The sequence below is a fragment of the Protopterus annectens genome, chromosome 8.part0, assembly GCF_019279795.1.
Source record: "Protopterus annectens isolate FY-2018-M chromosome 8.part0, PAN1.0, whole genome shotgun sequence".
NCBI lineage: Eukaryota > Metazoa > Chordata > Ceratodontiformes > Protopteridae > Protopterus > Protopterus annectens.
Window position 1 is genome coordinate 665,604,984 of NC_056741.1, and position 121,898 is coordinate 665,726,881.

Sequence of the window (121,898 nt, forward strand, 5' to 3'; positions counted from 1 at the left end):
GAGGGGAATGGAACTATTGGTGATACATCAGTACTCTGTAACACTGGAAGTGACTGGAACTATCGGTAATACATCAGTACTCTGTAGTACTGGAAGGGAATAGAACTATCTGCAATACATCAGTACTCTGTAACACTGGAAGTGAATGGAACTATCGGTAATACATCAGTACTCTGTAATATTGGAAGGGAATGGAACTATTGGTGATACATCAGTACTTTGTAATACTGGAAGGGAATGGAACTATCGGTAATACATCAGTACGCTGTAATATTGGAAGGGAATGGAACTATTGGTGATACATCAGTACTCTGTAATACTGGAAGGGAATGGAACTATCTGCAATACATCAGTACTCTGTAACACTGGAAGTGAATGGAACTATCGGTGATACATCAGTACTCTATAATACTGGAAGGGAATGGAACTATAGGTAATACGTCAGTACGCTGTAACACTGGAAGTGAATGGAACTATTGGTAATACATCATTTCTCTGTAATCCTGGAAGGGAATGGCACTATCGCTAATACATCAGAACTCTGTATAGTGGAAGGGAAGGGAACTGTTGGTAATTCTCTAAAGCAAATTTCACACTCCTCAAAACTGAGGTGGAATCCTTCAAAGCCCCCGCGCCTGTGGAAAATACGGCCCATACCGCAGAATCCTTTATAAACGCATTCTATGAACACCTTCAGGAATGCATGGATCATGCAATCCCAAATAAATCCAAGACCAAATCCTCCAAAGGCAGACGTCCTGTCTGGTGGACCCCAGCCATAAACAAACTATACAATAGAAGGAGGAAGCTACTACATGATAGAGCAAAATCCCAAAAAGGGAAGGCATCTCTGATCAGTATTAGCAAAAAACTACGGGCACTCATAAAATCGTCTAAGGCCATCTTCGAGAGAAAAATTGCACAGGACACTAAGGATAATCACAAGGCTTTCTTTAGTTATGTTAGAAACCTGGGTGGGAATTCCCAGATATGCTCAGAATTAGTCCAAAATGACAAAAAATACACCGAACCCACAGACATTGCCAACATCCTAGCTGACAGGTTCAGCACAAACTCCCCTCCCCCCACCAAAAGGGCAAATATCTATTCCAGCAGAGTGCTGCCCCCCTGACATCTCAGATGCTCAAGTAAGAGCCGCCCTCTCCAAAGCAAAAAACACAGCATCAATGGGACCAGACAGTGTCCCGGGCTGCGTCCTACATGAACTCCAAGAAGAGCTAAACCCAAACATAAAACTACTGTTCAATCTCAGCCTTACTACAGGATATGTACCCAAAGAGTGGCATACAGCAACAGTGGTCACTCTCCACAAAAGTGGTGCCTCAACGGATCCTGGAAACTATTGCTCCATAAGCCTGACTAGCTTGGTCTGCAAAGCTATGGAAAGGATCATCATGGACCTCATAAATAAAGATATTGGGGACCTACAGACACTGGATCCTACCCAGTTCGGCTTTGTTAAGGGCAGATCCTGCCTCTTAAACCTGGTCGATTTCTTTGAAATAGTCACCAAGGCCATTGACGAGGGGAAGGTGGTCCACACAGCCTACCTGGACCTGACAAAAGCCTTCGATACAATACCCCACTCAGGCTTTATAGATAAGCTCACCAGCTTAAATATAAACCCCTATGTTACTAGATGGGTTGCAAACTGGCTCAAGGACACAACCCACATGGTTAGAATTGCTGGAGCCATGTCAGACTCCAAACCAGTTACAAGTGGCATCCCACAAGTCTCAGTCCTGGGACATCTCTTGTTCGGTATATATTTCTCGGAGGTACAGGCCAATGCGGAAGGACTGTGGCTGACCAAGTTGGCAGATAACTGCAAACTGGGCGCCATAATTGACTCTCCAGCTGACACAAGCATCCTCCAAAAGGGCCTCATAGAAACAGAAAACTGGTGCCAGAGCCATGGCCTCAAGCTAAACGCCAAAAAGTGTATATCATCCCCTTTGGCAAAAACAAAGTGCCCACAAATTACCACATAGGTGGTAATCCATTAAGTACAGAAGAAGTAATTAGGGACCTGGGGACCCAAGTTGATAGCAATATCTCATTTGACAACCATGCTGCCAAAGTGGTTAAAAAAACATTTTATATAGCCCACCTAATCATGAAGGAATTCACATCTAGATCAGGGGAGGTCATCGTGCCTCTTTACTCATCCCTCATCAGGCCCATAATTGAGTACAATGCCCCTTTTGGGATGTACCTTACCAGACACCTGCAGCAACTGGAAAGACCCCAAAAGTACCTCACCAAGAGGATCAAAAGGCTCAAACAGATTCCATATGCTGCCTGGTTAAAGAAATTCCAGCTCTACTCAGTGGCATACCGCCTGCTCAGAGGCGATATGTGCCTGACGTATAAAGCCATGTCCAACCCGGAATTAATGGACATGTGCACCTCAGAAAATCCAAATCTCATCGAGCTATGTGCTCGAGAGACTTGAACCTCAGCACTGAAATAAATAGGACATGCTGGAGGGACAGATTCATAACCCAGAGGCTCCCTTCACTCTGGAATAAAATCCCAGTCCAGGTTAGGCAGACTCCCTCATTGACTCTCTTCAAGAGGAATCTTGATGAGTGGATGGGAGATTGTTGGTTTACCCCAGGTATCACTTCTGTGTCACTGTTAGACAGAGGCACAGTATACTAACCTCGAAAAAGGGCATAGCAAAATTAATTTAAAATGGGTGGCGAAAGCCAAACACACTCTGGCTAGGCTTATAAATGCCCTAGGGCAGATAGCCTAGTATGAACCTATGAACCAATAATACATCAGTAAACTGCATAGTGGAATGAAATGAGAACATTGGTAATACATCAGTACTCTATATAGCAGAAGGGAATGGAACTGTTTGCAATACAGCAGTATTCCATATATTGTAAGGCAATGGAACTGCTGGTAATATATTAGTACTCTGTAAAGTGGAAGGGAATGGAAATGTTGGTAATACATCAGTACTCTGTATAGTGCAAGGAAATGGAGCTGCTGATAATACATCAGTACTCTCTAGTGGAATGGAAGTGTTGGCAATACATCAGTACTCTGCAGAAGGGAGTAGTAGAAGGGAATGGAACTATTTCTAATACATAAGTACTATTTATAGTGTAAGGGAAGGAATTGTTTATAATGCATCTGTACTCTGTATAGTAGAAGGGAATGGAACTGTTAGTACTACATCTGTATTCTGTATAGTGCACGAGGATAGAACTACTGGTTGTATTTTCAGAACTATGCATTGTTCAAGGGAGAATTATTGGTGATATTTCAATATAGTGCATGAGATAGAATAATTAAAGATACCTCAGTATTTTGTACAGTGCACGGGGAAGAAAAATATTGTTGATACTTCAGTACGTTGCATAGTTTGTGAGTTGGTACTATTGGTGATATCTCAGTCCTCTGATTAGTACACACAACTGAACTATTAGTATTATTTCAGTATGCTATAAAGTGCATTGGAGGATGCTACTGATTATGCTTCAATACTTTATATACTTTGTAGTAGGAACTATTGGCAATAATTCATTACTCTATATAGTGCATAGAATGGAACTGCTGGTTAAACTTCAGTACTCAGTACATGGCATGAAATTATGATAGGGTTGCTTACTTCCTCACCTTTATGGAAACCATGGACTGAAAATAAAAACACAAGTGTTAGGACATTTCCATGTGTGTGAATGGGAGTAAGTCAACCTACTTGCATATGTGCTGTGTAATGTTACTTGTTTTTAAACCTTAGCTTAGTCTGTCAAATATTATTTTACTGCAGACTGATAGCATTAAGATATACCTACTTCATTATTATATTTTCATATGGAGATTTATGCAATCTGTATGAGACAGAAACAGACAGATTTTAGCATACTGTGAAAATAATTTACTGCAAGCACTTTTCCTTTAAGATACTATAATATTATACACAAGTTTGGCAATTATTTATTTGTAGCTCCAATACTAAAAAAAGACTAGGGGTTAGATCATTTGAAAAAAATGACTATACAGATATAAATATGATCATTGTCTTATAACCACATATCAGAAAAGCTGATAAAAATTAAAGTCTTTTTTTTTTAAACAGAAAGTGTCAAAAGCTCAAACTTCAAAAGCACAAGTACAATTATTTTCTAAAGATAACAACATAATTTACAGAAATGTACCCTATAAACTTGCACACTGTGTTTTGTTCACCTTTTATAAATACTGCCTTTATTTTGTACCATAAATTGATTGAGAAGAAGAAGACAACACAATATTTTTGATTACTAAATACAGTATTCTTTTAGCTCATGTTAAACAAAGAGAAAAATAGATGTCCAAACAGGAAATAAGATAATTATTTAAGATTTTCCACCCCAAAACCACAAGCTACGTTGCACAAATTAGCTTCCATTTCCATTAGATACACGTCAGTACATGATCTGTTTTGATTAATGCCCTTCTAGTGAAGCACAGTTTGGCTGTGGTTTGATCATGCCTCTCTGCATCATGTGGAATACTGCCATGCTCTTATCAATCATCCTTCCAGGTAAATGAAATAGAAGTACTCTTTCCTTTATGTAAACAATCTTCAGAATTATTTAATATTATATTAGAATGACGGCTTCTCATAAAATAATTATGATGTGATCTTAAGAGAATAGATTTTTATGGACCTCATGTTTATCTTTTTCAGTTCTGGGACGTAAGCCAGTACAGTTTCCTTCTTTTGTGCAAGTTCATCTTGGCCAGTCTGTCATCATAACTTGCAGTATTCCTGGATTTTCCTCATACTGTCCTGACATGCTATGGTATGTCCAGCATTTGGCTGGAGATATTCAGTTATTGGTGGTAAATGAAAGGTTTTCTTCTGTACAAGATTCTGCATCAAGAAACTGCACTTTGACAATCAAAAATATAACAAGAAATGATGCTGGGATGTATTGGTGTTTTGGCTGTAGTACTGTTCTTCGACATTTTGGAAATGGTACAAAACTCATAATTGCTGGTAGGAATTTGAATTCACTTGTATTATTATTATTATTATTATTATTATTATTATTATTATTATTATTATTATTATCCAAAATGGTTTACAATATTCAGGAAATATGCACTGAATATCACTCTTTGCTTGGATGTATCTTTCAGCATCTATAGGTATGTACCTGTGTATATGTTTTAGCATCTTCAGCTGATGAGTGGATATGTGTGTGTGTGTGTGTGTGTGTGTGTGTGTGTGTGTGTGTGTGTGTGTGTGTGTGTGTGTGTGTGTGTGCGCACGCACGCGTGCACATGTATCTATGCATATATGTAGTCCTGAGATATAGTTGATAGCAAAATGTGTGGAGAAGGAAAATGTGATCTTTGTAATGTCTTGTTTGGACATGTGTTGTTTAATGGAACATAAAAAAATGATAGTCTGCTAAATTCAGAAAAAATAATTCAGCACTAAGTAGAAAAACTCTAGAATGGTGTATCACATAAGTAAAGTACAACAATTCATTTAGAAATCCACGGACAGATTTCTCTTTTTGTTATCTTTAATAATCTTACGGATGTGAAGAACACTGTCTTTTAGCTTCCATTAGTCTTCAATGGACAATTGTATTAAATTAGAAGTCCAGTTTGTTACATAACTGACTTCAACTAATTGCAGACCTTTAAGGACACTGAATTAGCTTTGATACAGATGAACAGCATCTGAAAATATTTCTCGCTTGCTTGCAATTCATAAGCTATAGACATTTGTTGAGTAAATTTATATTAATTATGACATAAGGTATAACGCAAAGCAATGTCAATGATTCAGTGTTTGGCATAATCTGCATACCACTCTCCCTACTAGAAATAGACTTCATAATGAAGATCAAAACACGAAACAAAACGTGCATACCTTTCCTATGAATTTAGCGAATTGTAATAATGATATGGTTATAATGATTTTTTTTTAAAAATAATGAAAATCATATTTTAGAAACAAGGTATATTTTAATTTGAATTATGCATTTGTTTACATTTAGATGACACAGCATACACGCCACAAGTATTCGTTGTTCCCCCAGCTGCTGAGGAGATGAAGAACAGGAATAAAACAACTCTCATTTGCTTGGTATTTAATATACCTTTAGAACAAATCATGATATACTGGAATATTTCTGGAAATATAACTAATGGTATGACTGACAAAAAATTGATCACATCAGATGAAGGATATTATGTTACAAATATTTTAATGATTAAAAGTGATATGTGGAGCAAGTGGGCTACCTATTCTTGTGTGGTGAAAGTTGGAAATGAAACATTTACAAGTAACAGTATACAGAGAGGTAATATTTGCATATCTTAAATTATTTTTACTGTTTTGAGATATATTATTATAAGACTTTAAAGTTTTGTATATTATAAAATGATTAAATTAAAAATTACAACTGATTAAAATGTGGAATAGTATTATATTGTATTACTATTTTAATGCAATGTCCTCATATAATATAAAATGAAAAATACATATGCATTTCTGTTTGAAGAATTAGTTATGGATAAACTAAAAGTGAAAAAAAAATCTGTTTTTTTTTAATTTAATTACTACAAAGGGTAATATCAATGCTGTGCAAGTAGTTATTTGTAATACCTTGCTGAACAAAACACAAAACATGAGATGCTGGACTTTTTTCATTTTATTTCATTTTCAGATGCACTGATTCCTTATAGGTCCTCAGGATTATTTGCAGAAGCATCTGTGTCTTCCTGTTTAGGAGTTTCTGTCTTTCTTGTTGTGGCACTGGTTATCATTCTAATATATTACCGCAAACGGCTTTCTGAAGGTAGGACAAAAAAATCAGTATATTTTATATGAACACAGCATGTATTTAATTTTTCTCTCTCTATATTGCATTGTTTCTTTCTCACTTATTTGAACAAAATCAAAAATTAGAAGAATCAATCATAGATGGTAAGTCAAATTTATATCTGATACTACATGGATAGCATTATACATTTTTATATGGAGTTCTAAGAGCTGCTTAGATATAATGCATGGTACTCTTTGATACTCATTTTATTATTTTATATTTCCTCTAATTATTTTATTTTGCACAGTGTTTCATTTGTTTTATAATGTAGCTGGTTGTTGTATAAATAATTATCATAAAACTGATGTGATCTATAAAACACTGAATGTAAAATCTCTGCAAAAAATCATAACATTTGAATCTGTACAATTGGTTTATTTATCTTAATGAATGTATTCATTCAGTTTGACTATCATTAACTCTAGAAAATCAAAGGGCCATATTTCAAAAGAGCTGCTGTCAGCGTAAGTTTGCCCTGATTTTCAAAGACATGCTTTCAGTATAATGGAGTAATTCCTATCTATAAACAGGCTTACTGTAGGGACCAAATTCCATAACACATGTTCTCAACCTGCTCTCACTATAAGTGGTCACTTACACTGAGACCGAGTCTTTTGAAACTGAGGCCATAGTTCCCAATGTCACCATTTAGGGATAATCAAAAATATGCAATAGCATTGCTAAAATAAAATATAGTGATCAGAGTTTCAAAATTGCAATATTTGGATGGGGATAACAATTTGAGTATGGTAAAATTCAGTAAAGATATCATATCTTCCAATCTACAAAATGACAGCTGTAATATTAGATATCATTAGAACTGAGAAAGTGAGTAAAGTATAGTCAGGATGCAGCTAGGATAAAGCGTAATTACTTATTACAGTTAGATGGCATCTGGGAAGAGTGAACAAGAGTAACAGGTAGAAAGCATAGAAAGATGTTAACAGCCTGAATGCTGGGTAATTTATTTAATCAGGTACCTTAACAAGTACAGAAGAGTGTTGCATGAAAAGTGCCAGATGAGGACCACAGAATATGAGGATTACCAAGTGATATTCCTAGAATGATGACAGATATGAAACGGTAATTGGATTGCAAGAGTGGGAACTCAACACATGTAAAATTGTTAAGGGGTTTGGATGTATTTTACACATTTACCTTTATTTGTATACATGACAGTGGGAGCTGAACAAGATGTCATTGCAAATGTAAAATAATATCTACCAGAAGCAGTTCTGAATTGCAGGAGCCTGTAATATAGCAATAAAAGTTAAATGAATGACTAGGATGTTCTTAGTATGCAATGTATTTAAGTAGACCTTTATCAGGAAGGGGGAAATAAAGGGATAAAAATAATCTTGGAATGAGGAATTGGATTACCAAATCTTGCAGTGTCTAACAGTCATAAGGACACATTATACTAATGGAAAATATCTTTTGTCCTGGTCCCCTTCAAGAAACACATTGCACCAAAATGACATTTGACGACCTTTATTAAACTTCCATAAACATAACTGTTACTCAATATTCATTCATTTCAACCAAACACGATACAGATGAAATAACATCCATGTAACATTATCTTAGGACAGGACAGCGTAAACCTGCTCATCCTTATCAGTAAGCAGAGTCCATACCTCCACTCACCTCTTATGAAGCAGCGTACCCACTCACTTCCGTTACCATTTATCGGTACTTGTCAAGCAGAGTAACCACTCACTTTCATTACCATGTATTGTATTATACCATCAACCAAATAAGCAGCTTCCTCTGCTTACTTATGTACTTGTCAAGCAGTGTAACTGCTCACTTTCCTTTTCCAACTTATTGAATTGACCATCCAGCACCAGAGGGGGAACAGAAGAGGGCAAGCCTGCCCCTCTTCTCTGCCCTGTCCAAACTAACCATAACTACATCCCAACTAATAAAAAGAGGGAGGGAGGGCGGGTAGCAAGTTCACATGAAAATGTGACTCCTAATCCAGTTACACTTGCCTAACATTGTTTAAGCCCCTTCCTACCCCTACCTCACTTCCTCCCAAACCTCATCCATTCCAATTTAACCCTATCCTACCCTTATCCTGCCAAATCCTGCAACTCTTAACTAACCACCCCACCTTGAAGATGTCCCTGGACAAAATGGTCTGTTCCAAACCTCATTTGTCCCGGTCCCCTTCAAGAACACATTACACTGAATGACATTTGACAACCTTTATTAAATTTCCATAAACATAAATGTTACTCAGTATTCATTCATTTCAACCAAACATGATACAGATGAAATAACATCCATGTAACATTATCTTAGGACAGGACAGCGTAAACCTGCTCATCCTGATCAGTAAGCAGCGTCCATACCCCCACTCACCTACTTATGAAGCAGCATACCTGCTCACTTCCATTACCCTTTATCGGTACTTATCAAGCAGCATAACCACTCACTTTCATTACCATTTATTTCATTATACCATCAATCCAATAAGCAGCTTCACCCATTTGCTTATATACTTATCAAGCAGCGTAACCACTCACTTTCATTACTATTTATTGCATTATACCATCAACCAAATAAGCAGCTTCCTCCACTTACTTATGTACTTGTCAAGCAGTGTAACCACTCACTTTCCTTTTCCAACTTATTGAATTGACCATCCAGCACCAGAGGTGGAACAGAAGAGGGCAAGCCTGCCCTTTTTCTCTGCCCATCAGCCTGACCAGACTGTTCCCCCTTTCTGCAGCACACTTCCAGCAATTTAAGCACCATTAAGGCATCCGGCCAAGCATAATTTGGTGTACCCTGTCCCCACTAACCAGGGTGTTTATAGTTAACTCCTAAAACCTTATCACATAACAAAAATAACCAGTTACCAAAACCGCTGAAAACAAAACACTGACCCTTTACCTATGCTAAGAAAACTTAGCATACCCAGTGCACATGAGCTAAATAATCCTTACTTCAAGACCAATGGCAGCTCCACAAAGACTTCAAGGGCATTATAAAAACCAAGCAGAGTCAACTACATGCCATCATACCAAATTGCATCCCCATTTACCACCTAGTCCAGTAATAACCAAATGAGCTCTCCTTAATGCCAGATCAATAACAATTCTAATGACTTCCCCATCATTACCCTTCAACTGGACAACCGACACAAAGCCCACCCTCATCTGAAACCTCACAGAAACAAAAACAAACCATGATGCCTAATCCCAGCCCCATTTCACTGCTTAAAATAACCAAAACAGTACCATAAAATCCCGTTGTCTAGCAATCCCGCCATCACATTAACTATCCCTTATAAGCAATAAAACAGCTCAACAGCCATCATGGCATTCTAGCAACTCAACAAAACAAGCCATACTATTTCGTTATTAAACCCCATTGCATACCATCCTACCAATGAGATCTCTTTAAAGTAGGTACAATATCCTCTCCCCCCTTCTATTTCTTCTTCTTCTTCTTCTTCTTCCACTCCTGATGCTCCCCACCCAAAACAAGCAAACAAACCATTAAGCTGTAACTATTGGGAAGAAAATATAACAATTCCATATGGGACTGCCTTGCTGGAAGACCATGACCTCTTTTCACACTACTTCATCAACCGACATCAACCTCGACCCCCTCTCTCGCCTGTCAAAGCCACCTTCCTTCCACCTATTATCTGTAAAACACCTTAGAATCCCATCATAAACCCACCTTGTCATACCATCACTGAAAACACCCTAATGAAACTAAATAAAGTAGGATTACCATGACCCCACTGTACCACTGGAACATTCACACCAAGAGAATACATACCCTTTTAGCCCACTTTCTTCAAAGCTGAAATCATGGCTCACCCTGAAGGGATTGACAACCTATAACCACAACAAAAAACACGAACTATAACCCCTTGAACTCAAAATCGACATCCAGTCAAAACAACTAGTATCAAGTCTCATACCCAGGACCCTGTCAACTGTAGCATATCACCGTAGCCCACCAACTAGCCAGTTCTAGATGTGCAACAACTCAATTACCGTAGGGAATAGTCTAACTCCAAAACGTTAATGTCCTAAATCAGGAATCCCACTCGGCTTTCCTGAAAACACTGGAGAACACGAAGATCTCTCCAAACACCATTATATTGGGTGACTTCAACTACCCTAACATTGACTGGGAGCATTACTCAAGCCCCAACACCCTTGCCCAAAGGTTCCTGGAATTAATAAACTCAAATGCTATGGAACAACTGGTCAAAATTCTCACAAGAGGGGAAAACATACTGGACCTAATCATCACTAACATGGGGACCCTATGCTCCACACCAGAGGTACTCCCCTCATTGGTAAGATCAGACCATAAATTAATTTCACTGGATATCCAAAACCCGACCCCACCCCCAGCCCAGAAAACCACAGTGAAGAACTTCTCAAAAGCAAACTTCCCACTTCTCAAATCTGAAGTGGAAAGCTTCAAGGCCCCAGGATTGGTGGAAACTATGGCCCAAACCGCAGAATCCTATATAAATGCATTCTATGGACTCCTCCAGGAGTGCATGGACCATGCTATCCCAAACAAAACCAAGACCCAAGCATCCAAAGGCAGGTGTCCAGTTTGGTGGACCCCAGCCATAAATAAGTTGTACAACAGAAGGAGGAAGCTACTACATGATAGAGCAAAATCCCTAAAAGGGAAGGCATCTCTGATCAGTACTAGCAAAAAATTACAATCCCTCATAAAATCCTCCAAGGCCATTTTCGAAAGAAAAATTGCACAGGACACAAAAGACAATCACAAGGCCTTCTTTAGCTATGTTAGGAACCTGGGATGCAACTCCCAGGCATGTTCAGAGTTGATTCTAAATGACAAAAAATACACTGAACCCACGGACATTGCCAACATCCTGGCAGACAGGTTCAGTGCAAACTCCCCCCCCCTAAAGAGCAAATATCTATCCCAGTAGAGTGCAGCCTCCCCAACATCTCAGATGGCTAGGTGAAGGCCGCCCTTTCCAAGGCAAAAAACACTGCCTCAATGGGACCAGACGGTGTCCCGGGTTGCGTCCTACATGAACTCCAAGAAGAACTAAACCCACACGTAAAAATGCTGTACAATCTCAGCCTCACTACGGGATATGTACCCAAAGAATGGCACACAGCAACAGTGGTCCCGCTCCACAAAGGTGGTGCCTCAACAGACCCTGGTAACTATCACCCCATAAGCCTGACTAGCCTTATCTGCAAAGCCATGGAGAGGATCATCATGTAACTCATAAACAAAGACATTGGGGACCTACAGACATTGGATCCTACTCAGTTCGGCTTTGTCAAGGGCAGATCCTGCCTCTTGAACCTGGTTGACTTCTTCGAAACAGTCACCAAGGCCATAGATGAAGGGAAGGTAGTCCACACAGCCTATCTGGACCTCGTAAAGGCATTTGACACAATATCCCACTCAGGCATCATAGATAAGCTATCCAGCTTAAACATAAACCCCTATGTCACAAGATGGGTGGCTAACTGGCTCAAAGACAGAACCCACAGAGTCAGAATTGCCGGAGTCATGTCTGACTCGAAACCGGTCACAAGTGGTGTCCCACAGGGCTCGGTCCTGGGAACTCTCTTGTTCAGCATTTACTTTTCCGAGGTACAGGCCAGCATGGGAGGACTACGGCTGACTAAGTTCTTGGATGACTGCAAGCTGGGAGTCATTATTGACTCTCCAGCTGACATGAACATCCTTCAAAAAGGTTTCACAGAGACGGATAACTGGTGCCAGAGCCATGGCCTAAAGCTGAATGCCAAGAAGTGTATAGTCATACCCTTTGGCAATAATAAAGTGCCCACAAACTACCATATAGGTGGAAACCCATTAAATACAGAAGAAGTAATTAGGGATCTGGGGACCCAAGTTGATAGCAATCTCTCCTTTGACAACCACGTTGCCAAAGTGGTTAGAAAGACCTTCTACATAGCCCACCTTATCACGAAAGGATTCACATCCAGATCAGGGGAGGTAATAGTGCCCCTCTATTCATCCCTCATCAGGCCCATCATAGAATACAATGCCCCCTTTGGGATGTACCTTACCCGCCACCTGCAGCAGCTGGAAAGACCCCAAAAGTACCTCACAAAGAGGATTAAGGGACTCAAGCAGATGCCATATGCTGCCAGGTTAAAGAAACTCCAGCTTTACTCAGTCGCATACCGCCTACTTCGAGGTGATCTATACCTGACATACAAAGCTATGTCTAACCCAGAATTAATGGACATGCTCCACTTCAGAAAATCCAAATCCCTTAGAACCACGCGCTCGAGGGATTTGAACCTCAGCACAGAGCTAAATAGAATGTGCTGGAGGGACAGATTCATAACACAGAGGCTCCCTTCACTTTGGAATAGAATACCGATCCATGTTAGGCAGAGCACCTCACTGACTCTCTTCAAGAGGAATCTTAATGAGTGGATGGGAGATCATAGATTCACCCCGGGGATTACTTCTGTGTCTCTGCTAAACAGAGGCTCAGTAAACTAACCTTAAAAAGGGCATAGCAAACTCAATTCTAAGGAAGGGTGGTGAAAGCCAAACACACTCGGGCTAGGCTTGTAAATGCCCCAGGGCAGATAGTCTAGTATGAACTTATGAACCTATGAACCTAACCATAGATGGCAGAAAACCAGCACCACTTGACCTAGTTCTTGAAAACTCACCTATGCTCATCAATGAAGTACTCTATGTGCCCAGCCATAAACACCCCCACTTCACTCATTATCAAACCATTCTTAACCCCTGTTTGTCCCTGACCTTACCTTTCCCCTCGAAAGCTCTCTTTCCGTATGTTACCTATACCACTAGTAGGTAATTAGACCTGTCCTATAGCTGCCTTATCCTGCAACCAAGCCTCCTTCAAACCTTCTAATTCACCTGTAACAACGCACCCAGTTTCTAACTACCCAAATGCAGCCACCTACATACCATGTTTCCTAAAACCCTATCTACCAAATTCACCCAACCCCCAAGTGAAATGATCCTTGTGTTATTCTGTAAAACCTTAACCTTGTGTGTAACATTAACACTACCTACTCAAGGAACAAATTCGTCACCCCAAAGCTACCATCCATTAGGAACAAACTCCAGCATCCTGTCAAACACCCCATTGGCCCTTCCCCCACATAACGGTTCAAACAACTGGATGAGTGAATATAACCACCCCAAGGTTCCAAGAAAACAAGGATTGAACTTCACTGTCTTGCAAGAGCCATAGTGCTGTAGCCTAATAAGTTCCTGTTCTCCTATGAATGTTGTGACTCTACTCATCCTGTGGGATCCCCAAACTCCCCATAAACCATCCCTGCTAGTTTTTCCTGTGGCCCTCTCTACCTATCTCTTCCTTACATGCCCCCTATAGCAACACAATAATCAGCTCTCACTAATTAAACACAGAGCACTAACATGCCTTAGTAGGATGATTACTTAGACCCTCCTTGTACCCCATTCCAGTGGCAAGAACATCCATCCTATCAAAACATCACCTTTCAAATCCTCTTTTCAAGCCACCGCATGATGCCTTCTGCACTTCAGCAATTTCCATCAGTAACTGTTGCCCACGTGTGCTCCCCATGTGTAACCTCCTCACTCGCCACTGCTTCCATCATCTGCAAATTCACTGTGTATCACCACAACTGGTACTCAGCACACCACCATCTACAAAGAAAAGGACAAAAGTAAACCCTCTAATATGTAAAGAGAAGGCTCCAACTTATACCCACCTATTCCAAATTACAGCTGCAGCGTTTCAAGACCCCATCTTTCAAATCCACCTCCATCAGGGCACTGATGATTGCTCACTCAGTGTTCCCTCATCTATGACCTCATTGTGCACCACCCAAGGAATCAGGACATCCAAAGAAGCAGCCTCCATCCTCTTTCAAGACCCCTTCATTCACGACACCAACAGATGCCCACTCTAGTTCCATACCTCCATGATCTGCAAAAGAAAGCAAGTTAAGCCAATTGTCTTTACAAAACTGAAGAAAGATGAACCTCTAACCCTATCTCATGTGACTATGCATCAAACGCCTTATCACTATGATCTCCCTTTTAATGTCAACCCTCACCTCAATATGAATAAATTAAATACCATCAATAAGGTGAATAATATTATTCCAGCAAGACTATTTCTATAAATAATCACATTTTAACCATTCTGCAATTTTCCTATTTAAAGTTGTAGTGAGCCATTGGTAAGTGCCCCACCTTTTACCCAATCATTTCACATTATAATTGTCAACATTCTGCATCCTAGTGATAGAAGGAAAAAAAGCAGGGTAATGAAAAATAAATCGTTCCTCCCCTTTCATAGGTCCTGTTAGAAATACCGCACACCAAATCATGACTACATACAGCTAAGATGCCTTCCTCTCATGTCTGACATTTACCAATTTCCTCTTTAATGAACTACTATACCTACTCATTTAAAGTATAGGGCTCACCAATTCATTCCCTGCATGCATACAGCCCTGAAACCCCGCCCCAATAACCCCAAAACAAAGATGGCCATCCGATCCTTTAACTGTTATTTTTATGATATTAATTTATTTACTACCATTTTTTTACATTTTCTAAATATCTCCATGACCAAGTAACACTGACAGGACTCCTTAGTCTCATATGAAAGTTCTCAACTAACTGAAAAAAATGCCGCTGACAGTATGCGATCAACCCGAGTGGTTGATGAGATATTGTAAGTTGTTTAAATATTACAGACATAACAGATACTGAGTTTACTGTGACCTATGAAATTCCATTTAAGATCTAAAACCTAAAGAATACTACCACTATAAAATAATTTGTGCTGAAGGGTTTCCATTCATGCTTGCCAGTTGAATTTTCCCTGTTGGCCTTAATAAAGATTAATATTTCAGTCAAAAGCTGAAGCCATTGACTACCTCACAACGGCAAACCCACACATGCATGCACATTTACAGACCCACTCACACACAAGCCCATAAACATTCCTCCCACCAGCTAACCCACAGCTCACTTGCCAACACCCATAAATCATCCATGCCAAAAGCACCATAGCCAGCCGAGTCCATCCCCAACTAGAAAACTCTCGAATCCACATGAAATAAGAAATTATCAGTGATGGCAAGCATATTGCAACACATGCTATTTCCCCAAAGGTTCATGTTATACATTTATGAAGCATAGTGGTATTCTCCACACATTGCGGAAATGGTTTAGTGTAAAAATTATATGCATCTACTGCTGCAGATGATGCTCAATTTTATGTCACTATTTTTCAAACCTCAATGCGTTGTCAGAAGCCACAAATTTTATGGAAAACAAACTAAAATTATTAGGCAAAATTTGGACATTCTGCAAAACTGAACAGTTGAGAGGTATGTTTGTGGACACATACTCTCCACCCTCCCTTGACAAAAGTAGAACCACGGTCAAACACCCCACCCCCTAGCGACAAATCCAGAAAAGCCAGACATTGACATTTTTAATTTAACTTAAATAGCTTACCTGCTGATTTGTTCCTTCACAGCAATACTTACTATATGTCATGCAAGCACAATGTCCTGACTATGAATTCCCTGCGACAAACCAACAAGTGGGCATTTTACTTCTGAACCTGCTTTGTGCTAGCAAGCACTGCTTGAACCACATGAAGTCCAAAACTCCATTCATCCTCACACTTCCTTTGGCACAACTTATAAAATCACAAAAACTTTTTTTTTTCTTTTCACCCCACCCCCCACCCCCACCCCTCCCGTGGAACTGGCCAACATGACACAAAATCTAGTCATCCCAGAAATTCTGCAAATACAAACCGACGTCACAGAGCATGCAAACCAAAGCCAAGCACTCTGAAAGTAACTGACATGCTGAAAACCTCCCCGCTTTCCTCTTAGCATTTTTTTCTTTTTTTATATATATAAACCAGAACAAGCACTCCGGACACCCCCACAGCACCTAAGTGCACCTTAAGCCCTATGCACACCAATTCACAAAACACACTTATTACTGAACAACTGTGCACAGCTACCACCCTTTAAAGCTAACAAAAGTTAAAGTATGCTGCAGAAAATATGGTGTAGAATGTGTAAAGCCAAAACTGCATGGAGTCTCCATGTCCCAGGACACAAATGTTCACCCACGTTGTTCGAGAAACACCATGCATGCGTTGTGACAACTGGCAATACAACACAGCTATACTAGATGGCAGTAAGCAACGTACAGAATCACATTCTCATTTTAGGTCATCTCATAACTCATAGTTAAACCCATGAAAGGCTGACTGATCAATACACGTGCAACCAAACAGTGTATATTTCCAACTCTTCTCCCATTCAACAAGAAACTACAGTCAAAAAGGCAAACTAACCAAACTCATTTGTACAAAACTAGAACCCCACTGGCCAATAAATTGCAAACCAGAGATGGAATCACATCATTGCTAATCTAAGGCTTTTTTTTTTGTTTGTTTTGTTTTTTTTTTTTTTTTTATTAATAAGAGAAGCCAAAGTAGACAGCACATGTGCCCTGCCCCCACTATCACCATGGTGCCTTCAAGCCCATGAAAGCAATCAACACATCAAAGAAGGACCTGCACTGCTTGGGAACTAACAGGACAGCAGCCAGGAAACATTCTGTCATGAATCCACACTTCTCCACTGTTGGTGGAGATTCAAACCCCAGTATAGCGAAAACAAACTTCTGACCCCAAACCCAAGAACCAGGAGCAGTTCACCCACTGCTACTATAAGGTTAATAAACCAAATTAACTCAGTTTGAGTCAGTAAATAACAGATTGCATTAGCACCACTCTCCTGAAGGATTGCCCTGCCACGCAGTCTTACCTAGACCACATAAACCCCATGTTCTCGAAAATTGGCTAAAACCATGAAGAAGGGAAAAAAAGTTATACATATATATATAAAGCACTACTACCAACCCCATTATTGGCCATCACTCACCTCTTCCATAGTTGACCATTCCAAGGCCTACCTGACCACAAATACCTCCAGATCATCACAGACGTAGTACTTGCTGTTGCAAGTTCACACCAAAATGTGACTCCTAATCAAGTTACACTTGCCAAACATCCTTTAATCCCCTCCCTACCCCTACCTCACTTCCTCCCAAATCTCATCCATTCCTATTTAACCCTATCCTACCCCTATCCCCCCAAATCCTGCATCTCTAACTAACCCACCACCTTGAAGATGTCCCTGGACAAAATGGTCTGTTCCAAACCTTATTTACCAACAAAACAAGACTGGAATGCAGGAATACCAAAGAAACAAACAAACGTAGGCAGAAAACAATTTAATATATCACAGCAAAGCTTTTGGGTGAAACCCTTCTTCAATACTAACAATCATTGAAACAAAAGCAGCTTGCTTTAAATAGGAGCAAAAAACAGTCACATGATAGCAGCCAAAATCACATGACCGACAAACACAATATAATATAACATATATACAAAATGCAAAAATACGTACTTGCAAAAGACGTAGTACCTTTATACCAGTTAATTTGCCTGTGACAACTGCTTTCCATAATTTATGTGAAGCTGATTTGAGAAAGTTATATGGGACTACAATTAAGAAGAAGAGACAGTATAATTTGAACTATGATGAACATTGTGCCTTAAAGAAACTGCAATTTGACAATACTATTGTAATGAAACAATCTGACAAGGGAGGTGCTATTGTTGTTATGGATTGTAATGCCTATAAGACATCTATGCTCAATTTTCTTCAAGATGAGAATGCTTTTAGAAGAATATCATATAATGATGCTAAGAAATGCATTAGTAATGTCAATATGTATATATATGAGCTACAAACTAATGGTGAGATAGATTTAGATTTGTTTCACTTTTTTACAGTACCCTGTCCCACTATTCCCTTATTATATGGGTTACCAAAATTTCATAAATGTTTAGATAACCCACCCATGAGGCCCATTGTCTCTGGGGGTGGGTGGATAACTGAACCGATATCTGTTTATCTACAAAATCGTTTGTACCCCTTATTATTGGAGTGTCCTAATATCTTAAAGGACACAGGTGATTTTTTAAGCAAACTTTCAATTTGGTATAACAGTCTACGTAACAAACTCGATTCAGGTTATTTATTTGTAACCTTAGATATAAATTCTCTTTTTACTGTCATACCAAATGAGTATGGCATTGAGGCTATCAGGCAGTTTCTGAGTTAGAAAATAGATATACCTACAGGTGATGTTCAAAATATATGTGCATTATTAGACTTAGTTTTGAGCAACAATGTATTTATGTTTGATCAACTTTTGTTTCTACAGCTAACCGGTGTTGCGATGGGAACACCGGTTGCTAATACATATGCTAACCTAGTCTTGTATCAATGGGAATTAGAGTTTATACATGATGGTGTAAAATTTTTGAACAGTAATATTTGCTTGTACCAGAGGTTTGTGGACGATTGCTTTATGGTTTGGAAGGGATCACGCTCTGATCTGCAAGATTTTATAGTATATTTAAACAGTAGTACGAGCTTCTTGGTTTTTAAGGAGATTATATCTGAACATGAAGCAATTTTCCTTGATGTTAAGGTATATAAAGAAGAGGGTACTTTACAAACTACTATTCACAAGAAGGATGTGCATACTAGTAGATACTTACATTATAATAATATGCATGCACCCCATGTTTTTAAAGGAATTGTTAAAGCTCAATTTTCACGAGTCAGTAGGTTAAATACAATCAACTCTGTATTTCATATACAGTTAGATGAAATGTTCAATGAGTTTGTTAAGAATGGCTATGACTTGGATATATTGGAAGAATTGAAGAGAATGGTAATACTTAATAGGGATACTACATATAAACCTTACCTTAGGACAGACGCGTGTATGAATGATCATGTGATCATTACATTAGGATCTAGCATTGGAAATATAGTTAGAACTAGATATGTTATGAACTTTAGTAGTAGAACAGGTTCAGTTAAATATATCATAGCCAAATACTGGCCTGTGTTGATGGCCTGTCCAGAGGTTAGGCGAATTTTAGGTGAAAAGCCTTACTACTCATATAGGAATATGAGAAGTATTAAAAGCTTATTATGTTATAAAGATTTTAATTTTGGCTTAAAGCTGAATGCTTTCTCTGATCGTATTGGTACTTTTAAATGTATGAGCTGTTCTTGTTGTATAGACATTGCTGCTACCCCTAATTATGCATTTATTCATCCTGTTACTTTAAAAGAGTTTTACTTTAAATCAGTAGCATTCTGTAACAGTGTAAATGTGGTGTATTTGGCTACTTGTAATGCCTGTTCAGCATTCTATGTGGGCAAGACCACACGTAAACTTAAAGACAGAATAATTGAGCATAAGTCAGAGGTTAGAAGGGAGGTTGAGAATAATGCTCTTTTCAAGCATATTAAAACACATGGGAATACGCATTGCTTTAAATTTAGATGCCTAGATTTAGTTAAACCTCATAGTAGGGTGGTGATATTAATAATGTTTTAGATATTAAGGAATATGAATGGATTTTAAGACTAGCAGGATTCTTCACCTGGATTAAATTCTACTGTTAGCCTAAAGCCTGTTTTAAGTAAAATTCAGCGTGTTAAGCTATTTTAAATATTTTAAATATTTTTGCATTTTGTATATATGTTATATTATATTGTGTTTGTCGGTCATGTGATTTTGGCTGCTATCATGTGACTGTTTTTTGCTCCTATTTAAAGCAAGCTGCTTTTGTTTCAATGATTGTTAGTATTGAAGAAGGGTTTCACCCGAAAGCTTTGCTGTGATATATTAAATTGTTTTCTGCCTACGTTTGTTTGTTTCTTTGCCAAACCTTATTTACCACTGCTGAAGAAAATCATAAACTTCATATCTGATATAAACAGCAACCAAGATGGGAAATCTAAAGCCAGATTTAATTGCAGTCTCAATGAAAAAAGCATACTCAGGGAATGTAATTTTAAAGTCATTGATTGCTCCCAGAGTCTATGCAGAGATGAAAATCACATTGATGAAATCAGTAAACCTGATCAATATTACTAGCAAACTGATTCATAATTGGATTGCATGCTGAAATGCTGAACCATCCTATAATGTAGTAAATCATTTTTCAATGCTGTAAAACCAAAAGTAACTGAACTTTTATTGTATTTTTCTGTGAAGCAGATAAAACAAACCCTCAGTGTTTAATTATGGTAAATGAGGTAGTTTATAAAACCATCTCCACCACCACTAGAATTAACAAACCTAATAATAAAGAAACTATACTAGATTGGATACTAATCAATAAACAAGAACATACTTATAAAGTAGGGACCTTACCTGATGATGTAAGTGACCACATGCTCACCTACATCATTAGACAAAGGCAAGACACTACAAATGCCCCCGACTATAGGATCTTTCGATCCAAGAAAAATTTTCAGCCTGCACTATTTCAAACAGAACTTAGTGCCTGTGACTGGCACCCTCTAAAAACTCTCCCTCTTGAAGAAGCTGCTAAATATTTCAACAACAAATTCTTAACAATCCTTGACAGGCATGCACCTAAACGATCCATTAGAACAAAATCCAAACCTGCCCCATGGCTCTCAAAAGATACCAGACAAAAACTTTTACTTAGAAATAAGTCCTGGGCTAAGTGGAGAGCAACCAGAAATACCCCAGATCAAAAAACCTTTAGACAGTTGGGAAATGCTACAAAAAAAGCAATTCTCTCTGATAAAAAAAGCTACTTTTGCAAACTGCAGCAAAATCACCACAATAATCCACAAAAGTTCTGGGCAAGCGTGAATAACCTCCTTCACCCTGGCCACTCTAGCACTCCTTCCCCTCTAGGGTCAGAAAACAATACCTCCCATCAAACTGCCAATGCCTTTAATACTTTCTTCACAAATACAATACAAACTCTAGCCAACCAGCTAGCAACAGATAACCCTGATCTACCTAACTCCTTACCTCATACTCAGCTAACATTCCAGCTACAACCCATCCCTACCTCCTACAGCTACAAACTTATCCACAAACTCAAGTCTTGTACCCCCTCAGCCAATAACTTACCATCTGAACACCTTCAGCAAGCTGTCAAAGTAGTCGCCTATCCTATATCCATCCTGATAAACTGTACCATAACTGAAGGAACCATTCCAGATCTCTGGAAAATCTCTCATGTTATTCCCCTACACAAAGGAGGTAACGCTACTGACTATTCTAACTACAGGCCTATAGCCCTCCTTTCTCCAATAGCCAAAATTATGGAAAAATGTATTCACCAACAGCTAATGAACCACTTACTAAAACATAACATTCTAGCTAACTGTCGGCATGGTTTCAGGCCTTATCATAGTACCACCTCAGCTCTCCTATCCTTCACCAACACCATTAATAATAACCGTAATAATTATAGCCTCTCATCAGCACTCTTTCTCGACCTGTCTAAAGCCTTTGATATGGTTAACCATCACTTACTCATAAACACTCTGTCATCCCTCTCTCTTGACACCAAAGCAATTCTCTGGTTTAAGTCCTACCTTAGTAATAGACAGCAAGCAGTCCTTTGGGACAATCAACTATCTTCTCACCTTCCCATTTCCCTAGGAGTGCCTCAAGGCTCCATTCTTGGTCCGCTCCTATTCTCATTATTCATCAATGACCTTCAAATAGCCATTCCTCTAACCACCTGTATACAATATGCTGATGATTCTACAATCATATGCTCTGCCAGCTCTATATCTGAACTTCAGTCTTTAACCCAAACAGCTTTTAACAATGTAGAGTCATGGTTCTCTAGATGGTGCCTTCTTTTGAACACAAAAAAGACCAAGCTGCTATTGTTTACGACAAACAGTAAGCCCCCCCCCCATAGATTTCTCCATTCAATCTAGCAATGGTACCCTTATATCCCCAGACGTTTCCACCAAACTATTAGGAATTACAATTGATATTAATCTCAACTTTGACACTCACATTAATAACACTATTAAATCTGTTAATAAAAAACTGGGCTCCCTATATAGGATAAAATCTTTCTTGACTCCAACTGCCAGAAAGACTATTGCCCACTCCCACCTAATTTCAACTCTACTGTATACAGCTCCCATATATACTAATCTAAAAAAAAGTAATCTTACCAAACTATCCAAATCCTATAATAGTATTGCTAGATTTGCCACTGGAAACCCATATAGAACTCACCATTGTCATAACCTTCATCAACTAGACTGGCTGGAACTAAAAAAACTTCTCATACTTTCCCAACTTACCATCACTCATAAAATTTTTTATCACCCTAACAATACACCAGTACTACACAACCTTATATCACCCTATAGGAATCTTGATTCCTTACGCTCATCCAATAAACTTCTAGCTAGGACCACCAAGTCTAACAACTTAGCCAGTGACTCACTATTCTCAAATGCCGTGGGAAAACAATGGAACCTCTTGCCCTCTGACCTTACCGCACTTCCACCCCTTTCTCTCTTAAAGCAAAGTCTTAAGAAGTACCTAAAAAATCACTGGCTATGCCCTTGCTGTTACCCAGACTGATCCTCTGGATTTCTCTTTGTCATCTCTTGGTTTCCCACTCTCCTCCTCTCTTGCCTATATACTACTCAAAATTAGAGACTACTTAATTAATCTCTACTATTTGACAACAGTTATATATCTTTTCTGCTTAGCTAAGAATGTACCCTGTTGGTAGTATTTCCTGCCTCATGCTTATTACCTCCTCCTTTTCTTCTCCCTTCCTTTTTTCTAAAAATATGTTTAGGAAATAACCTTAGGAAAAGTAACAGTCTGCATAAGTAGACATGAGTATAAGGAGATGAGGCGCATGGCAAAGAGAGAGGTGGCGAAAACTAAGGATAGGGCATATGGAGAGTTGTACGAGAAATTGGACACTAAAGAGGGAGAAAAGGACCTGTACCGATTAGCTAGACAGAGGGACAGAGCTGGGAAAGATATGCAGCATGTAAGGGTGATAAAGGATAGTGAGGGAAAGGTACTCACAAGAGAGGAGAGTGTGTTGAGTAGATGGAAAGAGTATTTTGAGAGGCTGATGAATGAAGAGAATGAGAGAGAGAGAGAAGGTTGGATGATGCGGGGATAGTGAATCAGGAAGTGAAACAGATTAGCAAGGAGGAAGTAAGGGCAGCTATGAAGAGGATGAAGAATGGAAAGGCTGTTGGCCCAGATGACATACCAATGGAAGCATGGAGGTGCTTAGGAGAAATGGCAATGGAATTTTTAACTAGATTGTTTAATGAAATTTTGGAAAGTCAGAGGATGCCTGAGGAGTGGAGAAAAAGTGTTTTGGTACCTATCTTTAAGAATAAGGGTGATGTGCAGAGCTGCAGTAACTACAGAGGGATAAAACTGATTAGTCACAGCTTGAAGTTATGGGAAAGAGTAGTGGAAGCAAGGTTAAGAAGGGAGGTGATGATTAGTGATCAACAGTATGGTTTCATGCCAGGAAAGTGCACTACAGATGCAATGTTTGCTCTGAGAGTGTTGATGGAGAAATACAGAGAAGGTCAGAAGGAGTTGCATTGTGTCTTTGTAGACTTGGAGAAAGCATATGACAGGGTGCCTAGAGAAGAGTTGTGGTATTGTATGAGGAAGTCGGGAGTGGCAGAGAAGTACGTAAGAGTGGTACAGGATATGTACGAGGGTAGTGTGACAGTGGTGAGGACTGCAGTGGGAGTGACAGATCCGTTTAAGGTGGAGGTGGGATTACATCAAGGATCAGCTCTGAGTCCTTTCTTATTTGCAGTGGTGATGGACAGGTTGACAGATGAGATCAGACAGGAGGCCCAGTGGACTATGATGTTTGCAGATGACATTGTGATCTGTAGTGAGAGTAGAAATCAGGTTGAGGAGACTCTGGAGAGGTGGAGATATGCTCTAGAGAGCAGAGGAATGAAGGTCATCAGGGCTAAGATAGAATATATGTGTGTAAATGAGAGGGAGGGTAGAGGAATGGTGAGGATGCAGGGAGTAGAGTTGGTAAAGGTGGACGAGTTTAAGTACTTGGGATCAACAGTTCAGAGTAATGGTGAATGTGGAAGAGAGGTGAAGAAGAGAGTACAGGCAGGGTGGAATGGGTGGAGAAGAGTGTCAGGAGTGATTTGTGACAGACAGGTATCAGTAAGAGTGAAAGGGAAGGTCTACAAGAGTGTAGTGAGACCAGCTATGTTATATGGGTTGGAGACAGTGGCATTGACAAAAAGGCAGGAGTCAGAGCTGGATGTGGCAGAGTTAAAGATGTTAAGATTTGCAATCGGTGTGACTAGGATGGATAGGATTAGGAATCGGTATATTAGAGGGTCAGCTCATGTTGGACAGTTTGCAGACAAAGCAAGAGAGACGAGATTGCATTGGTTTGGACATGTGCTGAGGAGGGATAATGGGTATATTGGGAAAAAGATGCTAAGGATGGAGCTGCCAGGTAAGAGGAATAGAGGAAGGCCTAAGATAAGGTTTATGGATGTGGTGAGAGAGGACATGCAGGTGGTTGGTGTGACAGAGCAAGATGCAGAGGATAGGAAGAAATGGAAAGAGATGATCAGCTGTGGCGACCCCTAACAGGAAAAGCCAAAAGAGAATGATGATGATGACCAAAGATTTAAAGGTAGACTCACATGCTGTAAAATGATCTGTAAATGTATGATGTATCTAGTATATAGTATGTCTTTTTGTCTTCCTAGAATTTATAGCTAATTCCTTTTTGTCTATTATAAACCTTTTTGGTGTGGTGGTGGTGGTATGCTTTACAATTGGAGCTTTTCTCCCCGGGCCTCTACTGAAAATGGAAATATATCCAGCTGGACTAGCCCGGTTAACAAATGTTAAATAAATAAAATAAAATAAAAATCCAAGACTAGCATAAAGAATGGGACCTTCTCTACTGTGAGTGATATTTATGAGGGAGAAATTATGCATATGTTATTTTAAATCATGTCACCCATTCACAGTTAACAACATCATTTTATATTCACTGAGACTATATTGCAATAATTAAGAAACACAGATTAACTGAAAGAGAACAAATGCAACTCAGTATGCATTGCAAAGTATAAAACCTAACAGTCTAAGCAGCATCTTTTCTGAAGGTCAGGAAATCAAAAAGACTTTACAGCTCAAGGGTGATTTGTTGCTTGAGGTTTCACTAGTCACCTGTCCTTTCTGGAAATGGTAAAGAAAGCTTTCCCACATCATATGCAACATTTAAAGAAATTGGATATCGGCATAACAGCAACTGGAATTCTTACAAGAAATTGTGTATTCAGTTGAAATGATACAGACATATGCCCTGTGATTTGCTGTTGCCAATAAACACAACACTTTCTATATTTGGGAAGTATAATATCCACCTAAAGCTATTTCATGGATAGCGTTAGAGAGACAATGGGGTAGGAACTTGCATACATAATTTATTCTAAGAATTTATTTAAAAAAAGTGAGTTATTATGGTCATTTTCACAATATGGATAGAGCAGAATTATGTGGAATACAGAAAAATATTGGAGAAAACACAGCATTTAGTTAGAACTGTCACATGGATGACAATTCCAACTAAATGCTTGTATTTTCAAAATCAAAAGCTAGCGCTATAGGATATTTTGGATTGAAACCATACAGAAATGTATTCACCGAATTTCAAAATATGTCAGGAAGGCAGAGCCTAGTTATTTAGAATTGTTGCCCAGAAATATAATTTCCCGTAATGGTTATGAGTTTGAATCAATCTAGCTTGCAATATGTGGGTAGAAGGAAATGAATGCTGGAGAATTAATTACTCAGGCCTAATTTTATGATGGTCTTGACTTCTTCAGTGATATAAACTCTTTTACACTCTATACTTTTCAGAAGCACTGAAGTAATGTTTCTTAGATAAACCTGAATGAGGTCTGCTTCTGATGCACTGCAGGTGTGACTGAGAAAAGCCATACCACACAAAAAGAGCTGCAGAAGTGAAAGGGAATATAGTTCAGCTATATTGTAGGGAAGCATGATATAAAACAATTTGGCTGAAAGGTCAGTCTAAAATACTCAGAGACAGGACATGTTTCGTGAGTTTTTGTTCTGTTTATTAGAGTTTATGTGGAAAGATTAGCTGTATTGCTTTTAGTTTCAAATATTTTTCTATATTCCACATAATCCTGCCCTATCCACATTGTGACAATGACCATAATAACTCACATTTTTTTAATGAAATGTTCCTCACATTTATTTTATAAGATAAATTAGATAGATTATTTTCTTTTTACATATAAAAATATTGAATTGATAACTTAATCTCTCTCTCTCTCTCTCTCTCTCTATATATATATATATATATATATTTTTTTTTTATTTTTTTTTTTTCCTACAAGTTGTACCTTGTTCATGTTTATCTTGTACAGTCTTTTGTGCCAGGAACCTCCAGTAGCACATTCTTATATGTTGACTTCATATATTTTGTCTGCCTTACAATTTCATGCCATCCATTTTATGTTTCAAAACTGATATTCTGCTAATTTTAATTTCCCATTGATTTACGATCTATTTCCTTTTCTTTATAATAATACTCATTGTCTCTATTAATAAGAATAAATTAATGCTAATCAATTTTCTGTTTTAATCTACATTTCTTATTATAGATTTTTGTGATTTTTTTTTAAACTTTGCAATCCAGTTTTATGAAACTTTCTAACATCTAATTATTTCAAGTCCTCGTTCAGATCCCTAGAACCTCATTTTCCTCCTTAACCTCCATCATCATGATTATATACAGTACATTGCATTTTTAAAATATTTTCATTTGTTATTCGTCTGAAAGTGTGATGCTATTTAAGCATACTTCAATATTTTGAAAAAAACAGGAAGAAGCCAGGGATGCACACAAAAATCCTTTAATTGAGCGCTTTCGTCTCTCATTAGAAACTTCATCAGAATAATTCATTGCAAGCAACCCCACCATTATATACACAATTGAATCACTGTGATGATGACATCATTTCCTTTAAAAAATGAGAAATGTAAAAAAATATATATGTATATACATATGTTAGGGATGAAACATATTTTGATGTAAAACTTTGCACCATCTAAAAACCCATAAAAAATATATAAATAAACACAAACATGAAAATATATATCCATGTGAATAGATCTCAATATATATATATATATATATATATATATATATATATATATATATATATGTATATATATATATATATATATATACACACACATTTCTTTTTAATGTTACTATAAATAAAAATCTGCTTTAAGCCTTAAAAGTGAGCTAATTGAATAGCACTAGTGAGTCCAGGATACTCTGAAGCATTAGTTCTCTTTTGCCGTCTCAATTCCTTTAGCTCCAAATAATCATTTAAAGGACCCCCCTCTCTCCCCTAAACATGCTTGATTTATAACAATAAATCTAAATTCATGGCCATCATGTGTAGCAATATGGGCAGCAAAGGCATTTTTCATGTCTTTCTTACCTATGTCATAATTAGGCTGGTGAATTCGGGTTCTAAACAAGGACATAGGGAACATAATGCCAAATATACCACAGCCTTGCTGCTACATGAATACTTCTTCCATAGGGAATATTTCCCATAATGGGGTATACACACTTCTTTTCCTTCCTGGATATTCTTGCATTTTAGACAAAATCCACATTTACCCATACCTCCCCCTCCACCATTCTCATTCTTATTTGTTTCAATAATATTTTTAAAGCAGGAATCTTTCTTGTATACTATCCTGGGTGTTATACCCACTAATTCCAGATGTTCTTGGTTGGCCCTAAATATGTTCCAATTATGTATTAAAATCTTTTTGATATCATAGAATTGATTACTGAATTTAAAAATAGTTGATCTTCCAAAGTTGTTCCTATCCTTTTGTCTATCTGTATGTTCCATTACTTGATCTCTTCCTAGGAAGGACAAAAAATATCTACTTTCCCTTTTCAACCTTACTTTAGTCAAAATATTGTCAACAAATGCTACATGGTATTCTCTTCTAACCAACATATTCTTACTTACATTAAGTTGTATAAATTCCTCATCCTCTGATACCATTCATCACAGTGATTGAATTGTGTATATAAGGGTAGGGTTGCTTGCAATAGATTATTCTGATGAAGTTTCTAATGAGAGACGAAAGCACTCAATTAAAGGATTTTTGTGTGGATCCCTGGCTTCTTCCTGTTTTTTTCATAGTTCAAGTGGTTGTGGTGTTTTTTTTCATATTGGTGGTGCAGAGGAATAGAGTCAGAAGATGCACCTGAACTTACACTATCGGATTTGGTAAGATCGTTTGGTGTACTCAATGCTACTGTGGTCAACCTCACCAATCTAGTGGAAAAACTGTGTCAACAAACTGATTCCAGAGCTATTTCCACTAATCCAAATCTTTTTGGAACTGGACCTATAAGTGGGGAAAATAGTTTCAACTTGAGTGGAATCACACCAGGTCAAAGAGAGTGGCCAGTTATTTGGAGCCAACCAGAGGAGACGAGTTTGCATACAGCGGCTTATGGAGGGATACAGAGGGGTGGCACTTCCTATAATGGCCGCAACTCATTGACTCAATGGCTAGAAGAAGGCAAAGAATGGTGTCCTGGTTCTGACGACAATTCAGATGTTAATTATTGAAATCAAGGGACACTGGCTGACCAGCTTAAGACTTTTGAAGACCTTTCCTTAAAATATCGCAAGTTACATGTTGAAAACAACTACCTAAGGGAATGCATAAGAACTGAGCAAATCTTGAAGGGACTCGGACTTTGGAAATTCCCTTCCAGTTTGGTAAGAGATACTCTCTTACATAAAGAATTACTGGAACTCTTTAATAACCAGGGATGTGAATTGTTGACTGTTTTAATCAAAGATAATGATAGGAAAATGACCAATTTGGTCAAACAGATAAAAACTGTGGACATTAATTTACATAAAGACTTGCTGTCTGAATTTAAGTAAACTGATTATTTTAACATTTTTGAAAGAATTGGCAGTACAGTGAACAAAATCAAAATTAGAAAGAATCGTAAACTTTTAATGGATGAAAGGGAATATGAGGAAGGTAAAATGTACCCTTTACACCCCCTCGGTCAGACTAGGTCTATTAGGGCAGCAAATAATGAAATACAGGATGGTGACAGCAATGACCAGAATGAGTATATAGAAAATGGTTCTGCACCTGACCCTTTAGAGTTCCTTCCTCTGAGGAGGTCTGAGCGACTAAAGAATCAGAGGAGGGAAGAAGGTTACTACAATTACAACAATTATTATCCCCACAGCAACAGCAGGAAAAATGTGGGAAAGGGTGGGGGAGTACCTCTCTCAAGAGATTTTAATAAATTAAGTACCATCCTGCAACATTATTAATAATAAATATGGTGATTTCAAAATTTGCAATTATAGCAGCACAAAGATTTGTGAAGGGGAAGCAGATTTATTTGAAAAAGGCTTGACTTTTGTACCAAACAAATATACTACCATAGATGAAGCATTGATAAATCTGAAATTATATACCAGAAAGGTAATTTTTATATTTATTTCAAGGGCATGGAAATTACACCAGAGAGTGATCATTTATGTAGAAAGTCCAGTGTATTTAACCCCCCTCTACACCCTACCATACAAATATATGAAAAAAATGTGTGAGAAAGATATTAGGTCTATGTTGCATAATAAAAGGAAAATGATTGAAGCAGATAATAATATTACTAGAGCTGAAATGGGGATGATCTTAAAGGACATTTGCAATAACACTGACATCAGGGTGACAAAACTTGATAAAGGAGGGGGCTTATTTATAATGAACAACAATATATATATATATATATATATATATATATATATATATATGTGAACAAGATGTTAGCTATTTTGTTCACTGATATAGTGAAATCAGTATTAATGAGAAAAATATAGCATATAGGATGGTAGATATTATTATGGAGGAGTTGGTATTAAATTACGAAATAACAGAAGATGAGTTTTTATTTATGAGTGTAAAACATCCTAAAATACCAACAATATTGGGGTCCCGAAGATACATAAAAGTCTGTGGGATCCCCCCTCTTAGACCTATAGTAGATGCAAGAGCCTATAGTTAGGTTTATTGATAGCCAACTCAAGAATGTGTTAAAAGATTGTTCCTGGATACTTAAAGATTCATGGGATTGTTTAAGCAAGATTACTAATGGCAAATATTATGACAAACTAATGTTCGTCACTATTGATATAAAATATTTATTTTCCACATTCCCCATGACATAGGTATCAAATGGTTTTATTCCTTCCTATGTCAATATTCCAACCTCAGGCATGAATGTATTTTAACTATAAAAACATTAATGGAATTGGTTTTAGAATATAACATCATTACCTTTGAAGAACAACTTTTTAGACAATGCAATGGGGTAGCAATGGGGGTGGTGTGTGCCCCCATTTTTGCCAACATTGTGTTGGCTTTCTGGGAGAAAGAAATTGTTTTCAAAAGTACCTTAACTTGAAAGCTGGACATTTTACTGTTGTTTTTTGTGCAACATTATTGTTTTGTGGAAAAACACTGTACATGAATTAAATAATTTTTTGGAATTTATTAGCAAGAGCACTGATTTCTTAGAATTTACTAGTAATGTAAGGAAAGAAGATGTCAACTATCTAGATATCAGTATTCAGAAAAATAGAGACACTAAATTTATGTCCAACATATTCAGAAAACAAACATATTCCAACATTTCAATAGCTGCCACCTTATTTATCAAAACAAGTCCTCAGTTAAAGGACAGTGGGTATAGATAGCTAGAACGGTATCAGAGGATGAGGAATTTATGTGATAACATAATGTACTTAAGAATATGTTGGTAAGAAGAGAATACCCTGTAACATTTGTTGACAATATCTTTACTGAAGTAAGGGTAACAAGGGAAAGTGGATATTTTTTGCCCTTATTAGGAAGACATCAAGTAATGGAAGATATAGGTAAACAAAAGGATAGGAGCAACTTTTGATAATCAGCTATTTTTAAATTTAATCACCAATTCTATGATATCAAAAAGATTTTAATACATAATTGGAACCTATTTAGGGCCAACCAAGAACATCTGGAATTAGTGGGTATATCACCCAGGATAGCATATAAGAAAGATTCCAGCCTTAAAAATATTATTGAAACAAATAAGAATGAGAATGGTGGAGGGGGAGGTATGGTTAAATGTGGATTTTGTCTAAAATGCAAGAATATCCAGGAAGGAAAAGAAGTGTGTATACCCCATTATGGGAAATATTTCCTACGGAAGAAGTATTCATGCAGCAGCAAGGCTGTGGTATATTTGGCATTATGTTCCCTATGTCCTTGTTTTTACATAGGGAAGACTATCAATGCTTTTAGGACCCGGATTTACCAGCATAATTATGACATAGATAAGAAAGACATGAAAATGCCTTTGCTGCCCATATTGCTACACATGATGGCCATAAATTTAGGTTTATTGTTATAGATCAATCAATTGTAGGGAACAGAGGGGGTCCTTTAAATGATTATTTGGAGCTAAAGGAATTGAGATGGCAAAAGAGGACTAGTACTTCAGAGTATTCTGGACTCAATAGTGTTATTCAATTAGCTCAATTTTAAGGCTTAAAGCAGATTTTTATTTATAGTAACCTTAAAAAGAAATGTGTGTGTATGTATGTATATATATATATATATATATATATATATATATATATATATATATATATATATATATTGAGATCTATTCACTTGGATATATATTTTCATGTATGTGTTTATTCATGTATTTTTTATGGGTTTTTAAATGGTGCAAAGTTTTACATCAAAATATGTTTCATCCCTAACATAAGTATATACATATATGTTTTTTACATTTCTCATTTTTAAAGGCAATGATGTCATAATCACAGTGATTGAATGGTGTATATAAGGGCAGGGTTGCTTGCAATGGATTATTTTGATGACGTTTCTGAGAGACAAAAGAGCTCAATTAAAGGATTTTTTTGTGGATCTCTGGCTTCTTCCTGTTTTTTTCAGACTTCAGTATTACATATTTTATGTTGTCTTCGATTCTCTGTCTCTCAAAGAGACCAGCTGGCATAATGGTTAAGGTCTTCACCTCCCATGCACAAGATTTTGACTTCCAACCAATGCCTGTTTGGAGTTTGCATGTTCTCCCTGTATCTCTGTGGAGTTTCTCCCACATTTGAAAAACATGCTAAGTGTTTCCACCTCAAACTCACCAATGAATGGAGCTGTGGGCAGCAGCACAGACTCTACATGGTGCCCTATAGGGGGAAGAGTTGCACAGACCAACCGCTTTGGGCATTTACTGTGGTATGCAGTATTCTTAAGACAGGAGAGCACAGATAACAGGCTGCACACTATGGCAGGGCTAGCCACTTGATGGTGTAAAATATGGCTCTAAGTGATTCGGTCATGTTGACTAATGTTGCCAAAATGAGCATGGGTATTTAACGGTGATAAGTGGGTTGAGGACCCAGCATACTCTGATCTATGCCAGGGACCCTTGCTAATGGTGAGAGGGATATATGTGCTCCTATTGGCCAGTGTGTGCCCATCATAAAGCCCAGCAGCCCTGGGTCAATAAGCTACTGGAGGCCGGTGTCTAGTTTCCCAGCCTGGGTTACATGGGATAGCTCTGTTGATCAAAAGCTGGACAAAATCCAACCAACTTGCCAAATATGAACTGAGAATTGTTATGCTTAATGTAGGTTCACTGAAAGGATGTAGCTTGGAAGTGGATGACATGATGATACAGAGGAGGGTGGACATCCTATTTATCCAAGAGACAAGATGGAAGGGCAGTGCAACAAAGCAACTTGGCTTGGGATCCAGACTGCACTACACAGGAGGAGGACAGGCTAGAAATGGTGTATGAATTGTGGTGAGAGAGAATCTTCAGAAGGCAGTGAGGGATATCATCAGAATTAATGACAGACTCATAGCAGTCAGACTCCAGTGTAATCATAGGGCAGTATTCATAATCTCAGCCTATGCCCCACAGCAGGGTTGTGATAGCTGTGATAGTGAGGAAAAGAGTGTATTCAGGCAGCAGTTGCAGGACCTACTAGGTAAAGCAGGACCACATTAATTTGTGTTGATAATGGGTGACTTGAATGCACATATCGGGAAAAACAGAACATGATATGAGTACTGCCTGGGTCCACATGGGTGGGGCAACAGGAATAAAGAAGGAGAAGCCATTCTAGACTTCAGTCTGGCACATGGCTTGATGGTCACCAACACATGGTTCAAAAAGAGAGGCAGTCACAAGATCACATGCAAGAGTAGCTAACATGCAACTCAGGCAGACTTCCTCCTAGTAAGGAAAAGGCACTGGGGTAGAATCCATGATTGCAAAGTCATCCTCACTGAAACAGTCAGCCCACAGCATAAGCCACTACTTGCCACAATCCGCTGCAAGCAGTGGTCAGGGAAGGGAAGTTGACTAGAGACAAAGTACAACAGTTCAAGGAATTACTCAGGGCTCTACCACCTCAAGAAAAGGAGGAAATAGATGGAGCTGAACCAGAATGAAAGCACCTAAAAACAGCATGTGATAGGAGAAAGAAATGTAGTCGAGTCAGGTATGGAAATAAGGTACATAAGGAAAGCTGGTGGTGGAATGTGTAAGTCTATGAAATCATCAAAAAGGAGGAGTGCAGGAAGAAGTGGGAGATAGAAAAGACTGACCAGGCTAGGAAGGACTACTGGTTGGCTAACAAAAAAGCTAAGAAAGAAGTTGCAATAACAAAGAATAGGGCATCAAAGGCACTCTACCAGCTTCTGGAAAGTGACTCAATAAGAGGCATAAAGAAACTATATCAGGTTGCAAGGCAGACAGAAAGACAAAGAAGATAGACATCCTTCATAAGGGATGCCAACAACAGCTTGCTTGCCTGTCCACAGGACATCAAAGGCAGATGGAAGGAGTATTTCCAGCAGCTTCTGAATGAAAACAACCCACAGAAGCTGTACTGCTCCAGAAACAGCCTTTATTGAGAGAAGAAGAGGAGCCCACCCCAGATGAAGTAAGAACAGCACTAAGGAAGATGAAATCAGGAAGAGCAGCAGGCTCAGATGAGGTCACAGCAAATATCTTAAAGATGCTGGGTGAGACAGGGGAGAATAAAGGGGACATTCACAACTGTAGGCAGTACAGAGGCATCAAACTCCTGTCACATTGCATGAAAGTTCTGGAGAGGGTGATTGATAAATGGATACACAGAGTAGTAGAATGTAAGATGCGAGATGAGCAGTCTGGATTCAGGTCAGGATGCATCACAATTGACCCAATGTTTGGGCAGATACTTGAGAAGAAGGTAGAGACGAGGAGAGTATCCAACTGACCATTCCTAGATTTGGAGAAAGCATATGACTAGGTCCCAAGAAAGCTTGATCTGGGCTGTACTGTGGTGGTTTGAAGTCCCAAGAACGTTGGTAGAATTAGTGCAGGCTATGTACAAGGACCCAATGACTCAGGCATGAACAGTGTTCAGCCTCACAGAGGGGTTCCCAGTGGGAGTGGGTGTACACCATGGTTCAGCTCTGAGCTCACTGCTGCTCATACTGGTGATGGACTACATTAGCAAACAGGTTGGAGGGGACAGATCAACAAAGTTACTGTACACAGACAATGTAGCATTACAGGCGGACTCTGAGCTAAAACCTCAGAAAAGGATAGGAGAATGGAATGCAAAACTGAATGCACATGGGATGAAACTAAGCACAAATAAGACAGTGGTAATGGCAGCAAATTGGGAAAATCAGAAGATGCTGAGAACAGAGATAGAAGGGAAGATAGTGGAACAGGTAAACAGTTTCAAGTATCTGGGAGGGGTGGTTGAGGAGAAGAGGAGTCTTAATGAAGAGGTCAAAGCTAGAATCAGAGGGGCTGCAGTGAATGGGCATAGAGTGGCAGATATAGTCTATGACAGAATAATGCCAAAGAAGTTGAAAAGCAAGGTGTACAAAACAGTGGTGCGACCAGTACTACAGTATGGTACACAAACCTGGGCAGTAAAGGCAGAACAGTTGAAGAAGCTTGAGGTGATGGAAATGAAGTGCCTGAGAAGGGTGGAAAGATGCACAATGTGGGACAGACAAAGAAATGAGGACATAAGAGCAGAAGCCAAAGTAGCTCCAATTGCAGGATCATGGTGGTTTAGACACATGGGCAGAAAAGCAGAAGACAATCTGGTGGGGAAGATTTTGGACAGACAGAAAGAAGGTAAGAGGAAGCAAGGATGTCCAGCAAAGAGGTGGATGGATTGTGTAAAAGATCTGCAACAGACAGGCATGAGTGTCGAAGAAGGCAGGAGTGTGGCACTGAATCTAGAGAGCTGGTGACAGTTAACACAATACCCCAACCCCATGTAGGGAAAAAAATGGGAAAAAGGGGGCTGATGATGTTGATGATGGTGTCTTTGATTCTTTGTAGTTCTTGGTATACTTTATCAAGAGTTGCATTTAGGTCGTTACATATAATGAGGATTTTGTTTTATGGATCTTTTTCTTTCATTGTATACATGTTATCAGTAAGACATGATATAAATATCTTTATGTGTTATTACTACTAAATGAATGCCAAATATTTCATCTTCTCCTTTATGTGACCAATCTTTTTGTACCTTTCAAACTAAAAGTTATTACTCACACACGGTTTGATAAAGGTGATAACGGTGATTTATTATGTAGTAGCAGCACACGGGAGAGGTAAGATAGTAATCCATCAAAATCCAAAAAAGTCGTTTACTGATTCGGTCCGAAATAACAGTGCTGAAAAACTGAACCAAACTAAATACTGAAGAATGAATTATTGTGTATGTTGTAACACTGAACTCAGAATTATTCCTTTCCTCTGTACTGGCAGAATTAAGGCAAACTGCACTGTGTTCAGTAGTTTCTGAAATGTTACTGACTTCTGAATATCAAAACTGGTTGACATTTGACTTCACTTCTGTACTCAGTCTTCTGGGTATCTGAAATGAATTCTGTCTAGAAAGTATCTCTAATAATTCTAAAACCTGTACATTTTCTACAAGTTCAACAAGCCTCTTTAACCTTGTTTCTCAGTCCTTGTATCATCTAAATAAGATCTGTTTTTGTACCAGATGTTCCAAACACTCTGTTGACACATTCATCTTTATCACTGCTTTTGCCTGAAGGTTATTTAAATGAGCTCATTTGTATCCTTCACTGAGCATTCCATTTTATAGAAACTGCACTTACCAAAAGTGCTTATAAAATGTGAAATATAAAATTGGGATACAGGCCTGCTTTAATATGGCTGCATATCCATTATATGGGCCCTCCATATCTTACAAATGCTTCAAAAGTCCTTGAATTGAGATTTAATTTTGTAATTACTTTATAAATATATTAAGATAGTCTGTAAAAGAAACTGTAATAATCACTTCCACTAATATAGCAACTATAAAATAATCTCTCTTTAATTTTAATTTTGACCACTAGGTGTCATTTGAACCTTCATAATTTAATAATTTGAAAATCTTCTGGATTGAAGTATTTTAACTTTATGATTTAATTTTACTGTGCAATTCCTTATCATGATTTATAACTGGTGTTACATTTGCTATGTAAAAATATCCAAACTAATTTGATGATAGCCATCTATAAACTCTTTTTATACACCTATAGTATATGCATTTTGAAGCATAATTATCATATATTGTATTAACTTGTTTTTGTAAATCTTTAGCCAGATTTATTAAAGTTTTAACTAATAATCCTGTATATCTACCTTTTCAATCTCTATTTATGCTATAATAGTAGAAGTGCATTTACTAAAATCTAATATGTCTTTTTTAAACACCTTTATTGAATTATCACTTGTAACATAGGCACATTTACATTTATATAAAAGTAATCAAACTGTATTAACAAGTTCACATTTACAAACGTTATACTTCACATATATTGCTATATATCATATAACCTAAGCAACATTACACAAATTATTCAGTCCCTGACCTTTTTTTAAACAAGAAACATCTTTGTTAAACCATTACCTACAACATGGGCAATCATACATTTACATAAATGAAAACAAACCACACAAACACAATCCTAGTTGCCAGCATTTTATATCACAAACCATATTGACACATTTACAATGGCAAACTTTATACATCACTTATAATCTATCCAGTCATTTTCAAACATTACATAGCTCATTTAAGTCCTGCCTTTTTTAAGCCTCATTCTTCCCCAGTATGTATTGTTCACATAATTCCCATTTTTTTCCCTATGTAGTTTGCTCCTGACCTTTTCCAAAGCTCTCAATTTCAGTTGATTTATCTCTTTTACTATATTCATTGCTTCTAGTATAGCTGGAAGAGATTTTGATTTACATTTTCTAGTAAATGCCTTTTTGGTAGCCACCATAATTAGCCACAGCAAGGCCTTACCATGTCTAGGCAATTCAGATTCTGTATCATAGAAAATAATCTCCCTCATCACACCAATCTGTCTGCTTTGCATCAGTGACAGTGCATCCCACAGGGAATCCTTAAAGACTGCCAACTCACCTCACTCTTAGAAAATATGTTCCCAATTATCTCTTTCTTACCAGTCACATCCCCAACATTTGCTGTCTACCTTAGGAAAAAGTCTTTGGAGTCTACTTGCTTTATAAAAAATCCTAAAATCTTTTAAATTTTAGTTCATGCTTGGAAGAGATACACATATCCTCCCATTATTTCTTTGTGAATGGCTTATCTACTCTTTCTTCACAATCCTTTCTAACCTTCTCTGATTGATTCTTATAGTTATCATGCAATATTTTATATGCTCTAATTATTCCATTTTGAATTTAACAACAATGAAAGCTTCTATTTCCTGTGATGCTTTTGTATAGTCTTTCCCTTTGATCACACTATTGCACTGAACATTTTCATGTTAATAACTATGTTTTTATATTTTTATAAATGCTAGTGAGATAATAATCCTTATTTGATCCCACCCTGATGGGCCTCCTGCATATCTGCAAAACAAACAGGACCAGAATTACCCATTCAACAGAATTAAACCTTGCCTGTGACAGGTTTGTATCCCAGAGACAGCTCCTTCTCAGCAGAGTTCTTCCCTAATCCAATTCAAGTGTAACTTGGACAATTAGAGTTTGTTTCTTTCGGCTTTTCCCGGTTAGGGGTCGCCACAGCGGAACTCCGGTCTGCTAATGTTTGGTAGTGCAAACAGGAAATTCATCCTTGGTTTTTGACAACTATGTATCTAATGGATACAGGCAGCCTGTAAATGGTTCATCTCTTAGTCCCCTGCTTTTAAATGTTTCCTCTCCTAAGCTCCTGTTTACACTTATCAAGTGTACGAGAACTTGTCAGAGATTTGGGATGTATGGTTAGACTTAAAAAGGCACTCCTTAGTGGTTGCTAACCTGGTACAGACTTATGAACCTATGAACTAATTCTTCAAATATATACTCTCTGTGCTATATATTGTAGTTGGAAGGTATCCTAGACTTGTGTTTTCCTCTGTTTCATCTACTGACTGCCTCTGGCACTTCTGCCATTGTTGTTTGTGTAGCCAGTTTATTAATATATTCCTGTGTCTGTTTTGTTTTATTTAATATTTCCTATACACTGTTATTTATTCAATCAGTAAAGTTATTTGTGATAGTCTCTATAACTTTTCTGTCATACCTATACTGTTAGTTAAACTATTTCCATATTCAGCAAACATTTGTTCTAAATTTCATATTCTCTGTTCTTTAAATCTCCATGCTATGTACTTAGATTATTTTTTTAGCTTGCATTCACCATAAGTCTACTTTATATATATCTTCAACCACAACATCCATTAATGTCTCCTGCCCTGATTTACTTCTTATTGCATGTTCCTGTGATAATGAGTCTAATTCAGTAACATGTCTTTCTCCAGCTTTTAACAGCATTTTAATTTTTTGCATTATATCCCTATTCAGCACTGAATCTCCTCCAAAATGTTATCTTTATTCTGTGCATCACAATATTTCTAATTTTGACAAACCTAGTGTACTTTCTTTTAATGTTTTTGATATTTTATCACTTGATTTTAACATATGTCTATCAGTTTTTATGATATGCCATTCTCTGTTACTTTATTTTTCCTTTATTTGTTTTTATTTTTATATAGTATGAAACCCTATATGATTCATGAAATACCTTATTTGCACCCTTTATTTCCCCCCTTTCCCAAATTATTTATCTACTGAACCATTTCTAGAATCTTTGTGTCTCTTAGGCCTAAGCTTTGTTCTGTTTCTATGCTGATTTACATGGCCTGACACAGCTTTCGCTATATCTCCTGTCAGTTTATCCATAAATGCCAATTGAACTATTTAAAAAAATCCTTCACAACTATTAATTTCTTCTTTAAGGCTATAATTAATTACTAGCACACACAAAAATCTTTACAATTTTATTATTTATGAAAATCTTAAATTATTACTATTATATTTGTACTTCTCTATGAACCGAACTCGTTGTGTTCTGTATTAGATATATTCTTTTTATACATTACATTCAATTAGTGTTTGTGTACAACATTGAAAAAACATAAACCTTAAGTGTGATAACAAATCCATGTTTGTTATTTAGAAATTTGTTTTAATTTCACAAAATACTTGTTTGACATTGGGAAGTTTTCCACAATACTGACACAGGCTTATATAAGCATTGGTAAATAGTTCTGTAGTATTAGCAAAGTTAATTTGAGGTAAACAATAACATTAGTTTTATCATTGCCAAATGTGGTTTTGCTCTGAAAAAGTGCAACCATTTATTTCCTTGCAAAGACTTATGTTGGCTCTCGTAAGTACTAGTTTAACATTGACAAAGATGTGTTAGATGCTAAAACAATAATTTTATTCCAAAAAGGGGAAGGAGTTAACACCATGGAGAAGAAACAAAGAAATAAGCCGATGCCAGTGTTTTATTCAACAGACTGACATTCCACTTTAATTTTCTTTTCTTTACTGCTTTCATAAATTGTATTTCTGAACTTATTTCCTTTCTTCTGACATTTTTGGTTTGACAGCTGTGACTTCTGTCTCATCATATTGCAAAACAAGATGTACCATGCCTCCAATTGCTTGGTTTGCAGTTCATTTTAGTTATTTTATTTGGTTCAATCCTTTAGGAATTCTTTGCTTTAATATTGTTTCATAGGTTGTCTCCTGAGAAATGGGTGAATTTCTTCCATATTTTTTTTTTTTTATTTAGAATCTCTGTCCTTTCTATGTACCTATTAGTACTGCAGAATAGATGAAGGGTGGTGATGTTTCTTTTAAATAATTTAGAACCTGATAAGTAGAATTTTTGTTAAAACTTGTATAAATCTTTTGGGAAATGTCATAAAGTATTTTAATATTCATATTTCTCTGATTTATCTGTCTATACCTTTTGGTAGTTCTTAGAAATTATTCATTTTGTTTGAAAGGCATGCTGATAGATTAAAACATTTATTGGTCTTTTTGCCCTGTACATAAACTTTCCCAATGACTGTTCTTTTCATTTCACTCAGCACATCTTATGTTATCTGTAATCTTCTAGGTGTTGGATTTCTTTTTCATAAATTGATTAAGTCCTTCTTCTCATGAGGTATGTCTAATACTTTTGCATTCTGACTTGTAGATCTATTTTTCAATTCATCTACCTTGTCCATCTATTTAACTATTTGTTGCTGGAGACTGTGAATATATTCTCTTTGCCATGCAATTGCTTCATTCATTGTTTTGCTTATTTAATTGAGGCACCTTTTATTTTTACCTCATTTAATAATCATTTCCGCTTCACTGTAGTTATGTTTTTTCTTAGTTTTCAGAGTGCAGCTGTTTAAGCTTCTTGAACATACTAATCACTCTGTATTCCTTTGAGATTCTTTGAAGTTTTCTATTCCCATTTCACTTCATTCACAAAATTTTTATCTTTAGTTTTCCACCCAAAATATTTTTTTACTTTTTCTCTGTTTTGTGGGAGCCTAACAGTATAGGAACAGGCCCATACTTCCAGCTGATATGTGTACTATTTCCATGTCTACTGTTTCCATGTAATTTAGCCAAATATAGCTTTAAACATAGCTAAAGTATATTTTTAATAAAAGGTAAAATTTCAGGTAAAAGGTAAAATTTCAATGTCAAACTACAGCTAACTTTTTACTACCTAATGTACGCTCTCCCTGATGAAGGAACGGCAGACAGGCTACCTTCCTATCTGCCCCAAAAGCGCCGGACATCTCAGAATCTTTCTCAGAACCAAGCTTGCTTCCAATGTTTTACAGATGGTAATGGCAAGTCTAAATTTAGAACTATAGTCAGTAACCCCAGAGTTTTACAGTTCAATTTTAATTTTAAATTTAAATTTAATTTTAAATTTAATTTTTATTATTTTTTTATTTTTAGGTTACATTTAAATTTAAGTTTTAGTACAGTTTTTTCAAACATAGGTATAATCGTGACAAAGCAAAAGGCTCCAACGCATTGCTAGAGGTTAGGAATGGCACATATGAACAAGTAGCTGGTTAATAAAAAGGAACTAAATAAGAGGAATGAGATGCTTCCAACCAGGTCCGTCTTCACCTTGTAGGCCTACTAGGGCCACACCCCCAACTAGTCACTTCTCATTGGACATCTCTCAACCACGCCCCCTCCACAGTAGCAGCAAAGCAACACCTCTCAGGTCATTCTGACCAGTGCTTGGGGAGCGCACAAATAGTCCTTTTTAGGACTCACACATAGCAAAAGAACTGAAGATCTGTTCAAGAAGAAGGACAACGGAGATCAACACCACCGCGGAACACCGAAGGACACAACAGCAGCTCTTCCCAGAGCCCATTGTGTCCATACACAAAACAGCTCTTTTCAGAGCTCATGTGGATCTGCACCTTAAACCAAACAGCTGTTCTCAAAACTCACAGTACACCAAGCAGCTCTTCTCAGAGCTCACAGAGATGTGTAAAAGCTCTGGTAAGAGCAACCGGAGACACACTGAAGAATAAAACAAAAATGTTCTTATTAGAGCTACCACCAATAAACCCGAACGGGCATTCAAAACACAAATCAGCCCTTCTCAGAGCTCACAGAAATCTGTATCAGCTTCGGTAAGACCAGCCGGAGGCACAGACACAGCTTTGGTGAACCAAACAAAACAGTTCTTTTTAGAACTACCGCATCTGCCCGAAAGGCCATTCTAAACACAAAACAGCTCTTCTCAGAGCTCATAGAGATCTGTAACAGCTCTATATAGAGCTCTAGCTGCCCACAGGGCTAAAACAGCTCTTTTTAGAGCTAGCTCCACCACCGACTACACGTGGAAATCTGTTCACCGTTTAGGATCAAGAGTGAAATGCTTTGTAAAATTGGTTATTCCTTCCCTCCGGGCAGGCATCACTCAGGATCGAAAACCCAAGAGGTCCACACCTATTTTTCTGATTTTATTTTTGATAAAAGAGTAAGAAAATAAAGAACATGTAACATTAAGTCATAGGAAGACACATATTAGACTGATAAAGTCGCAGTGCTAGTTTAGCATGTCATTTATCTGTCCATGAGTAAATTAAAGTAGTTCTTTGATTCTCCTCAAGTAAGAAAAGCCAGATCTAGTCACTGTGTCTAAATATCCATGCTTGCCACCCATAGATAAATGGTATGGTCATACCATTTATCTACTGGTGAACCAATACCAGTGTACTAATACCACCATTACATTTTCTGTAAACGTTAGTACTCATTTTACTTATAACAGAACCCAGAATTTGTACTCCAGTTTTCTTAGTTTTATTTATTTATTTGTTTGTTTATTTGTTTATGCATTTACTTATGCATTTATGCATTTATCTGTTTAGATGATTATCTAGTTAGTTAATTTGTTAGTTATCTGTCTAAATATGTATATATTTATCTATTTACTTATTTATTTGAAGATAGTGCATTACAAACCTCAAACTGAACTAAGAATTCTAAAAATATTAGAAAGTAATATTAACGATCAGAATAGGAAAACAACCAACCTGATAACTTCTTCTTCTCCGTCTCCTGACTGTCTCACTAGATCAAAAATCATTGAATACAATCTAATTGTTTTATTCAGGAAAAAAATGTTCAATCATATGGAAAAGAAAACAATTCCTTACTAAAGACAGAGAGCTTCTGGAGTTATAATTGCTTTCAGTAACTGAGAAAAATTATATTTACTATACAGGATGAAATAACCTTATGCTTGAAAGTAGCTCCTTTCAAGGCTTCCATTTCATCATTGTTTCACAGACAGTGACTTTTACTGTTCCAGGCATTTTTGTTGAGCTTTATTATGGTTTGATGTAAGGGTAGTCCAAGCATATGAGGGACATAGAAATAGTTTGCTGCCTTTATTCCAGTGTAACTGTCCATAACAATTAAAAGCTGTCATTGTCTCATCTCTCCCATAAGGATAATAAAAAAAAATATTAAATGAAACATTGTTTGGTGATACTGGCAATCCACTTTACAAATTCCAAAGTCTGATGGGCTTTTCCAAAAATCTTGTTCCGACTCAGCAAAGCTCCTCGTGGTCCTGCAGAGTGGTGCTAGCAGCAGAGAGATGAAAAAAGAGTGACTTTACCAGATAAAGTATTTTTTTCTCTGCCTTTTGAATTGCGACTGCCTCCCTCGCTGAAACGTGAGTTATAACTGTTCTACTACCTTTCAAAAAGCTTGTTATTTGTATTATTTACTTACCTGCAATTCTAAAGTTGTTTTTGTGTTTAATTTAACTGTTTAGGCTGCCCACTCAAGTGCGCTAGCCTGTGCAAAGCATTTACTGTGTTTTACTGCTAATTTCCTGTCTCTGTTAAAAAAAGAAAAAAAATATCCTTGTTTTCCACCTTTTCTGAGCTACAATAGTCCTGAATTCAGGTTTTGCTGAATTCTGGGCTTTAGCACAGGTTCCTGTGTTGCCCATACCCTTACTTGGATAGTTGGAAGCTTCTCTGTTCACCAGTGAGAGTGGGGAGCTTTGAGCAGCCTATCTGTCCCTGGAGGAGTGGTCTCAGCCCAGAAACTAGTTGTCTATTGGCTGTTTTGGGCTAATTCCTAGCTCTTTCAAGTCCCCTGCTTTAAAACCCGCTTTGGCGCAGTTTTTGCACTTGTTCCGACTCAGCAAAGCTCCTCAGGGTCCTGCAGAGTGGTGCTAGCAGCAAAGAGAAGAAAAAAAGAGTGACTTTACCAGATAAAGTATTTTTTTCTCTGCCTTTTGAATTGCGAATGCCTCCCTCGCTGAAACGCGAATTATAACTGCTCTACTACCTTTCAAAAAGCTTGTTATTTGTATTATTTACTTACCTGCACTTCTTAATTTAACGTTTTAGGCTGCCCACTCAAGTGTGCTAGCCTGTGCAAAGTATTTACTGTGTTTTACTGCTAGTTTCCTGTCTCTGTTAATAAAGAAAAAAATATATACCTTGTTTCCCACCTTTTCTGAGCTAGAATAGTCCTGAATTCAGGTTTTGCTGAATTCTAGGCTTTAGTACAGGTTCCTGTGTTGCCCATATCCTTACTTGGATAGGAGGAAGCTTCTCTGTTCACCAGTGAGAGTGGGGAGCTTTGAGCAGCCTATCTGTCCCTGTAGGAGTGGTCTCAGCCCAGAAACTAGTTGCCTATTTGCCGTTTTGGACTAATTCATAGCTCTTTCAAGTCCCCTGCTTTAAAACCTGCTTTGGCATGGTTTTGTGCATCGCATAACATTGTGCAACGTAGAGTAGCACCAGTTAAACAGATTTAAACCATTCCCAGCTCCACAAAGTCTGCTCTTCAAGTTTTCCCTCAGAATGAGTCTACCTTGCTAAAAAAAACACTAAATCTTCTTTTTACAGCCCAGCACTTGCTAAATTCTTAGTACGCACTAGCTAAGTTTAGTCCTACTCCCCCCTATTAATATACAGTAGCACAAGGCTCCCTATTCGTCCACTCCAGACAATCAATAATCAGTTCTGTAAACCATTCAGGCATTCCAAACAGCAGTTTCAGGTATACTCTCCAGTCCAGTTGGTGAATCTGGAAATCTTGAGGCAATGTTACAATTGCCTTATGTACACAGACAACCCTCTCCTCCTTCCAACAAACACAAACATATGTGAGAGATGCAACTATACAGCCAAACTGGAGGCAGGGCTCTCTCAACCCAAGACTGGCACAGCCAGTCAGGAGGTGAAGGAAGACACTTACAACACAAACCAGATACACATAGACAAATCGCACCAGCAAACAAGACACATAAACTCAAAAAAACATACGTGGAGGCTCTAAATAAAAACCTGCCAAAACAACAGAGACCTCCAAAGCAGACATCCAAGCAACCACTGCCATAAAACAACATTCAAGTAACACATACTTCACAAAGTCAGCATGCCACACAATCACAGTCCCAAAGGCTAAGCAACACACCTAATACACTAGTAATTGGAGACTCTATTGTCAGGCACACTGACGTCCCACTCACCAGACTGAACAAGGAGAAGGTCACGGTAAGCTGCCTGTCAGGGGCCAGGATCCGTCACATAACACAAGCACTCAGGTCACTCAACAGCAGGTACAAATATAACTCAGTCATTGTCCATGTTGGTGTGAATGACCTGAGATGTACCTCCCTGGTCTACATGAAAAGAGACATAGAGGAACTCTCTGATCATGTAGCCCAGGCCGGTATGACCCTGAGTAGCATCTTACCCTCACCAAGAATGATGCCACAGTCTAAGGATAAAATGATCAATTTTAACAATTGGCTAGACTATTGGTGTCATTCAAAGGGGATCCAGGGATTTTAACCTTAGCACAACAATAAACAGGACATGCTGGAGGGATAGATTCATATCCCAAAGGCTTCCTTCGCTCTGGAATAGAATCCCAGTCCATGTTAGACAAAGCCCCTCGCTGACCCTCTTCAAGAGAAATCTTGATGAGTGGATGGGAAATCGTAAATTTACTCCCGGGATCACTTCCTTGGCCCTGCTGGACAGAGGCTCAGGAATCTAGCCTAAAAGGGTGGCAAAAGCCAACACATTCTGGCTAGGCTTGTAAATGGCCTAAGGCAGATAGCCTAGTACATACCTATGAACCTATGAAAGAGTTTGTGTATCCTATCCTAATTCAGTTTTGAAATAAGGTGTTTAATGATTTTAGTGGAAGTATAGACATCTGAAGTTTTTTGTTAATGATAAATGTCATGATCTCTGGTTATTGTGAAATTTCTTTCATTTTATAAAAGGCTTATGACCATTTTTGAATGTTGGCTTTTATTTTTGTAAAGGCACATTATCATGGTAATGGAAAGATGAGCAATTAATACAGGGTTCTGAATAATTTTGTATTAGTGATATTACTTTGTAAAGGATCATGTTAACATCATGATGAGTATTTATTAAAGTGTTATGAATTAATCTAGTTCATGTAACTAAATATTGTTGTATTCGGTTTTTCCTAGTTTCATTGAAGAAAATAAGTGGAAAAGCAGAACAAAGTTAAGAGCAGAGACAATAAATTGTATCTCACTATAGGAGGTTGAAATATAGGTGCATGCATGTGATACTGCTGTAGCTAGAGATTCCATTAATACACAAGATGGGCAATTTGGGGAACATCCTATGTATCAATTATATGGAAAATGTGCATGTTATCTAAATTAATTTTATCCACAAATAAAAAGCAAAGGCAAACAGAAAACCAGATACTGTAGTTTAGTAAGCACTTTAATTAAGTTTAATAACCCAACTTCTTCAGAGAACAACATAGTTAAATCAGACAAATAAATACCAAATCTATCAGTCACATGATCATTCAAGACTCAGGTGCCATTCTGGTGCCATATGACTATAGACAATAATCAGCAACACATAATACAATGAAAACTGCCTTCATCATTTTTTACAATTTAAAATTTAAAGTAATGTTATAACATACGTTAAAATATATACATGTCTATTTTTTGATAGTATGTGTTTTTTTTTAAAGAGGGGATTCTTGTTTTTTGGTTTATTTGTTTTAAAAAAAGGAATGAAGGTATTTTTAAAGAGGAATGTAGGCATTTTAAAAAATGATGAAGGCAGTTTGCATTGTATTATATGTTGTTGATTATTGACTATAATCATAGAATGGCACCGGACTCTTGAATGATCATGTGACTGATAGATTTGGTATTTATTTGTCTGATTTAACTATGTTGCTATCTGAAGAAGGTGGGTTATTAAACTTAACAAAAGTGCTTACTAAACTACAGTATCTGGTTTTCTGTTTGCCTTTGATTTTTATTTGTGGAGCAGTTTTTGGTTTTATTAGTTTCTAAATTAATTTTATGCTTGAGTACAGTATTAAAAGCATACAATATGTCATACATTTTTATGTTCAGTAACTGTCCATTATTTTCTTCAATGTAGCTTAGAAATGTATCAGTAGTGAGAGTAAATTGAGAGGGCCACAGGAAACCCTTTCTTGTACCACAGCAAAGATACACACTTGATAATATATCAGATATCCTTTTAAATAATTCTTTGAACCTTCAATAATTAACCATATTGCCTCTCTAAATACCTTGTAAATGGTGACTTGCAAATTTATGTAAACAAATAATTTCATGAAACACTATTAAATGCCTAGTCAGTATCAAGTTTGAGAACAACCACAGGAATTGTCTTTATTTTAGCAAGATGCAGAATGTCCATGACTTTAGGAACATTATCTTTTGTTTGTTTACTAGGCATAACTGCCATCCTGATTTTTCTAGTAAATGGGAGACTACATGTGGGCTGCTATATAAAGATTATAGTATAAACTTAAAAAAATGAGTTGATACTTTTACAAATAAATTGATCTTTGCTGGGTTTCCATACCAGATGTAATAAATGCTTCCTACAGGGCTGTGTCTATAAACTGGAATACTTCCTAGAAAATTTAACAACTCTACACTTGTAGAATTAAACAATGCCAGATCTCCAAAAATAAATATTGCACAGTCTTTCTATCCTATGGCAGAATGTTGCTTACCTTTCAGTTTCTGCACCTCAATACAAACCAGTTAGCCTCATTCACTTATCTAATGAATATAACGTGGGTCATATGTTGGTGTTACTGATGAGTATTATTTTCTTCATTTTTGTACAATATCACATGTAAAAACCTGTAGTGTATCTTGCAGACAGTCCATCTATAAAGTAAATCTAGATAAAAAAAAAAGAATTGAAGTGACTTGACACTAAAAGAAAAATGCTAAACAATCAAAAAGGCAACAAAATTGACAAACTGAAATAATTTTATAATTATATAAAAGAATGTGAACAATATTCATGTAATAGAGCAGCTATACCAGTAGAAATGTCAGGTGGCAGAAAAAAACATAACATGATATAAAAATTAAAAAATATGGACAAATAACGTACTGTACATAAATCCATTGACTCTGGTAATATTACTTCTGCACTACATCTGTCAAAGGCTTTTGATACAGTATCACACAAAAAACTTCTACAACACCTTTCTAATATCGGTGGCACCCCACCTATCCACTGATGATTTGCCAGCTACCTTGCAAACAGACAGCAATGCGTAAAATGGCAAAATACTCTATCAGAATACCAAACTAACTAAACAGGAGTGCCACAAGGGTCCATACATGGACCTTTACTCCTGAATATTTTTACTAACAATCTTCATACTACTTGCCCTCTAAGCTCTGTTATCCAATAGGCAGATGATACTACCATAATCTCATCCTCAAATAACCTACACCACCTCCAGCAAATAACACAAGATACCTTCACGGCAATCAAAGCCTGGATAAGTGAATCACAAGTACTCCTTAATGCCAAAAAAAAACAAAGCTTCTACTCTTTGCAGCAAAACCCTCTCATCCAACTTTCATATTTTCTCCCAAAACAACACAGAAATTGAAACTGTATCCCATGCTAAAACATTAGGTATTACCATTCACAATAAACTTACATTTGAACACCATATTTGTAATGTCATTAAAACAAAAAACATTAAAAATTAGGGACCCTATACGGAAATAAACATTTCATGGACAGCTCCATCAAAAGTCTGTCACCAACACTTACTTGCTCCCCCATCTTATACGGCACCACCATTTCACCAACCTGCACTCATCTCTAAAAAATAAGCTCCAGTCCTGCTACCATAAAATTGCCAAATTTGCAACAGGCAGCTCCTACTGCTCACACCACTGCCAAACCATAAAATAACTAAACTGGCTGGCTTTCCACATCACCTTAACTTGTCCATAGCACACAAAATTGTCTACAACCCAAACAACTGCCCTGCCCTTAAGAACATTTTAATACCCTACAGCCCCACCAGAACCCTCGACTCTGAAAATATAACTCTTAACTGTTCATGTACCAAACAAAAGAGTTGGGCACTGGCTTTACTTGTACGCTGTCACAAAACTCTGGAACTCACTTCCAACCAGCATAAACACCACTGGCTGCTTCAACAAATTTAAACTCACTCTAAAGAAATATCTACAAAATACTCATGCTTGCCCCTCCATCTATCCAACTAAATAAACCATCTTTCTTTGTCTTTGAGCTTTTCCCTCTAGTTTACCTCAATTTTTATCCATCAAAACCCAGTAGGAAACTCTTGTGATCTATAACTTATTTTAAACAACTGTATTCTTACTATTTATCTTTCAAACCTTAACTAGAACACTAACCCCTAAACCTACTTTTTCTGTTAACTATCCTTTAAAACTATCGCTCTGATTTCTTACCTTTCACCCTTTTCAATATAGATCAGAAACACAAATTCTTGTAAATTACTTGTAAATACTTGTAAAATACTTGTTATTATCTGTATATACATAATGTTTTGTGGAGATTTGCTACCAGAGCCTCCACTGAAAATGGGTTCCTGGCCCAGTCAGACTTTCCTGGTCAACGAATGTCAATAAATAAATAAAATAAAATAAATAAATATTTGCCACATTAGTGTGTGTGTGTGTGTGTGTGTGTGTGTGTGTGTGTGTGTGTGTGTGTGTGCGTGTGTATGTGATCCAGCATTCATTTTATCCAAATTCAAAATAACTAAAATTTAATCTTAACCATATTTAATTGAATCATATTTTTCAGGAAAGTGTAGCAGGTCATACATAATTATTACTGGTGTGATAGTGGGTTTTGGGATAGTAGGAATTTGAAGGAAAATGAGTCCAGTACACCATTTGTACCTTGATAATGTCTCCTACATGTTGTACCCCATGTCTACAACTTTGTACATCTGCATTGATTAAATGTGGCCTAGATTAATTTTGTAGATATTTTACAATTATGTAAAATGAGTGCTAGTTCAACTTACATATACCCATACTATCTTTCTATGTATATTTAAGTTGCAGACACCTAATGAAATGTAAAAACTCCCAGTAATCCAGCACTAGAATGGAAAGGCTGCCACATTTGCCTCATACCACTTTCTGAGTATTTAGAAATTATTTGCAAATGTATATAAAATCAGTCCAAAAGAAGCTTGGATTCTATACCAAATAAAACAAATCTGTGAATAAAATAGATTTCTGAAGAAAGAAAAGTTCTAACCTGTAAGTATTGCATAAAGGAAGTCAAATCTATACAATGGTTAAATAAAATTATGAGAAGCAAGAAAATGCTTTTATATAGCATGTGCGTTAGAATCAAATCTAAAAGAAAGAGAACGCGCACACTGTACCACGGCTGTAGACTTTATTGAGTAAACGCTTTCAGGGATACAACCCCTTCATCAGACTACAAAAACAAACTCATTCACTAAATTTATACTACTCCAATTAAGAGCACCATTAGTAAAAATAATTCATTAAAGAGGCAGCAACATCTAAAAACATCATAAAAACATACATTCTTTAAAAGCTTTGTAAAACATAGAACTGCAATAAATGTCTCATATATAAAAAAAAGTAATAATAGAAATAAATAGTAAATAAATAAATTAATGTTTCAGTGGTCGAGATTTTAAAAAAGGTTTTAGGGACACCTTATTATTGAGGCCTGGTAGTTTATCTGCAGCATAAAGTATAATCCACTTCTGTTCTGAGGCCTCAGTATGGTTCACAAGGTCACCTCCTCTCCTATTCTCACATAATATCTCTAATACAAAAAAATTAAAAATATGACTAGAGCCTTCATTTTTATTATGTGCAGCAAGGGCATTGCTCTCTTTGCAATTCCTAATATCTCTATAATGCTTAAGTATCCTATCCTTGAAACGCCTATTTGTCTTACCAATATAATATGAAAAACATATAGTACCATATGCGAAACAGACAACATTGGGTGTCTTACAATCAACATAAGAATTACTATTAAACTTAAAACCCAAATGGGGATGTGTAAAGCTAACACCTGGGTGAATATGTGTGCATGCTGTACAGTTCCTGCATGGATATGTTCCCACACTATCAGACTGACACCTGCAAATACAGCTATCAGATCTGTAGCATAGCTGACTCTTTAATGTTTTATTATTATGGAACGTAAAGTCTGGTTTGCTATTTATAACCTCCTTTAAACCATAAACAGTAGATAAAATACCCCAATTTCTGGTAATAACATCAGATACTAAGCTAATGTTACTAGAGAATATTAGAGGCATCCTTAATTTATAATAATCTCTCCTGGCATTCGAACCTGTATCTATAATACTATTCTGGTCTTCAGCCAATTTTTCATTATAGTAGGGTTTGCAGTGGTCACTCCTGGCTTTCCATGCCTCATTTATATAACGATCATTAATATAGCATTTATATCCTCTTTCACAGAAATCTGACTTCAAACTTAAAAGTGCATTATGGAGTTCTTTATCATCATTACATAGTCTCATCACTCTAAATATTTGCCCTTTCACTACATTACGCTTAGTATAGTTAGGAAGCATACTTGCATTGTGAAGAAGGTTATTTTTCCTGACTGGCTTCCTATAGAGATGTGTCCTAATTTCATTCAAAGAATCCTTACTTATAGTCACATCTAAGAAATCAATAGCATCCATAGAATATTTAAAAGTGAAATTAAAGAAACTAGTGGTTCCATTTAAAAAAACAGATAAATTCCTTCAGCTCACATTCAGTACCATTCCACAGCAGAAAGATATCCACAAATCTAGTGTACAGGCAATATTTCTAGCATACACTTCATTAGACAAGACAAATGAACGTTCCCATTGCACTAAAGATAGGTTGGTGTAGCTATTGGCACAAGCCGTGCCCATGGCCACGCCAACCTTCTGCATATACTAATCATTACCAAAAATAAAAATATTGTTATTCAAAACAATATCTAAAAAGGTACAAATCAATTCACATTTAGTGGGGGTAAACCTTGCATCATTCATCATTATTTTCACATTGCCTATCCCCCATTCGTTCGGGATAACAGTAAATAAAGACTGTATATCTAATGTAACAAAATAACATTCGGTATACATAGGGTCCCATTTCAATTTAAGCGTCTGTAAGAATGTTTTAGAGTCTTTCAAAACACTATCACAGCTGTCTAAAATAGGATGCAAATTCTTCTCAATGTAAATAGACAAGGGCTCAGTAGCCCATCCTCTGCTGGATACTATCGGACGCATAGGTGGAGCTAGAAGACATTTATGTACTTTCATAACCCATATATAATAGGAATAACAGGATGGCTGACATTAAAGTAGTCAAACAATGGTTCATTAATCATACCTGTAATCAATAAATCAAACACAAGGAATGGTATTCTATCAATAATAGCCTTCTTTACTGTCGGTGTTATAAGTTGATATGTCTCAACATCACTTAATAACAGGTGCATCTGCTTCAAGTATATCTCCTTATCAAGGATAACAATACCCCCTCCCTTATCTGCAAGACGTATTTCTACAGAATTCAGTGTTTTCAGCTCATTTTAAGCAGCCAAATCATCTTTACACATGTTAACAAAAGGATTAGACACATATTCAGAGTTTAAAATTTACAGGTTCGAATGCCAGGAGAGATGATTATAAATTAAGGATGCCTCTAATATTCTCTAGTAACATTAGCTTAGTATCTGATGTTATTACCAGAAATTGGGGTATTTTATCTACTGTTTATGGTTTAAAGGAGGTTATAAATAGCAAACCAGACTTTACGTTCCATAATAATAAAACATTAAAGAGTCAGCTATGCTACAGATCTGATGGCTCTATTCGCAGGTGTCAGTCTGATAGTCTGGGAACATATCCATGCAGGAACTGTACAGCATGTACACATATTCACCCAGGTGTTAGCTTTACACATCCCCATTTGGGTTTTAAGTTTAATAGTAATTCTTATGTTGATTGTAAGACACCCAATGTTGTCTGTTTCGCATATGGTAATATATGTTTTATTATATTGGTAAGACAAATAGGTGTTTCAAGGATAGGATACTTGAGCATTATAGCGATATTAGGAATTGCAACACAAAGAGAGCAGTGCCCTTGCTGCACATAATAAAAATGAAGGCTCTAGTCATATTTTTAAATTTTTTGTATTAGAGGTATTATTTGAGAATAGGAGAGGAGGTGATCTTGTGAACCATACCGAGGCCTCAGAACAGAAGTGGATTATGCTTTATGCTGCAGATAAACCACCATGTCTCAATAATAAGTTGCCCCTAAAACCTTTTTTAAAATCTCGACCACTGAAACATTAATTTATTTATTTACTATTTAGTTCCATTATTACTGTTTTTATATATGAGACATGCATTGCAGTTCTATGTGTTTTACAAAGCTTTTAAAGAATGTATGTTTTTATGATGTTTTTAGATGTTACTGCCTCTTTAATGAATTATTTTTTACTAATGGTGCTCTTAATTGGAGTATGAATGAGTTTGTTTTTGTAGTCTGATGAAGGGGTTGTATCCCTGAAAGCGCTTACTCAATAAAGTCTACAGCCGTGGTACAGCGTGTGCGTTCTCTTTCTTTTTGAACAATTTACATTTTGCACATTAGCTGTTTTAAAAGTTGGATAGAAGCGTATATATTTTTAGAATCAAATCTAACTTTTCCCCCTGGCTTTCTAAAGAAACTAAATCGCATAAACGTGACAATACTTGGGAAGCCTGGACTAAGACTAAACAACCTACCTTATTTCACAAGTACAAAGAACTTTGGAATTTTGTCAAAAGACATGTCTGTAAAGAAAAAAAAATCATACTATAAATCTCCCCAAAATAACTGCAAAACCAATCCACAGAAATTCTGGTCCACCTTAAAGAAAATTCTCAATCCCAGGTCCCCTTCAAATCCCTCCCCTTACCCAAACAACAGCCCTCTAGAAACTGGTACCCTTCTCAATAGACACTTCATCGACACTGTCCAGAAACTTACACCCTCAAACTGCAACACAAACTCCACCTGTATCCCTCCCAAGCCACAAAACAATAATCTTTTCCCCTTCAAACCAGTTCCAACTTTATATATTAAATCACTCCTTCTGAAGCTTAAACCTTCTCTCCCTCTTCAGACAACCTTCCACCCACTTTCCTCAAATTAGCTGCAGAATCCATAGCCTATCCAGTATCTATCTTAATTAATACATCTATCCAGGAAACTACAGTACCACATGTTTGGAAATCCTTCTTCACTATCCCCTTGCATAAAGGGGGGAACTCAACAGACCCATCAAGCTTTCATCCAATTGTCATCCTCTTTCCTCTCTCCAAACTTGTGGAAAAATGTGTACACTCACAACTCCCAAACCATTTCCTCCAACATAACCACCTCACTCCCTCCCAACATGGCTTCCGTCCTAACCACAGCACCTCTACAGCCCTCCTGTCATTTACACACACAATAGCTGAAGCTCAAGACAAAAACCTTCTAATATCCAGCCTTTTCCTTGACCTCGCAAAAGCCTTCAACACTTTCTCTTACCCTTTACTTCTGACTAAACTTTCTAACCTCAATCTAGCTCCCCCCCCCCCACCCTAGCCTTCTTCTCTAGTAATCTGTCTGATAGACAGCAATATGTTTGTCTGTTCATTGGCACTCCTCTTGCTCACCCTACCTCCAAGTAACAACTGGGGTACCTCGAGGCTCCATCTTGGGACCCCTCCTATTCAACATCTTTACAAATGAGCCACATACCTTCTTCAAACAATCTGTACTAATCCAATATGCTGTTGATTCAGCTCTCATCTGCACTTCCAACAATATCTCTGACCTTCACACTCTCATCCAGGACACCTTTCTATCTGCTGAAAAATGGCTAGCTGATAATCTACTCATCCTAAACCGCAAGAAAACCAAACTCCTATTATTCCTCCCACACTCTCTTTCACCTAAAATCTGCCTTTCTCATCTCATCCTCCAATAACACCACCATACAACCTGACTTCCACACAAAGCTTCTAGGAGCCATCATTGATGATGGACTGAAATTTAACTTACCCATCCTTCAAAGTATAAAGAAAACTCACCAAAAACTGGATATGTTCTACTGAAACCATAGATTCCTGATCTGCGATGTCAGACTCTTCCTGGCTCAGGCTCATCTTCTCCCCTCCCTTCTCTACGCCACCCCAATACTAACTAATATTCAAACCACTATCCCGGCCAAACTCCAACAAACCTACCACAAAATAGCAAGATTCATCACAAACTCCCCACATAACTCACACCACTGCCTCACACTCAACTCACTACAATGGCTAGAACTCCCTCAACAACTCCTTTTATCTCAGTTACAAATTATTCACTCTATACTTTATAAACCATCCTCCTGCCCTGTCCTGTCCTCCCTGGTATCCATCTACACTTCAGCTCGCACACTTCGTACTTCTAACCAACAGCTCCTTGACATCTACCAACCCAAAAAAACTATCAGTAGACTACTATATAAATCCACCCTATCCCAGGCATGGAATAACCACCCTACCTAACTCCAATACTTTTCTGTAGTACACATTTCAATACAACTTCTCAGCATACTTTCTTACCACTCCAATACTATTACTTTGTAACACAATCTCATACAATGCTATCAGTATATTATCTCCCGCATTTTTCTCTAACATCTCATTACACCTCTAGATATCCCTTCCACCCCATTCATGAACTTGCTATACACCTTACCACATCAATTATACAGCACCTACACACGCACACAATAAAATAAAATAAAAAAAAAATGTTTCTGTTTTTCTTTGCAGTACAGAACTTATGTGTACTTGTAGTGTTTGCTAATAATAAATGTTTTTAATTGTAAACCAAACTGTTATGTTTACTCAAACTGTCTGTAATTGGAGCTTTTCTCCTCTGGTCTCTGTTGAAAATAGGCTCCTAGCCCAGCTGGACTAACCCGGTTAACAAATGTAAATAAATAAATTAATTAATTAATTAATTAATTAATTAATTAATTAAAGCATTTTTACACTTACTTTTTACTCTGTCTTTTTTAAAGGAATTCCACAATGAATACAACTGCAAAGGAAAGGAAAAGAAAGGAAAAAAAGAAAAACAAAATCCTACCTATGAGTGGGAAAATTGAATGAGTTGACATACTGTATTATAAGGGCAAAATGCACAACTAAAGGGAAAAGTGAATATCTCAGTTTGGGTAAAGAAGTGAAACAGCAAGAAAATGTTGAATCTATATGAATGACATATTTATACTTGGTTTAGGATGAAGACAACACTGTTGACTGAAAACATCATTTGCAATATCTGAGTATTGTGCCCACCTTTGGTAGAACTTTATGGCTTTGAAGTTGTCCATTGTATCCACAAACTGATGCTACTGTTCAGTAGCTAAATTGTTTCCTCCTACAGTTTTACAAGACACAAGTAGCATTGGAAGAACTGATGAAAAACTGGACAGCTATGTGAATATACATGATCCACAGCTTCATAAATAGACACAAAAAAATCTATAGATGCTGCTTTGGATATCTCATGTAGATGGTGCATGAAAAGCAGATATAAAGCATTTCTTCTTTCTACTACAAAGTGTGTGTGTGTGTGTGTGTGTGTGTGTGTGTGTGTGTGTGTGTGTGTGTGTGTGTGTGTGTGTGTGCGTGTCTGTGTGTGTGTGTGTGTGTGTGTGTGTGTGTGTGTGTGTGTGTGTGTGTGTGTGTGTGTGTGTGTGTGTGTGTGTGTCTGTAGGGGTCAGATACAATCTCTTCAACTAGCCCTTAACTTTGGTATACATATTTGATCATCACTTTTCATAAATGCTTAATGAAACAAGCCTAGTTATATGAACAGACACCCAGCAACACCTTTCATAAGTTATAGTTAGCGTCTTGGCCTCATAGTTAGTTATATTAAATAATGGAGGGAAGGATGAAACCCTGCATACTGATATGAGGACTCTGCCCTTTTACAATCATTGTTGGTGTTTATTCAGATGAGCCATGCCATCTATTTTCAGATATTTTGTATAATTAAAGTATTCAAAGTTCAGAGCAAGCTATATTCATTAAATATATTTATTGTATGCATGAGTCCCTTCTTCCCTTTTACTGTTGTTTTAAACATGTAGATTATAAGATGATAAGTCCTTTGATCTTCTGTCAATTGAAGCTTTGTTTTACCATGAGTATCATATGAGTCAATGAAGACTAACTGGTAGTCACGTTACCTTACAAAAATACCAAAGTGTTCATTCATTCATTCAACAGTCTAACCAACATTCTGTGTGTACAAGGCAGAAACATTTATCCTGGACAAGATATTGATCTGTGTTAAGATGCATACATACCCTCACTCACATATTGTATGCAAACATGTATGCAGATTAAAATTGGGAATTGTCAAGTACCCGTGGCATACCTTTATGGCATACCTTTATTATGCTGAAGTAGTCATATGTTTGTGTTTATAATGTTTTTAGCAATTATCTGTTCCAGTTATATTTTTGTCCAAAAAAGGTAATTGCCTTCTTTTATATCAGTAAAAAGGAGAGACATTATTCATACTATTGGCTGTAAACAAATGATTTTCATGTATGAAATCTGGTACTAAGGTTTAAGTTTTTGTTAGAATATCTCTGCTTCAAACACATTTAATGAGGAGTGCTCATCCAACATATGAAAATGCTTAGATTTTGAGATAAAGGACTATAGTCTCCATTCAGAGAAATATTGGCAGATACCAATTAATGAAGATATTATGATACTGAAGCAGTCAGAGACACATCTGCAAGTACATATTGGGCAATTGAAAAAAACTGCCATACTATGTCAAGACTCGGGTATATTGCATATTAACAGCAGGTGAAACACACCCTGGCTCTTTCAAATGTAACTTTAACATCTGCAGATTTAATGAGGCTTCTAATAATATGTAGCTTTTGAGAGGTTCAAAATATATGCTACTAAAACTGATGCACATCTCTGGATATATATAAAGGTCTGCACCCAGCTAAGAAGGTAATTTTAAGAAAACGGCAAAGACACACTCAGCAGTAAGCCTGAATTTAGGAGTCTGTCTGAGCATCTTAGAATGAGTTGAACTGCATTACTCATGAATTTTCCTAGCTTCAGTTTATGGCTGCATGAAAACCTTGTTCTGTGGTTTATATTTTTCTGCTTTCCAACAGTTTACTTAAAATCTTGGTTGTGGCTAGGTGAACATAAACATTACTTACCTATCAGAACATAAACAATTTCAGTCCATCAACATCTTAGTATAAGTTGATGATTATTTTATGAATTAAGTTGGATACCTTTAGGTACCTTGAAACTATAAGTTTGTAAGCATGTATTTTATTTTCTAGAATACTGAAGAAAATTATATTTGCTTCTAAAATCATATCCATATAGCCTCTGTAATAAACTATAACTTACTTAAGGGCTACTTAAGAGTTAGTAGTGAGTGAGAAGTATAGCATATTCTTTGCTTTAAAATGCCAGTTGGAGTTACTGACAACAGCCAACAAAAGATTCCAGCCCTGTCTTCTGTCCATTCTATTGTTGTGCGGGCTTTTCCCGGTTAGGGGTTGCCGCAGTGGATCACCTGTCTGCTCATGATTGGCAGTGGAGTTTTACAGTGTCGAGCTGCCAGCCCAGCACCCAACCTTCCACAGAAGGCACACACACATTCACACCTAGGGCCAATTTAGAGTGTCCAATCCACCTACTTTGGGATGTCAGAGGAAACCGGAGCACCCGGAGGAACCCCACGCAACTACAGGGAAGACATGCAGACTCTACACAGAAGGCACCCCAGCCAAGGATCGAACCAGAGAACCTCTTGCTGTGAGGGAGTAACGCAAACGGCTGCACCACCGTGGCTGCCCTATAAATAAGTCTCACTATCCCTACAAAATTACTGATGATATTAGTGCAGTGAAGTCAAAAGCCTATTGTAAAAATAGTGTTGGTTCTAGCTTTTCGTTGCCAAGTAAAATGACTTATATATATATATATATATATATATATATATATATATATATATATATATATATATATATATATATATATATATATATATATATATATATATATATATATATATATATATATATATATATATATATACATATTTAGTATTATTATTATTATTATTATTATTATTATTATATTGCTATATTATATTAGCTGTGATCTTTTTTTCTTATTTTTCCGATTTTTCTGAGCTGTTCTATTGAAGGGTAAAACTAGCCAAAAACAAACTTTACCCACTTGTACAAACCACACTGACCTGGTTACGTGCAATGTTACCCACACACCATTATTAATGTTAAGTATAAGCTTAATATTAAACTGTTAATAAATATTTCCAAGGTGATCAGCACCAAAGATGACCATGCTTACCATTTTTCTCAGCATCGATCACAATGAGATTTAATAAGGAAAATTTGATCCATTTATTGACAACTTGTGTAAGCAGTATGGAGCACAAAAAACTATAAAAATAAAATCCATTATCTAGATGATAAAATAAAAGTATACACAAGAAATTAAAAATGCATTCATGTTTTCCAAGAATAGGCCCATGATGACTATACTTCTGACTCACCACATTTATTGATATGTCATCATAAATGCACCTAATATATTTTCATATAATGTCCCTCCATTGAGTCTCCAATACACAGGACAGAATCATTGATTATTTGTCATATTTTCAGATGCATACTGTCTTCTAGAAAGTTACAGTGAAAACTGTACCTCTTTAAGTTCAGCAATAAATTAGAACCCCAAAGCAGAAAAACAGAATTGCATGGAAAATAGTTTGTAGTGTAGGAAGAACTTTTGTAGAAAATGCATAAAATGTCAGAAAAAAAAAGAAAATCACATTATGAAGAAAGCAGGACTGCTCTTCAAAAAGCTAAGTGGATTACATTACATCATAATATTATGATTGGATAAACTTGGAGGATTAAAGATGGAAGAGATAAGTTTGCTGAAACCATGTCTTTCCATTCATGTCCATTCACGTCCATTCATGAGTGCCATACATACAAAAAAAAATGTGTTTACTGTACTGATGCAAAGTGGTTAACATTGAGTTCATTATTAAAAAATAATGAATGAAATGGTGCAGTTCCCTCCCGAGGAATAGAATCTTTAGCCCATATTTGAAAAGGCACTGCTGGTGTTTTCTCCCCTAACATATTTTTTTCTCAAAAATGCATTTTCCGTGTATTATATTTGGTAAACTTTGATGCAAATAGTTATGGTTTGCTCAAGCTGCTTTATATCTGGTGCAAAAAAAAATCACAGGATAACACATCCACTTAGTAAAAACTACAAGAAAAAAACTAGTCAAGCTAGAGTTTTCACTGTGCGATACCTTAAACCTCCTGAAATTGAAGCCCGTGGGATATATGCAAATGACCGCTTAAGGACATCGAGTGTTTCAACTATATGGCTTCTGAATTTTCATAACATTTTACTTTTTCTTTTTAAGTCTTTGTGGATACATTCAGTCCAATAAAACCAAACCCCACTAGCTATGGGCATGCATGTTTCTGCCTTCTTATGACCTCATCAGCACAGCATAAGTGGACTGTTTGGCTATACTGTATAAACACAGGGTCTATATATCTATCTGTTGTCCATTACCATTAAAGTGTCTACAAAATATTCCAACTAATAACTATTCAAAGAGTAAAAAGGTCACACAGACAAACCGATGTGCCTCTATTACAGGAGGTTTAAGGTATCATACAGTGAAAAATCTAGGTTTTTCTTGTAGTTTTTACTAATTGGTTTGTCTGTGTGACCTTTTTACTCTTTGATTTAAGATTACATATCCAGGGATAAAGCTTGCAGAAACTGGGCATGAATCAGGGTAATATGGTTTTAATAGCAGTCCTTTTGGCGGTGTCATTTTATTACACACAAGGATTGATTTTGATGGTACTGGAAGTTCACTTGGTTTAGCACAGCATAGTGTAAATCCTATTGGAGCATCTGTGTAAGAGAGAGTTTATAACAGGTAAAGCAGCCTCTTCATCCTTTTTGTGGATTAGAACTGCAGCTAATGAATCTGTTACCCTGCATATTTGCCAGCACCCCACTCAACTAAAAGCTGAGGATAAAGAAAAAAGGTCTTCTAAAACATTTTCCGCTCTGAACTGTAACTATAGGAAGTACTGCAACTTCTTATATAAAAGTCTCCCTAACAACCTGGGCCTCGGATAGCCACCCTCTCAGTCTTGTGCTAGCCTAGGCATGAGTCTCTTGTGGATTGTATTGGTTTTATTGTCTTTTCTGTTGTTACTATATTGTGATGGATTTTATTATTAAGCTTGAATTTAGTATATTTTGGATACTTATTCATTTGCCTTTGACTATTGATTTAGTATTTGTATCAGATGTGTATTTAAAGTTTATCGCTGTATTTACTGCTTTAAGCAACGCACACATCAGTACTTTGCTGATGCCTATTAAATGACCGTTATGCTGTCACTGTGTGCTTTTGGTGTTTCACATTCACTATGTGCATATCGATTGATGCTCCAGTAATTAAGCCTTGTTGTGACCCATTCTTCATGTATATTAGCTTTTGGCTGATTTTCACTTACTGAGAAACTAAAGTGATTTATTGTGCTGTTGCCTAATAGTTAGCTGTTTGCTACCACTTATTAACTCAGTGTGACTGCTTCCTTCCTGCGTACACACTAACTTTGAATAGATATTCATCTGTTACTCTTATTGCAAGACTGTACATGTGGCACTCTTTTCCCCTTTTCTTTTATCTACTTGTTATCAGTTATAATCATTCAGCTGTTATTCTTATTGCTATGCTACTTCTGATACCATCATTTGTTTTCTTATCTGTCTCCGCTATGCTGTCTTGATTTCACACAACCTCATCACTGTCCTTATTTCACTCACTCACTTACCTAGGCCTACTCACCCGAGGTGGTGGTGCTGCGGTAGCGTTGTCACCTCACAGTAAGACGCTGTCCGGTTCGATTCTCAGCTAGAGCGTCTTCTGCATGGAGACATGCGTGAATGGGCGTACCTTCATTGAAGGTTGTGTGTCAGGGCTGGTAACTCGGCACGTAAAAATCAACTACCAATCATTAGCAGACCGGAGTTCTGCTGTGGCGACCCCTAACCGGGAAAAGCCAAAAGACACAACAACTTACCTAAGCCTACTACTATATCAGCAGTAATCAGCCTACATATGTTCTACTGCTGTACCAAATCAGACCTCAGTGACAAACAGTCAGTCCCCTATTTCTAGCATTTTCTGTCAGTACCTCACGTTGCTATCTGCCTACTAACTATGGAGTCAAAGAATATTATATCTGTTTTATTATTGGCCAGTTTAATGTCCTTAGCCATCCTGAAGCAGCATAGCAACAGCCTCATGTTTACTGACAACACAGTAGTAACTGACTAAAACATAATCTATCTGTCAGAGGCATGTTTACATAAAGAAACTGATAGCAGAACTCTTTGGACTTGTCAGTAAATAGAAATCCATATATTTGGATATAGTCAAATAAAACTATCCAGTTCCCTCAAGACACATGCTGTGGTACCACAATTGCACATAACCTCATACTCACATAAACCTAGTATTCAAATGGGAACAACAACAACATTGCCTAGTACTATCATCAGCAGATTTTGTTACAAATAATCACCAAGCTAAAAGTCAGCATCCTTATAGCAGACAGAGCCTAGAGCTAAAATAAATATAACAGAAATGGTCTATTTTTTACACCACTGTCAGGTATACAGATTCTATATTTAGAAGACTGTCTTGGTGATCATTAATTTTCATGCAAGATCAAAGATTAGGAACAGAATGATGTTTAAATACAAAACAACCCTCATTAGTTTCAATGATTTGCTACATAAATGGTGTTATTTGTGATGGATCTAGTTTATGACAGCTTGCAAGAATATTGCAGATTCCCTTTCCTGCTTTACCAGGTATCAAGTGGACAAAAATCCCTCCCCCATACTGCCATTTTTAGGCAAAGTGAGATTAAGTGATATTCCAGTGTTACAAATTCCAAGCTACTAGGCTTTACTGTTTTTCTTTCAACACATGAAGCCTAAAAGACAACATTTCTAATGTTGAAATTTTACACGGAGAACATACATATCTCTAAATCTCTGTAGCTACAGAAATCTGGTTCCGTTCTAGGAAAGCATACATTCTGTCCCAGGGTTTATGGTCTGTCACTCATTTAGGTCCAGTAGTAGTACTGGCAGGTGAATACAAATATTTATTACAGACTTCATATTTATATGTCTCGTTCCAGATTTTCTCAACCTTTATTTGTCCCAGTCCCCTTCAATAAAACACATCACACCGAATGACATTTGACGACCTTTATTAAACTTCTATAACATGGCTTTGATAACAAATATTATTAATTGTAATTGAACATAGTACAGCTGATTTTAATCACAGCATAAACATCCCTGTAATGTTAATCAGGACAGCGTGACTTTGCTTATCCTGACCCAGTAAGCAGCATCCATACCTATACTCACTTACTGTTCTTATGAAGCAGCATCCAACAACTCACTTCATATACAATTTACTGAATTACCCCTCCAATCAAATAAGCAGCATCTTTACCTCTGCTCACTTATAGTTAGCACTTATTGCCTCCAACTGCTCACCTTCTTTACCAACTTATTGAAATGAACACCCAAACACCAGAGGGAGAACAGAAGAGGGCAAGCCTGTCCCTCTTCTCTGCCCTACATGGACTGCTAAAATAAACGCACCCCACCAATCCACCAAAAAGACAGGGAGAGGTGCGGGCAGCAAGTTCACTCCAAAATGTGATTCCTTAACCAGCTGGTCTTGCCTAAGTCCCTTAAGTCCCTCCCCACCCCTTACCCCATTTCCTCCCAATCAACCCTCCTTCCATTTAACCCTTTCATTCCCCCACCATCTTACCTCTCGCTAATATATTTGTCTAACCCCCTACTGAAGATGTCCCTGGACAAATTGGTTTGTTACCACACCTCATTAGTCCTGGTCTCCTTCAATCAAACACATCACACCGAATGACATTTGATGACCTTTATTAAACTTCCATAACATGGCTTTGATAACCAATATTATTAATTACAACTGAACATAGTACAGCTGATTTTAATCACAGCATAAACATCCCTGTAATGTTAATCAGGACAGGGTGACTTTACTCATCCTGACCCAGTAAGCAGCGCCCATACCTCTACTCACTTACTTGACTTATGAAGCAGCATCCAACAACTCACTTCATATACCATTTATTGAATTCCATATCCCACCAAGTCCTTTACTTATGAAGCAGCATCCAACAACTCACTTCATATACCATTTACTGAATTATCCCTCCAACCAAATAAACAGCGTCCTTACCTCCACTCACGTATATTTACCACTTATTTCCTTCATTTGCTCACCTTCCTTTCCCAACTTATTGAAATGAACATCCAAACACCAGAGGGGGAACAGAAGAGGGCAAGCTTGTCCCTCTTCTCCACCCACCAGCATGACCAGGCTGTTCCCCCTCTCTCCTACCAGAATGTCAGCAACCTAACCACCCATAAAAGAGAAGGAGTGGTTCAGCCAAGCATCATTCAGTGTACCCATCTTCTCTAAAACCCAGCTGGATCCCTATCAGCAATCCCAAAAGTCCTGCCTTATCAGCACCGAAAGTCAGCACTTGATTAACAGTTAAACCAATGATCCTTTTTCAATACTAAAATAAACATATCTTTACTTACTTCTGTATGTTAACTAACTTCTCACTCATTCCAACTACCATTGTTTACCTTGTAATGAGCCCTAAAACATTACCAACCATAGGCAAAAACAAAAACATTAGTCCAATGCCACGTGAAACCAGGCAAGGGCAATTGCGTACCATCCCTAACAGCAGCCTTATATAATAAAGTCCAAAAGCAATCTTGCTATCCCTCCAAATGTCCAATACAAGCGTAGCACCTAATGAACATCCTAGTCTTTGATAACCCTCAAAACATTTTTGTAATTACTTACTGCAGCCATAACAAATTACGCAGAAACTATAACCCCTTGAACACCATATCCCAAGACCAATCCCCACACAAAACCCATCTTTACAATAGTCAAAGTCATTCCATCTTCCCTCTTAACCTACCCTGACCCTTCAAACCAATGACCACTAACCAACTTCACTTAACCTTGTCATTCATGCAACTGAAGTACTCGTAGCTACCTCCTCCTGACAAATAAACTACCCCTCCCCATTCCTAATCTACCATAGCTCCCATCACTACTTCCTTTTATAATAAATAAATAATCCTACCTAATGTCCTCACACTCCTTGCTTCATTAAAAATCCTTAAGAAAACACCCTCATCTTATCCATGTAACAAGCTAACCTACACAATTCAGGATGATGTAAACTTAAATTAACTTGAAATGTGCTAAAATGCCAATGGTGGTAAAACAGTACCCCAACTTATAAATCCTTCCCCAAATGACCTGAGTAAACTGGCCGATAGGCAACTCTGGTAGCCCAAGACTAAACAGTCAAATCCATAGATGGCCATTAGCCTTCCCCTCAAAGCTTACTTTCTATGTGTTACCTTTACATCAGATAAAGAACTAAAACGTGGCCTGCATGTGCAAGAAACCCCAAACAGTGCCTTGCTTAAGCCTTCTAACTTATGCATAGCCCCGAGGCACAGAGTTCCTCAACAATCCCCAAAGCACCCGCAGACCTAGAATGCTTTGTCAAACCCTATCTTTTCTTAGCAGTCATACATATACTGAACCACCTCCTATAATCCCAAAGTACAAGTCAAATGGTATACATGGCACTCAATGTACCCATGGTGCTCGTGAGCAAGCACCTCATTAGCCATCTTCAAACAATTCAAATGACTGGAAAGGTAGCTGTAAATTCACCCCAGGAGGTTCCACCCCTGTCCCTCTTGGACAAGGGCAACAGGTGCTGCACATTGAAATAAGAGTTGAACTTGGCTAGGTTTCCTCACTACCTTGTAAATACCCAACAGCCATTAGCCTAGTAACTTCCTATGCCTATGAATGTTGCACATCCACCCCACCTGTTGGAACTCCAGACACCCCAGCATTCCCCAACCCTACTTTACACAGCACGCAACATACTCCCTCTTCACTTGCCCACACCCGACCTCAAACCACAAATTCCACCATGCATTAATGAACACGGAATAAAACAAGATTACCTGTGACCTCATTGTGCACAACTCCAGCAACTGAAACATCCACCTCATCAGAATCAATTACCTTTAACCACTTCCTGCAGGCCAGCGACTCTTGTTCACTTTGTGGTCTCCTACTTGGGCTCCTTTGTGCACCATTCTATCAATGGAGACAGCCACCAATACCTGCACCTTCACATTTAGAACCCACTTCCTACAGATCACTGACTGATACCTACTCTGCTCTTCCCCACCTTCCAGATCCGATTGTTTCCGGCCCAACTGTTGCTCACTCTGCGCTCCTCCATCTGTGACCTCATTACACACCACTCTGATGACCAGGACATTCCAGTGTTCCAGCAGCTGGTAAACTCATGACACAACCACCAGCACCAATCAAGACCACCATCTGCAACCACAGCATGCTCTACTTCCCCGCAGGGTGGATCCATTGCAACAAAGTCCATCAACTGCCGCCCCGGGTTTCATGTGACATATGCAAACAAAAACACATGATAAGTACTGTATCAGTTATAGACAGAAAAAAAATTCCCAGACTCCTGTCTATCCATGTGATGCCTGCGCCCTGGTCCAGCAATCAAGGAGCCTCAGTCCTCACCACTAATACCAGAGAGGGCATCTCATATAAGAGTAAAGGATAACAAATACACACAGTAAAGTACAATTTCCCTTAAGTGCACACAGGGATCACAGTCAGTTTGGGGCTGGTTGCTCCCTTGCTCCCCAGGTCAGCAATAAGACTCACCACTGGCACAGTGTTAGGGTCCAGATCTCAGCCTAGCTGGCAAGCTAACCTCCACTACCCTCTCTGTCCAACCAATGCTTCGTGCCCCTGCCCAAGTAGCTGAAACACACACACACACACACACACACACACACACACACACACACACACACACACACACACACACACACACACACACACACACGAGCACACACACACTTTGAGATAAGTATTTATACAACTTCACAGACACTCCTAGGAAAGGCTGACACAGATTCTCCAGCTGTGCCCCTTTACCCAGACTATACAGTAGTAATTACTGCCACCACCAGCTAATAATTATCAGCTACCCAAAGGCCCCTAAAAGGATATCCAATTATTACTGTATAATATTATTATCCAATAGTAGTGCGACTAATCAGTCAAGGCTTATTAGAGTGGCATTGTACAATAAACTCTATAAATATGCAATGCACTCTAGAGCCTAACTTATCTCTACACAAACTAGCCACAGTTGAAAAGGGTTTAAAAATATTTAATAATAAATACTAAAAACACAAGACAATACTACTACACCACAGTGCTATTCAAGACTTCAGAGATCACACAGAAACTTAAAATAATTCCGTAGTATGGTCCTGGCAGAACAGAAAAAAATTAGTCTAATCTTTATAGCTCTAGCTATTTCTACAAGAAAACATACTTCTAAAATAACTTACTTGCATAGAGCAAGGCAGTGCTGAGTTAGATAGTCAAACAAAAATGCTTAATAATCTCTAGTTTTCACTGTTAAAACTGAAACCCCAGTTCTGATAAACATTACATCATTGTTTTCACCCTTTCTGGAGTTCCCAGGCTACACATTAACTGCATTTACATTCTTTTACACTTAGAGCAATAAAGGGCATTCCACGTGTAAATTCTGGTCATTAACTTTAGCCTTAAAAAGATAGGCAGGATGCTTACTCCAGACTCATCGACTCCAAATTCTAACTTCAAAGGAATAGACACAAGGTAATTTTAATTTCAAAGGACCGATAAGAAATGCTTGACTTAGTTTTCCTTACAGCAGATGGCAATGTTGCCACATTGTTGAAACAGCATTTCCTTACATTTAAGATACAAGCCTGTATTTTACATTTATATTTACAAATGCCAGAATTATGTATCAGATTCTATTTGATTAGGCTGGCAGCCTTCACCCTTCCCTACCAGTTTTCATACCCCCCCCCCCCGGATAACTCAAGCTAGTTTTTCAAGTGACCCTTGAGAAATGCTGTTTGAGAAGGTTAGGTCTATCTGAATGTACCTCACCCCATTCCTTGTCTTGAGAGCCCATCTGCATTGGCATTGCTACTTCCACTGCAGTGCTGCACTGACATATCATATGCTTGCAACCCCTGCCTCCATCTTAGCAACTTGGCATTTTGCTGGCTGGCTCTGTTAACCATATTAGAGGGTTGTGATCTGTCATAAAAGTGAATTTCCTTCCATACAGATAAGGCTGAGGTTTCTGCAGTGCCCACACTATGGCTAGACATTCCTTTTCTACAGTTGCATAGCATTCCTCCCTGGGTTGGATCCTACAACTGAGATAAACCACTGGGTGCTCTTCTCCCTTTGAAGAAATTTGGCTAAGTACAGCCCCCACCCCATGGTCTGAAGCATCCACTTACACAACAAAATCTTTGCTGTAATCTGGACTGGCTAATACAGGGGGTCCTTCCAAAGCTTCTTTAAGCTTCTAGAATGCCTGCTCACATGCTGGGGTTCACACTACCGTAACTGGCCTGTTCTTCCTTGTCAGGTCTGTGTGGGGAGCAGCTATGGTACTATAACTGGGGACGAAATTTCTGTAGTTCCCTTCTGTCCCTAAAAATGCCCTCACCTGTTTTTAAGTAGCAGGTGCAGGCCATGCCTGAATGGGTTCCACATTGGCAGGTTCTGGCCTTATCTTACCACTCCCCACTCTATGTCCTAGGTAGGAGACTTCTCCCATACCCACCTGAGATTTTCTCGGCTTAATGGTCAACCCTGCCCTCTGTAGTCTGCCCAGCACCTCCCTGACATGCTGAATGTGCTCTGGCCAGGAATAGCTGTATATGGCTATATCATCTAGGTAAGCAAGGGCAAACCCTCCTGCTCCTGCTAGGATATTATCCACCAGCCTCTGGAAAGTCACTGGGGCATTCTTCATCACAAAGGGCATCTTTGTGAACTCATACAAGCCACTGGGAGTCAAGGGCACCTGCCAGTAACCTTGGTATGATCAATGATTGTAAGATACTTAGCCCCACCCTGCTGCTCTAGGACCTCATCTGTCCTAGGCATGGGGTAAGCATCCAACTCTTTGTGATTGTTTAATTTCCTGTAATCCACACAGAACCTGGTGCTGCCATCCTTCTTTGGCACCAGCACCACTGCGGAGGTCCAGGGACTGTTGGACTCTTGAATCACCCCTAGTTCCAACATCTCCTGTACCTCTTCCCTCAGAGTCTGTCTGACTCACACAGGTACCCTATAAGGGGCCTGCCTAATAGGCTTTTGAGGTCCTGTATCCACCTGGTGCTGCACATGTCCCCAAATTCCTGCAACACTGCTCGGATTTCTCGAACCTGGGTAGGAGATAGCTGCTGGGACATTGCTACCCCTTCCACCGAGGTGTCAGCCCGAGCCTCACTGAGGAGATCAGCCCCCAGATCTCCCTCAAACTCCTCCTGTAATCCACTAAAAATGCTCAGCACAAGGGCCTCCCTATCATGGTAAGGTTTCATCATATTAACATGGTACAGTTTGTGCCACTGACATTTAATATTTGTTACCCCCACCCCATACACCAGTCAGAGTCACACATGGTGTAGAATGGACCTAAATTATGAGGTAAACTTCTGTTTATTCTGACATGTCTGGAAAACAACTATGTCCACCTACCGCAACTAGCAGTAGAAGAGTGAGCATACCATACCTCACAACCTCTTAGAACAAATCAAGACATCTTACTACTACAATAAACATTATATAACTAAGCAATAACAAAAAGAGCCTTCTCTAAAATTCTCCTACACAAAAATACAAAAAAACTAGCTGATTAACATTCTTTCAAATGCTCTTGAAGCCACACTTCACTACCAAAGAATAAGTACAGTTGCTATACCGACCAAGGTCAGTCCTAGGGGATTGGTGTCTAAGCTATCCCACAAAGCAAAACTGACATTTTAAGCAATATTCAGCCATAATGAGAGTAACAGCTTTCCCATCAGTGTAAATATGTACATGAATATTTCTAGCATCCTTACATATAATGCATAATTTATGTCAATAACATTCATGTTAAATGACAACCATAGCTGTTATGATTGTTATCAAACTATATTAGTGCTAATATCTTTATACAAATTGTAGAGATTTGTGTAAATACCTTCACATAAAACATAGGTGTAGCAGGTATTGAACTGTAAATATTGCTTCTAATGTAAGCTGAATGTAACATTGGTTTGAGTGAACCTATAAGGCAATCTATTCATAAACGTTTTGAAAAGTTAAAGATTCTTTGCATGGGTCATTGCTGAAAATGGTCTTTGAACTACTTCATTTACCTTGTTTAAAAAGTTAAAGGGATAATCAAATGCATTAACAAACATGTAATATGTGCAGTCGCTAGCATGTAGCTCTAGTGTCAGCTATTTTGTGTCTGTTGCACCATAAATTAGCTACCCTTAATAACGCGTTTCTAAAAATGTTAATTATCAGATAAGATCATTATGCATACAGTATTGTGACATGTTAAAATTCATGTTGCTTTTTGCATTTCAATGGATTTGAGATTAATTTTATAACACACAACATAGGCAGTAGGTCCTTAATCTGATTGAACAATTTAACTAATGGGTCATGCTGAGCCTGAAGATATTGTGAAATATTGTCCTGAAAAGCTGCTTCCTAACTTTGAATCACAGAAGTGTGTGTGTGTGTGTGTGTGTGTGTGTGTGTGGGATGAAGTGTATCAATGCCTGCACCCTGATTAATTATACATAGTTATTTCATGTAGAAATATAATGCACGCTTCTGATATATTAAGCATTTCCCTCACTAAGTACTGCTTAAAAGGAATAATGATGAGCATGAAACAGTTTTTACTACGTAGCAGAAAATTCCCAGGAACTAATTTAGAAATATTTTCCAGTATAATGGCTTCAGCACTGAAACTGCCCAATATTTTTCCCATATAGTTTTCAAGAGAGACTCCTTGGGTAAGGAGTCATGCAGCCAACAGACTGTCATACAGCTTTAATGTACTGTAGCTCACGGCTCACGGCAAAGAATTCCCAATGCAAGCTAATTTACATACACTCTTCCACGCTCCTTTCTTGACCACCCATATCTGAACAACCATCATGCTGAGTAATGCAACCTTTAAACAGCTGTATCTTTAATGTACAAGATCTGCAGGCTGTCTGGCATTCAAACGTTTCAACTATGAGTTGTGACTCCTCCCAAAACAGCTACTATGGAAAACATGGATGTAGGTACTTAGTCGGATAACACCACTTCTTTTTTTTTTTTTTTTTTTTGACAAACCCTAAACTATTACATGTACCTGATAAACCTGCAAGACCAGACTAAAATTTGCCTGAACTACTTACCTCTCTTAGGCATTTCCTACTGTCCAGAGCAATCCAGACCATGGAAAAATCCAGTCACTCATGCCTTTCTCCTTTACCAGTAGTCACTTGTACAGCCATCTCTCACTGGCCTCATAAAGCCTGCGAAGTGAGCTCCGATGAAGATGTAATGGCCATCACTCTCTGGCCTCAGAAAGCCTGTGAATAAACCGCAATGAAGCTGAATAAAAATTTTATTTTCTTGTTTCCCAAACTACTTAGCCATAACGGAAAAGCAATAAACATCCTTAACACGTCCCAAGTAATGTAAAACAAGGACTACTATGAGGCACAAGTAACCTAAAACAAAGACTACTTTGCTGAGGAAAAAGAGGGAAAAAAGGGGGGGGGGGGCACTGAAACAACCGACCACACTAAACACTGCCAAGCGAAGACATGCCATTCACCCTAAGCTTCCCAACTGCCATCCAAGAATGCATACTTTGGAGTGTGTAATTCAAATCCTACTTACCTACAAGGGAGGTCTTGTCATTTTGGTGAAACAAAATGAAAACTTGTGCTTAGGTGACCTCAGTAAACATTACTGCCCTATCACTACTTTCCTTTCCTTCTTTTCTTCCCCCAAATTTTTTTTTTTTGTATATACGGAGGTCCTTCACGAGACAAACTACCACATTATTCAGCCCACACTTCCCCCCACATGCATTTCTACTCCACAAAAGGGGAAAAAATTGATAGATAGATTGATAGCAAGGGAGCTCACAGGATTTTTTGCAGGGGGGTGCAAACGCAAAGCCCCACCCATGCAGCTCCACCCCCTCTGCCCACACCCCCTGCTGCCACACCCCCACCCCGCCCATGCAGCCCCCCACCCACACAGTCATTCCAGTGTCCCATTACTTGGATATACCTCCCCATTTGTCATAGACACTGTTCATATTTCTCAGTGTGCATACTCTGTTTTATGCTTTACTTCTACAATGATTACAGATATCTGGATTTCATTAAAAACTTTTATTTCAAATTTTATATCACAAACACTGATAGACATTTACTAAACCTAAACAAAGCAATAGTCTTACAATGAAAATAGACTTAGCATTAAAACTTCTCTACCTTTGAAACCCACATTCACTGAAACAGCATTGAAACCCACATTCAAAGAAATTGCATCTGGCCAGTGGCAGGGTAAGTTTACCTTTGGGCTGTTTTCAAATCATGGGCTCCTTGCACAAATTTTTAGAACCATGCAAAAGTTCTTTGATTCACCTTCCTGACTGTATTAATTATACTATGCAATAATTTAATTATATCCCTTGTATAATACAGCACCACTTGTTAGAGCGTGTTTTAAATTTATAGTTCTGAACATTTTTCCTTTAAGCAATGAAACAAATTATATGAAACAATAATGACAACCTGCCCAATTCAGAACATTTCAACCATAAAGAGCCACTGAAACTTCTATCATAGAATTCACCAGTATCAATCAATATGCAGAATCTCTGCAGAAGTAAAAGTCATCTGAATAATTCCACATTAAAGAGATCTGAAACCAATGAAGAGGTTGTTGCTAGAAAACAACTTTATATTTCAGTGTTTCATTTACAAATTCAGTGCCTGTTGCCCTTGAAGAATAAATTGCCTATGATATATTGAAAGAAATGGTAAGCTGGTATATTGCAATAGAGAATGGGTGGCAAGCTGAAAAACAGGTTCATAGTTATTAGGTGTCTCATCCAAAGGAGGACATACTAAGGACTGCAATACCATACCCCCTTAAAATGCAAATGTACATGCTGTAGGAATAGAACCTACAGCTCTTAGCATCAAGATACAAGCATGCTACCTGCTGTACTAACACTGCTTTAAAATTCTACACAATAATGATACAATTTGCTAAACAAAACAGTTGCACATTTTAAGCAGACTTAGCATGAGCAGCGTAACCTTTGCTTCCCTTGAAGCTCAAAATTCCTTAAAAATGCACTTGAAAAAAAATTCCATCTGCTAGATCTAACTAGGGCATTTTTTTCTCTCTCTCTCTCACTCTGTCTGTCTGTCTGTCTCACACACACACACACACACACACACACACACACACACACACACACACACACACACACACACACACACACACACCTCAACTTCTTAGTAAAGGAAATCTGGACAAAGCGTAAAATAAACAGGGACAGATTATAAATATTGCTTTCATGAACTTTTAAAATTGCTACAATAACATGATTTGTGTTGGTATGCATTTTTCTAAAGAATATGATGTCTAAAACTATTTAGCAACTTCAGTCCTTTTTAGGAGGGATATGGGGCAAAAATCTGGACATTCTTCAAAAACCTGGACAGTTGAGGGGTATGCTACCTCCCTTTTACACACACACACACACACACACACACACACATACACACACAAACACACACACACACACACACACACACACACACACACACACACACACACACTCCCCAGAATATATTTTCTGAAGGATATCAAGTTCTGAAACTCAAATGCATGTCATTTATTTAGTAACTTTAATCCTTAGCTCATCCCAGTGATTTGTCAAAAACAGAATTTTTATGAGGAACAGACCAAAAATATAATGCAAAAATCTGGACATTCTATGAAAATCTGTACAGTTGAGAGGTATGATCACACACATTCTCCCCCCTACCTCCTTAGAAAGTGGATAGAACAACATGTTTTGCATTAGTATGCATTTTCTGAATGATATGAAGTCTAAAGCTCAAATGTCTGCTATTATTTTCTGAGGTCAGTCCTCAATGATTTGCCAGAAAAACACTGAATCCAAGGGCTGCAGAATACACTGCAGCTGAACTAAATCAATCACCATTGCATAAAGTTGGAGAATCAACTGAACTGTCCAGCTACCATTCTATTGCAATCTTATTACCCTTGTTCAAAATATTAGAGAGATGCATTCACTCCCAGTTGCTAAACTATCTCTTAACCAATAACCTCCTGTTTAACATTCAGCATGGATTCTGATCAAAACATAGTACTACTACTGCCCTGATGTCCTTCACTAACACTGTTTATCAACATAGAAATAACTGCAAATTTGTATTCTCTATCTTTCTTGACTTATCCAAAGCTTTCAATACTGTCTCACATAGCAAACTTGTCACAGCGCTTTCTGATCTAAAACTTAGCCAGTCCTCACTTGCATGGTTCCAGGATTATCTGACAGGATGTCAGCAGGCTGGGAAATGGCAACACAATCTTTCTCCACTTCTACCAGTCACTCGGAGTACCAGAGGGCTCTATCCTGGGTCCCCTCCTCTTCACCTTTTTTTACTAACAATCTCCATACCTCTACTCTGCATGCATCCTTTGTCCGGTATGCAAATGACTCTGCTCTAAGATGTGCTCCCCCATAATACAACAACTTCAAATAGCTACCCAGCAGTCATTCTCTTCTATTGAATCTTGGCTAACTACTGTTCAGCTCATTCTTAATCCCAATAAAACTAAACTTATGCTTTTTTCCCATAAGAATGCCTGACCCAACCTTCAAAAATTTCATCAGCAAACAATACAAATATTACTCCAATATCCAACACTAAACGTCTCAGTGTGATCATTGATAGCCACTTGAGATTCGACAATCAAATAGACCAGTCAGTAAAGAAAGTCCACAAAACACTCTGACTTCTATACCAGAATAAACAATTTTTAGCAAGTGACACAAAAAAAACACCATTGCTAGAACTCACCTTGTCTCTACCCTTCTCTACGCATCTCCTATTTTCACCAATTTAAGGAAATCAGAAATAACTAAACTCGACACCCGCTACAATAAAATCGCAAAGTTTGCCACTGAATCTATGTATAGGTCTCATCACTGCCTGGCATTAAGACAACTCAGTTAGTTAGAACTGCCTAGCCTCTTAGCCTACAACCAGCTGACAACAGCCTGTCAATTATTTTACCATCTAGACAAAACCCCTAGCCTTCACAATATTTTCCAACCCTACTCAACTTAATGAGTCCTTCATTCCACAAACAAATCACTGTTAAAGATCTCTACAGTTAACAACATAGCTGGATAATCGCTGTACTCTAACTACATAGCTAAATTATGGAACTCTCTGCCCCTCAACATAAAAAAACACGAGCACTGTCAAATTCAAAAAGTTCCTTAAAACCCATCTATCTAATACATGGATATGCTCTTGTGCTAACCCTGGATAATAACAAACTATCTTTAAATACTAGGTTCCCTAGGAACAGTACTACAAAACTGCTGTAATTATTTTAGCTCTGTTGTTTTAAACTGATTTTCAACCTTAACTGAAGTCTGGCAATATCTACTGTAAAGAAAATGATGTATAAATCTCTGCAAACTGTAAAAATGCTGTACTGTCTCAATTTAAAAATCTGCTCTATTATATGTTCTATATCATTATGCATAGGCATTCATTTTTTGTATGTATATATGCAGTGTCTCTGTTATATTACTGCAGCTTTGCATAATCTCTGGATGTAGTCATGTGGAGCTTTTCTCCCTGGACTTCCACTGAAAAAAGACAGCTTGTCCAGTTGGACTTTCCCAGTAAACAAATGTAAAATAAAATAAAATAAATTTGCAGTGCCATTGCACGTCACCACATGACTCCACCAATGGCAATAATGAATTACTAACATTTCTGTTCCTTTTTGGCTTCTTGCAAGTTTGTATGTTTTCTTACCAACCGGGAATGTGCATCCTAATGCCAGCATATTCCAGAGATCCCAGCAATGCTATATTGGTTTCCTTAATTAGTTCTACTTTTAATATTTCATTATTTTCGAATGTGTGGTTTGCACTGTGATCACTGGAATACATTGATGTTAGAAGATTAATTAAAAAAAAAAACAGATATTCAAACCCTGCACAGTAGAAATATTGGGAATATGTGCCATATAAATAATGACAGGGTGTTTTGTATATTATATTAAAACTGTATAAGAATCAATTATTTTTAAAATAATCAAAATGTCACACGTAGTAACCTTTAAAGCTACAGATGTAGCAATCTTCCTCCATAAGGAAGAATAGTTGTGAGAACTGTGTGATATTGCACTGCCTGTCTTAGATGTCCAAACCAAATTCTGATGGTGCCATGCTCCATCTAGGTGAATACAGCTTCCATCAGGCTTTTCTGTACATCTGTAGTAACTATTTTTAACAGTATGGCATAGTGTGAGACAAAAGTGGATACTACAGCACTTAAGTAAATAATTGTTCTTGTCATGGGATATTTGTGTACTGCAGTGAAATATATTCTTCAGTTACTTTGTGTACAAAAGATTTTGTTTCCTTTGAAATGACAATCTTTAATCTAAAATCATTTCACTGTAGATTATGAAATTCAGCAATATGCTTGGCTATTGAGGTATCAGAATAATTGTGTTTACTGTCATGCATATACTGCATTATTTCAGGATGGATATTTCTACCTGTCTCACCAATATAAAAGTAATAGAAGATCATGACTGAACCAAGCTTAAGTGATGCTAGTGAATTACCAGAATACTTAAACAAAGACTTAAATTCAGCTCCAGTTTTCATTCGCACAGCCTCGGTGCTAACAAAGAATAAGCTATGAAAAAAAATCATTCAGCTTTGCAAACATTACTTTGTCACTGGTTTCCTGCTTCTAGCTCTTGTGCCTGAAATGTAGAATCAAGCTGATATGATTTTATAAACTGTGCTTTCTCAGACAGTACAAGCTGTGATACTACTGCTAATGTATCTAACTAAGACACATTGCACCCTCTCACATCCTCAGCAGTGTTATTTTATGTAAAGAAAAAGTAAACCCTTTAATTTGATGCACTTAAGATATAAATTAATGATTCTTTTACAGCACTGTATCTCTGAACATATGTGTTGATCAACAGGGGGAGGGCCGGGTTTAGCAAAATGGTTAAGGTCTTCTCCTCACAGATACAGGGTTTGGTTCTGACCTCAGGTTATTAGCTAGGCTTAAAACTGTGCTTTAGAGCAGTTACCTAGTATTCACCTATGAACCTTGTCAGAGCAGATACTACTACTGAAGAAACGTGTACTTCATACATGAAATATAGCATAAGATACACTTTATAAAATAAAATTTCTCTTAAGCTTTATTGGTTACTATACCTATAGATTTTAGAGACCCCCTCCTTACATTATATTGTTTAAGCAGGGAGTGGGCTATTCAGCCATTAGCATGTTATACTGAAGAGATGCATATAAACATAATTCTGAGCACTAATCATTATATTTCTGAGGTATATAAGTGCATAAATGCAAAACTGCCCACTGCAACTCATACTGAGTTCAGCTCATTAAAAACTCACCTTCATAAGATAAAATAAGCATTTTTGCATAGGGTAAAAGCCTTTATGCAATCCCCATGTGGGGTACTTAGCTCCAGCATCCCTCGTGCTCATATATATATTAACTCCATGTATTCACATGTAGAAATAAAAGAAAGGTCTCTTTTATACTGTATAGTGATCTCCTTTAAACAGTGGGTCTTGATAAGCACTTTAAGAAGCCATTATGAAAAGTACAAAGTAGGGAAGTCAAAATTAAATAAACAACTCAAGCTATAACAAACACACAATTCATCATGCAAAAAATCCACAAAAACAAACAAAAATATAAAACATGTAACCAAAGCAATGATAAAATTAAAAAAAGCTAAAAGATCACCCCCGGGATTCATGAAGCTTGCGCTAGGCGCAGGCATGGCATAAGCGGTATAATGCCAAACACGGCCGCCGAGCGGTTCACGTATGATCCAATTCCACGTGCACTACCGGTGTATGCCAGATCTGTGCAGCCTTCGGCTTAGGTATGCTAATCACCCCATGCGCAGTGCCATACCATGCAAATGAAGGTACATAGCAATTCATGAAGTGGTGCAGGTGTAGCGTAAGCCCACAGAAATGTAAACCAAAAAACACGGTTTACATTTTTCCAAACAGAACATTGGAGCTATGAAAGCGGACCAGACTCATGTATTACAAAGTTAACATATGCCAATGGCTAAATTTACAGCCAATGTCATAAGAAAAGATGCACAACACCTAAAAAACAACATTTAATGTCATGTCCACAGTAATGCAAAGTAAAACCACAGGGTATGTGTGCACTAACGGGAACACAAAGAAAATATATACAAATGTCATAAAATCGCAATGTAATACAAATCATGATTTCACCATAATACTCAGTGGTATGCATGGTACACTACAACCAAGCTGCAAGGGTTGCTAAGGGTCTGTGACAGTGTTCGGCGTGGTAACTAGGAATTAGTAGTCAATGCCATGCAAATGAGGCAGGTAATAGTGAATCGCAAAGTCCCGCTGGACTAAGGATGTGCCATGCGGCATAGCGCTACAACACTGAGGAGTGGCTTAGAGGTATACATGACATCAGCAGTGGGGTGTGCCACCGTAGCTGTAAGCACATTGGAGCAATGCAAATCTGGCCTGGCCATTGCTAAGCAAAGCCGCAGGACAGGGGTGGGGAGGTAGGTATAGCATCATTTAGCTGAGAGCACATATGGTGCCCAAAAGCGCATGTGTACGGGGAGGAAAACATGCCTGAAACCCGGTAAGCGGACGCACGCTCCGAGCACCATAGCTCAAACGGGAAGGTCATGGGAAGAAAATAAGGAAATGCCACAATAGGGTAATTGGAGTACAACTGAGCAATTAACACCTATTAACTCACAGCGGACAATCGATGGCAGCTAACAAGTCTGCTTGCAGAAACCTGCAAAACAGGATAGGGGAGGTGTCAGATTGCAAAGAAAAGAGAACTGGCATAGCAGAGCAAAGCAAACCTCCAATAGACCAGCCATAGAACACATTACGCAAGATAAGCCAGATGTAGGAAAGTACAAATGAAAGCAGGCTGCTGAATGCATGCCAGAAAATGGGAGGTGAAATGTTAAGAAATGTAAAGGGAAGGGCAAGAGGTAATCCACGGCAGCCAAATGGAATTCAACACCAAAGGCACCACAATAGTAGTTCCTGTCGTAAAACACATAAGATACCCTGTAGCTACGATCATACATACACACCCTATGACATCATCGGTATTCACAGCACAATAGTATAAAGCATGAAAGCACCCCACACACACCTGTGTATTCCCAAACACTGCACCATAGGTGTAAACATACGGGGAACTTTTACAATGTACATGTTGGGAGCTGCCATAGCTGTGATTCATCACCATGTGTTAGAGACTGATGGTGTTGTGGAGGATGATGCTGACAACCACCGCAGGCCCCAGAGGAGGAGAAAAGTGTTCAGACCAAGGGTAACCTACCAGGGGCTACATGATCTAGAGATAGAGCATTACAGGGTGGACAGGGGCATCTTCCACACTGCAGTATGTACAGATCTCTACAACAGTGTACAGGGGTGTGTAAAAATTGGGATGTATTCCCCACCATATGTGGCATATATGGTCACACAAGCAAACACACATGGCAGTACTGTGAATGATACACCTGCTATATGATGATACGTCTGACAGACATGCAGCAGTATTGGCCGCATTATGTGTGCCAACGCTACCTTTGGCAATTGTGCTGCTATATGCACATGGGAGGATGTAAGTGTTACAGGTGTCACGTGACTTACAGTCAGTAATACCCGACCGCTGTGTAGGTTTTATGTCTTCACCATCAAGTAACAGTAACATAGCATACTGTTTGCACATGTAATGGTAGGATGGCTTGAAACACGCCTGTGAGCCGTCCCCGGCAAACATCCATCTGCAAAGGTGGATCACCAGTTTATGTACACACATCCATCCATACCTGATGTACATCCTACCATACTGTCAGTATTTCACCATATACAGGTGTCAATGATGGGGCTGCATTGCAACTGCATGTTGTAGTTAGGCACAGATGAATTACATACATCAGCTACTGCACATGCATGGTAGCTGCATGCACACCACTACATGTACATGTGTGTTGGTCCTACATGCCTGTCATGTAGCCATGTTTGTATCCATTGCAATTAGTGGACATGTGTGATGACATACATAACACATGGACTGTTGTATGATATGATGGGTGTCATAGGTAACTAGTACAGAGGGAATGTTTCCTCTGTCAACATTGCTACCTCATGTACTGTTAGCATTCAACAGCCATGGATCTACCTTCCATGTGCATGCGTGTGATTGCTGTAGCCACTTGTCTGCACGGAGGACAGCAAAAGCTATGCTATGTACATATGTGTTGTGTGTTTGTGTGTGTGTGGTCCATGCACATATCCACTGCGATTACATGTATGTCATATCCAAACATGTGTGTTCTTTGGTGTACAGCGACAGTCATCTGTCACAGCTGTGTAAGACCCAGGGCCCCTGTTATGTGTAGAGCCGCCCTGGCTATGTACAGTGGTATCATTGCATTGCATAACACATGATGGAACCCTGCCAGTACATGTGTAGTCTGCACAGTTGCTATAGACCTATGTACAGTCCACTGGTCATGAGTCACACGGTGTTGTGGTAATGTATGGATGTGTGTTGCTAGATCAAGAACATGGTGATGTCTGAGGGCTACATAATAGAATGTGGTGTTTACCTCTGTGATCTGCACCTGAGACATCTGTGATGGCTGTTGAGTGTGTACTGGTCAGTACATGTGAGTGGCCTTCATGTACATGGGGACAGTAACACCATACTGTGCCCTTCTGTGTTTAGAATCCGTGTGCATGCAAGACAGCCCTTCATGTATGTGGGGACAGTAACACCATACTGTGCCTTCCGGGTTTAGAATCCGTGTGCATGCAAGACAGCCCTTTGCTACTGCTAAGTGTGTGAGCATGCCCAGTACGCCGTTGTGTAGATGGACACACAGTACATTCCAAACTGTGCCCTTCCATGTTTAGCATCCGTGTGCATGCAAGACACCCCTTTGCAACTGCTAAGTGCGTGAGGATGCACAGTACGCCGTTGTGTAGATGGACACACAGTACATTCCAAACTGTGCCCTTCCATGTTTAGAATCCGTGTGCATGCAAGATAGCCCTTCACTTATACTAAGTGTGTGAGCATGCCCAGTATGCCGTTGTGTAGATGGATACACAGTACATTCCAAATGGATGTGTGATACTAAGTGTGTGAGCATGCCTAGTGACACCTTGTGTTGGTGATGTACCTCTGTGTATGGGCATGGCCATTGACATCCTGTATACTGATGGTGGTCATCTAGGCAATAGATGTCTATACCCCACGTCAGGATGGATGCCTACATTGAACACACTGGTTGACTGTCTTGAAGGGTGTACTGTCTGTGGCACGTCTTGTTATCTATGTAGTGTTGTAATAGTGCTCTGTAGATAGGCAGTTGTCCCCCTCACACCACTGCTGTGTGTTTGTCTACATCTACCTTAGGACAGTAATATGCTTTTAGACTGCTCACTCTCTATACATTCCCTATTGGCATCTTTGCCTTTGCGGATGATGTCATCCACCTAGAAGTATGCCTCTGGGAGTCCTGTGTTCCACTAATCTTGGTAGCGCTTTCTGTAACTGCATAATGCTGTAGTGTGATAAGGTAGTTAGATGTATGTTCGAATCCCCGCCCTGCCAAGTGTGTGTGTGTGTGTGTGTGTGTGTTTGTGTGTGTTTCCAGCTGCCTGGGGACAGAGTAATGCTTTTAGATGGCTCATGCCACATGCATTCCCTATCGCCGTCTTTGCCTTTGCGGATGATGTAGTCCACCTAGAAGTATGACTCTGGGAGTACTGTGTTCCAGTAATCTCGGTTGCGTGTTCTGTAACTGCATAATGCTGTAGTGTAATAAGGTAGTTAGGTGTATGTTCGACTCTCAGCCCTGCCAAGTGTGTGTGTTTCCGGCTGCCTGGGGACAGAGTAAGGCTTTAAGATGTCTCACTCCACATACATTCCCTATCGGCGTCTTTGCCTTTGCGGATGATGTCATCCACCTAGAAATATACCTCTGGGAGTGCTGTGTACCAGTAATCTTGATAGCGCATTCTGTAACTGCGTAATGCTGTAGTGTGATAAGGTAGTTAGATGTATGTTCGACTCCCAGCCCTGCCAAGTGTGAGTGTGTGTGTTTCCAGCTGCCTGGGGACAGAGTAATGCTTTTATATGGCTCACTCCACATACATTCCCTATCAGCGTCTTTGCCTTTGCGGATGATGTCATCCACCTAGAAGTATGCCTCTGGGAGTGCTGTGTTCCAGTAATCTTGGTAGTGTGTTCTTTAACTGCGTAGTGCTGTAGTGTGATAAGGTAGTTAGGTGTATGTTCGACTCCCAGCCCTGCCAAGTGTGTGTGTGTGGTTCCAGCTGCCTGGGGACAGAGTAATGCTTTTAGATGTCTCACTCCACATACATTCCCTATTGGCGTCTTTGCCTTTGCGGATGATGTCATCCACCTAGAAATATGCCTCTGGGAGGGCTGTGTACCAGTAATCTCGACAGCGTGTTCTGTAACTGCATAATGCTGTTGTGTGATAAGGTAGTTAGGTGTATGTTGGAATCCCAGCCCTGCCAAGTGTGTGTTTCCAGCTGTCTGGGGACAGAGTAATGCTTTTAGATGGCTCACTCCACATACATTCCCTATTGGCGTCTTTGCCTTTGCGGATGATGTCATCCACCTAGATGTATGCCTGTGGGAGTGCGGTGATGCTGGAACTCAGTAGCGCGTTCTGTTACTGCATAATGCTGCAGTGTGGTAGACTAGACAGGTAGGTGCTCGATTCCAAGGCATGGCAGGTGTGTGTGTTTGGCAGTTGTACCGTATGTGTTGGTATCTGTGGGTATCTACCTGCGGGATGTGTTCAATGTGTTTTGTTGCTGACCTATATAGTGTCCACAGCCCGCATATTCTGCCAAGACACTGGGTTGTCAGCACATACATTTAACAATCGGTCTGGTGAGTAACTTTCAGCAGCCCTACTCTTACCCTTGATATGGTCTGACCCGTGTGACGCAACATAACACACGTGCCTTGATAGTAACAACGCTACATGATGCAGGTGGCACATGTAGTTTCCTTTTCATTCCTGTCTAATGCATTGCTGTCATGTGGTCCGCTGTTGTGATATAAATGCCATATCTGCATATGTGTGTACATGTATATGTGTGTATGTATATATATATATATATATATATATATATGTATATATATATATATATATATATATATATATATATATATATGTCCATGTATATATGTATACAAATAATATATATGATATATGTAGATGTAGAGGTAGACATAGATGTGAACATATATGTCTGGGGACATCAGCACTATTGAATGTTTGTGCCGGATGATCTGTAAGTGATAACCTGGGATCTATGTATATCTACCATGGCGTGGTGGTAATGCACATCGTCTGTAGTGTGCAGGGCCATGGGTTGTAGTCATGTAGACACCGGTTATTTTGTTGCTGGGAAGACCATGGTACATCGAATATGGTGATAATAAGGCACCTGTTGCCAGTTGTGTATGGATCTGAGTGACACTGCGCAGTGGTTATTAATTTGGAGGTTCGGTATGGGTCATATAACTATTCATTAGAAGACTATCCTATGCAGATGAGGTTAACTATAGTGTATCACATTTATCACCAGGGTGTGCTGCTGGTCCCTGGAGTGTATGTGTGTAGTCAGCCGGGTGCAGGTCTCGAATATAGTTGACAGCATGGGAGGGGGGTCAGGCATACTGTACGTACATTGCAGTACTGTGCCTCAGGAGTGCTCCTGCCTTAGCACACCTAAGCTAGGGGTGTGTCTATACCTGCCTGGTGACATTGGGAGGGATGACAGCAGTGGTGGGGTAATCAGGGTGTACAGGCTACACAAATAGGTGTTGATCAGCACAATCAGCAGATGACATGGCCAGCCCGCACATGAACAGTACGTGAATGTGAGCAAGCAGCATACACACAGATTTCATCCGCACTCTACACCACTGGTGTATACCTGCAGGGACATTTCACGACACAGTCCAACCAAATGACATGGGTTGCAGCAGGCAACATATACCAACATGTGCAGGTGGCTGGGGCAGTGAGGATGTGTATGATGCCGAACAACCCTTACTGGGGTGACATAAGACTTTATAGACCGAGGGTAACGTACCAGGGGCTACATGGGCTGGGGATGTTGGAGCACTATGGGGTGGACAGAGACCTCCTACAGCAGCTTGTTGACTAGTGCCTGTCACACCTGACACATCAAACTGGCCGAGGGAAACACATCACAGTGGATACCATGGTATGTGTTGGCCTAGGTGTACTAGCCACAGGTACCTCACACAGCACAACTGGGGATATCATGGGTATCTCACAGGCATCTGCATCCAGAGTATTGCACCAGTTCACAGACGCCATGTCAACACATGGTAGTGAGCACGTACATGTCCTCAACACACGTGATTAGTAGACCAGCAATATGCATCTGTTCAACCACATGGATGACTACCCTGGGGTACTGGGTGCTATAGCCTGCACACACATACACATCGCAGCACCACCCGGTGAGCGGTGTAGGGCCTACAGTCACTGCAGAGGCATACTCTCCAACAGCTAAGCTATATGCGATGGCCAGGGCATGAGACTGAATGTGTGTGCTGTCTGCCCTGGAAGCTATGATGTGTCCAATATATGGCTTTCTACACAGCTGTAGCACACCAATGCCAATATGGACATCCCCTACTCTCTCCTAGTGGGGATGCTGGGTAAACACTGGTGCCGTGGCTGATGACACCCATCAGCAATGCACACACACCTGAACACTCACACCATACTGAGGCAGATGCACAGGCAAGACATATACTTGTGCATGTGTTTGGGATGCTCAGTTCACAGTTCTGGTATCCGGACACATCCATTGGAGCTCTGCAGTATTCACAAGCTACATGCATACACGTTTTTATGGTATTTGCTATGCTACACAATCTTATCCTGCAGTAACAGTTGTAGCAGGAACAGCATTGGGCAGGGCCACACAGCCCAACACCACTGCCAAGGCCTGTACAGGCACAGTGTGACGTGGTGAAGGAACTACCTGTGCAGGGCACAGTCGGCGAAACCGTGCACAGTATAACCTGCCCTAGGCAAAGAGGCAACACAAGGCATATGCACTGACACAGTAGGTACCCACAGATTTCCCCTCTCTGACCCGCACACAGTACAATGGATGCCAAACATGACAGTACCTGTGCTCGGCCATGTATAGGAGGTGCACTGTGTGCATCCGACATAGGCAGCACTCTAGCACCTTCCTCAAGTACAGAACACACCCAGGGTATGTCTATTGACCTAACAAGTGGCAGTTGTATTAGAATGTGTAGTTACCCATTGCTATGGTATGTATGTGAGCATACAAGTGACTGTGGTGGCCAAAGGTTAGGGCAGCAGACAGTACACATCCATAGTGGCACCATGACCTCTGTAGCACATACAGGAGTCACAACGGTAGCCTGTAGTACACAGGGTATCCTAACCCACCGCAGATTATGGGCTGACCATCATGTGTGTCCGAACAGCCCACACACATTCTATGCAGCTGGACAGATGTGGACCAATACAGACAAATGATATACGATGGCCTATGGATATGCCCAATGAATGACCCCATCCCACTAAGACAAACACAGATGACAGCAGGCCAGGCAGTTTGATGTAGGTTGTGTAAGCTAGGACATCCAACTCCACTGTGCTGGTAATTAAAGCTGGGAACTGACGTACCCTGGTATCCCTCCAACCAGCAATTTAGGTAGGTCCACACACTGACATGGAGTACCCGGCATACCAGTACAGTAGTGGCAGATGTGTACAACTGTTGGCTGTGCCCCCCCGTCAAACCTACACATGTGGGAGTCATGTGCGACACCACCCACGGTGCTGTGTAGGACTGTGGTTGTGGTTGTATGTCCCCCCACACTATGCAGACATGTAGCAACTGTCAGTGCCACATGACTATTAGCTACCCTGCAGACACAGCATGACACCTGTCTGTGTAGAACGGAGGGGTAAGCAACACAGTACTAACTATCTGGACATGTGACACATGCAATATAGTTGGCCATACTTGGCATGCTCACACACATGGCGGTATGACGGTAATGTCGGTCGACCACATGCATAAAAGTCATACTGGGCATGCTCACACACTGAAACACAGGACGGCCAGACATGCATACACCAGTGGTCCGGTCATATCTGCCAGTACATTGCTATACTGTAGGAAGTCTGCACTGTATGGTGTGTGTGTGGTCTATTGTCTGTACATATGCCATGGTCTATTGTTAATTCACATGAGCTATGTGCGCAGGGTACTTCTACCATCACGTGCATAGGGCGGTTCTTTGTTTGTGGACAGGCTGACGCCTTTGGATACAGACTGGGTAAGGCACATTCCAGCAGGTGGAAGCAGTTGTGCATGGGTGTGCACAGTGTTAAGAACTGCTGACCTCCTGCCACAGCACCTTATACACGTTTAGACTCCACATTTCTTTGACAGTGCACTACTGGCATACTGGTAGTCAAACACACTTACAGCTGCTCGCTCACCGACATTTCTGCTTACATTTGTCACTCACACTGGGTGTGTGCGATCCCTTGTGATGTGTATTACATCGGACTACATGACTACAGTATCGGGTATGTGTAACCATTTTGCGACGGCAGGCGTTTGACTGTATGGACTCGGCGGCCTGTCCAGTGACATAATCATATTATATGCATGTTCCTCATACAATCTGCTCCCATCTGCCTGATACATGGGAACCGATACTCTGCAATGCTGACATGTGATTTGAGTTTGTTAACGCAGCTGTCCACTGAGTCATGCTACCGCATACCTACTGCACGTTGTCCACCTTTCAGATTGCACGACGGGAGACTGTAGGAGTGGCACCTTTCCCACTTTGCATGGGACAGTCCCTCATCATGCATTTCTCATGTGACAACACCAGAACTCTCCACCAATTGGGAACACATTTCTACAGAATCAGGGACAGGTCAAGAAAAATCAGGGACACTTTTACAACAATAGTGTTATTAACTTGAAACATAGACAGAATCAGAGCATATGATTTAATACACATATTCTGAGGTAATAGTTGTTTATAACTCTTACTTATTGTCATTAGTCAGTAAATGTAATTCACCACCTTTCCTTCAACAGCCACTAAGTTTAGGTGGGATTAAGAGGTTAAACTTTCAGTCAAGCTCAGGGACGTACCTGACATTCAGGGACAGTTGAGTGGTATGGACAATACTCTAGCCATTGCAACGGTCCTGATTAGGGGACATTCTTATGTTGTACATGTCTGTACTGGTTGCTTGTTACAGGTCTTGTATACCTGACATGTCGATATGTCATATATAGTAGCATAAGCAACTTTACTGCTGCTAGACTACACTTAGATTTGCTCCGATATGTATATTTCTGTACTATGCATGGCTGTAGGTATGTTATGCCCTGGTACATATGACATTTCTACAGAGCAGGTTCCACTTTGGCCATTCAGAATGGTGGCGGCCCTATAGACCCTACATGTAGAGCTATCACATGTGTCAAGGCAACACATACCCACAGCCAGTAGTAAACGGACGACTTCCACGGTTTGCATACGTTAAGGTTATTCATGTAGCATTATAATTGATAATACTGTTTCCTATTACATGTAGCTGTTACTGATACAACAAATTGATGTCTGACACCACTACACACACTATATAGCCTCCATTCCTGAACTCACAGGCCATGTGCCATAACTGTCATTTTGCAGGACCCAACTGCCCAGACGGGTGTGTCCCTTTCAGGCGTATCGGTGTTGAACCTCTTCTATTATGCTATCATCTACCTAAGGTGGTCAGCAAATTATGCACTTTCCGTCAGTAGCAGAACTCACACACCAATGGGTGTGAATGAACACTGTATCAGGGACAATGCACAACATCCTGTGGGACACATTTAGATGATTGGTTCTATTAACCAGACACATTCACAGTCACAGAGCATATGTATTCATTCACGTTTGTCGAGGTGCATGCCGTTTATGACTCATACATGTTGTCATCTGTCATTACCTGTATTCCGCCACCTGTTCACTTAATATCACTAGTTCTGGAAGTCTTTAGTTGGACTTTGTTACATTCTGATACATAACTATGGACGTCCATGCTAATTGGGTACACAACACTGATTTGGTCTCTATGTATTCCCCCAATGGTTTACAGACTATCCAGTAGATGTGCTCTTCAGGTTTGGGAGGTGTAGGCATATGCTATGCCCACATAGGAATATTAATGACTTCCACTGGGCGGGCCTACTACATCTCTGCCAGCCAGCACCTGCACACTTAAGCCCATTAATGCATACCCATGGTCCACCTACCTGGCACCTCTCTACAGCAGTCGTGACAAATACTTACTGCGAGTGCAGCAGGGGTATGAGCACACCCTACACATTGCCCACTATCCCCGTCTTGGGACACATGTCATACGTTTTGTCAACCCATGTATTATCACACTTGCACAACCTACTGTTCCATGTACACCTACATCCTGCTCGTATTAATGTCAGCAGATTCACATGTACCCTGAATTTTTGGGGTCCCGCAAGGGACACCGTTATCCATGCTTAAAGTGTAGACCTTGCAGAACTCTCCCACTGGTACTTTCCTACCAGTGTTTTGGACAGCAGCAGTGTATTTATCTGTATTTCCTGTCTGTATGTCTGTCCGGCCTAGCCGGGCGATGTGGGGGGGGTAAAACATTTATTTATTCGACCTCCCAGTCACATATGCCTGGGCTGTAAATATGTTAGCCCTAATTGCTGTGAAGTAACCTATTTATGTACATGTGTACATCTACACTGACATATATATTTTGTTTTGTTGTATGTGTATATATCAGTACCTGTTGTTTGTGTATATATATCTATCTATATATATCTGTAGTATATCCTTGTGTGTGTGTGTGTGTGTGTGTGTGTGTGTGTGTGTGTGTGTGTGTGTGTGTGTGTGTGTGTGTGTGTGTATATGTATATATATATATATATATATATATATATCTATACATATATATATATATATATATATATATATATATATATATATATATATATATATATATATATATATATATATATATATATATATTTATATATATATATCCGTATGAATATATATGTGTATGTAAATTAATATAGATATATGTATATATACATTTATATCTATGTATACATCTGTGTGTCCATTAACCTATACATTTCCCGGACATGGACACTTACACATGCATATTGGGTTTTATCTCTTTTTCAACAGCATACTATTGCCTTAGTCATTATGACATCAACACTTCATTCCGGTGAACTTGTGCTCAGTATATTGCACGTTATACAGCGGACAGATGTCGCAAGTTTTTCATGTCTGAGGTGCCGCTGCTAACTGGGATGTGATACAGTGTCATTTGACCTATTACTCGTATGCGCAGTCTATTATTCCTGCTACTGTGTTTTTTTCTGTGCACATTCATATTATTGCTGTTGATAGGATGTGTGTTTGTGTTACTGTGACTGTACGTCAACATATTGTTGTCTTCATGTAGTTGTGTCTTTATGCTTTTCCCGGTTTGGGGTTGTCACAGCAGAACTCCGTTCTGCTCATGGGTAGCGTATAGGTTTTACGTGCCGGGCTGCCAGCCCTGACGCACAACGTCTGACAACGATATGCCCTTTCACGCATGTCTCCATGTAAACGATGCACTATCTGGGAATCGCACCTATGTACTAGCTGACCTCCACGGGCTGCTCCATTGCACCCGCGCAACATACCCTAGCACTCCTGTGTCCATAATCACATATCCATAGTTTCTCCTGCACACCCGTGTTGAGTTTCCATGCATAACAGCCATTATACACCTGATATCACAGCCATGACACACCTTTACACATTGCCCTCTCATGAGCATTGGGGCCCTACACACATTTTGTACCACCTCATGTATTCACAGGCTCACCATCCATTCATATTTGCACACATGTGCCTTTCCTGGTGTTATGGATTACGAACGATTTGCGGGTTACAAGTGTAGGTGGTCACAACATGTACTACATTCCGTCTGTTTACAATGTAGACGTAGCACTGCAACGATGTTATGGCCACTGGCATAACCCTGCCTCTGGTGTGAAGAGTGGTGCTCTACTCACACTTGTGCAGCTTTATGTGGCATATGCTGCGAGCACTTCAAAATTCCTTACTTGCTCTAGATTCCCTTCAAAACCTTTATGTTTCCTTTCGTCTTTCGGCATTCCTTACATATCTATATATATGCATATATATATATATATATATATATATATATATATATATATGTATATATCTATATATATCTATATATATATATATATATATATATATATATATATATAGATATGTGTTTATATATATATATATATATATATATATATATATATATATATATATATATATATATATATATATATATATGTAGATAAATATGTAGATATATAATTGCATATTTCTGCTATGTCTGTGGATATTTATCTATACACACATCTATCTATCTCTATATATAAAAGCTACAGCTGTACAAGATAACATACATTTGCTATGCTAATAGCTGCGTACACCCGCGCAGGTGCACTTGCATCTACTTATTCTGAGTTACATATGTTTACAGGCACTTCTTTGGGAATACATGTGCCTTATTCCTTATTAAAGTACCACTTTGATGGAATCCGGTTAACGGACCCATGCAAACGTGGTCACCTTTACATGTATAAATGTTGGCTTTACAGCACAGAGGCATTCATTACACAATTAATATGTGCTATAGTCATACTTGAACTGGGAATGCCTTTACATTGGGCGGATGCTGTAACCACTACACTATTGGTGTTCTGGCTCATTTATATGTATACCCATGGTTCATAGCTACTCTGACATATGCCTCACTGCTTCCCTTACACAGCAGGCATCCATTCTCCTGCTGGGAAAACCGCAGTACTACAATTAGGACATTCCCTGTTTCCTACTGCTCTGGACCCATACTGCAAGTCTACTCACTCCAAGGATATTCAGAACTCCTACGCTTATAGTCCTCACAAATACGTGTGTTTGATTGTCAGGGTGTTCATGTGCTGGTCCAGGTTTAGGCTCGGCCAACTGGTGACTAGAACTGCCCTGATCAGACATAGCACATGGACAGAGTTAGTCCAGATTTTAACATTCTACCTGTGTTTACAGATGCAGGTGTTTGGGCACCTCTGACCACATTATTGGGTTGGCGCTACATAATTTAAGGTGGGGAGTGGTTCCACTATATAATGCAGGTTGGGGGGTGGTTTCCACGTGTTTCCCTTCCCATTTGACTATTTCATTAATTTATAGATAAAATGAATATTATTCTGGACATCTGTTATAAATTCACTACAGGTATGCAATAGTCCTGTCAACAGATGTGACAGTTGGTTGGTATACTTATGTGTACAGATCTCTGTGATACTCGGGGACTCGTTTCTACAGTGACAGAGGCAAGGCTATGACAACTCAGGGACAATCACGGACACTTCTACCATACTAGTACTATTAACTTGGAACGTGTTGACAGATTTGTAATACTACTAATTTTCTGCAGTTAAATGCATCTATTACTCTTCATTGCTGTAAGTAGTCATTCTCATTCAACACCTTTCCCCCAAAGGTCACTGGCTTTGTGAGTGGTTAAGAGGCTGGCCAGTTATTGTGCGAATGCTCTGACCATTGGTAGCATTGACATTGTCATATGTACAGGCTGGGATGTATTCTGGGGACTAGGGTTGCCACCTTTTCAAATGGCCAACACAGGACATTTTCAGAACACACATCAGATTTTACAAGCCGACACATACCCACGGTCAGTACAAAGGCTAGAACTTTACTTATTTGTCTACATAAAAGCCTATTGTTGTAGTGGTTTAGTTGCTTATTCTGTTTCTTGTAACATTTAGGTATTTTAGATACTGAAATAATTATTTTCTGCAACTATTACATAACATATGGGACATAATTCTGTCCTACAATCACAGGACATTTGCCATTTGTAATGTATTTTGTCAGGACACAACTGTCCAAAGAGGGACTGTCCCTCGCAAAGCAGGACAGATGGTAACCCTACTGCAGACACCAGATTGTTTGGGCCAACACATAGCCACGGTCAGTGCAGGTTTAGAACATTCATTTGTTTCCTTGCTGTGAGCCTTATACATTTGGCACTTTTGTTGTTTCTCTGTTTCTTCTACGAATATGTTTATTCTATCCTGAAGTGACTGCTTTAGGCAACTGTTTCATGCAGTATGGTACATAGTTATGTCCTACAATCACAGGACATTTGGCATTGTATCATTGTTGGTCAGGTCACGCCTACACACACATTAATTGTCCCTCACACAGTGGATCAGGGGGTATCCTGTTTACGTCAGTGCCTTCATCACCCTTATACCATGTGCCACTATGCAAATGTGTGCAATATATTCTCTCACTTATTCTTGTCGGGACACATGCGTCATGGGCAGGTGTTTGATCCTGGGTAGTAGGTTCTGCATGACCATCTAGGGCTGGACAGTCTTGTGCACCACTACTGCACATTCCAGCTTGTGTCCAGATATCTACAGGACTGGACTTTGTGTCTTCATACCCATTCTAATGTTTACACAGGTTACTTATCCCATGAGGGATATCCCAAAAATTGAACAAGACCAAAACAAGACAAATACCGAACATTCTTCTGGCGTTACGAAAATGTGCTGGGGGTTTTACATGCAAGGGATACATAGTTTGCAATCCTGAAACTGCCTAGGGTGACACTTCCTACTACATATGCATAGTGGTCACTATGTGTAGATGTGGCTGCACCAAACCAGTAGGCCAAGTATGGCTGGATTTGGTGGACGTTCAGGTATGGGAGCGGGTTGTGTGCTGTGGAGGGGATGCTGGGTAGTCCATTATGCATCCAGGTGTGTTGCATTTGATATGGCCAGTTCCATCAGGACCAATCTGTGGGTATGTGCCGGTGACATGTCTATACATTTGTATCGCACATTTTAATATTCATATGTTTGTGGGATTGTGTTCTACAGTATGGCCTGTCTGGTTGTATTGCAGATGTGTATACATGTTTTTGTGTTTCTTTCTGCTTCACCCGGTGCTCCCTCATATACCTCCAGTTCACCTATTCTGCATATGACACAGTGTCGCCTTGGAGGATTATACCATTACCCACCCACCTCCCACATACATATTCCTGACACTCCATCATCACTGCTTTGGTTGATGGCCCATGACATGGGCAAGGTAACACATTGCATACCCTACATATGTCAGGTACCTGTATGGTTGTGTGGACTACCCTGCCATGTTTGACTTTCCACATGCTATACCTCCCGCACATAGGTACACGCCCATACTTAACTTTCATGACATGGTTGGTATACCCGGGTAATACCCGTTCAACTGTGACACATCCTGACAAGTTCGGCTTGGACTGCTGATGTGCGGATTTTGGCCGACTGTTCTAATCATTGGTAGGATGCCACCTTTTCCTATGTCCAGGATGGGATATATTCCGGACACATATCCGAATGTACTGGACAACACGTACCCACAGTCAAAGGTACAGATAATACTGTTCCTTTCAGCCTACATGTTGCCTTATTGTTGTAGCAATTTATATGCTCCTTCTGTTTCGTTTACATGCTTATTCTATTTCCTGTCACATTTGGTATGTGAAATACGGACATACCTATTGTATGTGACTATTACATGTGTTGTGGGATATAATTCGATCATACAGTCGCTAGATATATACATTTATCATGTTTTTTGTTATGGACACATCTGCCCAGCTGTGTACCCTCCCTCACAATATGGGTCAGCTGGTGACCCTCTCCATTGGGCTGGACGTACCTATTGGTGGCGCTCTAACATATGATGTGTTTCACTTCCACTTGGTATAACTATCTACACTGCGTTGGACTACGGGCACATGGTTTTCAATGTCATTTGTTTGTGGGATATGGACCCGTTATTCCCTACCGTGCATTTGTGTTTGCTTCTTCATTTTGTGTTTGCAGGAACTGTCTTGCATGCTTTGCATATGTTTCAGTATCCACGGACACTGACAGATGTGATTACTATTGCTTGCAAATTGTTATATGCAAGCATTTTAGGTTGCACGTTGACAGCTGACATTTCCACTCCTCCGTGCGGCACTTCGACATGCCCTGTGCACTCGCGCTCCTTTCCTATGCATGTGGCTGTGGCGGCAGTGCGCCTTCATTAATATGCATTTGGCGCTACTGCGCCATTTTCACTCCACACGGTCGACGCAAGCCTAACGCTGGCCTTGCGCCGAGCTTCATGAATCCCAGGGCACATGTATTGCAAACACAAAACAAATCAGCAAAACAGCAATATCTGGACACACAGCTGAAAATGTTAATGAAAACACTGGTAAAACAGCGACAAATACTTAAAAAAGTTTTAATATACGGAGTAAGCACTTTCACAGTAAAATTCCAAGAACTGCTTCATGATGAAGCAGTTCTTGGAATTTTACTGTGAAAGCGCTTACTCCTTATATTAAAACTTTTTAAAGTATTTGTCGCTGTTTTATCAGTGTTTTCATTGACATTTTCAGCTGTGTGTCCAGATATTGCTGTTTTGCTGAGTTACTTGTTTGTTAGTTATTATCTGGATTTATTTTCCTTCCCAGTACTTCTTTTTAGAAGACTCCTTGTAAACACAAAACAGCATAACAACAGATTAGAACAAAATGTATCAGGTAAGTACTAAAAAAAAATAAAAAAAAAAAACAAAATAATTTCATTCAATTTTATGAAAAAGAGGGGATTCATAAAGGTTACCACAAAGAGTCCACTACATGTACATTTACTGCAACCATTTAATGCACAAGCATTATAGTAGGGCTGTTTTTAAATTCAGAATGTCTACACAAAGAGTGAATCAACCAGATCTAACAGAAACCACTGATGTTCATGGAAGTGTAGAATAACTCATTTCTGACACTATAACTTTTACAGATTACAAGCATTTTTTTCTAAACGAGGTACTGCTGAAGGTTTTATTTTGATTTGCTGCTGCAGATGCTAATTACATACAGCAATATTACATAAATATGGTTTAGAAACTTTTAGTTTTTTAAACATAACAAACTTAGGATTCAAAATTAGTGAATAACAACTTGGACCTGTTGTTGGAAATGATTTATTTTAAAGAAGAATTTTTTTTTTTTATGTTTACTGAAATCATGTTTCACAGCACCAGAAAACTGAGACACGCCTGGGAGCCCCTATGGCCCCCTCCCATACTGATATAGTGTTAGCCAAGTGGGATTAATCAGATAAGAAAGTATTTCATAACAATGCAGTCATGTATGTTATTTGTACAGGAGATCTTTTGTATATTGTGGCATAGCACAATATACAAAAGATCTCCTGTACAAAGTACATACATGACTGCATTGTATATTGTGGCCTAGCGCAATTTCAGATTTTTTTATGGCTTTATAGGTTATCATTACTGCTGATTTTCTGGGGTTTTTTTGTTCTGAAATGTATTTGTTGTTGTTGTTGTGTCTTTCGGCTTTTCCCGGTTAGGGGTCGCCAGAGCGGAACACCGGTCCGCTAATGATTGGCATAAGTTTGTATTTTACGTGCCGAGTTGCCAGCCCTGACACACAACCTTCAACAAAGGTACACCCATTCACGCATGTCTCCACACAGAAGACGGTCTAGCTGAAAATCGAACAGGACAACATCTTACTGTGAGGCGACAATGCTACCTCAGCACCACCTATATTCTGTGAATTGTTTAGCTGTAACTATTAATAAGATGACAGTGGAGAAAGATGTAATGGATTGTACAGAAAACCTTTCCAAGTTAATTCATATTTGTGTTAGAAGAAATACTTTCACAGTAACATAGTTAAATCACAAATTTCAAAGGCTTCTAGATATACTACAAATAACAAAGAATGTGACAAAGGGAATTTTTTAGAGAAAAATGATGCTGAGAAAGTCATTAGTAGGAATTATTTTTTTATTCCACAACACTGGTGTGACTGACACTAGTCTGTTGTTTTCTGAATGGGTGGTAACAAAAGTGATAAAAGAAATATTGATACGTTTGCCAATATTGTGAAACACACTATTGATGGCAGCAGCACTGATTTCTAAATATTTTGGTATTTTTAATGACAAATTCAAATTAGCTAGAGAGTGCATGAAATAAACATTCAAGATTCCAGCATTCATAAAGATGTGTCAGATATGCAGAAGGGTACTTTCAAGTGCAGTAAATGTAAGTACTATAGATATACTTCTATTGTATCACATGTTTATTCCCATATCATAAACAAATGATGGAAACCACACGTTAGTAAAGGGCAAAGAACAAACCAAGTAAAAAACAAACAACATACCTGTTGTCTCTTCTGTATTATTTTTTTACTTTGGCTTTTGTCTACCCTATTATTAAAATAACTTTCAGTGTTGATGGTATTTTAAAATACAATCAGTGTTATATATTGTCACATACAGTTTGCTCCTGTTTTTGCTTGGATTCATAAATGTGGCCTGACACACCAGAGGGTTGGAATTCAATAAAAGCCTAAAATTGTCAGATAGACTGTTTGCTTCTTTAAGCTCCCCTGTTTGAGCCAGTGATCCTCACTCATGATATTTACATACATTTTAATTGCCCATATCGTACAGAGAACAAAAGAAGTACAATCCATTACAAAATAAACATGTTTTTACTGATGTGTCACATAAGGACACCTGCAAGGATTAGGACATTTTCTATGGCACCCATCTCTAATAACAGGAACCTCATCAGAAGCCTTGCTGAAAAAGATTGTATACCACATAATGAAAGAAACACTGTCCATCTATTTTATGAGAAAGTTTATTGGCAACTGTTTGAGGTCCAAACAACCAATAAGCCTGATTCTCTTTGAGTGACGAAAATGTATGTTATGAACATTCAATCTAATGTACTAGATGGCCTCAGGCAAGTGTGCAGCTAAAGCAGCCTTTTGTTTCTCCTTTCTAGCCTTGCTACCAAGAAGGATGGATACTCAAGCAGCAAGCATTACTAACTGAAAGTACCTCTGAATGAAGCATGACTCTGATCTTTTTTTAAATAGTTTCTCCGACTCCATTAATTTCTTTATGGTAATGCCCCTACCTATTTCTCACACAGACACATAACTCTTAATCTCTTAAATATTTAAACACACACACTCTCACACACACACACACACACACACACACACACACACACACACACACACACACACGCGCACACTTACCTCTCACTTGTACCTTCATCAGCATAGTCCACACGTCTTTTGGAATTCAAATTGCGCGGGAGCGGAAAATGAAGATGTAAACCGGCAGTCGCACAAAAGCAGAAGTGCCTATGCGACTGGACGCAAAGGATGTTCTTAAAGTAGAACACCCTTTAAAAACATTTTTTTTTTTTTTAATTTAAAAGAAAATGAATCTCCCGGTCAGCCGGTTCCAATGCACCCCCTTGTACCTGCCTGTGGACGCCCTTGCTATATAGATAGATAGATAGATAGATAGATAGATAGATAGATAGATAGATATATGTCCATATATAAATAAATATAATCCCACACAGTACTCACCAGTTTCCCACACCCAGTTATTCTTAAACCAAGGCCTACCTGATCACTAGAGTACCTACAGGTCATCATGGACGTAAGCCTGCATTATAGTAAGTTCACGCCAAAATGTGATTTTTTACCCATCTGGTCTTGCCTAGGTCCCTTAAGCCCCTCCCCACCCCTTACTCTATTTCCTCCCAATCAATCTTCCTTCCATTTAACCCTTTCATCCCCCCACCCTCTTACCTTTCACTAATATATCTGTCTAACCCCTTACTGAAGATGTCCCTGGACAAATTTTTTCCAAACCTCATTTAATAAAGGTCCACATCATTCTCAACAAAATAAATTTTTATTTTATTAATAGTGAATAAATGAATACCTTAACATTTCCCCGAAATGGAAGTCAAACCAAACCCTTTCCATTAAGACACTGTACTTACTAAATATCAAATGATACACCTAGGCCTATCTCAACATCATCAATTACAGATCTCTAGACCAAAGAGTTATTCTTCCTGTTAAAGGCCCAAACAAACTTCCTGGAACTTGCCTATACTATCTAAGCTGCTTCTGCTCAGCCCCACAAGCATTTCTTTTCCCTAGCTAATCTGACCATTTAGCTATAACATTCTACTTCCAGACCAGCGTCCTAATCACAATAACCCATCTATATTCAGGGATTCCACAAAAAAACTGCTATGTTTCTATGTTTTAATGACCTTTCCAAAAAACATTAATGACGAAATAATACTGAATCTCTGAACATCGACATTCTAACCATATCCAAGATATTTAGCTAAATATTAAGTCACTGTATAAGTCACTGTATAAAGTCAGCTGTCCCTTTCTCTCATAAATAAAACAATAAATACACCAAGTAATCAATCTGGTAGGAATAACAGAATCAACAAATTAAATAATAAGAAATGTAAGTTGCTTGCCTTATATAAATATTGGCCATGCAATTTCATACAGCAAACCATAACCAAGTGCATAAGGAACTCAAAACTGTTATAAGATGTATCAATACTGCCTATGAGCATAATATTGCCTCCAACAATAAAGGCAACCATAAGGCCTCTATTAGCAATCTTTACCAAATAAGCAATAATACCCTGCAATGATCTCAGTTTATTGCAAACAGTACTACCCACAGTGACCAAGAATCCATAGCTAACATCTACACCTTTAATTCACTCTATCTATTATACTGTTGGAGCCCTAAACCAGCTTACATCAAAAGCCACACCCCCTTCCTCTGCATTTCAAACTCTCTGATCTCTCCTTTATTACCTTCCAGTTGTCTCACTATTGCTGTTGCCTTCATATGTTAACAGTTCTACAGGCAGTGTGATGCTAGTTTTATTATGCCTGTTTATTGCTTCTGGTTCTGTTCTGCTTTTTCCTTTTCACTTCAAATCTTGTGCCATACATATCCTTTTTATCTGTTAATGATTGCACTGTTAACTGCATTTATATGACTAGTTACATTTCTGCATTCAGCATTCCATATCATACCATGCCTGGATTTTCCTCTTGTAGTTCTGTACTTTACATCCCAATCTATCCTTATGAAATATCTTAGTTGCCCCAGGTTTGTGAAAACTCTTTTAGCACTCCTCCAAATGTGAACAAACTGACTGAATATGTCATACCTAAGTTAATCTGCATACAAGTCTGCTCCTTTTGCATTGCATATAATCCTTTTCTTCCTTTGTGATATTCCCAAAAAGTCTAAAAGTGAATTTATTATCAATCTGCCTATGAAATTGTTACATCATTCTTTTTTTTTTTTGCTGTTGAAAGAATCTAAATCCTTGATACACACAGCCAACTGAGGCATGGAGTAGGCCTCATGCATTTGCTGACTCCCTTCCTTGTCTATGGATACCATCTACAACATAATTCAAATTATTTCCAGCATTGGCACTGTGTATTGTTTGAAAAGAGTTTCTTAATTCACTCTCATGGATTTGTTCCATTATGCCAGCTAATCTGATGTTTCTTCTCCATTAATACTTTTCTAGCAGGTCTAGTTGTGCATCCATATTTAACAAATCTTCTTCCTTCAGCTTCATTTTTTGACAAATTGTTTTCCTTCAGCTTCATTTTTTAGAACTCTCACCAGTCCTTTTTTTTACTTCAGTGATCTGATTGCATTTATCTTTTACTCTTCTTGCATCTTCCTGTGTCTTCATCAGTCTGATGAGGGTCTCTAACAATATCTATGCTCTATCAATGAGTTTCATTAGATAATTGCAATTGCTTCACTTCTTTTGATAATCTTTGCTACATTATCTGTTTTTTGTTGTTTAGATTGTTTCATTTCTTCCTATTTTGACCATATTGCAGTAACTCAGCACAGAACTGTTAGGCTAAGCATCCCGCTTGACTCTGGTGGCTCCTTTCTTTAATGCAATCTTTTTGCTAGAGAGGAAATTTTTAAATGAAGATGCATTTTCCATTGCTCTAAATTTGTCTGATAAAATATTTAACTATGCCAAGTGGTTTTGCTGTATTTATTCACAAAAAGTATTTGGAATATAAGCGAATCGTGTACAGGAATTTCAATAACAAATCACAAGAACTGAACTGACAGCAACAGAGCTTATTACATGCAAGTGACTAAATATGATGTAACCCCCCCCCCCCCCAGCTTCTGGAGTTTAGATATAACTTGCATTCATGCCCTTATTTGCCTAGTCATTGAATTGTTCAGTGCAGATATACAAATGAATAAATGCAATTCAGTATCACAGTAGCATACTCCCTCTAGAACGAACCAAGTACTTGCAGTGGGTTGCATTTGTAAAGCTGATAGTTGCTGATGTACTTGTCAAAAAAAGATAAATGTTTGTTGATTGCTCATACTAATTATCATTGCAGTCAATCAAACCATAGAATGTGTGCACAAATCCACTCTCTCACATATCTTACAACATTCTCTTAAATGAAAACATATTCAGTGCCTTAACTACACAAGCACACACTATGCAAATGCTTACAATGGGGTCAAAACTGCAACAACCTTGGTGTGGGGGTAGCACCTTTTCCTCCAGACTTATTCAGCCAACTCTAAAATTGCACTTACATTGGGGTAAGTGTTGCTCAGAAAAAAAGGTCAGTATTCAAAGACAGGCTGGCTGCAAGATTTAAGGCTGTGGCAAAAAGGGACAGTCAGTACAATCATGTAAACCTAGACACATTAGCATCAGTGCGGAAAGACCTCATTATTAGCTAAGTTGCATGTCTCTGAATCACTCAGAGATTACCACTAGCACTAACAGATGCTTTTCTGTTATCTTTTCAGTAATCACTGCTGGCTGATGTATTGTTTTAATATAGGCATCCACCTGATTCATTCCTCCACATACAATCACACAAAGATAGACACAGACACACAGGCATACACACACAGATGCATGCACACATATATGTGCATGCATCCATACATCTCACCTGTCCCAATTTAAAATAATGCCCCTGATGCTACCTGTAATTTTCCCCATCCATTATAAATGACAAATGAATACAGTCAGTCCGTTTATAACACCAGACATATGGTTGCTGCGGTGGTGCAGTAGTTAGTGTTGTCATCTCATAGCAAGAGGTTCTCTGGTTCGATTCTCTGCTGGGGTACCTCCTGTGTGAAGTCTGTATGCCCTCACTGCAGTCACATAGGTTTTCTCCAGGTGCTCTGGTTTCCTCCCACATGTGAAAAACATGCAGTAGGTAGATTGGACACTCTAAATTGGCTGTAGGTGTCAGAGTGTGCACGAATGAGTGGTACAAATAAACTACTACTGCAGGGCTAGCCACCTGGCAGTGTAAAACTTGGTTCAAGATGATTGTCACTGTAAAAGTAATGCCTTGACTCCATGTATAAAACGGGAAAAGGGGGTTGAGGATGGATTAGACTTTCATTCTTTTTATTGTTTAAAAAATGCAATTTAATGCAATTGAGTAGCTGCATTAACTCTTTACATGGATCAGAGCCATATTCATAAAGACTCCCGGTTGTCATTTAGTGTTCACTCCTGGCTTTGTCCAGAAATCTTTAGCATAGCCCTCAGAAGTATAGACCATTACAGACTGTTGATAATTCCAGACATTAGAGTTTTATTCTTCTTTATTGTAATATGCAATGTGTTACTGCACAACCTGCTGTCCTGTTAACTGCAGCATTTATATTAACAAAGAGTCTATCTAAACCCCCTGTTGAATTCTTGGATGTAGTGCCAGAAAGGTAACTGGTACAGCCTCAAAACAAAGATGTGGAAAAAAAATGGGCATTAAATGACCTGTCAGCATAGCAGCTAAATCTTTACAATCAGCACTAGTGGACAATTCAGAAACCATCTTTAACAGTGAAGGAGTGACTTGAAAGAGAAAATGTGAGGATACCTTGGATTGTTTAGCTTTTCTCAGTGCTGCGGGGGGAATAGTGGTGTATGCTGTGGTGATATTTTTCCAAAACTCCCTAAAACACAAACAATACTAAAATATGCAATTATGACAATTTATTAATTAAAATCAGTAAATGCATTAACAATAAATAATCACAAACCTGAACATACATCAGCAATGCATCAGATAACCAAAACGCATTTTGTTGCCAGTGTGGACAGTACTCACCTTCCAGCAAAAGAATACAAGCAGTGTTAAAGCCCACTACACACTTTAACACAACCAACATGTCAGAAGTAGTGTACCACTGCTCACTTCTGAATAGCCAACTCACCAAAGGGAGGAGGGGCAGAAGAGGGTTCCAAACTAACCCCTTCTTATTTGTTCAGCAGACTGCCACTGCAGGCTGTTGCCCCTTCCTTTCATAAATACTTAATAAAAATACTGCAAAAAATAATGACAAATATATATTAAGCAGATGCAAACCTAAATCGCTCAAGTGAACACCATCTTTTCTGTACAAGCTTGCATCCCTATGATCAAAATCCCTGTGCTCAGTCACATACAAACATGAACTCTTCAATGCCCTTGACACTCTATAATCTATGGTTGATAAAACACCAGGCTGTCTTCAAGCCCATAAACTTATCTACCTGCCCCCACACCATCATAGGTACAATCTCAGACCAAAGCTCCACCATCTGTCGAAATCTCTGTTTCAAGCTTAACAAATCAGTAACAATCTGTGCTAAAAATTTTCTCCTTGGTGCCCAACCCAAATCATTCCTACCTACATGAATTACCACTATGCCTGCACCTCATCAAATTAACCCAATATTTTTGCTGCCACTTCAGCCCTCGGAAGTCATAACAATACATCTTCCATTTGCCCTACTCCAAACTCAACATTCGGCCTCTGGGTCTGATTAAGGCAGTCTTTGCTGCTCAGAAAATAAAATAATGACCCAACAAGACAATATTTCCACCTGCAAAATAAGAACAACAACATTAAAAGTATTACGTGGCCCACCTAATCACAAAAGGGTTCGCATCCAGATCAAAAGAGGTCATTGTGCCCCTCTACTCATCACTCATCAGACCCATCTTAGACTACAATTCCCCATTTGGGATGTACCTTACAAGACACCTGCAATAGCTGGAAAGACCAGAGAAGTACCTCACCAAGAGGATCAATGGCCTCAAACAGATGCCCTATGCAGCTTGACTGAAGAAACTCCAGTTGTACTCAGTTGCATACCGCCTACTCAGAGGTGATCTCTGCCTGACATACAAGGCCATGTCCAACCCAGAATTGATGGACATGCTCCACCTAAAGAAAACCTTATCCCCTCGAGCCACATGCTCTAGGGATCTAAACCTCACCACAGCAATAAATAGGACATACTGGAGGGATAGATTCCTGTCCCATAAACTCCCCATGCTTTGGAGCAAGATCCCAATCTACATTAGGCAGAGCTCCTCGATAACACTCTTTAAAGAAACCTTGACGAGTGGATGGGAAACAGAAAGTTTACCTTGGGGATCACTTCAGTGGCTCTGCTGGACAGAGGCATAGGGAACTAATCTAAGGGTTCAGCGAAAGCCAACACGTTCTGGCTAGGCTTATTAATGCCTTTGGGCAGATAGCCTAGTACCCACCTATGAACCTATGAACATATGAACCAAACTATCAAAATACCGCTATTTTATATAGGACAAAAAAAAGCTTTAGATGACCATCTCCACACCCTAAAAATCAGCACTACTAATTTGCCCATTTCAGCCAAGTCAGAAGTCCTCCCTCTCCTAAATAAATAGACCAAAAACATAACTCTTGCAATGCTCTGACTCTTGAATGCTGTCAATACCATAAATACAAACTGTGCTGCCAGTATAGCCTTACCTTGTTCCATCCAAAAAAACAATTCATCCGATCCACCATTACATAGCCTCTGCAACTGACTCACCCACACTGTTGGGCATAACAACAAATCTATGTTCCTTTGTAGCACTACTTGCTCATTCTTGTCCACCTGATCTGTCTTAGGCTGAGGCAACCATATCATCACCATTGAGTCTGTGATACAAGCATCTGTCCACAACAATGGGCCCACCAATTCCACCCACCCAAAAAAATCCTATGTAAATAAGTGCAGTCAATGCTTTCCAAACTGTATTATCCACATGACCATTTGCCAATGCATACAAATCTTTCAATAATGGCACAGTGGTGCAGCGGTAGCATTGTTGCCTCACAGCAAAAGGTTCCCCGCTTCAATTCTTGGCTGGAGTGCCTTCTGTGTGGAGTCTGCATGTCCTCTCTGAATTTGTGCGGCTTTCCTCTGGGAGCTTCGGTTTCCTCCCAGATTTCAAAGACATGCATTTGAACTGTTTCTCCCCAGGACTCCACTGAAAATTGGCTTTGTTCCAAGTCAGACTTTCCCAGTAAACAAATGTTAAATAAGTAAATAACACCTGAAGCAACTGCTTATTTATAGTATATGACTGTCCTGTCTCAGACCATTAACCCTTTCCTAACCCTTAATCATTCTACTAACCATCCAAGCTTTCATGACATCTCTTAAACCTGATAATCCAGAAGCTGCACTGAGAGTCATTAAATGGACCTTAGTCATCCTAACTGCCTCGTCAGGAAGCCACCTATAAACCAAGTACCTCATTAATAAGACAGCTAAGCACTGCCTGTCCTGAGCTGGCAGTTTGCTAACAAAAGAAGAAAACAACACTACTTCTGCACTATAAGACTTCCATGTGGAATTTAACCAAGATTTCTGAATTAATCAACCCACTACAGTTGGCCAAAGTTCTGTAGCTTTTCCAGCAATACTACTGGTTCCTGACTTGACTCTGGTGCTGGAAATCGAAACCTGCAAAGTTGAAATCAAGAAGGACTGTCAGCTATCTCATTAAAATGTCCAGCTACACGTCTGGCTGAAAAATTGAAGTTAATTAACAGACTCTGCAAAGCCATCTTTCTCAAACTCAACAAGACCAAAACAGAACTAGCTATTTTCATAGCCAATACCTGCACAATTTCACAGTTGTCTGAAAGAAAAATCACTCTCCTATTCCACAACTTCTATTACCAGATGCCTGATGCTGCCCAAATAGGCATCAGTTCTAAAAACGCCACATCATTTCTTCATTCTGACAGCCACTCTGCAGGCCAACCTACTAAAAATCACTCACCATCAGAATATGCCCCCATCCCGTGAGCCTTCATTGCATCCACAAAGAGACAGAAATCCACATCCATCAGTTACTCCTCCTGTCAAAATGAGATGCCATTGAAACTGGCCAAAAACTCTTGAATGAGCACATATTCAAATCTTCTTTCACCAGTTGATTAACCCTGACCCAATGATGCCTATTCTTTCCACCTTTTGATAGGTTAGCAACTGATCTACAGAAAGTCCAACCCATCCCTACTGCTCTGCATGCAAAATTCATTAAGACAAGCAATTTCATCTCTTCCTTAACTCTAATGTTATCCTTCCCTTTTATCTAGCCAATATTGTTCCTCAACTTCTGCAATGTCTACCCTGACAAAGAAAATAAATGCCTATGGCTGACCAGTGTCAACCCTAGAAAACCTAGAACCTTGCTTGTGCATTCAAGTTTGTCTTGCTCTAGGTATACCCACAATTCTATGCCTATCTCCTTAAAAAACACCATTCCTACATCTGCTCCATCTTTACCTTCTCCAATCAGTAAAATATTGTCCAAGTAATGACTGCCTTCTGGGTAGAGGTCTACTTCTGCCATATCGACTGCAATACCATAGAGATTGTTTTCAAATGCAGCACAAGGTAACAGCATACTCCATAGGCATAGCCTTATCAAAACAGTACTACCCACCCACACAAATCCCAAGCAAGTGCCAGTCCTCCTCCCTAATTGGAAAGAGTTGAAAAGCAGCTTTGATGTCCAATTATATCAAGCAGGGATCCTGAAATTCTTTAATGAGCTTCACAGCATCATCCATAGATGCATACTAAACTTGAGTGTCTGATCTGGCAATGAAATCATTCACTAAACCCCCTTCATGGTATGATAAATGATGAATCAATCTGAACTTACCTGGCTTCTTTTTAGGCACTAAACTAAAAGGAGGAAATGTGGTAACTACTAAATGTGGTACCTCTAAAGGACCAATGACACTTTCTGCTTCAACCTCCTTACCCTATAACTTCAAAACAAGCACCCCTCTCCCTTTCACCAATTTTATATTGCAACATAATCCTCTGTCCTTGTCTACAAATGATTTCAGAGACTGCTCCCCAATAAAACCTTTAATCAACTCCCTACCCAATTCTTGGCCAGCAAAATCAGATAACTGAGGGACAAACACAAGGACATTAATGGGCAAATTGGAAATCATACCCTCCTTGATGCTCTCAAAACAACAAGACCCCTTTTTTGCCATGAAAATTAATTCTCCCTCTGGAATTAAACTGGCCTACAGTATGTTGCTTTTCACTATCCTGTCACAGTTGGCAATGACTGTACACATCCCTTTTTTGTGCCTGCATTTTGCTGCTGTAATGATTACTTTTGTAAACTGAAGACACATGATTAAACCTTCACGCAGGCCATGCAAACTTGCCTGCATTAAAAGCCAAACACACCCTTAGTCTATCCTCTGACTGTCTCACTTGCCATCCATTTCCTTGTGCTCTGCCCAACATCTCTGTCAACCAATTATCTGCATGCCTCACTTCCTAACACAATTTCTTGTCAACTGCTTTTCATTTGTGAAAATGCTGATTGCACCTCTTGAATTGTAAGGAAATACACCAACAATGGCAAAGCCTGAGACATGTCTTTCTCCCGGGTTACAGCTGTCAAAAAGATTAGTGGATCACTTGAAGTGAATGTGTCTTTTACATCTTGACTGAAAAATTTTACAGTATACAACACAGAAATAAGCATTTAATAATCAATGGCATGCAGAGAAGGAGTGTTTAACATTGTCTTTATTAAAACATAAAATACACGAAGATCAGCAAATCTAGAAAGGAGATAATTTGTTGGCACTATCAAGCAAAGCAAGGATGAACTTCTGTTTCTTAAAAGCATTTTGACAAGAAAATAATAAACACAGGCTGATTTGAAGATTTCACAGCAGATGTCTGTGTTGATTTCAAACATGACTCTCCAGCTTTTCTGCCAAGATAAAAAAAATTCCATTACATTTTTTTAATTATCAAACCTGGTAAATCCATGTTAGCATCAATGACAGATGGATGGTATAGATTTAAATAACCTGCAAACAACTTAAAAGTGCAAAAGGAAAAAATTCTGCTCTTTCTTAAAGTCACAGTGTTTTCTACTATGTGATTTTTCATTCTGCTGAAACAAGTCAGAATTGTATCATAAATGCATTTAACTGCTGCATGTGCAGCTTTTCTGAAGCCAAGTTATATTTACTAGTTCTTTAATAAAAACATGGCTAAATCTAAAAATCATTTGGCTGTTCAGTCAACTCTACTGAGTCAAATCAAGAAACCATGCTTGATCTCCTTTTCTTTTTTTCTCATACTTTTGCAATAAAATTTGAAAATCCCTTTAGTGCTGATCCCACATATAATAAAGACAATACATTTGTAGGTATCATGACTTGTTAGTGATTATATAATTTTTAAATGCATATACTTCAGAACCACAGTATAATCTCTTCCTACCTAGTGATTTCCCTGAATTTACTCTGTTTATTCTACTCTTTTCTATTATATTCTATTTCAATTATGTTAGAAAAAGTAGCTTTGAGTAGGTTGAAATATCAGTTAGAATTGCACCATTATATAACTGAAAAAAAAACACCAAAAAAAAAAATATTCTGAAGTGAATCATGCAATTGAAAAAAATGGTTAAGTTAAAATGTTGGCATCTTGTCTGCTGTGATTATTACTAATGATCTAGTCATTACCAACAATGAGTGACCGGTGTTCCATACCTGAAGTCAACTCCTTGTTGGTCCGATCCGACCATAAGCTAATCACCCAATGATATCCACATCCCGCCCCCACCCCCCACTAAGGAAACCACAGTAAAACATTTCTCCAAAGCCCACTTCATGCTTCTTAAGACAGAAGTGGTGTGGTGGTGAACTTCATGACACCCATGCAGATGGACAATACAGTTACAACTGCTGAATCCAACAGAAATGCACTCCATAAGGACTTACACAAGTGCATGGATTGTGCTATCCCAAACAGAACCAAGATGCTATCCTCCAAAAAAAGGAAGTCACTCTGGTGGTCCCTTGCCATAAACAAACTGTACAACAGACGGAAGAAACTGTTGCAAAAGAGAGTAAAATCCCATGAGTGGAGGAGCTCCCTGGTCAGCCTGAGTAAGAAGCTGAGATCCCTTATAACATCCTCCAAAGCTAGCTATGAAAACAAAATTGTCACTAATTCCAAGGACAACCACAAAGCATTCTATAGCTATATCAAGAATCTCGATGGCAACACCCAGATCTGTTCTGAGTTACAGCACAAAGGCAAGAAAATTACAGAACCAACTGATATTGCCAACATCCTGGCAGATAGGTTCAGTGCTAACTTTAACCCCCTCTCACACCCTAAAGGGCCCATATCTATACAGTAAGAATGCAGAGTCCCTGTAATCACAACAATGCAGGTAAAAGCTGCACTCTCTAAAGCCAAAAACACAGCATCCATGGGACTGAACAACATCCCAGGCAGCGTTATATATGAACTTCAGAACGAACTGGCTCCCCACTTAAGCACCATGTTCAATAATAGCCTCGCATCAGGCTTTGTGCCCACTGAATGGCACACAGCAACAGTTATCCCACTCTACAAAGGGGGAGCCACCACTGATCACGGAACTATCGACCTATTAGCCTGACGAGCCTGGTCTGCAAGGCCATGGAACATATCATCATGGAACTCATAAACAAAGACATTGGTAACGTCCAAACTATGGATCCCACCCAGTTCGGGTTTGTGAAAGGCAGATCATGCCTCCTGAACCTGATCGACTTCTTTGAGGCAGTCACCAAAGCCAAAGATGAGGGTACGGTGGTTCACACAGCCTATCTTGACCTTGCCAAGGCTTTCAACACCATCCCCCATTCTGGAATTATAGCTAAACTCACTAAACTAGGTATAAATCCCTATGTCACAAGATGGGCTGCCAACTGACTTACTGACAGAAACCACACTGTAAAAGTTGCAGACTCCAAATCTGACCTCAAAGCAGTGACAAGTGGAGTACCACAGGGTTCTGTCTTGGGACCTCTCCTGTTTCGTATCTACTTCGCTGAAGTACAGGCTAACACAGAAGGCCTCTGGCTGATGAAGTTCGCAGATGACTGCAAACTAGGAGCCATAGTCAAGTCCCCAAATGATGTGGACATCCTACAGAAGAGCCTTGCTGAGACAGATGCCTGGTGTCAGAGCCATGGCCTCAAGCTCAATGCCAAAAAGTGCAGTGTCAGCCCCTCTGGTAAAAACTCTGTGCCCATGAACTACCACATAGGCAGCAATCTACTTAACACCGAATGTGTGATAAGAGACCTTGGGAACCAGGTGGACAGTAGTCTCTCCTTTGACAGTCACATCACCACAGTAGTCAGGAGGTCCTTTTACGTGGCACACCTCATCATAAAAGGGTTCTCATCCAGGAAAAAAGAGGTCATTGTTCCCCTCTACTCGACACTCATTAGACCCATTATAGAGTACAACGCCCCTTTTGGAATATACCTCACAAGACATCTGCAGCAGCTGGAAAGGCCACAGAAGTACCTCACAAAGAGGATTACTGGCCTCAAACAAATGCCCTACACTGACCGCCTAAAAAAACTCCAGCTTTACTCTGTAGCATATCGCCTACTCTGAGGTGATCTCTGCCTAACATATAAAGCTATGTCAAACCCAGAGCTGTTGGACATGCTACACCTAAAGAAATCCCAATCCCTTCGAGGTACATGCTCTAGGGACCTAAACCTTGTCACCACAATAAACAGGACATGCTGGAGGGATAGATTCCTGTCCCAGAGACTTTCCATACTCTGGAACAGGCTACCCATCTATGTCATGCAAAGTCCTTCATTAGCACTCTTCAAGAAAAATCTTGATGAGTGGATGGGAAATAGGAAATACACCCCGGGGATCACTTCTGTGTCTCTGCTCGACAAAGAAATAGGAAAATAACTTTCTTGGGTGGCGTAAGCCACAAAACCTTGCTGGCTAGGCTTACATAGGCCCTTGGGCCAATAGCCTAGTACCTACCTATGAACTTATGAACCTATGATGTAAGTCAGAGAAAGAAGAGTACATAGCATGAACTACATTTGTTCAACAACACATTCAAAAAACAAAACAAATGAAATTGTAATAATAACCCACATCAATAAATTATACAGTAGAAGCAGAAACCACACATTGCCGAGGTCAGTTGTGCAAGGATAGAAATAAAATCAAAACACATTCATTCATGATCAAAAATGGTAGTCCATCCATCATCCATCCACAACACCTTTTTCACATTTTTGAACATGAGGTTTGGGTGTCATTTCAACAGTGACAATCATCTTATAACAGTGAATACATTAAAATTATGTGGGGTGCTACGGCCCCCACACCCTACACCCACCCCTTATTTAATATTCTCACTCCAGGATTGCACTGTAGTGGGGCAAGGGGTATATTCCATTTTCGACCAAATGAACTTCCACCAAGTGAGCTTTCAGTCGAGTGAGATTTCAGTGAAGTGCAATGCCTGGAATCATTTTCGACTAAATGAAATTCGACCAAGTGTATGGAATTCATATATGTATATGTATATATATATATATATATATATATATATATATATATATATATATACATATTTATATATATATATATATATATATTGGAAAAGCATGTGTTTGTTTACAAATTGTACTATGTAGTTCAAGTAGAAGGTGATATTCTCCTCTCCCACCTAAAAATATCAACTGAGATATTTCCACAAAATTGAAAAGAATAAATGTTTTTGAGTTTTATTTATCCAGAGTGTACAGAATTCAAGGTAAGAAAATGTCATCTGTGTGCAAATTTGATTCAAGCAATTGTGTTTTGGGAATGTGTACATTTCCTAACTACTGCATATGCAAATTCAAAATGATGCAATTAAATTGTTATGAATAATGTTAAAGAAATAAAAACTACTGCACTAATGCTCACTTGAAAAAGCCCAGATTTGGTCACAGCTGTTCATGAACACAACGCATCTACAACTCATCTGCAGAGATAAAATAAACAGAGGAACAAGGTCACCAACCCTAACATGCATTTTCTAAGTACACAGATAAAATAATACTGGTGACACAAGAGACTTCCAAAACAGTTGCCATTGGTCTCACACAAACATCAGTCCCTCAGGGTGGGCACATCTAGTGTATGACCTGCAATCAAAAGGTAATCCAACCAGTTGTGTTCAGACAGTTCAAAGCCAATAAATGGTCATGAACCACTTGCAGGGAAAATAGTGTATGGCCAAGACTTTTACATATACAATGACCTGAAAATTCTTCATGCTAAAAACAGCAAAAAGCTAGAAATGGAAACAAACTAGAAGGCCTGCATATACCAATACTGTGAACAATACTGCAAATCTGTGAAATGGATTCACATGACTACAAGTTAATGTAACAGTAGGTATGCTACTTTTTCTCAAATATTTAATAAATGTTTACTTGCGTCCAATATATGTAATAAAAGTACTTTTCCTTAAGTAGAGAATGTTGCACATCATTCTACATCTTCAAATGTGAGGGAGAGGAGGGGAGGAGTACTACATTTCATCTAACATTAATTTTTTAGAAAGACAATCCTGGGGATTTAATAAAATCCATGTAGGCATAGTGTAAAGCCTACACAGAAGGTACCATGGCTGTGTATGCGGTACCCCCTCAGTAGCATGCCATGCATATTAATGAAGAAGCGTTACTGAGGGAGAGACATGTATCATGGTATTGAATCAGTGTTGGGGAGTGTATTACTGAGACCAGATATGAGTAACACACCCCCTGCACTGTCAAAGTGACAGAGATCAATGTATGTATATGTAATAAAAAGTAATTTTTTTTGTGTGAGTTTGTGTGGTGTGGGGCTGCATGGCACACAACAATGGACAAATGCCAGACATCTAAAAATATAAACTGGATACATTTAATTATGAAATCCAAAGTCAAGTTTAAGCATAGCTGAGAAGGTTTGCACTCCAGACTGCATTGCTCATCAGTGCTTAAATGTAGTGGAAAGATATATTTAAAAGTATAGCAACAGTCTACATAGCCACATAGCCAAATTGTAAGAGTGATAGCCTTATGTGCACTAAGTAAAGGTTTTGAGTACAGGGGCAGGTTATTTTCTAAATACACATTATGAGAATAATGTTAAACCCCCATTACATTTTGAATGATTACACAGACAGGTTATTAGATTTATTTTACAAATACACATTTATGAGAAGTACTATTAAATCTTGATTGAATTTTGTATGAATACACAGGTTATTAAGCATTTATGTTGCAAATACATATTATGACAAGTATGTGTAAATCCTTGATTGAATATTGCATGTATGAGCAGATATGTTATGAACCATTTTGGTTGCAAATACACATTATAAAATGTATTTGTAAGTTCTGCTTTGCTGCACTCAGCTAAGCACAGCTAAGCCTTGCCAAGCACTGCATAAACAAAGAACGTTTTAGCTGTGCTTAGCTGGTTTGCACATTGCTACGTGGTGTGAAGTACTGCTAAGCAATGCCTGTTTAAGCACTGCTCAGCCCCACTAAGCTGGTTTGTGCACTACTAAGCATTGCTAAGCATTGGCAGTTTAAGCACTGTTCAGCTAAGCTCAGCAGGTTTGCGTGGTCCTAAGCAATGTGGGTCATTTTTAAAAATTGCCCAATGGCAGTAAAGGTCAGGAAAACAGGCTTATTTAAATACAACAGGTGGGAATACAGCAGAACCAGTTGAAGTTTGAACTTGTCAGGAACTATGACAGGTGTTGGAGAGGGTGCGCACTTCTTGGTGCATTGTTGGGGCATTCTGGGGTCCAGGGTCATGGTTGGACTCCTTGTTAAATATCATTCATGTCCATCTGCTGCAGGGTCAGCACCAGGGGTCAGAGTACAAGTCAGAGGCCTGGGACCAGCTGGCACATGATCTCACCAGTGCAACTGTTATCCCCCACACAAATGTGAAGGTGCATAATCATTATGATCTAAAGCATTGTAAGGGGGATCTCTTGGCTACCTGGGTTCAAGATGCTCAAGATGGGAATGCCCCACAAGTATGTAAATACTGTTTGTATTGTTTTACCAAAGCCTAATCTGAATGTGTGATAAATATGCATAAAGGTGTACTTCTCTCCCTACAGCTGGAGAGGAGAGAGGTCACACCTAGAGGGCCAAGCAGGGTACCTGACCAGGTTGCACCATGAGTATGGTGAGTAAAGATATATATTGCAATCAATAGTCATATAAGCAAGAAGGAGTAATGTATTAATTGTCATTAGGTATATACAGTTTTGATTGTACTGCAATGAATGTGGCCATAAAGCCTGGACTGCAATAAATGAGTAATGCCAGGTATAGTTCAATAAAGATGAAAGCATGAAACCTGAGAATGTTAAGGAAATAACGTTTCTACTGCATTAATTGTGGAATTGCAGCTGTATTGCAACACCTGCATTATTTGAGCTGCTCTACAATAAAGACTGGAAAAATATACAATCACTGCATGACGTCACCCCTAATAAAGCTGTGTTTTGCAATATGTGTGTATTTTGGGCTGTTGTTCATGAAATCAAGTATTACACATGCTGTGAACTAAAAACATGAAATAATGCCACTAATTGACTGTAGGCTAGCTAATAAAGAGTATTCTGCTAAACTGTAGCTGTACTAAAATATACGAATGCATTCTGATATTTGTTCTGCACTAAGATCTGAAGCAATAATAGGAATGCCCCAGGTATATTGTGTATATCAGGATTGTCTTGTGTTAACCATTGCATTTCAGCTATATGCATTGCTGCTCTCAGGTATGCAGCTGTAGGCAAGTATGAAACTGTAATAGCTGTAGACTGCAAATATACCATCTGCAACTGTATATGGGTCTGGTAGCCAGCCCACTACTCCGATATGGTTTCTACACATCACAGGAATTTCCACCCACTTTGAGTATATGCTGTACACCTACAGTCTATGTATTAATGTACAGTTCACCTAATATCTCTGTCATGCATGAATCTTATGCATGTGTTTTCAACTGTTAGTGCAGTCTTGTATAACAATTTACTTTGATTACTGGATCAGATGTTGTAAGCAGGTGATCTCTAGGCAAATATCAGTCAATCAATACACAGCAGTGGCTCAGTAGCTCAGTTTGATAGATGCTGGGTGCGATACACATTTTGTCTCACACAGACAAAGGTTCAAGTCCAGTGACAAATACTAGTAAATATTATTGAATTACTTATGTACTGTTAATAGATGCTCTCCCCACAGGAATTACAGGTAAATAAATGTCTGCACTAGCCTTAGAATGTGTTAATAATTTGTGTGTTCAGATGTAATAGAGTGTTAACAGCATTGCTCAGCAACGTGAAAAGACTTCAGAAAATAAAGGCAACAAGTGCAATACTAATAAAAGTTAATACAATAAATAAAATGTGTACTCTCGGTATGGCTATATGCCTGGTGTGTCTGTGAAAGTCTGCTGGTAGTCTAACCCCATGCCTGCCAAGGATGGCATGATAGTTGTAGACTGTCTGTACTGTGCACAATACATGTCTCTCAAGTGTTGCCTAATCCCTCTGTCACAGATCTAACATGGACATAATTTATGTCAATAGTACAGTCACACTACATCAGTCCACACTACACCTTGGTAGAAATATCTGTCCCCCTGACATGTAATAGTCTACTGTAGTTGTGCACCTGTAGGTGTTACAGCTTGGCCCATATCGTCCCATGTGGACATATTGAGAGGTACATACATGCAACAAAAGCTATAGGGCATTTGTATACATAAAGGAAGGGCAGATTATATAGTATAAAGAAGTACTGTTGCAAACAATATAGCTTATACTGGTATTAGTGGATTGTATTTCTCTCTCCCCCCACCCCTTATCTACATCATAATTTATTATTGTTCTACATCAGTTATGGTTTGCTATTAACACATGTTGTTTTCAAAACGTTATGTTGGGCCTTGTGTTTTATTATTGCTATGTATTACAATGGTTGCATACTGAAATACCTTGTTGAATTAGGTATGGTGTTGGCCTTATGCTGTAACTGTTACTGGCATGCTGTTACTATACTGACTGGTATCTCACCTATTGCAGTGTTCCATTTGCTGTGCAATGTTATGTTACTTGGTTATTTGCAATGTTCTGGCATGCTGTTATAACTAACTAAATGTTCTGTTCATTACTAACCTATACACTTTGAACTACCTCAACATCATGCTCAGCTGCGTAGACTGGTTCCTGGTGATATGCCAACCCTACCGCAGCTGGCCATGGCACCAGGTCCCTGCACATCTGAGACCCAAACTGGTGGTGCCCCTTCTGCTGAACCACCTATGGGTTGAACCACCTCAGGGGATGGGCCTGTTCCCCCTGGAACAGGTGTGGAGGGGTGTTTTCAACCAAGAACAGCTACTGCTGATGGTATGCAGGTTCGTGCATTATGGCTATGAGGATTGCCTGTGCCAGATTGAGGGCAGACTCACCAACCTGGAAAGGCAAGGTGGCCCCATCCCCCAGCACAGCCACCTTCAGGGCAGTGAAGGAGCAGTGTTGACTGCTCATGGGTTGGAAACATAGTCTTATTGCTGCCATCTGGGGGCACATTTCTGATTCCACAACACCTTCCCTGTCCAAGGTGTTTACCTCCTCATGTGTCATACAGCAGCACTGTATGCTGTCTTGTTTGTCTTGTCTTTCTGCAAATGCATCCTGTCCTACCCAACTTATCTCCCCACATGTACCTATATTCCTTCCCCAACATTCCACTCTCACCTTTAACAAAAAAAAAAAAAAAAGGGTCAGGCATCTGTCCCACAAATAAATAACGCCCATACATAGCTCTCCATTTTACACCCACTTCCACTGGACACACTTAATCATTACGTAAATTAATTAACACAACTTATGTTGCCCTTAGAGGCTCCAAATTCCAAATTATCTACAACCTGCACATCCGCTGCTGTAGAAGAAATGGAGAGCTATTGTCCTTTCCTATCCCTACCTTCCTTTCAGTATGTTTTTTGTATGACTGCCCCATTTCACCACTTTCCAATCACCTTTTTTTCTTTTCTTTTTTATAAATTAGCGTGGGTTTAAGCGGAGCTAAGTGGTGTGGTACACTGTGCAAACCCACTTAAAACTGCTTAAAACTGTCTTAATCGCCTTCTCTGTTTCTGACACTGTTAGGCACATCTACAAAATAACCACCCCTGTCATGTTTCAAATCCAGGCCCCTGTCAACTATCCCAGAGTGCAATAACCCACTGGGCCACTCAGCTCTGAAGTACTGCAGGTGTTTCCATAAGCATACCCTGATTGCCAATGACACACTGCTTGTATATATGTGAAAACTGACAGTGTACTTGGCACTGTGATGCAGACACCAAACCAGTACATAGTCAAATAAATAATGATGGATGTATGGGAGGCCTGGGATAGTAGGTATAGCTGTCAACTGCACAGACTGTTGCAGAATATCCAAAGTTGTGCCATCTACTTTTGGCACAGTTGTCACAAAACATATTCTGTGTGCTGAAGTACTGGCAAGTCAGTACAGATTGAGGTTAGAAAATCATGACAGACAGTTCAGTGTCACACATCATACCCATCCAAACACACATGCTTATGCAAATCCTGTGTAAAAGAGTGTATGCATGCAAGTATATCTTGCAAATGCATCTGCTGTAGTGTTGACTCATTAGCTCAGTTTGTTAAATTTCTAGCATAGTGTACATTTTGCCACTCACAGTCCTGGGTTTGAATCCAGTGTGTTGCACTTCAATGGCATGCTTGCGAATATAACAAACAGTGACCAAGTCTTGCAATTTTAAGCAGAACAGGCTGCTGCTACTGCATTCCCTGTTTGATGTTAGCACATCAAAGGCCTGTACGTAGGGACACACTGCACAAATATGTATAAGCTTCCTAAATGTCACTTTTCACTCTCTGAATGGCACTATTACATAACATATGTACCTTACACACATGCCACACCTGGACTGTTATGGGTACCCTCACCTTGGCTCTGCTGTAGGAACAGAGCTGAAACTGCTCCCTCCCTGACAGATACAGCTTGCTGTCGTCCAATGTGTTCACACTCCCCAGTATGACTCCTGGGCAAACTGCAGTAGCTACAGCCTACAACACATGAAGCACTATATTCAGCTATCTGTTGCAGACCTACCATACCTCACAACTGCCTAGAACAAGGGATCCACACAATATCCGTACATAAGGTGGTGGGAGGACAAAGGTCAAGCAAGAGGGACATGTGTCACAGTCTTCCCCTACAAACAAAGACAGCTGATAGAACTCCAGCTACTGCAGCAGTGTGCATATTCTGATGCATATGATGTATGACACTCACATCTGTCTTCCTATTTACTGACCTCAGCTCACATTGTTTAACTCTGAACTGCCACATAAACAGAAAATTATTTCACAATGGCCAAACATAGCATACAAAATTGTGGACATAGCACAGAAATCCAAACAGTGGACAGTATTTTTACATACCCTCTGCAATGCTGTATTCTACATACCTCGATAATGTCCATCTCACAGACTAGGAAAGGGGCCAAGGCCTACATGAAGGCCTTAAATATAGCACTGTTGTGCCATGTCATTGGCTAATGAAAGTGCAACACAGCTGTTCTGGATGCAATTAGGAAGTCTGAGCCATAAATTGGTGTACAAGCAATTACCTGTTAATGAGCATTACCTACAAAAGGCAAGCAGGTGCTTATGGTAGACAAGTCTGTGACTTGCTTTACCAAGACAGACTGCGATTTCAGAAGCATTTTATTCAGGATTTCTGCACAAAAAGAAGTACAGCACTCTACCAGATATGTATCAGAAGTCCCCAATTAGTGGGACACAGATGGGTGGATGCAGTCCTAGACTATAGGGATTACAACAGTAGGCCTGTAGTAGATCTCTGGGAATGAGATGTTGGTGATAGTCTACTGTCCAGCACCTACAGGCATGCCTTTCAACTCTGCCTGCTATAACATAGATCACAGCTCTGGCTCTCTCAGTCCCTCTTACAATGATTGGCTCCTGTACAAATGCTACTGGATTGTCTGTTAGACAATAGTAAGAGTATGTAATGGTGGACACAGATGGCATATCACATGATGTACTGTCATCTCCTCTCAGTCTGTGAATGTCACACAGGAATAGTTCAAACATTGTACAGGTGTCCCTGACTGTCCCTGATGTATGCTGGCTAGGTACTGTTTATTCGACATTCATATCTCATCACTTGAGAGCTATGGCTAGCATACCTGTTGATTCCCTACAGCAGGACTTCAGGTCATAGCCAGTAGTAATGGGGGAACACAGGCCCAAGCTCAGTGACAGAGTGTACATATTCATCATACAAAGTAAGGGAATGAATAGAGTAACAGATATTACTGTAGCATAACTGTTTTCTGAGGGTTCTGCTGTGTGACAGCCAGATTCCCCACAGTCTGGGATCAACCATTAATTATTGTCTAACCGTTTTCCAGAAATCCACATTTTTTGTCAAAGGATCTACATATATCAGACATAAGTACACATTCCCCAAACATCTGTGTACTGCAGAAGCCAGACACCTACAGGGAAGATACCCTATTGCATGACTGCAGTGCCATCTGTCATTGCATCACATGGATTTTGCTGGACTGTCCCCATATACTTGCAGTAACACTCACCTATCTGTCAGACAGTGGATGCATGACTTGGTACTGGGTCATTGCCCATAGGGTCACACCACAGTAGACAACACTGATGGGAGTGGAGACTTACAACACACTTTGTCACAGCACACAGGGACAGAACCGGTATTTCCACTATGTTGCTGATAGTCACATGCATAAAATGTTGATAGATAGCAGGGTATGATGTGAGAGTTAGCGGAGGATAGTGCTGGCCAATTTGGATGTGCAGAGTGTTTACATAGTGCAGAGCAAAATATGTCGTCCTGTGATGTGTTCCCTTGTTCTTGTCTTTCAGAAAGGATGTATAGACGGAGACACCCACTATTTTTAGCCGTGGAAAATTATGTGATCCTGGATGGCCTTAGACTGCAGCACAATGCACTGCTGTCCAGAAGTCAGCAGAATCATGAGCAATCTGCTGCTCTGTGGACTGACCTAGTCTCAGCAGTAAACCAACCAGGGCTACAGGAAAGAAGCTATGAGCAGGTCCGACACTGGTCAACAAATATGATAAATGCTGTATAGCAAAGGGCTGCTGCTGTGGGCCCCAGTCGAGGGCCTGCAGCAGAACAACCAGTCTTGGCCACAGAGGAATTCCTGGCAAACCTGGGATGAACCACCAGCTTCCAAGCATTCATCACCTTATAAGTTGTGAAGGTGGGTACCACAGCTTCCTCAGTAGAGAAGCATCAAAGCAAGCCTACTGTGTTCATCACTGCAATACTGTATCAGTCATTGTGGCAGCCTCTGCGTACTAGTATATGGATGTCAGGTCAATCTGCAC

General features: G+C 38.9%; 1 protein-coding gene across 1 annotated transcript; it reads left to right on the forward strand.

Annotated features, from left to right (window-relative positions):
* Positions 1-4,509: 4,509 nt before the first annotated feature.
* LOC122808336 lies at positions 4,510-121,639 on the forward strand. The gene is made up of 5 exons (XM_044079302.1): positions 4,510-4,564; positions 4,712-5,023; positions 6,039-6,344; positions 6,711-6,842; positions 121,410-121,639. The coding sequence occupies exons 1-5, from the start codon at positions 4,510-4,512 to the stop codon at positions 121,637-121,639; spliced, it is 1,035 nt and encodes a 344-aa protein (XP_043935237.1).
* Positions 121,640-121,898: the final 259 nt, after the last annotated feature.

Coding starts and splice junctions, on each gene's coding strand:
- LOC122808336 (XM_044079302.1), top strand. CDS start 4,510: ATGCCTCTCTGCATCATGTGGAATACTGCCATGCTCTTATCAATCATC. Junction 4,565..4,711: donor CTTATCAATCATCCTTCCAG/GTAAATGAAATA, acceptor TATCTTTTTCAG/TTCTGGGACGTAAGCCAGTA. Junction 6,843..121,409: donor CCGCAAACGGCTTTCTGAAG/GTAGGACAAAAA, acceptor CTTGTCTTTCAG/AAAGGATGTATAGACGGAGA.